This window comes from Monodon monoceros, unplaced genomic scaffold, assembly GCF_005190385.1.
Source record: "Monodon monoceros isolate NGI ecotype Baffin Bay Population unplaced genomic scaffold, NGI_Narwhal_1 Super_Scaffold_15, whole genome shotgun sequence".
NCBI classification, from domain to species: Eukaryota; Metazoa; Chordata; class Mammalia; order Artiodactyla; family Monodontidae; genus Monodon; species Monodon monoceros.
Genome location: NW_021703771.1, coordinates 52,552,600 through 52,696,778, shown reverse-complemented (window position 1 = coordinate 52,696,778; position 144,179 = coordinate 52,552,600).

Sequence of the window (144,179 nt, the reverse complement as noted above, 5' to 3'; positions counted from 1 at the left end):
GCAGTTGTGGTTCGCGGGCTCTAGAGCGCAGGCTCAGTAGTTGTGGCGCACGAGCTTAGTTGCTCTGCAGCATGTGGGATCCTCCCGGACCAGGGCTCGAACCCGTGTGCCCTGCATTGTCAGGTGGGTTCCTAACCACTGCACCACCAGGGAAGTCCCAGTGATTCATTATTTAATGTTTTTGTTGCATATTTATATATAAATGTAATTTGGGTAAAATAGATAAACTGAGGAAAATGAAATATTCCAGGGAGGAGATGTGATAACTGATTGGCAAAACTGTGATGGAAAAATCTTGATACACGAGACTCTGTTCTCAGAAGTACAGAGAAGGAACACTGACATGAGCCTGAGATGTAGTCCTAGAAAATACAGATTTGCATGGATCAAGCATTATTATCAATGGAAGTAAAACGGCCCTTTCTCTTTCACATGCTAAGGAAGTTTTATCTTTTCGTATGAGGATCTCCTCCCAATGAAGCAAATTCTGGAACACTTCTAGCTAAGCTTCTGTGTATTTGCTTGCTCTAGAACCAGAGATTGAAAAACCCATTTCTCAGATTTATTCACCAGTACTCCTATTTCTCAGACTTTCCTTATAAATCTCATTCTATCTAGAAATATGTCAAATGATGAAAATAATTGACTCCTCAAATATTGTCACCAGAGACCTCTAAGGAATACTTTTGAAGGAATTGACCACCTCAAGCTTAAGAAGGAGCAAGTGGAGGTTCCGAATTGGAAATTGTTTAGACTGAACAGTTATTATTAAATGAGTTATTATAACTGAGTTAATAATGTCAAATCACTTGCAAGCAGTTACATGATTTGCATTTCTTTTACTGGACACCTGAAAAATGAGGTACCTGCTCAGATTTCCGAATTTCCAACAGTTTCAACAAGTCTGACCTCTTTGAGAAGACAGCCTCAGAGTGCCATGCTAGTAAAGTGTTACTTAATTAGAGAAGCTAAATGAAGAAATTATACCAGTTAATTCTCTATACTGGAAAATATATTTATTTTTGCCACCATTGTTCTTTTTTATTTTGTACATTATTATTATAGATGAGTTGAAACATGCAAAAATAGATTACTATAACGAACCTTGCTTTACCCATCACCTCCAGACATCATTAACTCCTCATCAGTCTTGTTTCATATAAAGCTCCCCAACTCACCTCTCTTTTTATTTTGAAGCACAGCTCAAAAATCATTTCATTTAATCCTTAAATATTTCAGTATGTTCTAGAGGTTTTTTGTTTGTTTGTTTGTTTTTTGCGGTACGCGGGCCTCTCACTGTTGTGGCCTCTCCCGTTGCGGAGCACAGGCTCCGGACGCGCAGGCTCAGCGGCCATGGCTCACGGGCCCAGCTGCTCCGCGGCATGTGGGATCCTCCCGGACCGGGGCACGAACCCGCGTCCCCTGCATCGGCAGGCGGACTCTCAACCACTGCGCCACCAGGGAAGCCCTAGAGGTTTTTTTTTTAAACCCAAGTATAGAGCAATGATTTAACCCCAGCAATAAAAGAATCTTTGAAAAATACCCTCCTTTGAAAAGGAAATTTCCCTCCATTAAAAAAAAAAAAGAATACCCCTCCATTTTTAAGAGAATGTCTCCTCTAAAATGACTTTGACTAATCTGATTTTGGGGGAAGAGGTCCCTGAAAAAGATTTTACAACTTAAATTTGCTCCTGGTCCTAAGTAGGAGGGACCACTGTTTTCTGGAATTATAAATGGAGACGGGCTCAGTATTTAAAATGTGTTCCAAGATCAGCAGCTTTGCAGTATGGGGGTGGCACAGGGCATGCCTTAATCCTTTAATGAAAAACACGTCTTTATTTGAAATAAAGGAATTTGATGTTTCTATTACATTGGTACTTTACAACTTTCTACTCTTCTAACAGAAACCTGGAAGTTTACATGCTCCTGGCAACCACGTTCCCCTTTAAAACTTGAAATAAACAAAATCTCTTTGATGAGTGACCCTTAGTGTCATAACTGGTGGGAAAAGTGTAATGAAAGGAACTGGCAAAAACCATGAAAGTTCCATGGAACAAATGCTACCAAAATAGACCCACATACTTCTACTAGGCGACAGTCAACAAAATAAATGTGTTTTTCGATACATTTCTTATGAAAAACCAAGCTGAAGTCCCGATGTCAAATCTTGCTCAGTTCACTTTATTGGAATTGCGCTTAAAAAAATGCCCAGGGTTAGAAAACTAAGCCAGTGTGTTGCTTAGTCCTTCAATGGCATATGGACCACAGTTTCTTCCCACTTATATTTGGAAATCAACATAAGCCCAGCATTGGCATTTCCATGGTAAATAAAACGACATCACATTTCTCTTTCCCCAGGCCAGCTACTTTTCCAGTTCCCTCTCCCTGTGCTCAGGAAAACAACCCAGGATCTGAGCCCCTGTGAGAACCTGCCTGATTCAAACTCTGCCAGGAAAACATGAAGTGGTTTACCTTACGCTACAATACAGGTTGGGTGAATAGTGGGCTGATCAAAAAGGATAACGGGCTGGAGCACTGAATAGAACCACAAGGAAATCCATTCCTAAGTGGGTTTCATTCGGCATCCCTGCGTCCTGTGCTTGGTTTCAGATCTCTTGTTTAGCTCCCCTTTCAGTACAGCTCAGTTGATTTTTTAGTTAATTTAAAAGCAGTAAGAACATGTCAAAAAACCAGAAAGCAAATGGGACAGTCACAGCTTCCTTTCGCAAAGATGGTTATCAGCACTATCAGACATCTCCAGTCTTCGCTCCTGGGAACAAGCCTTCGTTTAGATAATGTCTGAGGATTAATTGGCAAGGGGCTGTCTCCTGATATTGAGTTTCTTCCTTCCCTAGCTGACAAGCACACACTGCTCCCGCCGGTTTTCTGTGATATTCTGGCACTTGAGAGTGGTTCTGAAATAGCCCCGGCAGACCTGCCTTCTTCCACTGCTGTGCACCTACTGGCCAGTTCCCAGAGACTAGAATATGGTTAGAAAGAAAAACAATGGCCCTCAGTGCCACAGTGTAGAATGGCAATGGGAGGAAGTGACAGAGACACAGGAAACAGGGAGAGAGGTTTTCTTACACAAACAAGCCCAGGGAGGAACAGGCTAGGAAAACAAAGGTAAGGCTGGAGAAAGCAGCCACCGGGGCCCTGGGGAGAATGTGGTCAAGGGCAGGGTCCCCCCGAGCAGTGGAGCCAGGGGCCTCAGCGCCTGTGGCACTTCAGTCGGTGACCAGGCCTTCAGGGGCTCCTGAGGTCTGAGGCCAGCAGAGGGCAAGAAGGAAACCTAAGAATGCACTAGCTCCCAGGGTTTGGCGTGTCTGGGAAGGGCTCACCCCATCCCTGTGTGAGTCAGGGGCAAGCCGCCCTGCCTTTTCTGCCTTCCCTCCAGCTTCCCCATATAGCAGCAGGTCATAAGCCCTGCCCAGTGCACAGCCCCCTGCCCCTGAGTTGTGACTGATCTCTGGAACTGCCTGCTTAATTGTTTCTTCTTGCAAAAGCTGGAATTCCTAGCCTGTCTAACTGACGCTGCACCCTTGTTCCATCCTTCCTGGTTCAGGAGTGGGTTCCTCTGGGATGGATCCTTGCCTCAGTTGCTCCCTCATCTGCATAAACTCTCCCAGAGCCTGCATGATCTCTCATCGTTGCATGCTGCTCACCCACCTCCGTGATCCATGGCCTCAGCACAGGCCTGCACTTAGTAGGTGCTCAGGAAAGGCTTGCTGACATAAAGCTAATTGAACTTCCTGCCTGCACTCTTGCTTCCAGGTAGAACCTTCCTGTCCTGGGGCTTCTGATGCTGGCCACTCCCTGGTGACCCCTCTTGGCCACCTGCAACATTTACTCACTTTTTCTTCCAGAAAGGGGCCAGGGACTATTCTGATAGAGCAATAGGAAACCCTTTTGCCCACTCCCTATTTGGGGGGTAGCATATTAAAAGTACGATTACTGTCTAGAGATTCCTGTCATCTCCAATAGTCCTTTGTGGAATTAGTCTTGGAAGGTTTCCCCCCTCCCCCATCCCCAGGGGGAAATGATCCATCCAGGGGCAGCTCCACGGGTGGCTGGGGGGATGGTGATGGCTAGAGCTGCCCTACAGTCTCTACTGCCCTCTTTCCTAAGCCACCATGAATGAAGACAATGCATTTTTTTTATACGCACTATTTCTTTTGTATGACTATTGCTGTTTTCTAAATGTAATATTAATAAAAACATTTGACCAATCTAAGCTGGAGTTTCCCAAAAGGTAGCTGGAGACTCAAAAAAGGTGCTCTCAGAGAGAAAGGGAGGACCAGCTGAGCCCAGAGAATGTTGTTCAGAGCAAATTTATTCCCTTACGTAGGGTTTCACTTTGGGGGTATTCCCCCCTTGAGATATGATGCTGTATTTAGCATATAGTTTGACATTTCTTCCTTCATATTTTGTGATTCCCCTTAATATTGCACAACTATTCAGTGACATTTACATGTCCATACAACTTTGGGTGGTGAGGTTATAGAGAAAGAAAGAGATGGGCCAGCAAATGGAGGTGAGAACTGCCTTGTACTCTGAAGCCCTCCCCATGGGCCCTTGAGGAGGAAGCAGAATTTTACAGGGGTCCTCAGTAAATAGCAGCCAGGTGGCCCATGGTGGGGCATGAAGGAGCTGTTGGCTCATGGAGAAGTAGTCAACTGGATGACTTGAAAGCACGTGTGAGAGAGAGGGACGTTCCCAGTGTAGATGGGAAAAAAACCACCGTTGGAATCACACATTAATTGGGTGGTTAGTTGTTTAATGTATTAAGTTACAAACTCCTCTCATTAAATTATAAACTCTACATGGGTAGTGACTGTGTCCAGAGTTATATTCAATAAATATTTGTTGAGCAGGTGAATAGATACATTTATTACACTATTGATTTAATAATTTCTTATTTACTTGTTCATTCAGTCATTAAAAAAACACAAAAACACATTGACTCTAATCTTTGGGCTGAGCACTAGAGAGACACTAAGAATAATGTAGAACAAATACGTAAATGAAGCTGCTCCATTAGCATCTGCTTCTGTGCTATAGTTCCCAAAACTCACTGAGCTTGCCCTGCAAAAATTACTTTTATTTATCCTGCTGGAAACCAGCCCCTGCATACATGGTTCATATTTACTGGATTCGGCGACAACTTCCCTGTTTCTCCCAGCTGGAATTATCTCATTTCTTCATCCTTCCAAGGGAGAGTTAGGATTCTTAGGAACTCTAGCTCACTTCTCTGTTAAAACTGCCACCATCATGGAACCATACTAGTTGGGTTAGATTAAAGTGCATTTCTTTTTCTTTTTCTTTTTTTAAATTGGGGTATAGTTGCTTTACAATGTTGTGTTAGTTTCTGCTTTACAACAAAGTGAATCAGCTATATCTATACATATATCCCCTCCCTCTTGGACCTCCCTCCCACCCCCCATCCCACCCATCGAGGTCATCACAGGGCACCGAGCTGAGCTCCTGCTCTATACAGCCAGTTCCCACTAGCTATGTGCACAGACTTCAATCCCAATCTCCCAGTTCATCCCACCCTCCCTGCACCAGGCCCCACCTGTGTCCACACGTCCCTTCTCTACGTCTGAGTCTCTATTCCTGCCCTGCAAATAGGTTCATCTGTACCATTTTTCTAGATTCCACATATATGCATTAATATATGATATTTGTTTTTCTCTTTCTGACTTACTTCATTCTGCATGCATTTCCAAAGTTAGAACCCATCTCCACATCTGTGAAAATGGAGAGGAGATGAGCTTTGATTTGACTTTAAGATGATAAACACAGGACTATTTTCTAAATGTTCTGGAAGTTATAAAGCTGATTACCTCTTAGTCTTGGGCAAAAACATAGGGTGGGGATTTTGAAACTAGAAAGAAATTTGAAAACAACTTGCAAGTTTTTCTCATTTTATAAAGATAGAAGACAGAGCAGAACTTAGCTTCTATTTTTAGCTCTGCTGCTCCTTATTTGGTTGTCCTTAGGCAACTCCACCAACACATTCTTAGTTTTATCAGCATCTACCCTATCTACCACGTATCTTAAAAAGATTATGGATATGGAAGAACTCAGAGAAGTTTAAAGTGCACATAAATGTAATGCTTCTGGAAATCTAGGTGGGTGATGATTCGATTTTATAGTACCTGGGAGTCGGTTTCAGATAAAGCAAATCAAGACTATTTCTTTAAATGAGATAATAGGTATAAAGCTCTTAGCACAGTCCCAGGCCTATGATGAGTGCTTGATAAATATTTGCTATTATTACTATTATTCTTTCCCATTCTGAAAAATATAATCATTTCAGAGCGCTACCAATTACACCTGAAAATAAACCTATCTTGGTTTATACTGAAAACTCAGTATGTGCATGGAATATCTTTATTTTGGTTAATACAGCAAGCTCAAGGAGTAAAATCCATGCATTAAGAACTGGAATTAATTCCAGAGAGCAAATTGCTTTGATTTCAACCCTCAATAAGTTCTTATCTTTCTTTATCTACATTATTCACCTAAAGTATCTTGGGTGAAAACTTTGTTTTGAAGCATCAGATTTAAAATGTTATTCTGTGACTCCAGTGGTTTTGGTATAATTGTTACACATATTTCTAATCAGTTTTCCTAAAAGTCCAGAATTTGTGGGGAGCAGGGATAATCATAATACTCCCAACTTATCCATACCATTTAAATAACTGGAACACAAAAGTGAGGTAATTTTTCCCAAATAGTTGGAGCTTCAAAGAACAAATTGCTTATTTTCTTTTTTAAAAAAAATCTCACTTTAGGAAGCGGTTTGTGTCTAACAGCACAAGTTGCTGAATAGGAATATTCATTCTTTAAGTGGGGACATGCAAAGGCCATGTGAATGTGGAGTTCTGAAAGTGTACAGCTGATTCAATTTGTTATAAAGCAGAAACTAACACACCATTGTAAAGCAATTATACTACAATAAAGATGTTAAAAAAAAAAAGTGATTCTAAGGGAAAAGTATAAATATCTCAGACCACTGTTACCCGTTCTATAATCTTCCTCCCCAGTTTGTGTTTCTCCTCTCCTTCTGCCATGGCTGATGTTTCCTTTGGGGCTGTGCTATTACTCACAGTGCTTCTAATTTGGTATTTGACTTCAATTGGATTTTTTTTTTTTTTTTTTTTTTGCGGTACGCGGGCCTCTCACTGCTGTGGCCTCTCCCGTTGCGGAGCACAGGCTCCGGACACGCAGGCTCACGGGCCCAGCCGCTCCACGGCATGTGGGATCTTCCCGGACTGGGGCACGAACCCATGTCCCCTGCATCGGCAGGCGGACTCTCAACCACTGCGCCACCAGGGAAGCCCTCAATTGGATTTTAATTAAAATAGATCACGACTGGAATGAGACACCTTGTGAGAGAGTGAACTCCATCACTGAATGTATAGTCAGATCCTGGATGGCTGTACGGTGAGGATGCTGAAGAGAGCATCCTTTGGCAGTTGGCCTATGTAGTGAATAGAATCCTTTCCAAAAACTGGGATTTTGCTCTACAGAGCAGATTTCTTTTTTCTTTTTTTTTTTTTGCCAAATTTTCTTTTTCCACCATTTCAGAAAGACCTGGGGGCAGTAAGGAGCTGTGAATCAAGTCTTTAGGTAAATGAGAGAAGGATTACTAGAGAAACTTGGTGGTGATGGATGTTAACTAGACTTATTTTGGTGATCATTTTGTAATATACACAAATATCGAATCATTACATTACACGCCTAAAACTAATATAATGTTATATGTCAGCTGTATCTAAAAAAAAAAACAACAAAGAAACACGGACCCTAAATTACAAAACCATACATTTTAGAACCAGCAGTTGCCTTAGAGATTATCTTGCTCACTGATTCTGCACCTTGACTGTACATTAGAACCATTTTGGTTGCTTTAAAAAACACTACCAGTATTGGACCTTCACCCCAAAACACGAATTCCCTTGAATTGGCTTCACAGAAAACAAAAACAAAACAAAACAAAAAAAAGATGAAACCTGCAGATTCTGTTAATTGCACCAGGTTCCAGAGTAAGCGGTGGCAGAGCGAGACCAGCACCACCAGTGTCAGGTCAGTGTACTCCCAACAGAAAACACTTTTAAAGTCCTATTTATTTCTCTCTTCCATCTCATTTTTTTAAAGTTCCAGGTAGAAATGGTGATCCTCCATTTTTTCACCCCATTTCTTCACCTCAGCAGTCACCAAACACCATCTACATCTTGGAAGGATTCATCTTGCAAAATAACTTGGAAACTCCAGATAGTTTTGTTTATTTAAAGGGCCTCTGACCAGGTTCACTTGGGATAAACTGAGATTGTGTGGAGTTGATGAAGCTCCCCATGTTAATGCACACGGATCTTGAGAACCAATGGACCGTTTGAGAGGTTCAAAAGTGTAAGAAACCTCATTGGAATGTGTTCAATGCAAAAAAGGTATTCCGTGGTCTTTTGCTCTCTCCCTGAATTTTGATGAGTAGGCTGCAGTCTGGTTAAGTGGGTCACCCAAGAGGCTCCCAGGTGGCCCAGCCAGCCTCAGGAGGAGACATTGTGGCCCTCTGACCTGAGGGCAGAGTTTTCCATTACAGAAGTGAAATGAGGCTCCAAAGCTGGAAAGGGGGCATTGTCATTGGAAGGTGCCTGACTTACAACCCAGAGCAAAAACTCAAAGCTTTCTGTCTTCCCCCAACCCCTCCCCACCACGTTTCTTTTCAAAAACCAACAAATTCTGGCCGGTTATCATTTATGCTCCACCCATTCTTCTAAGTCAGCTTTTGTGCAGGAAAATAGAGAACTATTTTCATTGCCTTATCAGTGTCCCAGGAAAGGGGAAAAGAGGTCTGGCCTGCTATCTGCGCCTTGCCTGGGGACAATGAAACGCTGAAAGCAGGCTCCAAGGGTGAGGGGCTGCCACTTCAGACCCACAGAGTGTCTGCAAGGACCAGGGAAGGAGGTGGTGGAGGAGGGGCTCCGCTTAGCCTGCTGAAAACATAATAGCTCCTTGGGGTGGGCTGCTGCAAACAGGAAGGGTGTGGGCAGGATCTGAGCGCAGCTGCCGTTCTGCTCATGCTGCCATTCTCACAGCCTTTGATCAGCAGGCAAATGGCATTTTGTGCCCTGAGATAAATGCCTGGTCAGAGGGTGTGGGCGGCTATGGAAGGGGATAAGGATTAAAGATGAAGGTGGCTTATAGCCTGCCTTAAGGATGTGTGTTTCAAGTCTGGGATCAGGGAGGTGCTAGGTGCAAGGACACAGAAAGGTTTCGCATGGATGCATTCATTCATTCATTTGTCAAACACTTGTTCGGCACCCAGTAAGTTCAAGGCTCTGTGCTAGACACTGTAGGGGATGCAACGGTGAATAACACACAAGCCGTTTCTAGCCTAATATGGAAAATCTTAAGCATGGGAGGTCATTTGAGAGGCCAGAAATTGCAGGTTGGAGGGGAGCAAGAGGAGGGGTACTTGTTCAGCCTATGTACATTCTCCCCCACCGCAACCTCAGATATCGCTGCCCCCATTTCCACCCCTCCCCACCTTGGGATGCGTGCCCTGGGGTTGAGAATGACTGTGAACAAGGAACACTCTGGGCGTGTGGGCTGGGTGGAGACAGATTAGTAAAAACAAGGGAAACTGATGCTTGGTCTAATAGAGAAGCTAAGGCTTATACAAAAACAAACAAGTAAGCAAACAATAACCAAAACAAACAACCAAAACCTTCAAATATACAGTAAGGAGAGATACTGCAGTGGAGGAGATGGAGGTCTTAAGCAGTGACAAGGAGGAGAAGCGGTCCCTTCCAGCCAGGGCAGTGGTGGTCATTGTGATGATGGGTATGTGAAGAAGAGCTTCATGGAAGGATGATTCCTGTAAGAGGCCTCGAAGGGTGGTGAGGTGGCAACGGGCAAGGGATGCCTGGAAGGATGGGAAGGTAGAAAGAACATTTTGGGGACAAATGAAATATCATAAACAGAGCGCAGTGGCTGGGGTGAACACACCTAGTAGAAAATAGCTCGCTTTGGCTGAGAGTGTATGTTTGCCCCGAGAGAGAACACTGGAAAGTAGAGTCGAGCCATTCTCTGGAGTGTTTCAAAGGCAGACTAAGAACTTTAAATCTCTAATCAGGCCACAGTGAGTGGAGGTTTTATCCTCTCACCCATCACTTACCAACCCTACACTTTCCCGTAGCCTGAAGGAAGTCCCCCAGATCCTATGGTGTAGTGCCTTGCCTCTGGGCCAAACACAAAATTTGAGGGCCACACACCAAAAAAGTTTAATAAATGGCCTAAACCTTTTCTGAAACTCTAGGCAAAGGCCTCTTACCATTCATTAATTGATTTCATAAAACAAATATCTCAGAGGTGTCCTATTTTAATTCATAATTTATAATTAAAGTATAATTTATAATGCATAATTAAAATCTAAAAAAATTTAAAATTTATAATTGAATAACATCCTGACATTGTTCCAGGTCTTGGGGGATATCACATTGAACAAAAAATGCAAAATCCTCCCCCTAAGGAGCTAACATTCTAATTGCAGAAAAGCAACCAAAAAACATATGCATCAAGTCATGGTTATGAGGAAGAAGAACGCCGGGTAATACATCGGAGAGAGTGTTGGTGTTGGTGGGTTAGTTTGTGTAGGGTGGTCAGGGGAGGCCACTCTGATACATGAGTGATAACGTGGGCAACAACATGACTGAAGTGAGAGAAAAGCATTCCAGGCAAAGGGAATTTGGTCCATCCTATAGTGCTTGCAAGGAGGGGACCTTGCCAAATTCACTAGTGATGGATACATGCATCTCTCCTTGGGAGGTGAGGAGACAGGTAAGGGAAAGCCCGTGCCGTATGCTTGACCTGGAAACGGTCACACAGCCTTCCGGAGCTTTGCCCCTTGATGGCCAATCCTTTGTTGCTTAGTGTTGTGTAGTGGTTGGATGATTTCAAATCCACTTGTTTGTGACAAAAATGAAATTGTTTTGAAGAGTAAAGGTGTTTTCAGAATGAAGTTATTCTTTTGATATAAAAGTGAAATTGTGTGTCCAGATGTCATCATCCACATCTGTGGTTGCCGAGAAGCACTCAGTAGCTCAACTGCTCAGGGTGCTGCTGGGGGCCTATCAATAAGAACATATAAAGAAGCAGCCATGGCCAGGGGACTGGTTTCTAAATATCCAGAGTTTGTGAGGACTCTCTGAGGATGTTCAGTCTGGGCAAGGCCACACTCTGCTGATCTAAATAGCTCTCGTAACACCTTGGGGCATTAGCTCCCGCCTTAGTAAAGGCCACTCTTTGACTGGCAGTGGCGAAAGCCAAGCAGCAGCCCCAGGAAGGTCATCTTGCCAAACATCCCCGTTCCCTAGCAACGTGCTCCAGCAAAAAGGGACTTAACGTTTTCCCCAACTCATCTAAGGGTACACCTCAAACTAAATTTGGATTTTATTCCTTCATTTCCCCTTGCCTGAAATAATAGTGTAATTAATCTACCATTGGTTTGGAGTATGTTATTTCTTTATTGGCCAATTAAGAGACATTATCCTGCATGCTACTGGCTTGAGAAATCTTGATAATTCCCACAGTGAACTTGTGTTAAATAAAATATTGGCAAAGACATCTTAGTCTCTGAGCATAATTTGCTGTTCCTCCAAACAAAACACTCAGTATAGGCTTCTTAGGATGGAAGCAAACAAAATTTACCCAAAATATCTTAATAGGCCCTGATTTTGTTGAGTGATCCTGAATTAGGAAAATGTTATGGTTTAGAATTCTTCTATGACACTGAAGGTGGATTTGGAAGGAGACTATGAAATTTTAAAAGGGTGTTGAATTGTTAGGGATGGGGAAAGCCTTCCTATAAATCGGTTCCTCATTAATCCAAAAAAAACGGTGTCTCCTTTGAGGTGTAAAGGAGGATAACATCTCTGTTGCCTGCTTGAGAGCCAAGAACTCATCAGTAAATAATTCACGAATGTCAGTTTTCTTTGGCAGATGAAATCCCTGTTGAAACACTACAAAATTTGGTATATTTCTCCCTGCCCTGCAACTGCCTGTTGCTTTCCCAAACTAACGTAAATATAGTTGGAAAAGTTCAAAAAAGCATGTATGTGGAAAAATTGGCAAGTGGAATGAGTCTCATGGTTTGGTATACAGTGTGCTCCTAAAAATGAGAAAGTTGAACCGTAGATGTACTCATTTCCTGAGAACTTAAAATGTTTTTTTCAATCCTAATTTTTAAAGAAAAATTTGACATAATTCAAGAACTATTGTCAATATTAATTAAGGTTGAGAGTGATTCTTCTTATAACTAGTATTAGTCTTTTGAAAATATTTTTATTTTAGTTTCATAAAATAATAAGGGAAATGTAATTTTAAAAAGGGTATCAGGGGCTTCCCTGGTGGCGCAGTGGTTGAGAGTCCACCTGCCAATGCAGGGGACTCGGGTTCGTGCCCCTGTCCAGGAAGATCCCACATGCCACGGAGCAGCTGGGCCCGTGAGCCATGGCCGCTGAGCCTGCACGTCCGGAGCCTGTGCTCCGCAACGGGAGAGACCACAGCAGTGAGAGGCCACAGCAGTGAGAGGCCCGCGTACCGCAAAAAAAAAAAAAAAAAAAAAAAAAAAAAAAAGGGTATCAGAACTTCCCTCTATTCTTTCCTTCTTTTTTGTAATGACATTTCATTACATGTGATCGTAAGAAGACCTGGAAGAAGGCTTGGAAGACCTCTTTCTAAGGAGATGAGATCTGTTTGAATGCACTTTCCTGGGCTGCTGTGGGGATCTTCATTTTTTGGCCCCTGGAGAATCTTAACCATGTATGTATCAGGACCTCTGAAATAGTCAGCAAATGTCAAGTATAAATGGGTTATTCAACTACATACTCATCAAAGAGAGAGTTTTAAACTAGAGAAGGAAACCTATTCTGAAGAGACTTAATTTTGTTCTGTACTGGATCCCTGGAATTAAACATGTACACATACATACACAATCTGCATACATACATAAATCTCTAGAAAATATAGCTTTTATTTTTCCCCTACTCATGACCACTAACCTTTTTCTTTTTTCTCCAGATCTTTTGGAAAATGACCTGGGACAGCTTTAATGGTCTCTTTGTACCTTTACAGAGTAACAGACCCTAGAGCATGAACTCCAGCTTGCGTGAGGGATCTAGGTTCTGCCCAGACTTGGGAGCTATCTGCCCGAAGAGTGGAACTCTGGAGTGGCCCTGTGGCCCTTTGGTGTCTTGGCTTGGGCCCACCTGTAGGCTAGTGAGACTAATGGGGGCCAGGAGGAGGGGGATCTCTTCCCATCTGCTCTAAGAGTAATGGTTTAGAAATGGCTGCTTTTGGATAGCCTGCCTGACCTAATTGGAAAACCTGGGAGATGTGCTATTGAACAGATTTCCCTGTCTGGGAATTTTTCTTAATTTCTGGGGCAGGTCCAGGATAAATCAGATATTTCAGGCATGGGTAAAATCCATTTGACCCACACTTGCAACAGGGGCAGAAGACCCCTTAGGTGTAGTTCATCTTTCTTCAGCTACTTCTTAAGTCTGAGAAATTGGGTCAGTAACCTAACCTCCTTGAGCTTCTACTATGGCTTTATAATGGGTAGCAATTTCTTCCTCCTAGTGGTATCACAGGGCTTAAATGAGACACTGTGTAGGGCAACCATCATCATTCCTAGCACACTGTGCCTGATGCACGTCAGTTCCCCCTCCCTTGTCTGTGAACAGGGCATGAACACTGGCTCAGGTGCTCTGGCTATGGAGCCATTCGCTGTTTTCAGACCCACCTGACAGCTGAACACACAATATTAACTATTTCAGAATTAGTTGTGAAATCATATGAAATGCCACTTTCTTAAAATCAACATTAATTCATTCAACATGAATTAATGTTGATTAATATTAATTTCATTAATTAATTAATATTAATTTCATTAATATTCAATATGAATATTTGCCAGACTCTGCTAAGTTCTGGAGATATCAATGAAGTACAGTTTCTATCTTAAAGCAGTTCTGAGTTTAGGGGAAAGCCCAGCACATAACAGACAAGGATGGCTCCAAGGATTACTTGGAGTCAATCAGGCGAGAAGACTGGGGGATGAAAAAGGCTTCGAGGGTGGGGATCATTTTTAGTAAAGACACTAGATAATTCACATGGGGGTGCCTAAAGGAACATACTTGAAAACAACACTGCTCTTAAATACATTCATTCCAGAAGTCTTAATTTTTGTGAGTAACATGGCTCTCTTATAGTTAACTATAAAAAATAAACACACTTCATCACCCTGCATCTGTCTTATTATATACTCCTACATTTATTTTTGTAATCTCCAATTCTATTTACCAAGAAAATCACCCTTTCTCCCGCACTTTTTCCAATCGTCACTTTAAAAACAACAACAAAAACAAGCACCCAGATAATTAAATTCACTTAGCTTCCTCAAAAACATAGACTTCCATGAGTATGTCCTCTAAGCTGCCTGGATTGTGCTGAGGTCTCCGAGTGCTACAAACAAATATGTGCAGGCTCGCTGATCTGAGACACATTATCAGTGTCCAGTGCTCACTCAGATGTATTCGGTGTGAATGAGGAATGAGCATTAAGTGTGTACCATGGGCATCGCATAATATCGGAGCATCGTTTTGTTTGAGTTTTGCTATCGTAATGACTTGAGGGTTCAAGTTGTGTTTATGTAGCACTGTGACAAATTGAAAAGTGAAAAAAATTCAACAAGCTAGCTGATTGTGTTACCTTCTATCACACCAGTGATTCACTTTCTAACTTCAACAGAATGAGTAAGTATTTTCATGGATAGCAGGTACAGATTTGGATTAAGTATTCCATCTGGAGTAGGTTATTTTTGTTACAGCTTAACTTTGTGAAGAAAATTATAAGAAACCACTATGTGTACTTGCATGAGGCTTGGTATTTACTTTTACCAAAACTTAAAAATCCACATACAGAGAGAGATGCCCAGCCCTGCTGTATCCTGGTTAATTTACAGTATAATTGCCCTTTTGGCCAGAGGTGGGATGACTTATGTAGCAGCATTGATGTTCACTGTTTTGATTTGTCATAGTGTCCGGAAGAGGGGTAAGTAATATATTCCTGTAAGGTAGAGCCAGTTGCTGGCTTCTCTTTTTAAGAGAATTTTTTTTTTTTCCATTGAAATAGCCTGTGAGATGCAGATGGCCAAGTGATTCTGTGATGCATGATGTCTCACACATCTTAACCAGTTAGAAAGGGATGTGAGAATTGCATGGAATTAATCCCATCCAGAAGGTCTAGGGACAGCCTCAACTACTCAAACTCTAGTTACTTGGTTTACAATGTCACAAGAGCCCTTGATAGGATTAAAGCTGTGTATCTCCTGGCAGTTTGTCTGTTATTTCTTGTTAACTGTGTGTATGCCTCTGTGTGTGTGTGTGTGTGTGTGTCTACAACTGTGTTAGCATTTGTCAGGGGTTAACCTTAAGCTCTCACATTCATTTAATTCAATCCGCCAAGCTAAGAGGTCCTTTGAAAATAGCCACTTCTTTTACATTTATAAAGACCATGCCATTTAGTTGACTTCTCTTGACTTTTTCGAGTGTTTGTTTTGAATTTTCATTTTATACAGGAAATAGACATAATCACCAATAAATTTAACTTTAATAACTTAGACCCTGGGAGCCTTTTCTGGTTGGCAAAAAAATTCCCTGCATGCTGCAAATCCTCCTTATGGGATATCCTATTTCTTATCTGGAGTTGAAAGTAGGATTAATCCACATGATTAAGAAACTCTTTCTAAAAGATACCCTGCATCCTCTTTAAAATTAAACTCTGCTTGGAAGTTTCTTTCTTTCTTACTAAAATCATAATCTCAATTTAAAAAGTAAAAGTAGATCACAGGATCTTGGTGTTTTCTGTAGGTATTTTTAAAACTCAAAGATGGTGGGATCCTACCCGTTAATTATACCCCCAAAAATGATGTTAGAGTATAATTTTGAATCAGCTGATTATTAATAATCAATATTCATTTAGCAATATACTCAATAGATCAGAGAAATTGGGCAATATAAATAAAAAACTTTTGATTCTTACAAGTAAATTATCCATATGAAAAACTTCTACATCGTATATACTGCATATATGTGCTTGAGTGCACACACACACACACACACGTGCAGAGTTCATCTGCTTTGTACATTTCGAAAGCCAGAAACCCTTCTGTAGATGGTATTACTAAGGTTTCTCATCTTTCCCTTTTGCTTTCTAAGGGTGGAATAACATGGTTCCTTCCCAGACAGTCAGACGTGCTATAAAAAGTAACATCAGCCATGGGAATTATAAAGGCAGAAGGGATATGCCATAAACAAGGATAAACATCTTCCTTTATGCAAAGCTGCCAGATCCCTTTAAGCAGAGAACTGCTCCCTGTCCCCACGGTGGCCCCCCTTTCCTGTCCAGGGACCAATGAAGCAGGGCTTTCCCTCCTAAGTGACCCATCGTGAGAGGCTTAGATAAGGCACAAAGTTGCCCTCAATAGACTTCAAACCCCCATCTCTGGGACAAAGTGGGAAAGCTATACTTTTGTTACCACTCTATCGAAGAGAAAAAATCCAAAGAAAACATTCACTGGACAAAGCCTACTTTGTGTGCTGAGAAACCCTGATCCTTGACTATTGTCTCCATCCTATTTATGCAACAGAGATGATTTTTCAGAGGTTAAGCAGAATTATCAGCAGGGCAATTTTAATACTCTATGTTTATTTGCTTAGCACACTCTCCATTTTCTAAGGGAAGAAAATATTCAAGCAACTTTCTTTAAACAAAGGTTTATAGAGGAGAAAACATAATGTTCATTTCTGAATAGGAAAGGCCTCTCATTGTGAAATGCTCTGATATAATGAGAAATATACTTTATGCCAAGCCTTAAGAAACTTATTCCATACACATGATGTGTAGATAAAATATGTTGTATATTTTTTATTATACACTGTATATTAGTATATATAATATACATTATTATTTCAATTCTTTTATATGTGAACAAGTGCAAGTACTAGACATGTTGTTTTTTTCGGACTACCAAATTCCAACAGGTTTTAAAGATGTGTAATGCTTTCAGGTCGTGGAGGAGGTAGGAGATGGAGTGAGAGGTGGAGAGTGCCAAAGACAAAGAGATGCAGAAGGGGAAGCATGGGTTTGGGGACCCTGTGGTCCAGGTTCTGTATCTTAATTCCACATCTTACTCATTAATAGACCTTAATAAGTATTATTTTATTTTGATTTTTGAGCTAAAATGGTGGGATAATACCTCCCTTGCAGACCTACAGTTACACTTGTAAAAACCTCCATTGTAAAGTAGTCATGAAAAATGAACTCTAGAGGTGGTTAAGTATCAAAGGTAGATAACTTTGGAATGACTTAGTTTCTATTCCACCTCCCCTTGAGAGGCCGAGGTTGTTTTGAGAAGCCTTTGCTACATTATGCCAGTGAGTTTTCAAAAATCCATTACCCAGTCAACAAGTATTTACTGCCGACTCTGTGCCAGGCATTGTGCCAGATACCAGAGGGACTCTGCAATGTCCTTGAAGGAGCCGCAAACGTTTGATCTGAATTCTATTCTAGACATATATTTTAACTATTTGAAAAAGGAATAGAAATGGCATGCATGTTCAATATGCTATGTACTAAATTTTAACTCTTTTGACATCATTGATACCGTAACTTGTGTCCTCAGGTTAACTCATTTTTGTGTAGATTCAAAATACAGCTTCTTCTGCCTTCTCTGAAAATATTTTTCCTTCTCCTAAATGTGCCATTGATTGGGAATGTAACGGTGCTTAAATGTTCCTTTAAAAATTCAGGCCTGCTCAAGTGTACTCATGTAAAACTGTACAAGTACATGACAGTGTTATGTGAATGCTGGGCTCGATTAAATTTCAAATCAGGCCCAGGGATCTGCTCAGAACATGCTCTATTCCCAGGATAACTGTACAATTGTGCAAAAATAAATGACAAGCTAATTTGTTCGATACAGTTTGGGACTCTTACTGTAAATGTTGGGTGCTTTTCTTCCGACTTTTATATTTATGAGAAAGAATAAAGAGTTGTCACATATTGTTTTTGACTCAGTTTTTTAAATGAAATGCTCCTCACTTTTTTGAAGCATACGTTAACTTTGCAAGGAGAGCCATGTACAAGTTTCATCATTTGTAAAGACTTGTATGGTTGGATTAGGATTTCTCTCAATACTGTGCAACCAAAACAAAATACAGCAAAAAATGAAATGCTGAGACTGACTTCAAATTATTTTCTAAATCAAAATACTGGTTGTGCTCTATGATTGATTTTGTAGTAACTCAATATTATAAATTAATTATATAAAAGAAGTACACTAATAAAATAATGTTTTGTCTGTTGTATGCTGGGGCATAAGGGAAGAAGTATAGAAACCATGGCTCTATATGTGAATTTCTCCAAAAAGAGGGTCATGGGGAAGATGGTAGGCAAATTGTTCCAGAAGCTCCATTTAAGACAGTGCTATTTTCCTTTTTTTTTTTTTTCTGGATAAAATGGAAACTTAAACACCAAACAAGTAGGTTGTATGGTAATACCAGCATGAGCGTTTTACAGCACAACTGGATGTTGTATAGAATTGTGAGTGAGCTCATCTTGGGACCTTCATATTTTACTCATTTTATGCACAAGGTCCCTTGTGTGAAAGCATTATCAAATTGCCTCCCCCTACCCACTTCCCCCAGGCTCAAAACCATGCGTATATCTGGACAAGGGTCATGTGGACTCTTCTGGTTCTGTGGCGCATATTTCCCCTTTAACCCAAATGCCAATTCCTCCTTAATTTTAAAAAAAATTACCAAAAAAAATCATTTAGATGTTTAAAAATGAAAGCACCAGCTTTACAAGTGTTCCTGTGGGAACATTTCCCTTGCTGTGGTCAATATTTAGAGTGGAGTACATCCTTAGTATCTATCATTGTTCTCAACACCAAGGAGTAAATATCACTTCCTGTTCGCAGATCTTACAGACTGAAAGGGAGGAAAGAAGAAATAGGGAGCAACCTGTCAGCATGTGAAGCTAATGCTTCCCTTAGATGATAAAGATTGGTTAGAGGCTACGAGTTGTTTCAAAAAGTCTTGTGCATTTGGGGGTGGGGTGGGGTGGGAGTACTAGAAGAGCTTTTATTAATGCAGTGCGCGCTGCGTGAGTAATGATGTTCATTTATTACTCCATGTAGAGTCTTGATAGGTTAAATGTTGACTTTTATATTGGTGATGAGTTACCGTTACTTTTTGACCTGTTGCACCTATACTAGACAACTAAATAGATACAAATTTCCATTTAGAAATTAGTGATATATTTTATTTTATCTTATTGTCTAGGACATTTGGTGTGATAAAATTGCTTTCCCATCAACTCACTGTCTCCTGGTTGGCTATTCCCTTTGATCTTTCTGGTCCAGAAAGGTTACATACCTCTCCTGAAACCTGTTTGCAAATTAGCATTGGTATTATTAGCCTTACTGATGCCAGTTTTCATTTCTCAGTTTCTACCTTCCTCTCTTGTCCCTTCTTCCAGTGGACTTGCCTTACATTTTTTGTTTTTCTGAAAGGAACGTTATTTCTTTTTTTAAAATATTTATTTATTTATTTATTTTTGGCTGCGTTGGGTCTTTGTTGCTGTGCACGGGCTTTCTCTAGTTGCTGCGAGCAGGGGCTACTCTTCGTTGCAGTGCGCGGGCTTCTCATTGCAGTGGCTTCTCTTGTTGCGGAGCATGGGCTCTAGGCGTGCGGGCTTCACTAGTTGTGGTGCGTGGACTCAGTAGTTGTGGCTTGCAGGCTCTAGAGCTCAGGCTCAGTAGTTGTGCTGCATGGGCTTAGTTACTCTGCGGCATGTGGGATCTTCCCGGACCAGGGCTCAAACCCATGTCCCCTACATTGGTGGCAAGTTCTTAACCACTGCGCCACCAAGGAAGTCCTGGAACATTATTTCTAAACATAGAACATTGTTTCTAAAATTATTCCCTTCTGTAATTTTCTGCCAATGTTCATAGGTATTCACGGAATTCTCTTGCATAAAATTCGAACAACCTGAATGAAATTCTGTTATTTTTCATTTTGGAACCACTCTCCCCACCCAAGGCCAGCTTAAGATGGTCACTATATTTACTTCTCTCCCTATGGATCACCACCCAACTAGGCTGAACACGAACTAGTGTCTAAGCAGTGAAAAGATCCTTGATTATCTGATCTCTCTCATCCCCTACACGAGACACTTTAAATAAAAGACACTCAGAGCTAATTATCTGAAAATTCTGCCAATGTAAAAACTTCAAAAAAGTGTTAAAACAGGTGGAAAGGAATGTATCTTTATGCTTAACTCATATACATTTTAAATCATTGTTTTTCTTTTACAAAATAAATGTGTGAGGGCAGGAGTAGCCTAGAGGTTAGCTTTGGTCTGAGTCCTTGAGATACAAGCCTGCCTGGGACTTACTCTGTGCTCTCCAGCAAAGCACTCCTTGCATCTATTTCCCTGACTGTGAAATGGAAATAATGCCTCCATCCCAAGGGTCCTGGGGTTTACTGTCAGTGAAGTGCTTTGGATTCCACTGCTGAAAGGCGCTCAGCAAGTTCAAAGCACAAGTATTAAGAAAGGTTTATCATATTTATAAACCAGTAAATCCTTCCCATGGGTGTAAAATGATTCTTCCTAGTTTTATTCCCTACACAGACTTAAAAAAAATAAAAGCTTCAGATTCTTCCATACTATCAACTTAACACTGTGCTCCAGCTGTTTACATGCACAAAACTCTTCCCATCCTTTTTTGATTTGCAGCATGCGCTGAGCCCAAGACAAAAGAACGCACTATTCACAAGTGTGATTCATGTGAAAATTGAAACTTCATGCTCCATTTTCTTAAGGGCCTTGCTTTCTTTCTGTGGGTTAGAATAATTGGGAATAAAGATAAACACTGTAATATAAACATGAACGTTGAGTCCAATAAAGTAAATTTGAATCAACTGTTCACTGGCAAACCTAGTGGACAAGTGAGGAAACACCAAGAGTCGAAGAGGTAGTGATGAACTTGATCCATTATTTCACTAGGCATTTTATGTAAATATGTTATTTTAATTAATAGAAACAGTGCCCAATTACAAAACACATGGTGATTGTAGTAACTGGTGTTTTATACAAGAGAATAGGGGGCCCAGAAGAAGAGTAGAGGGCACCTGGCTGGCAGCATGTATGAAGGACAGCAGACCGAGTAGAAAAGGCTCAACAGAAGTGATGGTATCACAGGTTAGAGGGAAAAACAAAGAAACGTGACCTGCAATGTGTGCCAAGGTTATGCCAGACATCATGCTACGCACCTTACATGCACTGTCTCATCTCATCCCAATAATGGCTTTACAAGATAAGTATTATGATTGCTTCCATTTTGTTGAAGCTGAGAGCTATGTCATTTTTCCAGGGTAATGGAACTACTAAATGATAAAACAAGAATTCCTACCTGGTTTCATAAAACTCCCAGTCTAACTCCTTATACCATATCCTGGCACCATTTTGGAAAAAAAAAAACCTCTGTTGATCCTCAAAACTATTGTTATTTTTCTTATTATGACTGGGTAGCAAGCACACTAAAATAATGTTATTAGTTTTCATCTTGGCCTAGTGTGTCTCTTTCACTTCTCTGTGTCCATATTCCCTTTTCCTAAATCATATTTGGACTGAAAACCTGCTCTTTGAATACTTAGATTGAACTCTGTTTTAAATATGATGCTGGTAGTGAAAATATACATATATAAGGTATAATGCTTGGTGTCCCCTTATACCCTAATGATAAGGGTGGAGACGCACTGAGATGAAAGTTGAGGATTTTAGAGAAATTTTGGCATAAGGTATATGAAAACAAAACCCCATTTTGGACATCATTTCAGGAAATATTTTTCTGAGTTGTGTACTAGGAAAGGAATACTCTAGTTCTGTGAAGTTCTATGAGAAGAAATTAGCATCTGGATTGCTCTGAAGAAAGCAACTTTTGCTCCAACCATTTCTATCCCTCAACATCTGTCTCCAGAAAGTCTCTAGTAAGGAACTTTACCTTTGTGAGACTAGTCCCAAGCTGTGCACTGACCTACTGGTATCTCAGCGCTCACTTCATAAGTCCATTCTCTCCACTGCCCTCTAGGTTACCTCCTTCTCTATTTCTCAGATCTCTAGTTTTAGTTCCCTGCCTAAAGTTTATCTCTTCCCCTGTAGTCTGGGACTATGAATTGCCTTTGGTTCTATGCTAGACCCCTACACTTTGATCTGCTTCTGGGTTCTCTCTGTTTCATCCATAAACTAAAAGATGAACAAGGGTAGGGAACAACAATGCTTCTTCAGTGACAGAAGAGCACTGAGGTGTATCTTCATTAAGGCTAGGGCAGGAGTGAGGATCCAGTAACTGAGAGTTCCTATGAGAAACAAATTTTTGTTGTTTATAAGACTCTAATCTATGGATTGCTGTTATAGCAGCCAGAAGGGACTCAGACATCCATACAGTGGACTACTCAGTGATTTAAAAAAAAAGAAAAAAGAAAAAAAGGAACTATTGATACCCCAACAGCTTGATGGATTTCCAGGGCATTATGCTACCTGATAAAAGCCTACTCAAGCAGCGCCCCAGAAGCCACCCAAATCCCACAGCTCACCACCGCCCCCTCACGTGTAGAGACCACGCGGGCCCAACCTGCTCTGTGGAGTGGTTCCACAGCAGGGCAGGAGCTGCGGAGGCTGGGGATAGTGATCTGCTGTGAGAGACAAATGGGACTTGCCCCCGAGGCAGGGTAGAGAGACACCTACTGCCAGGTTTCCTGCCACAGCCTTGCCGTGTGCCCCAGCCTGAGCTGAGCAAACTCTCCAGGCCTGCTCACTCCATGCCACAGTGTGTGACACTGGATCTGGGGCACTCATGACCAAAGAAAAGACTTGACCATGGGACACAAAGTTGACCTAGTCCTGAGGTGGAGCCTGGGTGGGGCAATGGCAGCCATTGTTAGCACTTACTCAACCTACCAAGGTGATAGCGGCCAGCACACCCTGAGGAAAGACGTGACTTGCATCCATGTCAAATCCAGCTCTCCCATCAAAGGCATTGTACAGACACAGCCTGTGTAAGGATGCTCCTCACATAAGAACACCCCTTCAAGACGATAATAGGTAACTGCTTGACCTATACTCATAGAAGCAGAGAAAGTTGGGGAAAATAAAAAGGGAAAGGAGCTATTCTCAACTGAAAGAGCAAGAGAAAACCCCTGAAAAAATAATGAAACAGAAATAAACAACTCACCAGATAAAGAATTTAAAACATTGGTAATAAAATTGTTAATTGAATAAAGGAAAAGAATTGATGTAAGCAGTGAACGTTTTAACAAGAAACTAGAAAATATAAAAAAGAACACATCAGAAATGAGTAAATCAATAGCTGAAATAAAGAACACACTAGAAGGAATTATAGCAGACAAAGTGATACAGAAGAATGCATAAGTAATCTGGAAGATAGAACAGTAGAAATCACCTAATCAGAGCAGCAGAAGGAAAAACAAATTAAAAAAAAAAAATAAAAGCAATTTAAGAGATCTCTGGGATAATATTAAGCATACCAACATTTACATTATAAGGGTCTCAGAAGGAGGAGAGAGCTAGAAGGGGATTGAAATATATTTGAGGAAATTATAGCTGAAAACTTCCCAAACTTGATAAAGGAAATAGATATCCTGATACAGGAAGCACAGAAGGTCCCAAATAAGATAAGCCCAAGATAAACCCACACCAAGAAATGTCATAATTAAAATGGCAATATTTAAAGATAAAGAGAGAATTCTAAAGGTAGCAAGGGAAAAACAAAGAGTCATATATGAAGGAATCCCCATAAAGTTATCAGCTGATTTCTCTGCAGAAACTTTGCAGGCCAGAAGGGAGTGACATGATATATTCAAAGTGCTGAAAGGGAGAAACCTACAACCTAGAATACACTACCCAGAAAGATTATCATTTAGAATAGGAGACCCTAAAGGGCTTCTCAAGCAAAAACTAAAAAGTTCATCAATACTAAATGTACTCTAAAAGAAATGTTGAAGGGTCTTTCTCTAAGTGAAAAAGAAGTAAGAATCTATAGGAAAGGAAAAGTCCCACTAGGAAAAGCAAAATCCCCCTAGGAAAGGCAAATATGTAGTAAGGACTGAGGATCAGCCACTTAAATAAGCCAGTACATAGATTAATAGACAAAAAATTGTAAAAGAACTGCAACTACAATAAACAAAGAATAAGCATGAGGATGTAAAATATGAAATCAAAAACACAAAATGTGGGGGAGAGGAGTAAAAAATGTAGATCTTTTAGAATGTGTTTGATCTTAAGTGACTACCAGTTTAAAACAAGTAGATATAATTATAGGTCAACATATATGAACCCCATGGTAACCACAAATCAAAAACATACAATAGATATACAAAAACTGAAAGAAAGTCTCAAGGAATTTAAGAGGATAGAAATTATATCAAGCTTTTTTTCTGACCAAAATAGTATGAAACTAGAAATCAATTACAGAAAGAAAGGTGAGAAAAACGCAAACACATGGAGACTAAACAACATGCTACTTAAAAACCAATTGGCCAATGAAGAAGTCAAGGAAGAAATCAGAAAATACCTTGATACAAATAAAAATGGAAGCACTACACTCCAAAATCTATAGAATACAGCAAAAGCAGTTCTAAGAGGGAAATTTATAGTAATACAAGCCTTCCTCAAGAAACAAGAAAAATTCTAAATAAACAACCTAACCTACCACCTAAAGGAATTAGAAAAAGAAGAACAAATAAAGCCCAAAGTCAGCAGAAGGAAAGAAATAATAAAGATCAGAGAAGAAATAAAATAGAGCAAAAAAAAAAAAAATGGAAAAGATCAATGAAACAAAGAGCTGCTTTTTTGAAAAGATAAACAACATTGATAAACCTTTAGCCAGGCTCACCAAGAAGGGAGAGGAGCCAACTAAACAAAATAAGAAATGAAAGAGGAGAAATAACAGCTGATACCACAGAGATACAAAAAATGGTAAGAGAATATCAAGAACAGTTATATGCCAACAAATTTGACAACCAAGAAGAAATGGACAAATTTCTAGAAACATACAACCTGCCAAGACTGAATCAAGAAGAAACAGACAATTTGAACAGACTGATGACTAGCAATGAAATTAAATTTGTAATAAAAAATTCCCAGCAAACAAGTTCAGGACTGGATGGCTTGACAGGGGAATTCTACCAAACATATAAAGAAGAGCTAATACCTATCCTTCTCAAACTATTCCAAAAAATTGAATAGGACAGAAACACTCCCAAATTCATTCTACGAGGCCATTATTACCCTGATACCAAAACCAGACAAAGACACTACAGAAAAAGAAAATTACAGGCCAATATCTTTGTTGAATATAGATGCAAAAATCCTCAACAAAATATTAGCAAACCAAATCCAACAATATATTAAGAGGATCGTACACCATGATCAAGTTGGAGTTATTCCAGGAACACAAGGATGGTTCAACATTTGCAAATCTATCAGTATGATACACCACATTAACAAAAGGAAGTTTAAAAAATCATATGATCATCTCAGTAGATCTTGAGAAAGCTTTTGACAAAGTTCAACATTCATTTATGACAATAACTCTCATCAAAGTGGGCATAGAGGGAACATATCTCAACACAATAAAGACCATTTATGACAAACCCACAGATAATATCATATGCAATGGTGAAAAGCTAAAAGCCTTTCCTCTAAATTCAGGAACAAGACAAGAATGCCCCTCTCACCACTTTTATTCAGCATAGTATTGGAAGTCCTAGCCACAGCAATCAGACAAGAAAAAGAAATAAAAGGTATCCAAATTAGAAGGGAAGAAGAAAACTGCTACTGTTTGCAGATGACATGATACTTAGAAAACCCTGAAGTCTCCACCCCAAAACTACTAACAAATGAATTCAGCAAGGTTGCAGGATACAAGATTAATATACAGAAATCTGTTGCTTTTCTATACACCAATAATGAACTATGAAAAATAGAAAATAAAAGAACAATCCTGTTTAAAATCACATCAAAAAGAATAAAATACCTAGGAATAAACTTAACCAAGGCGGTGAAAGACCTATACTCTGAAAACTATAAGACATTGATGAAGGAAATTGAAAATGATTCAAAGAAATGGAAAGATACCCCGTGCTCTTAGATTTAAAGAATTAATATTGTTAAAATAGCGATACTACCCAAAGCAATCTACAGATTTAATGCAATTCCTATCAAAATACACAGGGCATTTTTCACAGAACTAGAACAAATAATCCTAAAATTCATATGGAACCACAAAAGACCCCAAATTGCCAAAGTAATCTTGAGAAAAAAGAACAAAGCTGGAGGTATCACACTCCTAGACTTTAGAATATACTACAAAGCTACAGTAATCAAAACAACATGGTACTGGCATAAAAACAGACACATGGATCCATGGAACAGAATAGAGCCCAGAAATAAACTCATGCACCTGTGGTCTATTAATATACGACAGAGGAGGCAAGAATATACAATGGAGAAATGGCAATCTCTTCAAGAAAATGTTCTGGAAAAACTGGATAGCTACACGTAAAGCAATGAGATTAGAACATTTACTCAGATCATATACAAAAATAAACTTGAAATGGATTGAAGACCTAAATGTAAGACCTGAAAGAATAAAACTCCTAGAAGAGAACATAGGCAGAACACTCTGATGTAAATCGTAGCAATATTTTTTTGGATCTGTCTCCTAAGGCAAGAGAAATAAAAGCAAAAATAAACAAAGGGGACCTAATTAAACTTTTGCACCACAAAGGAAACCACTGACAAAGTGAAAATACAATCTACAAAATGGGAGAAAATATTTGCAAATGATATGACCAACAACGGGTTCATATCCAAAATACATAAACAGCTCGTATAACTCAATATCAAAAAGAACAACCCAATCAAAAAATGTACAGAAGACCTGAAAAGACATTTTTCCAAAGACATACAGATGGGTAACAGACACATGAAAAGATGCTCAATATTGCTAATTATTAGAGAAATGTAAATCAAAAGAATAATGAGATATCACCTCACACCTGTCAGAATAGCTATCATCAAAAAGTCTACAAATAACAGATGGTGAGGATGTGGACAAAAGGGAACCCTTAAGCACTCTTGGTGGGAATGTAAATTGGTGCAGGCACTATGAAAAACAGTATGAAGTTTCCTTAAAAAGCTAAACAGAGAACTACCATATGATCCTGCAATTCCACTCTGGGTATATATCCAGAAAAAAGGAAAACCCTAATGCAAAAATACATATACCCCAATGTTCATAGCAGCACTATATAGACTAGCCATGATATATGGAAGCAATCTAAGTGTCCATCAACAGACGAATAGATAAAGAAGACGTGGTATGTATATATATATATATATATATATATATATATATATATATATATATATACAAGGAAATATTACTCAGCTATAAAAAGAAGAATGAAATTCTGCCATTTGCAGCAATGTGGATGGAGCTAGAGAATATTATGCTTAATGAAATAAGTCAGACAGAGGAAGACAGATACTGTATGATATCACATATGGAATCTAAAAAATAATACAAATGAATATATATACAAAACAGAAACAGGCTCAAAGGTATAGAAAACAATTTGGGAATAAGAGATACAAACTACTATGTATAAAATAGATAAAGAACAAGGATATACTGCATAGCACAAGAAATTACAGCCATTATCTTGTAATAACTTTTAATGGAGTAAAATCTGTAAAAATACTGAATCATTATGCTATACATCTAAAACAATATAATATTGTAAATCAACTATACTTCAATAAAAAAAATACTAAGTTCTGCCAAATAACTTTTTCGTTTTCCTTTTTTCTTACTCCTAGGCTCCCAAAGAAAATTTCACGTATGAAAAATTTACCCAAAACATAAAATATAATCCATATTATTTCAAGGTCTCTTGATTAAGTACAGTACTGTACCAAATTAGAGCATAATAAAATTCAGGGTTTGAAAAGTAATGCATTTGTTCATTCTGCATTTTCTATCCCATTGTGATCACTAATGCAGATGAGAGAATGTTCATTCCTCAAGTAAGTTGCAAAGTTTTAAAACTCATTGATTTGTTTTTTAAGCTCGCTGAATAGGAGGATATCTGTTGTTGTTTAGAACCTTAATTATCTTTTTTTTACTGACAAAATATAAACAAGTTACTTACTACCTCCAAATCTCTAGGAATGAACAGTTGGTCTTTTGACTTTCCCTGGCAGAACAGTGACTTTAAATCTTTGCCAGCACAGGTTAAGAGATCAACTCTTCTCTCAGAGCCCACAGAAGTCAAACTCCTGACTTGTAGAAAGTGTTTGATTTTTGTCCTCCCTTTTCATTCTTTTCCTTCTACCTTCCCCAAAGCATTTTCACTCTAGATAAAACATACAAACTCATAATAAGGCAAATTCATTGTGTGCTGGCCTAAGCCACCCTCCACCCCTGCCTCAGCCCTACAGAAAAGTAAGAGTTTGAGCATAACTAACTGCCCAGGCTTTCCTGGGGACACTCAGGGATGGAAACTCTTAAGGTTATTTTAGGACAAGCTGTTCTAAACCTCTGCTTCCAACCACTCCTAAAGTGGTGATGGAAGCTGCTGTGACCCCAAGCTTTGCAGAAGGGCTGGTTATCCAGGGTTTCTCAAAAGGGATATATTGGGATTCTCTTCAGTGATGTATGGGGGTTGGGAGAGTGAACATTAATACTACCATTTTTTAGGATTGGTAGCATATGGTTATAATAAAGAGCACACTAACTTTTAGTTTTTTTGTCACTGCTTTAAATTCTCTACAGACAGTGCATCCACTTGTTGCCTGTATTTGGAAAAACTACCCCTATCATCCTCGCTTTCAGAAAGCCACTGGTTTTGTCACTTCTCTACTAAGAAGCATATCCTGGTCTCATCTTTCCAGACAAATAGAGTGAGACTCAGATATGACCCAGAGGGTAAGCTCTGAAAGGGTAGGGGACAGAAAAAAGACAAAAAGAAGGAACGATTTTTCTTTTCATGCTGAAAGGTGACTCTACAAAATCAGTTTTACTACAATTAACTGAAAAATAAATTCCAGATTACCATTACAAATACCAGTTTGAACTTTATCATCTTTGAAAAGGCTCTTTCTCAGTGGAAGAAGCTTAAGCACAAGAATATTAAAACCAAGACGTTAACTAATGTCCTTTTCTGACTTTTTACTCTTTAATACTTCAAGTCTCATATCAGCCACTGTCTCCTCTAAAAAGTTCTTGGCCACCAGAAATAGACAAAGTTCTATCTTGGGTTATGTTCCGTAGCAGCAGAACCAGAGACAAGAATTTTTGTGCATATGATTTATTGAAGGATTCTTCTTAGAAGAAAGGGAGTGAGGGAAGCAGGGTAGGGTAGGGGAAAGAGCTAAACAAGAACATAGTCTTAGTGGGAGCCAGCTTCAGCCTGATCCGTGGAGAGCTCTGGAGCATTGCACCATGTTCTTGGGTCAGCCTTGGACTTGGGTACACAAAGTCAATCAGTCGTTGACTACAGGTTGCTCCTGTGGGGGAGGAACCTAAGTGTCCATCAGGAGAGGTAATTCCCATTTGGTCAAGGGTAATTTTCTAGGTAAGAAAGCAGCTGTGAGCCTTTAGCAGACAAACTCACAGTAGCTGCAGGATCAGTGCACTGGCCTGGAAAAAGGGGATCTTGGCAGGGAACCAACAGCACCTACGATACTCTGTTCCTTGTGCCACTCATATCCAGTTGCTTCTCACGTGAAATTCTCTCCATCCAGGAACATATTTTCCAAGACCTGGTTAGCCAGTGGGGTGGTGTTTAGTTGATCGACATCAACTGGCTAAGTCATTGTGTCCACAATCATTTCATGACTGGTGAATTCAATGGAGCTGATGGAGACCACGATTCATTCACCCTCTAAATCTCTGAGGGTGGTACCAATCTCTGCCTTTCCCTCTGGGATGTGATATTGTTTTTGATGTATTATCTTGGAAATTTCAGGGATATTCACTTGTTTTTTTTTCCTACTGTAACAGCTCTTTCTCTACTAGGCTGAAGAAGGGAATCTTGACAGGGCAAAACAGTGGCATCCACTACGAGGTCTTTCCTTTCTGCCCCAGATCCCTGCTACATGACTTTATCTTGGTCCTTAATATACTGGCAGGATCTGTTTACATGACTGTGTCCCTCACTAGGGCAGATCAGTTAGAGAGGTTCATCTCCATTTATCTTTGTATCTCCCAAACCTAGGACAGTGCCTTTCAGATAGTAGGTATTCAATAATTACTTGTTGATTTGAACTCTCACCAATAATAATAAAGCAATAAAATAATGAATGAGGTAAGAATATAATGTATGTGTGTAGCACTTTATCTTTTAGGGCTGAAGGACAGTAAACCTACAAACCTATTGCCTACAAAACAATAACAAAAAAACAAAACAAAAAGTGAAACAAACTACATGTAAGGCTAAGGTACAAGTTATTTCCATTGCAAAATTTTTTTTTCATGTTTATAAATCCTACATTCCAGTAAATACAAATATAACTCTAAGACTCATATAAAACAATATCCTCCAAATAATATTTTTGATATGATAGAAGTTCATCAGTAGTTCTCTTATCTTTTGAGTCTCTCCAATTAACACTCTGAAAGTAAAATTGGAAATTCTCTAAGTTGTAGGGTTAGAATTTAATCCTTGGACAAGTCCTCCTCAGGTCACAAAATCTATAAATTATTCTTTCGAAAAACAAGTAGGAGAGAATTGCTTGATGGAAGAGTGAAGGGGTAGTGATAAAGCCACCCAGGTAAAGCCAAGGAAAAAGTAGGCCCTAATGTGTATGTGTGATACTGACAAAAAGACTTTGGGAGACTTGGGGCTTCAGACAAGGAAATTACTCTGTACACTCAAGGCTTTCTTCACAGTGTTACTTAGTTTAATCTCAACACTGAGGTGTTTCCCCAGTGGATTTTAAACGTTTTTTTCTGAGTGCTACACTAATAACAACCTCAACCAACTTAGCTTTGTTTTCCTTGCTATAAAAATTTTGCAAAGATTATTTTTTTAATCCGTACAACTTGTGCCAAGTGACTGCTAATTTTCTTTCTGATTAAAAGGCATCCATGATTCTTGCAGCAAATTTGAAAAGTAAAGAAAAACATAATGGAAAAATAATCAAATCCTGCTACCTGAAGACAACCACTATTAACAATTGTACTCATTTCCAAACATTCCCCTCTTTGTGTGTGTATGTATACATATACATATATATCCTATTTTTATATAACATAATGTTTTGTGAATTTTATCATGACATTAAAAATAATATGTGTAAGACCCCTTTTTTTTCCCATGCTGTGTGGCATGCGGGATATTAGTTCCCCAACCAGGGATAGAACCCGTGACCCCTACAATGGAAGTACAAAGCCCTAACCACTGGATTGCCAGGGAATTCCTTGACTACATGATATATTGTCATGTGATTGTACTATTATTAATTTAATTAATTTATTTAAATGTTCCTCAATTTTTGGACACTTAGATTTTTCTTAATGTTTTATTGTTATTATGAATAACACTGTAGTGAACAACACTGTAGCAAATAGTTTTTGGTCTACCTTTCTAGTCACTTAATCCGTTCAGTATTCATTTAGTCAACAGATATTTACTTAGTCCTTATTACAAGCCAAAGGCAGTGCTCAATAAGCTAAGCATACAGCAAAAGGCAAGCTGGGCCGCTCTCTGCCCTTTCTGCCATCATGGAGATTTTGATCTGCCAGGAAAGAAACTTCTGAAATTATTGTAATTACAAGTGGGATGACTGAGAGGAAGTGCAATGGGTCTTATGTGTTAGTGAGGTTGGCTGTCATAACAAAATACCATAGACTGGGTGGCTTAAACAACAGAAATTTATTTTCTCAGTCTGGAGGCTGGAAGTCTGAGATCAGGGTGCCAGCATGGTCGGGTTCTGGTGTGTGATTTCTTTCTGTCTTGTAGGTGGTCCCCTCTTATTCAGTGTTCACATGGCTCTCCTTCACTACTGTGCTTGAAGAAAGAGATTTCTCTCTCTTCCCTCTTCCCTCTCCTCCTCCTTCCGCCACCAATTCGATCCGATTAGGATCCCACCCTTATGACCTCATTTCACCTTATTATTTCCTAAAAATCTTATCTTCAAATACAGTCATATTGGGGGTTAGGGCTTCAACATATGAATTTGGGGGCAGGGGACACAATTTAGTCCATATCACCTTGGGAAGGAGTCTAGTTGAATATTTTCTTCAAATGTTTAAAAAATTTAAGGTTTTACTGATTTTCTTTTGAATTTAGATGTACTCTTTTAGGGTTGCCAGACTTAGCAAATAAAAATACAGAATGCCAGTTATATTTGAATTTCAGATAAACAGCAAAAAAACTTTTAATATGTCCCATACAATATTTGGTGTCCTGTATTTTCTCTGGCAATCCTTTCTTTCATGCTTTAACATGACCAATGTTACTTTTTTATCCATGTAAGGGATCATATCCTACATATTTGTTGTTCTTCAGGACACCTTGTTGAATTGACATGTAAACAGTGATATTAAGTATTTTTAAAGTATCCAGGTAAAATTTATTGCTCCATTTGTCTGACATTTCTGTGGGTAGACAGTTTTTTAAAAAGCTATTTCTCTCTGTCTTTTTCTTTTAATCAAATTTGTATGCCTTTAATATTATATGACTAAATTTTTTATTATTTAATCATCAGTTCCTAAAGCATCAAAACCTATGTACTTCTCTTCATTTTAACATAAAATTTTAAATGGAGGAAGTCTTGTTTAAGAAAAAGCATTCTTAATTCCTTAATAATTCTTCATGGAACCCCCATTATAAAGTGAACATTTAGGGCTTCCCTGGTGGCGCAGTGGTTGAGAGTCCACCTGCTGATGCAGGGGACACGGGTTCGTGCCCCGGTCCGAGAAGATCCCACATGCCGCGGAGCGTCTAGGCCCGTGAGCCATGGCCGTTGAGCCTGTGCGTCCGGAGCCTGTGCTCCACAATGGGAGAGGCCACAACCGTGAGAGGCCTGCGTACCGCAAAAAAAAAAATAATAATAAAATAATAATAATAAAAAGTGAACATTTAGTTTTCCTTGAAAAGTCTGTACTCCTGGAAAACTTTTTATAAATACTCAGAACAATGTGGCAATGGTGTAGGGCTTTCAGAAGACGTGTTGGTTGCACCTCTTCACATTAATTCTTTGTCCCAAGGCTGCTTTTCACTGTATTTTAGGCAAGGTCTCTCTTATCTCGAGAGTAGGGTTTCAGCTGCAGAATACTTTGTGACTCTCAACCACTTTCTCTGCCTTAAAGGCTTTGTTACTGTTCCTTGAAAAACACTCAAGCCAAGAAGGTGGCACAATTAACATTTGCTTCAGTACTCTCACAGAAGCTCTACCCAAGATAATTTTACACTCAGCCATAGACACATTATACGAGTTTTTTTCAAGGGATTACCAACTGGAAATGAGAGCTGAAATGTATCCTATACAGTACAATTGTACATACCAAGTACTAGCGTCTTAAGAGACACAGTGTCACCTTATCTATGGAATCTAGCTGCCCAATGAAATATTCAGCAAATATTTATTACATGGAAGTATCTGATTTGAATGTCAATGTTCTCTAAAGTACTTTACTGGTCTCCACAATCCTTTTCAGGTTTCCTAAGATTGCTTTTCTTTCTCTTCTCACCTCTAAGTCCATAAACACCTTGCATTGTCTTGCTTATCATCTCTGAAGAAATACACTCTACCTGAATGACCCAAGCTCCTGGCTAGTAAATGCTGAATTGTAAACTGTTGAGGATGGAGAACATAGAACATACAATTATGTTTCCCTCTTTTAGTTAGATGTTGATTTAATCAATTCAGAGAATGGGAAGCTGTGAATTAAAAATATTCTCATGACGAGTTGAGAGGAATACCTTAGTTTTCTATATCCAAAGGAGAAATTGTTTTAGAAGTCTGAACTACAAATGTTTTAATACATTTGCAAGTGACAGCTGCCTTGCCATGTACTTTTCTTGCCTAGCAGTGACTTCCAAGCTCTACAGTTCTTTTAGAACCTAAGCTTTGCGGGCATAAGATGTTTGAGTTACCTAGCTCACTTCTCTATCTCTAGTGCCTAGAGCAGTGTTGGCATATAGTATAGTCCCTTTAAATATCTACTGAATGTATGAATAAATAAGATATAGCAAAAAAAAAAAGTGTGTTTGGTTTCACCCCCCTGGTGTGTAATCATGAACAAATGCTTGGTGAAGTAAGAGGGATACTCACGATTAGCACTAATTTCTTTTCTACTGTCGAGGTGGGTGTTCATCAGGCGTACCAACTCTTTCTAATTGATGTTTTGAAAACTTCCCTTGTTAAACATTAGTGACTTTTGTCCTGCCATGTTTACATACCTGAGACCAAGCACAGGCACTTTTTGAAGTTAATTAAAGATTCACTTATGTTAAACATTTCCGGATGATAGCAAGAGACCAACTTGGCAGACAAGAGAAATAATCTCTAGTACTTCCCTCTGTGATTTTTCTCAGACAGGTCTTGAAGGGTCTGGTCCTAATGGGATTGACAGAAGCAAGACGGGGTGACGGGAAGATGCTGTGCTACTGCCTAAAGCAAGAGAATGCAGTGCATTCGGGACAGAATCACCCACAGCGCCCTTTGCCTATCTGAGTGCACATTATCCAAGACAAACACAAAATCCCCTATCTGACTCCCCTCAGCACCCACCACCTTTCTGGTATGCCTTCTATTAATCTGTTGTGTGTTTGAGGCTAATTTTAATACCAGCTTAAAAGATGAACTTATCAGATGGCTTCCCAACTTTTTCACCTGAAAGTGTCCTTTTATTTATTTTCTCCCATGATCAATTAGGTTCTAGAACATTTTCTCTATTTAAAAACGGTATTTATAAATGAATAATTAATTTTTCATTTTATTTTCATTTATTTATTTTATTTATCTTAATTTACTTATTGGAGTTTTTCATCGGCAAATGATAAGCTGTTACCACAAGGCATTGATTTAGTTCCAGCCAAGAGCAAAGAGACTCAGTGTTAACCCCAAGGAGTTTTATCATGGGAGAAATATATGACTGGCCTTAGGCTGTTTGAAATATTCAAAGTAGCTCCTGTGGACTCCTGCAGGTCCGGGGCTGAGAATCACATTACACTGCACATTGGGACCAACTGGGGAGCTTAGAAATACCCTATTCCAGGCCAAACAAATTAAAATTTCTGGGCCATGGAGTGATTTTTTTTTTTTTTTAAATAATAAATTCATGTGGTTAAAAAGTCCAACAATGGGGCTTCCCTGGTGGCTCAGTGGTTAAGAATCCGCCTGCCAATGCAGGGGACACAGGTTTGAGCCCTGGTCCAGGAAGATCCCACATGTCCTGGAGCAACTAAGCCCATGCACCACAACTACTGAGCCTGCTCTCTAGAGCCTGCAAGCCACAACTACTGAGCCCGTGCGCCACAACTACTGAAGCACGCGTGCCTAGAGCCTGCGCTCCGCAAGAAGAAAAAGCCACCACAATGAGAAGAAGAGTAGCCCCGGCTCGCTGCAATGAGAGAAAGCCTGCATGCAGCAGCAAAGACCCAACGCAGCCAAAAATAAATAAATAAATAATTAAAATGTTGGAAACTACTGTAGGAGTTAATATTTTCCAATACTCTTTCCTATTTGATTTTTTTTTTTTTTTTGGCCGCACGGCTTGTGGGATCTAGACCAGGGATCAAACCCAGTGCCATGGCAGTGAAAGCGCTGAGTCCTAACCACTGGGCCACCAAGGAAGTCCCTTTCCTATTTATTTGATTTTAATCACATGTCAAAAGTACATGTTCCTGAAAATCTGTGAAATGGATGTTCAGTTTCATAAATTTTTACTCTTATTTTCCCCAGACTCCCTAACAAAATCCTCTGCTCTGATAGTGCTTTGCTTTTTGCCTCAGCCTCTGTTTCTCCTTCCAAGCCTAAATCTTCCTCATGTCCCAGCCAGCTTGACTACCCCAAGTCACACTTCTCTCAACAGCTATAGGACTTCAGTTCACCAGCCTGATACTCCATCATATAGTTCATTTTCTACTTTGTATCTATATCTTAGTTTCCCAGTTAGACTGTAAACTAAAGGGCTGATCATTGTTTTAGATTGATATTCTAGCTCTTATTTTCCATAAAACTCATGAATTTTAATTAAATAAATTGAATATTTATACACACATCTTCAAATTATATGCTTCTGAAAATATCTTGGCTCTCTGAGATGAAGAAGGATTTTTAAAAATGTATTTGTGGAGATTGATTAAGTGAGTTGATCTATATGGGGCAAATATTAAAAAAGAAAGTGAAGTTTGGTTAGAATATGAAGCTGAATTGCAAAATGTATATTTATATTATGCATTTTAGGTCTTGCGACCAAGCCTAAGTAGGGCAGTAGGTATAATGGCATTACATGTTTAATTACACATACGGCATAGAAAATCTTAGAAATGGACAAAATGATCATTAGGACAAGTCCAGTTTGTCCCAGCACATGGGATTTAAATTCACACTATTTTATTGCCATATATTCTCAGGTACGTAGAATAATTATATCATTGTACTGTGTGAAATGGGTTTTTTACAGCCTTGTTGACCTACTATGCCACTTGTTCAGACTGAGATTTTATCAGATTTCACAATTGCTCTACTGTTAAGAAGAAGGTGTAATTTTTCAGTGCATGGCAAGAGAGTTTTGGCAACTGTCTTGGAAGAAAGCATTGGTTTTTTTTATCATTTGATCCACTATTTCTTTCACCATTTGCCATTTCTTCTGACCATGGATACTCTTCTATTTTCATATATTCAAACTATTTTTAGTTTTCACTTAATTTTTAAGTCAGTGTTTAATGTCAGACTAAAATGATTAAATGTGGATATTTTATAAGAGATTAAAAATGTTTCCAAGGTAGTTCTCATCATCTCTGCCATTTCCTCAGACTGATCTTATTAGCATAATTCTACACAATAAAAAATATAATGATGAATTATCTCATATTGGACAAAAAAAATGATTACTGAAATTCATGTATTATACTAAATTGGGAGATTAGAAAAACATTTTTTAATTAGCTTAAAATATAAAACTAGCCAAATTCTTTAAATTCTTTAAGTTTAAAATTTTAAATCTCTAATGAAGACTCCTTCTGGGACTGAGGATTTAGTTGACATTTTTTGGCTAACCCAGGGACAGGGAGGTGACCCATCTAGTTGTGTTTAGAAGAGCCAGCACTGAGGACTTAGCCCATGTGGTTGGTGGATTGGTTACACACAGGGGATTGAACAAGTAACTAAATATGTGGAGGATAATGAGAGCCAGGCTTCTCACTGTTAGAGATTAAAGTTACAAATATGGAAAAAGAGAAGACCAGAATAAACCCTGAATTGGAATTTGCAGTATTGATGGAAATTCATGAGTTGTTTTCTTTAATATAAATAGAAGTAGATATAGTATAGATATAGATATAGACACAGACATAGATAAGATATCGATTGTATTAGTCTGATTGGGTTACCACAACAAAATACTGAGTGGCTTAAGCACCAGAAATTTATATTCTCACAGTTCCGGAAGTTGGAAATCCAAGATCAGGGTGTCACTGTGGTCAGACTCTGGTGAGAGCTCTCTTCCTGGCTTGCAGACAGCTGCCTTTTCAATATGTACTCACTTGGCCTTTCCTCAGTGCATGCACATGGAGAAAGAGAGAGAGCTTTCTGATATCTCTCCTTATAAGGTCACTAATCCCATTGGATCAGGGCCCCACCTTTATGACCTCATTTAACCTTAATTATCTCTTTCTAGGTCCCATCTCCAAATACTGCTACAATGGGAGTTAGGGTTTAACTTAAGAATTTAGGGGCACACAGATATTCAGTTCATTTTATATATATATATATATATATATATATCTCCCTAGAATCCAGATCTTGGTTCACTGAGAAGAACCAGGACTCTTTAGAGAAATGACTGATTCCAGGGTTTGGGCAAATAAAATTCAAGATGAGTCTAGAATATCTTACTGAGCCAGATAGTAAGAAAGTGTTCAAATGATGACACAAAAGCCAGCTTCAATGAGCTCCCACTTGCCATATCTGGGATAATTTAAATATCAAAATAAGTAATAAAAGTAATGGATTATAATTCATTGAATAAAATTAAAAATATCTGTCTATTAATTGTTGATAGGTAGATTAAAGGACCAGAGGGAAAGCTGTACCTTAAAGTAGAAAGAATGATGGAATTATGAAATTACCACTTGGCAAGTACAATTACAATAATCAATTCAGGCAAAAAAAAATCATTGGAGGATGCCCAAACTAGCTGGTGATAGTTTGATGAGCATCAGGATATTTACAGTGTTAATGTGTATCTTACCGAAATACTTGTTAATCACTTACTAATAAATAGAAAAAAAATAGAAGATTTCTATTTCTATCTACAATGGAAGATACCATTGTAACCAAGTGGTAAAAGTTAACAGCACCCATCATGGGACAAATTGACATCATGTGCTTCCTCATACCATACTCCAAGAAGAACACAGCATCACTGCTGTGGTAGTATGGTCATAAAGCGTACCCTGAATCTAACCATGAGGAAAAATCAAAACCTTCAGGTTGAAGACCACTGCACTAAATAGTCCTGTTCTCTTAAAAAATATCAAGTATGTAAAACACAAGAAAAGACTGAGAATTTTTCCAAGTTAAAGGAACTAAAAAGACATGGCAACTAAACACAAGTAATCCTAGATTGGCTCCTCATTTTATAAAGGATATTATATTATATAATTTGAATGGAGTCTGTGAATGTGATGGTTGTAATTTATTTATGCAGATTTTCTGATGATTATGATTGTTCTGTGCCTGTGTGGGAGAATGTCCTTATTTTTAGGAAATAGACACTAATATCTTGAGGCATAAGGGGGTATTTTGTCTGCTACGTACTCTCGAACGGTTCAGAAAAAGTATATTATATAGAGTAATTAAAGTGATGTTAGATATATATGTTCGTATTTTACTTATACATGACATATGATATATATGCGTATGTATATATAGAGAGCGCGCGCGAGAGAGAATGGGATAAAATGTGAACAATCAGCCAATCTGCATGTAGGTTACATGGGAGTTCTTGATACCATTCTTGCAATTTTCTTATATGTGTGAATTTATTTCAAAATAAAAGGTTAAAAAATTAATGAATTTCAGTACAAACGACATAGGAAATTAACTTAAATCAATTACCTAAAACAGAATTAGCAAGTGTAAAAGAAATTACCCTGAGAGAACAACCTAAGGTGAAATATTAGAAATACTCATATTTAATAAAAATTCTTTCAGGGAGAATCGTAATCTGTTGATAAAGAAAAATAAGTTGAAATGAAATCAAGAGATGTCAGAGTTTGTCAGAGTTAAGGCATAAAAAAACCTTTATTGCAACTTCATTACTGAAATTATATATGGTTATTCCTTACTCATTCTAAAAGGGAACATACTGAGGTATGGGCTTATTGGACATAAAAACATCACTGGACTTGCTTGAAAATTACATGTAATTATTTCCTAATTTTCCTGAGTGATCCAGGAAAAATGTTGCTAGATTCACATCATCGTGCTATTTGGCTCAACCCCACGTATGTATTAGATGTTTCTCCATGGTAATGACTGGGAACAGACACGATATTTTTTTTTACCATAAGCAGTACCTAATCTATAGGCAATTAGAAGAGCATAGTGTAAGGATGGGAGTGCTCCCTTCTTACTGGGATAAAGAAAATGGAAGGGCTGGGGTGCTTGTTGGAGGACCCTATCCTTTTAAACCCTATCCAACAATGACAGATGGCCTTGTGCATTGACTCAAAGTATATTCTATACCAGTGGTTCTCATAGTATGGTCCCTAAGACTTCAGCATCAGCATACCCTGGGAACATGTTAGAAATGCAGGTTTCCAGGCTCTGCCTCAGACCTACTGAAGCAAGGATGCTAGGACTGGGGCCCAGCAATCTGAATTTATTAAGTCCATCAGGAAATTCTGAAGGTTTTGAACCACTGGCAACCCATCCACTCAGCAAGTATGAAAGAAAAAAGTCTGTTAAGAAATACTCAGGCACCTGTGTCTCCTCAGAAAAGGAACTAATTCCCAATTTCCTTGCAGTTAAAAGCCTTCAGAAAGAATCCTTGTAATTTACATGGCTCGAGCCCTCAGAGAACTGCTTAATATGACCATAAATAAAAATTTAAAAACAATTAGAGAGGCACCAGAAGCTCTTTTTATCCTCTTGTGATCCTCTACATGCACCAAGGACTTGCCACTTGCTATAATAATTTAAATCCACCTCTACATTAAGGTTCTTGGTTTGCAGTATTTGCATTTGGGAACCAAATGCCTGTCATTTTATGGCACCATGGAATGATTAATAATGCACTGGCTGATTTATATAATGCACTGGATCACTCTGTGAACACGTCCTGCTCATTAAATGAAAATGGCTTAATACAATACCTTCAGGCCAGTAAGCACAAGATTCTTCTACAGGGATAAGCAGTGGTGGGGAGTGTGTTTTAAGTTTAAGGTAAAGCAAGATTGGGAAGTCCAGACAACCTTGTAAATATGTGGAAGGGATGAGGAGAAGAGAGAAGCAGAAGAGGGAAGGGCGTTTCTAAATTCCCACATGCCTGGAATGAGAGCCGAGGTGGGTCTCAGTAAACGCGCACTGCCTGCCATCCAGATTCCTGAGTGGTTCAGGTACATTTGGAAAGGATGCAAGAGCGCTCCAGCCACATTTTATTTTGGTGTTTCTAGCACAGACAGTGTTTTAATCAGTTTGGGCTACCATAACAAAAATAGGATAGACTGGGTGACTTCAACAACAAATGTTTATTTCTCACAGTTTTAGAGGATGAGAGGTCCAAGATCAAGAAACAGCAGATTTGGTGTCTGATGAGAGCAAGCTTTCTGTTTCACAGATGGCTCTCTTCTCACTGTATCCTCACATGGCAGAAGGAGGGTAAGAGAGATCTCTGGGGTCTCTTTTCATAAGGACACTAATGCCATTCATGAGGGCTTCACCCTCATGACCTAATCACCTCCCAAAGGACCAACCTCCAAATACCATCACAGTGAGGATTAGGTTTCGGCATCTGAATATTGGGGAGACACAACATTTAGTCTATATCAGATAGCTTTTTCAGAACTTAGGAATCTTGCTGATTTTAAAGGAGAAGATGCTTATTTAAGTAATTTAGATTGGTTATTTTCTCTTGCCAAAGGACAATCCCCATGCCTCTGAGATCTTTGAGGCCAAATTCTGCCTGAGGTTTCCCCTGACACCTTGAAAAAGTCATTTTACCTTCATTTATAAATTACTTATCTCTCTTAGAAGCAAAACCAGCTCTAGCCACACGCATGATTATCAGTTCCATTTAACAGCCCCTTCATTGGCATTCCTGGACTTGAAGCCCCTCTGGATCAAAGATCCCACTCATGGGATGGCCCCCAGGCACAAGGCACAGGCAAGACTAAAAATTTCATTCGCCTGGTGGGCAGTCCATCCAGGAGGGTTATCCCCAAGCCAAAAGCTGCAATTAGTTTTCTGAGCCCTGCAACTTCAGATCTTTTAAATGGTGTCCTGGAGGAAGTTCTGTGGGCCACTGCTCCTGGGGGCTATAGACCTACTCCCAGGTATGCGGTCAGTTATCTTAAATCCAGCTCTGGCTTCCCATCGCTGCCACTCCCTGGGATCCACTTTACCTTTCTCTTAGCACTTAAATCTTTTTACCTACACTAAGGCCGGCTACCATAAATTCACACCCCCCTTTTAATGGGTGCTGCCATAAACCCACCATCAACCCTTTGAAGTGCAAACAGGTTTTAATGGGTATTCTGATATATTATGTAGTTGGTGCAATGTACAATTTCTGGTCTACACCAGAGCTGGGAGAAGTGAGCACAGTTCATTTTGATTACATTTATCCTCTGTGCTCCCACCAGTTTGAACTATTTGCTTTTCCTGGAACGTTCAGGATTATGTAATTTTGACCTCTGATTCCTTGAACATAATGTTCCATCACCATCAGCAACATCATAACTAACATTTATGGAGTATCTACTATGTGCCTGATGCTTTCCTAAGAATATTACACACCTTTGTTCATTTGAACCTCACAACGCTTTTTGGGGAGTTACTATTGGTAGCTCTATTTTCAGATAAGGACCTTGAAACTCAGGGTATTGTGTAACTTGCCAAGGGCTTATAGCTAGTTAGTGGCAGAATAGAAATCAAATCTGGTTACTGTGACAGGGGTGCTTCTCCCAGCCCAGCCCAATGCTTGCGTATCCTTTAAGATCAGGATCATCTATTGCACAAGCTCTCTGTGTCCTCCATGTCTCTTCTCCCACGGTACTTTCCACCCCATCACATTGCAGGACTTTCCCTTACACACCCTGCTCACCTCTTGTTTCTGACCCAAGCCTGTGTTTGTGAGTGGTACTCATGTAGATCATGACATGACACATTATTAGTATTTTTTTGCCTTTAGGATATCTGTGTTTTTATACTGCAGTTGTGTAAGAAGCCATGGCTTTAGCTGGATTGATGAAATGTGCCGAAACTGCTTGAATTCCAGCTGATTACCTTAGAACGTGAGGTGATCAGAGTAAAGGTAGGAAACACTTAAATGAAGGGCAAGGGGGACTTTTCCAGGTTTGGGGTGTCTGAGAGGCCAGACCAGGTGGGAAACTCTAATTCCGGTGCTACTTGAAATTGGGCTGCTTGACAGGGTATAAATACTGTGTTTAGAAATGGGAGAACAGAATCCTAATCCCAGATCTACCTCTCACTGGCTGTGGGACTTGAAGCAGAATCTTTAAAATTCTCTGAGCATCAATTTCCTTTATTAAGAACTTTTTAGTTCTTAAGTTCATTTTACTTCAAAAATGTAGTTAAAACACTGAACATGAAAGAATTCTTTTATTTTTTAAAAGTAGGGCAAATGAGGATAACTATTCTTACATAGAACTTCAAATTCTGTCAGTCCAGTTAAAAAAAAAGAAAATGCATAGCCTGAAAGAAAAATATTATGTGTTTGCAAATAACTGCTTTCTGATGCCTTTGCATTTGCAGTTCATAGAAAAAACAAAAAAGTACCTTTATAGGCCTACTTAGAAGTAACCCCAAAGGTCTGAGTGTGCATACTTTAGAGTCCTGTGATTTTTATCAACCCTTGCTAGCTGACAATAGCGGATTTAGCAAACTCGGTGTTTCACAGAGGTGTGGGCAGCATTCTAGGGCCTGGTCTCCCATAGACTAACCGACCCCTTCCTTTTTGAGTTTTATCTACAGTTTCTCTATTAACATTAAGTCAATGTTCTGGGAAAGTCTGTGAAACAAAAAGTCCAGGACGTGACTTGGACAGATTGCTGACGGTCTTTCACAAGCTGGATTTTATGAACTCTTCCATGTATGACAGTGTTTTGTTTTGGTTTTAATGTATTCGATGGTGGAGGGATACTGAACCAAACCATTGTGGTGAGGCTCACAAAGATTTAATAGAGTCCTAAACAGGGCACAGAGAGGAATTCATTATGTGCCAGGAGTGAGATTCCAATGATATATATTCAAAATAGGACACTATCATTAAAAATTGAGTGTATTGAGATGAAAATGCTTGAATTTATTAGCAGGTCATGCACTCAGATGATAAAATAGACCATGGTTACAGTGAAGTATAAGAAGGAAAGAAAGATCATCAGTGATGAACAGCTAAATCTCAAACACCACACCTCTGCAAGTTTCACAAGAGATCCAGATCCTGTAAACTTATTAATCCATAGCAGTTTCTAAATCTCTCCTTTCAGAAGCCAACAATCCATTCAGTCAGAAATGAGGCTGGGTGTTTGTTGCTGTCTGAATGGCGAGCAGAATTATCCACTTTCTGCCTGGATATTGTTGGGTGTACCATCATGGTCACAGGTACAATATTGTCAGTTTCTCTGCCCCTCACTGTCTGTGGAAGACAGGACTTGATATTTTCCTGTGGTACCTGATGTTGCACAAATTTTGAACTTTTAAGAAACTTGAAATTTATCTGGAGAGAAAGCATACAGAAAAATAACTATAACGTTTAATATTCTTCAAGCAGTTACTGTTCGCCAGCACTCAATATATTGTCTTTACATGCATTTAGTTAATCCTTAAAACAACCATGTGGGTAGATATTATCATTATTACAGGTGAAGACATTGAGACGTGGGGACATTAAGTACCTTCCCAACATCCCAGCTAGCAGCAGAGCTGGAGTTTGAACCCAGGTGTGTCTGGCCTCACATCCTTACCTCTAGCCACTGCAAATGGCATTAAAACTCTCTACCAAGAAATACAGAAACAAGTGCAAATATGGTGCAGACTGACTTCATGAGCTTTTGTGAAGACACAGAATAAGGAAATAGAGTTTGTTAATAATGATGTTGTAGAGATAAAGTTTGAATATTTTTCATTGATCAGAATGGACATAGAATTTTACCAAGGAACACAGTGAGGAGACTAGAACATAGTAGCGAGTGAGGTTGATCCTTAAACAACATGGGTTTGAACTGCATGGGTTCACTCGTAAGTGGATTTTTATCAAAATAATACAGTCAGCGCTCCGTACCTGCGGGTCCACATCTGAGAATTCAGCCAAGCAGGGATTGCACACTTAATACATGATGGGCGGTTGATTGAATCCACGGATGCAGAGGGCCGATGATGGGATTTGATTATGTAGGAATTTTGATATCCCCTACTTGTCCTGGGACAAATCCCCCGTGGGCATGAGAGACTAGGACTGCCTATTTTATGTCAATTTCTACCACTAAACCTCAGCCCTTTATAATCTAGCCTTACTTCCTCCCTAACCACCCTGTCCTGCCAGCTCCCCACGTTTCCCCTACTGTATGCTGAGTTACTGCCTGAACACCTGAAGGAAACGGGAATGGGGTCTTAGTGTAGATTTGAACTCTGTCCTTTTCATCAAAAGAAGTGGCATTCTGTGGGTAAATGGACTTATTTTCTGATTAATCAGCTTCCAGGCTTGACCATGGCCACTTCCTTCTCACTGGCCCACTTACCTCCACCTCAGATCCTGGCAAGACAGGTGATGCAGCGAGGCCAGTACCTTCACCACCTGCACCAGGTTACCTTACCCTTTGAAATCGGCTGTGCTTTCCTTTGTTCCCTCTATGTAGGCCAGGCTGCTCGGGCCCTTTTATGGGGCTCTTAATCGGATCCCCGGGGTCTGTAACGAATCTCTTCCCTTCCTTCGTGCTCCCGTCACTTTGCCCAAGCCTATCTCCTCAGCATTCACTTCATCTTGTTCGACCGAGCAGACCTCACCCTTTCATCGAAGTCATTCCCAGGCTTCGTCCAGCAGTCTCTCTACTGGGAAAAGTCCTCTCCTCTCTTTCATTTCTTCTCCACTGCTCCATGATCTGAGTGATAATTGATCTCTCTTGTTGGCAATGAAAACCTCAGAGGAGTTGTTAAACTTAGTGATCACTTGTGTACTTGCTGCTTTATTGAGGGTCTCGTGCACTTCTTTCTTTCCTCTCGTACGGTGGGGTATGTGGTTATATGTTCCTCACATTGTTCTGTGCTCATGTTGAATTTCAGATTTTAAACTTCTAAATAGCAGGAACCCTCTCTACTTTACGTCCTGTTGAAATGTTTTGAGCTGCACTGTGTGTATTTAGGCAATTGAATCCTATTTGGCTATTAGAACCAATGGAATACAATTTAAATAAAAACAAGATAATACTAATTTTTGGACTGCTTGTGTGGAATTCATTTGTTTTTCTTTCTGGGTTTTGGCTAGCACATGTGAATTTTGTGGTAGAGTCATACAAATTCTAAATAATTAAATAGAATAGTCTGAAGTGGTGAAAATGCCAGATTACATTGATTTAAAAATGAAAACAGTTGTATCACTTTCAAGAATGTATAATGATATGAATCATTTACAAAGTATTAATAATATTTGTTCAATGAGACCTACAGTATTATCGTCACAGTCAGGACACCATATATTATATTGAGCACAGAAAGACCTACATCTGAATCCCAATTTGCCACGTAAAGCTTTATGTTCCTGGGCAAGTCCTTCACCCTTCAGACTGTGCATGGCTTCTCCCAAATCAACATTGAGGATTTGGTGAGATACTGTATGTGTATTTGTTGAGCAAATGATAAGTATGCAAAAGGTTTAGCTAATGTTAATATTTTAACGTGCTTTTTGAAAAGATGCTTCAAAAGCACTTAATTTCTTTCTTCCTATAATCTTAATTACATTTGTAATTCACTCAGCAAACCCTTTTTTCCTAGTGCTTTGTCCGAATGATCCATCCACTCTCTTTAAGATATTTCAATTCACGAGAGCTAGGTGGAATAAGGATGAGAGAACTTTTTCTCTGCTTCCTCGGCCCCCGGCATTTTCTCATATCTGAATTGAGTGCACAGGGAATTGTAGAGGCTATAAGTGGGAGGTTTGATGGCCTCTCCTTTGCATGTCATGGTCCATAGTGACACTCAGAATTGAGGCCCTCCTGCTTGGAATCCCCCTCTTCTCTTCCAGTCCAAGTTCGCCCACACACTGTCTCAGAATTCTTATAAAAGTAGGAATGATGACACTATTGCTATCACTGGGTAGAGATAAGAGATGGGGCTTGGAATTCATTCTCCTGCCAACAGTGTCGAAATGCAAATGAGCAGTGTATCAAAGCAGAAACACTGGTGCAAGACTGCAGGGTCTTTGTCATAAGTGAGTGTTTGGGATTTGTTTGCTTTTGGTTTTCAATAGGGAGTTGTGGGAAAGGTCTGTAAGATGCCTGAGGATCTCACCAGCATTTCCATGTTGGTAAGGAAAGGTTGGGGAACTTGTTTCAAAGGGGTTAGGATATACTAGTGGGGAGAACAAGTTGGATTCAGTGTTAACCAATAAAAAAGAAATGATGCCTGATGACTGGGTTAGTTTTTTTTTTTTTTTTAACATCTTTATTGGGGTATAATTGCTTTACAATCGTGTGTTAGTTTCTGCTTTATAACAAAGTGAATCAGTTATACATATACATATGTTCCCATATCTCTTCCCTCTTGCGTCTCCCTCCCTCCCTGGATTAGTTTTTCATTTCTGCACTCTGGCAACTTTCTCACAGTGATCTGAATCCCACCATGGGTGGCTGACAGGATGCACAGAGGGCAGAGCCCAGCCTTTGCAGACTGGGTACTTCATTTGTGAGAAAACGATTAATTCAGGGACTCTGGAAGGTCTCCTGCATCGAAACAGCTTTGCTTGTTTACTTATTAGTTATTTATTTGCATCTACGCTCAAATAATCACTGAAAATTTATTAATATTTTTAGCAAAATTTCTGACATATCTAAAATCTTTCAGTGACCTTTAGGATAAGTGAACTTTTTTTTTTTTTTTCCATTTCTTTGAAATGTTGCACTATACATTCACCTGGTATTTTCCAAACCAGTTATTCTAACACAGAGGCTTCTTAAAACCTTTCTGCACCTCAAATATATACATGACATTAGTTGAGAACCTGAATTTCCCTTTATTTTTGTTTTCATAATATAATGAAAACAAAATAATATTGTTTTCATAATATAAACCTTTTCTAAAGATAAATACCCTGAAATGACTTTATGCAATGTAGAAGTAGATGAGTTATACTGAAGAGCTTCTAGAATTAAAGAATCATTCTGAGAGACTAGCCTTACAAAATGTTTCTTTGTCTTTCATATTCATTTTACTTAGGGGATAGACAAACATGTAAAACTTTTCATTCAAGTTTGGCTTGGTGACAGTGAAAACAGACAACAGTCAGGTACTGATAGGCAAATGCAACTCTGTAAGTGTTCACGTGAGTCATTTTGCTAAGGAGAACTGTCTTAATTAACCTACAGTATATTTGACAACAAAACAAACAAACATAAAACGTTTAGAAATTGTGTTTACTTTAACATCTGTGGAATTCTTCCAAAAGTCGTGTAGGTCTTGTACATGTTCAGGTTTCGTGTGCATTTCCTTGTCCCTCCCCCAGGGTGATTTTTCTAAAAGGCAAATCTAATCATGCCATTTCCCTACTTAATGGAAACTACCTGCAACCAGACCCTTTGAGAGCAGCTTCATCGCTCCCCACTTTCCTCATTGCCCCCTATGCCACATTCCCGTGGAGTAGTTTGTAGGCTTGTGAATGTGCCCGCAGCTTCACTCTTTGTTCAAGCTGGTCCACCTGAGAGAAGCGCATTCTCCCTTGCTTCCTTCTCCTCTGGGCCTGCCAGCGGACTATCCCCTCTTTCTTTGCAACTTGGTTCGAGCATCACTTCCTCTCTCAGCCTAGGCAGAGTGCTGTCCTTCTTGCCTCTCTATCACCGACTGTCATTGTTTCACATCCTTCTCTGACCACACCTCATATTGTTAGGTTGCATCCTATCTTCCCAACTGACTTAAGATCTTTGAAAGAAAGATCTGGCCACAATATTCATTTTGTATCCCAGTGCCGGTCACTTAGTAAGTTCTCCAAAAGTGTGTGTTGACTGAATGATTGAATAGGTGAATAAAGAAAGAATTGGATTAAAGATGATATTCTCTTACAATAATAGTTGATGATTCCCTGCCAATAATGTTAACAATCCATGCTTCCTAGATTGTCTCCATCCCTTCCATTTGTGATTCTGCTGCAGGCTTCAGGGAATCACAGACAGTCCAGAGTTGATGGTTTGAAATTTATCATTTCCTCCAGGGCTCATTTGGCTTTCTGTGGTTTGACGCAATGGTTCTCTGCCTGCTAGTAAGTGAAAGGGGAAAAAACAAACAAACAAACAACTAGGAAATGTTTCTGCAGAGTATTAAAGAAATTCCAGCTCATTCTCACTTGGCTTTGAGACTTAGAAACCTCCATGCTCAACTGGACCTTTGGGAAGTGATCCATTCAACAGGGAAGTAATTCCTTCAAGAATCAAAGGACCGCCAAGGCTTGAGTCTGGGTGGTAGAAAATAGCACGTGTGTGTGTGTGTGTGTGTGTGTGTGTGTGTGTGTGTGTGTCTATTAAGAAAGGGAGCTTATCTTACATGTCAGAAAGCAAGGGAAAAAGTTACAGATTTAGTGGATTTTTACCCTTAATATGTCCAAAACTGAACTCCTAGTACCTTTTAGCTCCAAACCTCCTGCCCCTTTCCCTGCCTCAGTTAATGGCAACTCCATCCTTCTAATTACTCAGGCCCAAATCCTTGAGTTATCTTTGAGTCTTCTATTCGGGATTCAACTCCTTCCCACCAACCCCACAGCCGTCTTGTTGCTCCATATCACCGCCATATCTCACCAGTTGCCTTCTACCTGGAGCTCCCGTAATTGCACAGCTTGTGTGTTTTTGACACGGTAGCCAGAGTGATCCTGTTAAGACATGTCAGTTCCTGTTGCGCCTCTGCTTCAAACGCTCCGAAGCGTTGCAGCTCATTCAGAGTAAAAGCCAAAATCTTTCCTAGGAGCCACAAGCCCCGCGTCATCTGGCTTCCTCGGACCACATTTCTCCCCACCTTCCTGGCTCACTCTGCTTCAGCCACACAAGCCTTCCTCTCCCCATTCCTTGGACCTCCAGGCACACTGTTGCCTCAAATCCTTTGCACCTGCTGTTCCCTGTGCTTCAAATTTCTTCCCTGCCTGGATAGATCCCTCACATCCTTCAGATCTTTCTTCCAAATCTATCTTCTCAGTACAGCCTTTCCCTAATTAAATTTTACTCTCCAGCGGCACTTTATCTCCCCCTTCCCTTGCCTCTTCAGTACTTACTACCCCACTGTTCACTGCTGTATCCCTAGCACTTAGAACAATGCTTGGTACCTAAGAGATGCTCAATAAATATTTGTTGAATTAATGTTGGCTATTTTAAATCATTACTTTCAGGAATAGAAGAGGTATGATTTTTCTTTTGGCTGATATTCAGAACGTGGTGCTCAGCAGGAGACTGTGGAAGTTTATCATGGTCTGTGCAGGGGAGGAAAAGGGAGAGGGAAGAGATATTTCCTGATTACAATTTGCGATCTTAGGTGGCTTTCTTAGATGGTTACTTGTTTTTGCTCGCCTAGAAAGCCTTTAGTCAGATTCTTGGATGGGTCAGAGGGCGGAAAAAGGAGATTTCAACACAACAGTGTCAGCATCAAGAACTATGTGTTCCAAGATGCAAATGACACTGGAATTTTTTTTTTTTTTTAAGATTTTCTTGAAGTGAAATGTCTACTCTATTTTTAGAACTGTATTTTTTTTTTAAAGGCAAAAAAATTGAGCATTAGTGAATGTAGCCACAAATGGTATGAACCCAGAATAAAAACTCCAAGGGGGGTATTTCTGCAGAGGCGAAGAGGACAGGCTGGGTGGGAAGGGGGTGGTGAACAGACTCCCTGAGCTGAAGTGGTGGGAACACCGAGGGGCTTCAGGCTCCCTGCTCTGACTGTGGCATTGGCGTTCCTCGTGCCATCAGGGGTGTTTACCAAGGCTGTTCAAGGAATCTGCAGCCTAAGGAAGTTTGCTGCTCTGTCTCTGGACAAATTGCCAGGCAGCAAACAAGGTCTAGAGCCAGAGAGCCCGCCTGACTTGACAGGGAGACTGTGTGCCCACCCTGCTTTCCCGCTTAGCGGGTATTTGGAGCTGCTGTCCTGTCTCTCCTCACTCATCACACCACCGTTGCTTATTATATGTATGGCAAATACATCTGGACTTCAGGTTTTAGGCCACATGTTTTCTGAAAGGCTTCCAGCAAACTTCCAACATTTACAAGTTTGTGAAATTCTCTGGATCTATTCTTGGGCCCTCTAACTTGATAACACTTTGCTAAGAGATGTTGTTTTCTCTTCTTTATAACTGATCTTTGAGAGCCACTTAAAATCTGCTGCAAGAGAAATTATTACAGTGGACATTTGGTTGTGTGTTACTATTTTGTCTGAAAAAGCTCAAGATTTTTGTTCCCAGAAAAAAAGGCCCCAAATCAGTTTTTGATATTTGATGTATGTATGTGTGTGTGTGTGCACGCGCTCATACCATGACATTAAAGATATGTGTGAAAATGCACTGTCAGATTTGGATGAACAAATTAAGGAAGAATTGAAATATTTCATTTATTTTTATTTAAACCTGAATGTCTTTAAGGATAAATGAGCAAGACTGTAACATGTTAAACTCTTCCCAGGATCTCACTGCTTTGTTAAAGCAAACATCCACTTTTTCCTTTACACAGATGTCTCACGTTCACTCATAGACCCTCCACTCTCCCAGGGAAAAGGACTAGATTTCAATATCTTACATGGAAAAGTTAAGGTCACTTTTATTTGGGGAAAGAGTGGACTTTGGAAGGCCTGAGATTCTCCCTCAAGTATATGATGGGCTGTATGTGGCTAAGGGGTAAGCATTCTAAATTGCTCCAGAGAGAAGAATTAGAACCTCAAGGAGAAATTAGAAATAAGCAAGATTTTAGTACTAGTGTTGAATAAGGCTGTCTAAATGTGGAAGAGCTTTAGTGGAATGAGTTCTCTGTTTCTGCAAGCATATTGGTTGACAGATTACACAGATATTGAAGAAAAGAATACTTTTCAGGGGCACATATATCTACTTCTAAAATTCCATGGTTGAAATAAGATGAGATCAACTGAAGGGTTTTGTTTGTTTATGGTTATGGACATCTCTTTATCCTAAAATTTTACAATTGCTGTTTTGAATCCAAAGGAAGTCCTTTGCCTTTTTTTTGTTGTTGTTAAGCCTCATCTCTTGGTAATGAGCTCCCCTACTCTGGAGAAATTTTCCCAGAAGTTCCATGCCTACTTGCCGGGGTTGCTATAAAAGGAACTCTTAGCCTGGTAGGAAGGTAAGGGGAGAAGGAAATGAATTAGCATTGTGCCAGGTACTTGTTACACGTCATTTCATTTAAGCAGCCCTGTAAGTTATGAAATATCATCTTTGTCTTACACATGAAGAAACTACAGCTAGGTGATGGTGTGAAACTTCCACAAGGCCAAAGAGCTGCTAAATAGTGCAATAGAGATTCACATCTGGGCCCACCCCTACGTGGCCTCCTCTCCCGACCCTTCCACTCTGATGCAGGATGTCTGCACAGGGAGGCTGGTTGAGCATTGCCACTAAATTGATTAATCAAATCAATCAAATAATCAGTTCCTTCAATACTTTAAGCGATTTGTTCCTTCAGTTGACAACTTTGATTTAGTTTGCAAAATTGGACAATTGTTTTGGGGTTTGTAGAAAAATCCAGAGATATCTCTTAGGCTCAGTTGGCAATGAGAAGAATTATTTATGGGCACTATATCAGAGAGTTTGACTTGGCTTTTTCTTTTTTTCCTTTTTTGGTTCCAGTTTAATTGAGATGTAACTGACCTGTAATATTGTATTAGTTTAAGATGTAAAATGTAATAATTTGATGTATGCATAGATTACAAAATGATTACCACAATAATATACGTTACCTCACATTGTTACAAATTTTTTCTTGAGTTAGGAACTTTTAAGATCTACTATTGTAGCAACTTTCAAATATACAATACAGTATTGTTAACTATGGTCACCATGATGTACATGACATCCTCAGGACATGTTGGCTTGGCTTTTAAACAAAAATATACAGAAACTAATGTGTGGCTGTGTGTTGAGGGAACAATGCTAAAAGGTGGGAGGATAGATGGAAAGAGGCACAAAGGCCGACAGAGTGCATTCCTAAATTTTTAAAATCAGCAGTTGCTCAAGTTGGAAGAGATCTTAGAAAACATTTTCTTTCTGCCTTGTCCTATTGCTGATGCCAGAGAGTTGAATGAGCAGCCCACGGGCATACCCTAATGAATAACAGATGGGCCACCTGTCTAGTGATGCCTTATCTAGAATTCTCTCTACCCTCAAACAACCTGCTTTAACAGATAGATGATCCCCTAGGAGAGAAAATGAAGGCCTGAAGAAAAGACCCCAAGTTAAAATATTAAGTGCAAAATCATTTAAGTTAGTGACAACACTGACCTTTCAAAGGGGGTATGTACAATTTTTAATTTATGATTTTAATTTATTATTTTTAATTTATGATTTTAGGTCAGGCTGCTTTTAGTGTTTCAAGGTAAAGAGAAATTCTCTCACCGGTGAAGAAGCAAATATCACCAATACAAATATTGTATCTGTTTTGGCAAAAAGGTTGCCAAGTAAATATTTACATGTTTTGGTTCAGTTTTTCTTTGGGATTCTGTCCTAGTCACATTCTTAGCTGAAAAAGAGCTGCTAAATAGATTATCAGGAGACACCAATGTTCTTCCTCTCCCACAGACAAGCATACGTTGGGAGTGTGGAGTCTTAACCACTGGACCACCAGGGAAGTCCTTCCTAATTTGGTTCTTAAGGGGAAAAAAAAGCTCCAGCATTTACTTTACTATCTTCTACAGTGTTCTCGGCCATCATGGCTCTGTACTGCTCTGTAAAATTTGAAGACAGGGAGCAACCATAAGATTACACATACTTCTTTCCAAATAACTAAAAATCTGTTTCCAGTCTTCCCCATTCTCCTCTCTTCTCTGTAGCTCTATTCCCAAGCACTACTCTCAGTTTTATTTGTTTTATTTTATAATTTTTTTAACATCTTTATTGGAGTATAATACTCTCAGTTTTAAATGGATGTTATGTTAAATATTGAAAAACTGCAAAGATCGAGAGCGAGAGAGATTGTGTGAGCTCTGTAATAATTGCTTTGAGAGCTGCTATATTCTTTCTCTCTTTATAAAAAATTTTATTTATTTATATTTATTTTTGGCTGCGTTGGGTCTTCGCTGCTGCGCAGGGGCTTTTCTCTAGTTGAGGTGAGCGGGGGCTACTCTTAGTTGCAGTGTGCAGGCTTCTCATTGCAGTGGCTCCTCTTGTTGCGGAGCACGGGCTCTAGGCACGCGGGCTTCAGTAGTTGTGGCTCGTGGGCTCTAGAGTGCAGGCTCAGTAGTTGTGGCACACGGGCTTAGTTGCTCCATGGCATGTGGGATCTTCCTGAACCAGGGCTCAGACCCGCGTCCCCTGCATTGACGACAGATTCTTAACCACTGCGCCACCAGGGAAGTCTGAGAGCAGCTACATTCTTATCTCTGGGGGCCCCTGAAGAGTAGAACAACTTGCTTGTAACCTTATTTCTTTCCATAAAATGGACGTTGCTTGTCAATGCCTTTCCTGCTCAGTCTGTATACTCCTTGGCCCACAGGCCTGGCTACTGCTTCCCAGAGAACACTGACTCACATTTCCATTAGGCAAATCCAAGTGGACTTAGTGGGCTGCCTTTCAGCCACCTAATTGCTGCTTTGGGTGGCTGAGATCCCAGCCTTGGACCACAGTTTCTGAGCTCTCAGGAGAATTTGGCAGAGTTGAAAACTGTCTGATAAAATGTCTCCTCACACTAATTCTAGCTGCTTCCAGTGAATCCTAAACCTCAGTAACCATAATGAATTGAATTCACACACTGCAAAACCCCGACATGGTTCAGTTCTGACTTTGGAGTATAATCACCTGAAGGTTAGATTCTAATCAGAGCTCTGGCCAGAAAGGAGCCTGCCAGCTTAGCCGAGGTAGTGGTATTTAGGGGCTCAAGGATCTGAGGATGGGAAGCTCATTTGGATATTGTAAAGCATATGCATTCCATTTAAGACCCTTCTCTTGAGACTGGCTCTGACTCCTGTGCAGAAGGAACATGAAACTAACATACTCCTCTCAGCTGTATAAATATCATTTGGCAAAAGATATGAGCCAACATGCCAGCAATTAAAATACAGCCTTTCATCTCCATCATAGCCTCAGCTAGGCTGTCTGCCTATATCTGACCTCCTTTCTGGGCTTGTAGGCTTCGTTTAAGCCAACAGAATGCTGCGATGCAGCAGCATAGAAGATGAAGAGCAAGCTGACAAGACGACTCCAGGAGAGCTCCCATAATGACTCCAGTGATGCAAAGATAAGCAGTGGGTTCTCTGCCTGCTGTAGGCATTGGAGCATTTCCCACGATTTTCGGCCGAAATTAAAGAACTCTATTTGAGATGGTATCTATTTAAGTCCTATTTTTCCATCCTCCCTGCTTTGACTGGTTCTCATATGGGTCAGATTTCCCCTTGTTCCTGAACTGAGAAGGACTGGCCTCCCCAAGTCTTGTCCAAACAGAGGTGAGACTCAACATTTATTTCTATTCAGCACCTAGTGCAGAGATTACCAAGCTTTCTTGGTTCATGGTCCCCTTAGTGTCTTGGTAACTTTTCTTTATGATTTTTTTTATGAAGGAAAAAAACCCAGTTGCATTTATTAAGTAGAAAGATTCAAACAACTTAATAGTAGTAGGTTGCTCAGTGACCAAAATGGACATGTCACTGTGTTAACATGCCTTGCAGCATCCTTCTGAGTTTGCTGTGGCAGCCTGGGGCTGTATTGTACACAAGGGGGAGTTTGACATAGTTACGTCCTGTCTAAACAATCTGTTGGAGTACAGTAAACATGTTATATAGCAAAGCAAGATGGTACGCTATAATAAGAAAGGTATTTTATTGGTTAAGATGTTTAATTGCAGAAGACACTCAACCTACTTTGAACAGAAAGGGTTTATTAAAGATTATTAGGTTGCATATGGAATTTCTAGATATGTCATGGAAGCAAAGTTGGATGTTATGCAGCCAAGAGAATTGTCCAACCATACTGCAAAACTGCTTAGTGATATCATATGATATCTGTCTGACTTACTTCACTTAGTGTGATAATCTCTAGGTCCATCCATGTTGCTGTAAATGGCATTATTTCATTCTTTTTGATGGCTGAGTAATATTGGGTTGTATATATGTACACCACGTCTTCTTTATCCATCATCTGTCGATGGACATTTAGGTTACTTCCGTGTCTTGGCTGTTGTAAATCGTGCTGCAGTGATCACTGGGATGCAGGCATTTTTTGAATTAGAATTTTCCCCGGATATATGCCCAGGAGGGGGATTGCTGGATCATGTGGTAGTTCTATTTTTAGTTTTTTAAGGAACCTCCATACTGTTCTCCATAATGGCTGTACCAGTTTACATTCCCACCAACTATAAATATATATGTGTGTGTGTGTGTGTGTGTGTGTGTGTGTGTGTGTATTTAAATTGTTGAACTTTCCCATGAATTAGGGCAGTGCCTGGCATATAGTACAGTTCAATATTTGTTGAATGAATGTAATCAACCAATGGCAGATTCATAATGAGGACATACTGTAAAATAAAGAAATGTCTAGTTAAGTGGTAGATGATTTTTTACTTCCATATCTCTGGGTCCCCACCCTATCACTCAATCCATGAAAAATGTGCTAAGGAAATCACAAAAAGTATGTGTACCACATGAAACAGTGTGTTCACCAGCACTAGATATAGAATAGCATGGTTTAGAGACCAAACAGGTGGCCAATTACACCTCCATACACTTTGTTAACCACTGTCAGTTTATATGGCATTTTCACATTCATCTTCTGTCCATATACTCACAACACTAAAAATCAGCTGGACATATTATCCTCATTTTAAACATGAGGAAAATGAAGTTTAGTGAAATAAAGTTACTTCACTTAGTCACACGGCAAGAAGGTGGCAAGTGAGGACCTCAAAGGCATCTGAGAAACTCTCAAATTCTTGGCCTTTTCCCATCACACCAGGCACGTGGACCCTACATGCATTGTCAGAATGGAGCCCATTACCTACACCCTCTCTCTTTTTCTCATAGTTGAACAGCTGCACCAGAATAACCAGTAACTTTTGGGTTGGTGCAGCCGCTGAATTCAAGAGAAAATGATCTGGAATTTGTAGTGTGTGCTTGGTGTGGAAGCACCTTCTTGTCTGTGTCTGATGTGTGAAATTGCCCAGTGTTTGGATTAAATGTTTGGATTCAGAACACAACGTTGTTCAGACTGATTGAAGGACACATTCTGCTGGTGGAAAGAAATCTGGTGGCGTGTGAACATGGATGAGGACTCTGAGGAAGTTTCTTTATCAACAGGTGCAACACTGATGTCTTATGTTTAAACGATTTGTGTGCATTTCTTGAGAAGGGGCGTCATTTGGAGGATCCAGAGGAGATTTCCTTTCCTTAATGCAGCTGTGATCTTGGTTAGATGGAAGGACAATCCTGACGAGCGTCAAGGAAGACCTCCTGGACAGGTTTCCCAGAGTATTTGTAGCTCTCCAGCCCCTGAGAGAGAGAAGACGGGAGTGAGGGTCCTCCAGCCCAGCCCTACAGACACAAGCCTGGAGACAGCAAAGTACTGTTATTGTGAAGACTGGAGACTGAAGTCTAAAGGCTTAAAAGTCAGTGTTTCTGGGAAAGTTAGTTCCCCTGATTCCAGTTGCCTGGCACCTGAGAACAACTGAGAGAGACAGATGGGCTTCATCTGGAAAATGAGAGACTGAGAGATGACAAAGGTATCAAAAGTATAATTAGGCAGTGTTTAATTGTTCCTACAATAGACAGTTCAAATAATAACATATATTCTATAAAAAGTAGAAAACAGGGAGCTTTTAACATAACATAATATAATTCAGTGGCATAGATATATTGATATTTATAAAAGAAATTACTAGCACAATGTTGGTAATGAGAGGGGCCCTATATCCTCTGGACCTTGCACACATAACATTAATGGAAGATTTAGGCAATTATCTGCACAACTGAAAAGTTTGTACGTCACCTCAGTTACTGGAGCTCTCAGGTGGAAGGTTTCTGAACCTAGATCATCACCATAATCTACAGGGCTCTTTTTACTTTGTGTGGGTAAATATAACCATATGACAGTGTGTTTGTTCTCCTGGCCAAAAAAAAAAAAAAAAAAAAAAACACTTTTGGCCCAAGCTCCTCTCACCTGAATGGCTTTTTTTCCAAAATAAAGATACTCACATTTTACCCCTAGAGATTCTGATTCAGTAGATTTGGATGAGGCTGTAGAAATCTAAGTTGGAAGCAGCTTGCAGTGTAATTTTGATTTTCAGCTAACTTTGGGATGCACAAAACCACAGCGTCCTTTTCCTGGGCTGTGGTATGTAGCGGACTGTTTAAACAAACTCCAGTTTTCATTTGCTTTCTTATTATTTTCCTAGCTGTGCTGATCGCCAAAAAATTCCACTTATTTGAAAGGTCCAGTTTATTGGATTTCTCTGTGTTAACACAGTTCTGTACTTTCCACTGGATTTTCCCCCCCCTTGGAGTGTGAGAATTTCACATGGAATTGTCTATGCAGACTCCAGCCTCTAACATCTGCAGCTTCAACGTATCATGGCTCTAGTCTTATGAGAGGACACATCACAGCCTCATATTTTTTCTAAACCTTAAAAAAAGGTTACCTGCATTTTCATGATTTTTCCTTTTTCAGTTTGATATTTCTATTGCCATTAAGAATAGAAAGGGGGTAGGGATAACTTAGGAGTATGGGATTAACAGATACACACTACTATACATATAGTGTATATGTATATATATTATAATGGAACCTATAATGAAAAAGAATCTGAAAAAGAATATATATATATATCAGTTTGCTGTACACCTGAAACTCACACAACACTGTAAGTCAACTATACTTCAATTTAAAAAAAAGAATAGAAAGGCTGTGTCCTCCATGAAAAGAAAAAAAAATAAATAAAAGAAAGGGTACATTGATGTGCCTCCTGAGAAAATAGCAGATCATGAACAAGGGCAACTTTGAGTGGGATTTCAGTCTTACTCAAAAACAACAACTCTCTTTACTCAGCAAAGAGCACAATGTTCAACCTTTTCATGGAAGGATTAAGTATTCTTTTCAAAGCAATATATCAAAAACCACACACAATGGAAGCATTCCCTCTCACTCGGGCATCAAAGAAGAGAGAACTTGCATACAGACTTTCTCAAATGAAATCTTTTCATTTGCAGCCTCAGATATGTTCTCTGGGGATCATTGACTTAAAACCATGAAGAGGATGAGGGGCCATCATGCCATTTCCATTAAAAGCAGTTGTAGAGGCCATTTTCCCATTTTCTTTCTCTTCCTCCTTATTTTGCAGTAATTCTTGCATTCCAATAAAATGAGGCTTCCTACAATAGGCCAGACAACACTGTTCTTCCTTAGCCCTAATGCCAGTTGCTTTTCAAGTGGGTGGTGGGATAACTAAGAACATTTGTTATTGGGGCAGAGTCTTCAAGACTTATTAAAACAAAATATTCTGCTCTTTCTTTTTGTGGGGATTTTTTTCTCTATAAAATTTAATTTAATTTCTTTTGGGAGAGGACCAGTGGTCAGTTAAAATTCACATCACTCCATCTACACAACCAAAGTGAAACAGGAATAGAGACTTTTCCATTTAACACAGAGTTCTGTTTGGTTGACCTTATCCTGTGTACTAAGAAATGCACAGGGAAGTGTAGCGATATAAATATTTGTATATATTTTGTTGTTGTTCACCACAACTCATACCAGGCTGTGGCACGCGGACTTCTAAAATGGTTCCCAATGATCTGTGCCTCGTAGTATTCATGCCCTTGTGTAACACCCTCGCCTCTGTGTGAGCTGAACCAAATGAGTAGACATGGCAAAAGTGATGGGTTGTCACTTCCACAATTAGGTTACAAAGGACTGTGACTTCCTTTTTGCCAGCACTCTCTGTCATGGGCACATTCTGTTGTTATGTTGTGAGATGCTCTATGGAGAGACCTACAGGGCAAAGAATGAATGGAGACCTCCGGCCAATAGCTCAGGAGGAACGGACTCTAGCCAATAATCAGCAAGGAACTGAATCCTGCCATCAATCCCAGGAGAGAACTGGATACAGATCCCTCCTAGTGGAGCCTTGAGATGACTGTAGCCTTGTGAGAGACCCAGAGAGAGCCAGAGGACCCAGTAAAGCCCTGCCTGGGTTCTTGACCCATAGAAACTGCATGATAATAAATGTGTCAAGCTGTTGTTTCGAGATAATTTGTTACAGAACAATAGATAACTAATATACATGCAGTGTTTTTTTGTAAATGCTATCTTTGAATGTGTACATACAGAAAAATACATAAATCATAAGGGCACAGTTCAATGAATTTTTATAAAGGGAACACACACATATAATTACCATCCAAATAATAAAGTAGAACATTGCCAGTGTCTCAGAAGCCTCTCTGTACCCCTCAGATCATTAATCCCCTTCCTGAGATAATCATTGTCTTGATTTCTATCATTATAGATTAATTTGCTTGTTCTTGGATTTTATGCGTTGGGAATCAAGCATTATATACTCTTTCGTACCTGCCTTTTTTTTTCTCTAATCATTATGTTTTTGATGGTCATCCCTGTTACTTCAAGTAGCAGTATTTCATTTATATTTATTGCCATATATCACAACTTTTAAAAGCCATTCTGCTGTAGATGGACAGTTGGGTTTTGGTGTTTATTTTTGTTTTCTCACTATTTATTAGAAATAATGTTGCTATGAACATTCTTATCCATGTCTTTTGATACATATATTTTGCATTACAGTTGGGAAATGAATTTGTAGATCAATGGTTGTGTATTTTCTCTGCTCTAGTAGATACTACTTAATCATTTTCCAAGGTGGATGTACCAATTACAATAATATAAGCAGTGTATGAAAGTTTGAACCCCTCTCATCCTTATCCATGCGTGGTATTCTCAAGTTTATTTTGAATTTTAGCCAGTCTTGAGGATATACAGTAGAATCTCATTATAGCTTAGTTGGTATTTTTCTAAAAATAAATGATGTTAAGCACTTTTTATACATTTATTGACTTTTGAATATTTTCATTCATAAAATATCAAGATACATTTGTATCCCTCTTTAGTAAAATTTTTATCCTCTTTAAAGTAATATCAAGATATATTTTTTAAAAATATGGATATTCAGTTTACCCAGCACCATTTGTTGAGAGATTGTTATTCCTACTTCATTGCAGTGGCATTGTATGTGTTTCCTAAGGCTGCCCTAACAAAATACCATAACTGTTTGGCTTTTAACAACAGAAGTTTATTGTCTCACAGTTCTGGAGGCTACAAGTCCAAAATCAGGTTGTCAGCAGGGCCGCGCTCCTGTAGCAGAGAAGCCTTCACCGCCTCTCCCTAGCTTCCGATGGTTTGCTGGCAGTTTTTGACATTCCTCAGCATGCAGCCACAGCACTTTGATCTCTGCCTCTTCATCACATGGTTTTCTCCCACCATGTCTGTGCTCAAACGTCCCTCTTCTTATAAGGACACCAGTGATACTGGATTAAGGGCCCACCCTACTCTTAGAAGATTTCATCCTAATTACATCTGTAACTTACCCCTTCCCAAATCAGTTTACACTGAGGTACCAGGAGTTAGGACTTTAATATATATTTTCGTTGTGGGGGGGGACACTGTTTAACACATAACAGGTGTTTTTGTCATCAATCAAGTGATTGTATATGTATGAGCCTGTTTTGGACTTTCTGTTCTTTTCCGGGGCCTTCTTTTTCCATTAGACTATTAGTCTATGTTTATGTCATAACTACAGTGTTTGAATTACTGTAACTTTAAAATAAATCTGCATATCCCAGTCTATCTTGAATTTCCTATGTGGGATAACTTTCTTTCTACCCAAAGAATTCCCCTTACCATATTTTTGGTGTGGGTATGCTGGTAACAAATTCTCTGAAAACAACTTTATTTTCTCCTCACTTTGTGTTTTAAAATTTTTATTGGAGTAGAGTTGATTAACAATGCTGTATTAGTTTCAGATGTACAGGAAGGTCAGTCAGTTATATATATACATATATCCACTCTTTTTTAGATTCTTTTCCCGTATAGGTCATTACAGAGTATTGAGTAGAGTTCCCTGTGCTATACAGTAGGTGATTATTAGTTATCTATTTTATATATAGGAAATATATATAGAATTCCAGGTTGACACTTCATTTTAAAGATACAATGACATTCTCTTGGCTTCTAGACTTTCTGTTGAACAGGCAAGTAGAAATTTCATTGTTGCTCCTTTAGAGGTAATGTGTCTCTTTTCTCTGGCTACTTACTGGAATTTCTCTCTGTCTTTGCTATTCCGCAGTTTTACTCTGATGCTCAGGTATGAATTTCTTAGTAGTTACCTTTCTTGGAATTTCTGGAGTTTCTTGAAGTGGTTGGATGCCTTTCATCAGTTTTGGAAAGTGATGAATATTTAAATATGCAATATTTGATAAATATTCAGATATTATCTCTGCCTTACCTTGTTTCCCTTCAGTTTTTTAAAAAAGATGTATTTGTTATTTAGTTATTTTGTTTATTTTTTGGCTGCATCGGTTCTTAGTTGCGGCACACAGGATCTTCGTTGAGGCATGCAGGATCTTTCTTTGCTGCGCGCAGGCTTCTCTCTAGTTGTGGCTTGCGGGTTTTCTCTCTCTCTCGTTGAGGCGCGTGAGCTCAGCAGTTGGAGCACGTGGGCTTAGTTGCACCACAGCATGTGAGATCTTAGTTCCCTGACCAGGGGTTGAACCTGCGTCCCCTGCATTGGAAGGCGGATTCTTAACCACTGGACCACCAGGGAAGTCCCTCCCTTCAAATGTGAGAGTCCAATGATGTGTTTGTTAGACCTTTTCTCTGTATTCCATCTGCCTTTAATGCTCTTTTCTATATACACCATCCTTCTTTCTCACTGTGCTCCAATCTGGATATGTTCTAAAGACTTGTACTCTGGCTCAAAAAAAAAATCTCTCTTTTGCTGTATCTAATCTTCTGTTAAACCCATCTAGTGAGTTCTTAGTTTTTGTAATTTTATTGTTCAGTTGTAGAATTACCATTTGGGTCTTTTTTTTTCTTTTAGCCATGTGTCAGGCTCCATGTTATATGCTTTATATTTATTACCTCATTTGAATCCTTGTGAATACCATATGAGGAAAGTACTGTTAGTATCTATATTTTCAGAGAAGGAAAAGAGCAGCTCAAAGAGAGATGAAAATAGCCAGTGAGTTGATGAGACTGGAATTCAAGTCCAGGAAGTCTGACCCAGGATGGGCTTTCATAGCTACTAAGTCACATTTCTCCTAGGAAGTGCATGAATAAGATAATTATGGTAGCTAACATCTCTGTAGGGCTTACTATATGCCTAATATTTTTCTGAGCACTTTGCATATATTGACTTATCCAGTCCTCACTATGACCTTGGAGTAGGTACTATTACTATTGCCATTATACAGATGAGAACACTGAGGCTCAAAGAAAAGGTAAAGCTTGTCCAGGTTTCACAGCTGCTAAGTGCAAGTTAGGATTCCATCTAAGGAAGTATGTCACCAAAGCTCATGCCCTTGACTGCTACACCAAACTGCCTCCTGGCAAAATCAGAGGAGAAATAACTCTTGGGATTGAGATACAGCACAGGTGAGGGAGAAAATGACACCCCACATCTGATCATAGAAAAAGTAAATAGAGTGCTTAGAAACAGAGTGCAAAGAAAGGTGCTTTGGCAAGGCAAAGTGGGTACAAAATTATGAGTTTGATATAGGACAAGGAGGAAAAGGGCAATACAGAGGACAGGACACTTTAAACTATGAATAAGTATATGGTGCATACGGCTTGGGAGAGAGCATCCCTCGGCATGTGGTTTGCACAGTCCTAATGTGGGGGGCACAGCTGTCAGCAGCGGGGTAAGAAGAACCAGAGGCTGTTTAATGCTGAGTCCTGGCAGGTCCTTAAGGTCAGGAGATTCTGACCACAATGGCGGTGGTGAAGATTTGGTTGATAATTGCTAGGTTTGAAAGATAAATATCAGGCAAAGATGTGGTCAGGATGGTCCACAGGGGTCCCAGCAAAGCAGTGGGAATCTGAAAACTGGAACTGAAGAAGCAGGGGTAAACTCTGTTAACTCTGGGCTGTAATTACCAAACCACTTCCCAGCCTTTCTCAAAACACAGAGATATATATTTAATAAGTGTGTTGGGAGTTTACCAAAGGCATTTTGTTTGTAGTAAGTGACATTAGGCAGTTTCCCTGTCAGCAAATAGGACTGCCATTTCTATTCCTGTGCTGCTACATGTAAATAAATTGCTCCTTTTATGTAACCCAGTTTGAGATTCCTATAAACGCTGGGGATAAAGAGCTTGTTTTTTGGTTTTCTTCAGACAAACCACATGAAGAACCCAGGCACCAGAGTGGCATCTGGGCCCCTCCCCCATCCGGGAAATGCAGAACTGAAAACGACTTGCAGTAAAAGGATTAATGAAGGAACGCATACATCTCTGCCAATTAGCCTTTCTCAAAAAGGCAGAGTAGAAAGGACCCTCCTCCTCTTTAGTAAAGCACTCCAACATTTAGCATCCTTTATCGTTAGAAATGCCCAAATCTAAATCTTTTTTTTGTTAAAATTGAAGCTTTCCCCCCTGTTCTCAGGGGAAACAAACAGATTGCATGTCCAAATTTGATTCCTCCTTTAATCTCACTCATATTCTCTTTCTTCATAGCCCACAGCATGGTTTGCAACCATATACTTATACATGTATTTATTTGTTTACTGCCTCTCTCTGTCCTCATTTACGGTTTAGTACCCCAAGGGCAAGGAGCATGTCTGCTTTGTTCACCATTGCATGCCGGGAGCACAGTTCTGTGCCTACTCCGTAGTGGGCTGTCAACAGATATTTGTTCAATACATAAATGGGAGAGAAGGTAAGGTGTATAATGTTGAATCTACCCTAGTTCTTTGTCTAGTGCCAATGCATACAGTGGGCATTTAATGTCTGCCACTGCCATGTTAGATGCAGTCAGTAAGTCATCCTACTTTTGCCTCAGCTCCCTTCATTGCATCTCCAGAGATTGTTCAAAATAATACTTCAAAGTCTCTCACTTTGCCTAGTGAAGCCCCTAACTAGCCTTTTCTCTTATCAGTCAATCTCAAACAATTGTAACAGTTTAAGCTTTAAAGTTACCACATTGAAGGCTAGAATGAACTGATGAGGTACTGGATTAGAGCTGGAGACATGATTATGAACTCATGGTTAGCTTAATATAGATACTGTAGGATCCATATAGAAACAGTTATAGAAATGTGTGTATATATAGTTAGTATACATACATTTGTTTCCCACATCTGTCTGCTAAGAGGGACTAAAAGCAGTTATATCCCAGTATCAGCAAGTAAAACCTCCACCCAGATCTTGGTTTCTAATACTTTTCTCCAATAAAATGAATCAGTAATCTGTGGAGAAATGACTGGTCCTAAGGCTTGGTTAGGGAATATACAAGGTAAACTCAGTCATCTTGTAGTACCAGAAAATGAGGAAGTGCTCAAACAAAATGGCATGAGTATCTCAGAGGGACATAGGAGTCTACTGAAAGAGAATTCAGAGACCAAAGATGGTACAACTCATGGATCAAAATACATAAAGTAGCACTGGCAATATGAGGCAAAATATATAATAAATATCCATCAGCCCATAGTCTAAACACATGATTGAATAAATAAATAAATTGAGGGGGGAGACAAATTTATACAGAAGAATTCCAAATAATTTGTATAGATACTCTGCCCTTGAGGAGATGGAGCGTAACACCCCATTCTTTAAACGTGGGCTACACTTAGTGACTTGCTTCTAAACATTACAGTAAAGAGAAACCTGGTACACACCACCCTAGCCAGGTTATCAAGATTAACATCATCAGTATTAAGTCATGTTGATAGCACAAGCCCTTCATGTGATTTGTTGAGAATGGCACCTTACCTCTCTGGTCTTTCTCCCAAATCAATAACCTCAGTCTAATCATGAGAAAAACACCCAACAAATCCCAACTGAGGGATATTCTACAAAATACATGACCAGTACTCCTCAGACTGTCAAGGTCATCACAAACAAAGTCTGAGAAATTGTCACAGTCCAGGGAAACTTAAAGAAGCAAAATGAATACAGGTAATATGGTCTCTTGGATGGTATTCTGGAACAGAAAAATTACATTAGGGGAAAATACAAATAATGTATGGAGCTTAGTTAATAATAATGTATCAATATTGGTTCAGAGCAGGAGTTTAACAGCAGAAAGAGTGAAAGATGCTCACATTCCGGATATGTCATGACAGTATGGTCAGCAGGATTTGATGATAGATTTGATCTGCAGAATGAGAGGGAGGGCAGAATCAAGGATATTTCCAAGGGGTTTTGCCAAAGCAGCTGGGTGAAATGGAGATACCATTTACTGAGATGGGAACAATGAAAAAAGAGTAGGTTTCAGTGGCACAATTAAGAGTCTGTTTTAACACTGTGGCAGAGATAACTCACTGTCCACAAAATCTGCCCTCCTTCCATAGAGCAGAGTTGTATTAGCAAAGCAGCTGCCCAGCCAGAGCCCACCTTTCACAATCCCCTGTGCCATGTGCCAAGTCTCACCAATACAATGTAAGTAGAAATGATTGTACCTCTCATTGGCCAAGGCTTTTATGGAATAGATGTGCCTTCTCCAGATTCTCTTTCCATTTTCTCAGCTGGATGCAGAGGACATTGAAGTCCTAGGGAATAATGAGCCACAATCATAATGATCTTGGTTCCCTGAATCACCACATGGAAGAAAGCTCCCCAACAACCCAGGAACAGGTGCATTAAACAGTTACTTGAACCAGCCAAAGAATTCTACTGTGTTAAGCCGCTGATGTTTTGGGTTTCTTCTTATTCTTCTCTTCTACCTCTTCCTTCTCCTCCTAGAATTAACCTAACTAATACAGAAATATAAATATTGAAATGTCTCTTAGACATAAAAGTGAAAGTGTCAAGCTGGCATTTAGATACATGTTAGGTGATCAATTTGTTTTGTTGATGGGGTTATTACCAGAATGTTATTTCAAGGAAGTGTGGAACTGCGTGTAGTATAACTGAGCTCTAAAAAAATTCCATAGATCTTTCATTAGAGCCTATAAAATGAGAGGAAAAGAGATCTGTGGTTTGGTCATCAGGCCATTTAGATGACAGCAACTGGTCAAAATACTGGATGTAAAGAATCCTGACTGATCATTGTGTGTCTTGATGGGTGTTTCTGGTGCCATGTTGTGGGAGCTCTGAATGGATTCTGTTCCTCTTATTTATCTATGTCTTAGATGGAACTACAGAGGATAGCTTCATAGTCTCCACTGATGACAGGGAGATCAAAAGTTTTGTAATTCGCTGGACAGCAGGATTAGAATATAACATTATTTAACAGATTTGAACAGTAGTCTGACTCTAACAAGATAAAATGGAACAGGGCCTCCAAAGACGAATGCCCAAATATAGGACGGTGGAGACTTGTCTTAGCAGAAATATGTGTGAAAAACAATTAATGGATTATAGACACCAGTTAGTGCAATTTGAGTAAAAACAAAAAGTGGCAACTATGAAAGTTATGCCACTTTAATCTGCTCTAACAGAAGCATAGTATGCTTATTCAGGAAAGGAATATTCTTTTCTCATACTGCACTTAACAGATGATGCTGGGAGCATTGAATGCTACGTATCCACTATATATTTCATATGGTCATATGATATATAATATAAATGCACAATATATGATGTTCAACTTTAAATGTTTCATCTTGAATGGAATATAGACAAAGTAAAGAGTGGTAACTATAAAAATAGTATCTAGTAACTTCTGAACATTTGATACATGCCAAGTATCATGCCAAGCATTTTACTTACATTCCTTAATTTAACCTTCCTAGTCCCTTAGGATCTAGACATGATAATTACCCTCTAGTTTACACATGAGGAGATCAAGGCTCTGGAAAATTGAGCGACTTACACAAAGCCAGACAACTAATAAAAGATGAAGCCAAGATTCAAATCTAGGCAAACTGACTGTAGGGCTCACTCTCTTACCCACTCCCCTGTGGAACTGAAGATGCTGGTCTCTGAGGATAAGATGAAAGAACAAGGAGTAAACTGGCTCAAGGACAGGCTGACTTGAAGGATATGATAGCTGTCCCCAGATAGTGGAAGTTCTCTCAGGTGGAAGAAAGGTTGAACTTGGGCCCAAAGGAGAATGTACGAAAGCCTTAAGGAAGCAAGTTTAACCTAAATTAAAAGAATGATTTTCTAACAAAAAGAACTGTTCTTGATAATAAAGATTGTCTCGAAAGACAGTCTTACTGTCATTACTCAAGGTATTCAAAAGAGAAAGAATGTGGAGGGAATGGTTTTTACCAACCACGGATATTTCCCAATTATTAGATGCTGAAATTAATTTAGTAGGATATCAACAGTATAATTTTTAAATGAAACAGAAAATGTAGAAGATAAATTATTCAAAGTACAACATTTGTGAAACTTGATTTGTTTGATGTATGTGCATGTGCTCACTGAGTTGTGAAAATGTTATTAAGTAGGTATGAAAGCTGCTGGCTAAATAATTGGTCTCCAAACCTTGGCTGGTCTTTGAATCAGGGCTGTTCTTGATAAAGTTATCTCTGGTATTTAGTAACTAGAGAAACATATAAGCAACATGCTAGGTTTTTCATTAAGCTAGATTTATTCGATTTAAATGGTCTTCCTTTAGTCTGAGATTATGTCCTTCTAAATATAACAGTGTCAAAGTGTCCTTTCTTTTTTTAAAATGAGGGATGGTAAATAGTATTTCCAAACATGGCCACATTGCCCATTCCACATGACCTTTTTCAGTGTAGACTTTGTCACTGTTCCATCAAAAGGTAGAATCTGTTTTGCATCCCCTTAAATCTGGCCTGGCCCTATGACCTATATTCAGTAACGGAACACAGCAGAAGTGATGCTGTTTAACTTCCAAGACTTGGATTTAAGAGATCTGTAGCTTTTGCTCTCATTTCATAGACTGCTTCCTCTTGGAACCCAGTACTGTCTAGTGAGGAAGCCCGAGTAGCCAGGTGGAGAGGTCCATGTGAAGGAGAAGCAATGCCCTGGGCTGACAGACAGCCCCTGCTAACTGCCAAGCTGACATGTAAATGAGGCTGCTTTTCCAGCTCTTCCAGCTGAAACCATGTGAAGTATGCATTCTCAGACAACCTACAGAATTGTGAGAAATAATAAATTGCTGTTGTTGTGAGCCATTAGGTTTTGGGGTAGTTTGTTCTGTAGCAATAGATAATGAAAGCAATAGATCCTAGCCAATTGCCTGACTTTTTGTTTTAATATTCACTCTTGGCAAAATAAAAATGGACAATCTAAAGTATGTCTCTTGCTTTATTTTTTTTTAACTTTTTGGTTCTATGAGATTGGGCCCATGGTTGCCCCTGTACTAGGATTGACCTTCCTTTCAATCCTGAGATGCTAGGAGATGTCCCTTCCTTTGTGAAACTTCTCCAAATACTCTTAATGGAATAAACAGTCTTTTCAATTATTGTTTCATAAAACTAGGACCTTAAAACTATTTTAGGGTTTCTCACACCATTGTGTAAGAATCTACATTTCCATTTGGTGAACTACTTGAGGACAGGAGCTCTGTCTCATCCATCCTAGTTTCCTCAGCATCTGTATTAGTGCTGGGCATGTAGTGTGTGCTTAATAACTTAGTGGAACTGAATTTTATCTTCTTTTTAGAAAAATTCTCTGTAAACATCTTTTGTTGCTCTCAGTTACCAGCATGCTAGGGGAGAGTATCCTATTAAATACATAGGTGCTTATCTGATGGAAATGTAACAAGAAGAGAATAAGAGTGTTGAAGAAGGCTACAGGAAAAGGGAAAATCACCATGCATATGTAAGGACTGGTATGGTCATTGCTGTTAAGTATGTCCCTAAATATCAAATTACTGTAGTACCAGAAACAAATGCATATTATTCTGTGTAAACACTGAAGAATTTCTGCAAGAACTTGAAGCAAATCCTAACTAGCAAGAGCCAATTCTTTTAACCTAAAGCTTCCTGTTGGCACAAAAAAATCAACTAAAGGAAGTTTGCCATACTGATAACTTATATTCCCGACTAGGTGGATGTATTGTATCCTTTGCTCATGTCCTACTTTTCACACGAGACCTAAAACAGAACAATTTTATTTGATATTTTTAGGTGTTAAATATTGTAATTGAACCAATAGTAATTAAACCATCCACCAATTATACTAGAACCATTTACTGATTATAGCAGTTAGTTATGATTTAATCATTTAATTAAAACACCTATTTTCAAATGACTGAATATGTGATTGATCAAAACATTTACTGTAATTATTCACTGCTGTGAGTTCCTTGCTACTGATACAGGTTACTAACATCCACTTGAAAGATTGCTAGAAGTTGACTATCAAGGGGGAAAAGAGGACTTAATGAATGTTGTAACATTCATTTTATGTCCACAGATACTTCTCTTCAGAAATTGTGTCTGTGATATTGGTAACCTGGACTTTATCACTGAGTACATCTTCAGTTGCATGGATTTACATGGTGTTCGAACAACTGAATTGCTCAAATTGCTGAATCTGTGTAAAGCTGTATTGAATCTATTTTTCTCCCTGATTGAAAATGACTAATTTTTAACATAGCTAAAAAAAACCTTTGTAAAAATTAAATTCTCCTAGCAAATCGTAAACTTTTAAGATTTTTTCATCCTTTATTAAATGAGTGCAAAAGATCCATTGTTTTTATCTAAAATTTTAAGATTTTAAGAGGAAAATGATTATGAACTGGAGAACACTTTAATTCTGTGGTTTGGTTCCATATTATCACAAGATCTGAGAGCATCATTGTAACATTCCTCCCCAAAGAGTTCATTCATAAAGAAACCAAAAGGAGAGGAAGTGGGGCGATCATTGGGCAAGTCTTATTTTTGTAATAAACCGTAGGTTAGTTTTGACTTTCTTGGATCTGATGATCCTCATCATAAGAAGAAACATCTTTAAAAAATTAGGAGGATTGTGGTTGTTGAGTATAGGAATTCCCTGTCCCATTTCAATGAATTAAACAAGCATTTTCTTAAAAGGGAAACGGGAAACATTTTCGTTTTAGATATTTTTCCATTTTTCATCCACATTTTATTTGCTCTTAGGGCCACTGGATGTGCTAAAGCCAAGAATCATTTCTAGAGTCTGGTCCCATGAGTTTGGAGTTGGGAGTTTGTGAATATATTTTTAAAGATATTTTATTTGTGCATAAATTCTGATCTAGCACATGATAATCTTTTGGCATTATCAGGCAAATGTCATCACTCTTCATTAATATTCTTTTGGTTGGATGACATTACGTATCTTGTACATTGAATTTAGTATTATATTAAATCAAGGGAAGTGAAAAAATAATTCCAGAAGTGAAAATGAAGCTAAAATGACAACTGTTAGGTGTGGAGTTCCATAAAAGGAGTTCCATAAAAGGATAATACATAACATGCAAATATGGAAAAGGCAGGTGTTCTATGGTGTTCATATCTGAAAGGGCTCATGTAAGGTTCTTCTGTAACTTCAAAAAGGCAGACAGAGATCACAACTATTGAAAGAGAAATTCGTGATTGGGAATTAGTAGTAGAGTAACTGAACAAGGTCTAATTAACCATTGTTTTCATAAACACTAAGAACTGATCAGAGATAACTTCAGGAGCTGAAGACCCTCGGAGTCCTTGCAGTCTTCCTAGTTCTTCTGCCCACACTCAGCAGGCTTCTACCTAGGATGCTCACCATCATATCCCCTCAACACACGAGGGCTACACGAATGCTAACCTCCTCCAGTACCATGCTCACTGGGAATTGAAATTTGGGTTTTCTAGAAGTGCTAGTGGCCTCTAAATTTTTACCTGGATTGCTGCCTTCTATCAGAGCACAGTCCTCCCTCACAATGCCAGTTCCCTTGTTCCTTAGCACTCTGTGTTCTAGTTGTTTCACTGATCCGTCCTAGAAGTGCAGAAGCCACAGAATTCAGTCCAGGCTCCATTCCTCAGGAACATCAATCACAGTGAGGCTCCCTACGCTCCAGTTTAGCCCCTAGGAAACTACCCTAGACTCTAGCTCCCCACCCCAGAGATCTGCAAGGAGAGACCCAAGGCATTACCCACAAAGCATCATCTACATGAGCTAAGAACTCTCATTAGAAAGTAATTAAACGTTCTGTACTCCCCAGGATCATGTGATGATTCTGATTCCCATTCTCACTTAGCAGATTTCTACCATCCCAACGTTCACTCTTACACCCACACCCTGTAGACCCCCAGCTAGTATCGCTGGTGAAGATGGTAGAGGTGAAATACAGCTCAGATGAGGAAAAGATATGAACTTAGAGATAAACAGTGGGCCGTGACAACCAATTGGGTTAAGAATGTGAATACAGAATACAAAAAGGATGGTAAAGATGAAATGAATAAAGACAAAGATAGATGACTTTGGTTTTAAATGACTACAAGTTTAAAATGACTCCTTTCTGGATTAAGACAAGACATGAACAGTTAAGTGAAAAGAGATTTGGGTTCCAGACAAGGGAGGTGTAGGAGACAGATAGGATATAATTCTGATATGATTTTAAATTGCAGTAAATATAAGGTCAACCTAGGATAATTTCCCTCAATGTCCCCAAGCTATGGGAGGTGCAAGAGAGATACAGGAGTAAAATATCCATGGTCAAGAGCAATTATGCTTTGCTCTCAAACCCAGAAAACATCAAAGAGTAAATAATTGAAGAGTGACTCAGAAATTAGAGCTATGGCTCCCAATAGCTGGCCCTGGACAAGAGCCAAGTATACATGCTGTATCCTCCACTACAGCGTAAGTTCCTGAGGGCAGTTATGACCCTGTTTAATATTATGTGATGGTTAAACCGTGGGCTCTGGGGTCAGATCACCTAGATTTGTGTCCCAGTCAAACCCCTTAATAGATTTGTGTCCTTGGGCAAGTCAGCCAATCTGAGTCTCAGGTTTTTCATCTGTGAGTTGAAATAATAATAACAGCAATAACAACAACAACAATAATGCTTCCTACTTTGTAGGGTGGGATTATAAAGAACAAGTGAGAAATACATGTAAAACACCACAATGAATAGTAGCAACACAATAAATCTTAGCTATGATTATTATCCTTTGTAAATCCAATGATACATAGCACAGTGCACTCAAAGGGTGGCGCCCAAGTAGACATTTCTTGAATAAACTGAACACATAAATGAATGAATGAGTCTCATCAGGCACCTTAGAAATGGAATGTTACGTAGAACAAGCCTCAGGATCTCCAGGGCAGAGGACAGAATCAGTGATGGCCAGAGGTCACAGCTCTTAAATTCCCAACCTTAAACTGGCTTCCTACCATGTAATGATTCTGCAGATTTTATTTGGTTTCCTTTCTTTTAGGATTTACTATGTCCCAAAGTCATCTTGGGCCCTTTGTGGACTGTTTTGAGGAAGACCACCCCAGAGTTTTACAACACAAGGCTTTGTTTTGAGAAATCTTATGTAGTTTTCCACTTCCAGCATTTGAGAGGAGCCCTGCATCAATGTGAATCTTCTTGCATCTTGCCCTTCCTGTGGATTGCCAGGGAGACATTATAGGTCCAAAGAACATATTGTGTGCTTTACTGTCAAAGCCATGACTCAGATTTTTCCAAAGGTGATTTCTCATTAATATAAGATATTAAAATAAAAGACATCGTTTTGTTCATAAAATGCTTTCACAAGCTTTTTACTTATAGTTTAAAAGAACATTGTTTCCTACAGCAGAACCTAAGCATCTTATATGAGTTTTGTCTAAGTAACATTTAAAGTTTCCTGATCTTTCTTCAGCCTGATCTCAAGTTCAGAACTGAGGTGTCTCCAGGAGAAGAAGAGGGAAAGGCGGCTTAGAACAAGCTCAGGAGATTCTTACCATTTATTCAATAGCCTATAAGGTCCTCTGCATCTGCAATGCGTTTTTGTAAAATATCCGAGAGCTTTGCAGCATAGAAGAAAATCCAGGTATACCTTACCCTTGCTTCCCTATTTTTCCACTAAAATAACAATAAGCAACAGATGAGGGAATTTGTGCAAAAACATGCACATAAAGTGCTCACTTCCTTTGCTGATGTTGTGCAACTATATGCAACCAAGTGAATCAGAAAAGAAGGAGGGCCGTAATCCATCCTTTCAGCAACTGTGCAGAAGCAGGGCTGGCAAGCTCCAAAGAGCTGCATAGAGAGGCTCCTTTTGCTGCAGATAAGTTTGCAGAGAAGAAAATTGGAATTTAACGGGGAAGAGGTGGATGAGCAACCTGGAGATTTCTGGGTAGCCTTTCAGGAGCTGGAGGAATTAACTAGTAAGGGTGCAGTGGGAAATAATTAAGTCCTAAAAGGAAATAGCTCAACAGCTTGAGATCATCGCTGCAGCTTTATGAAAGTATGCATCCTCCAAATCTCCACGTAAGGAATTTTTGAAATGCGTTTTAAAGGAAAACCAAAGAAGTCTTTTAATTCTCTTGTCTGAAAACGACCAATGCATATACTACGATTTTTCTTTTAATTGTTGCACAAAGTAGGGCCATGGTTCCATTATGTCTGTCACATCCCTCTGTTTGGCATTGTGGTAATTTGCTGGGATCTTTGTCTCTATGTGAGGGATGCCACATACCACCCTGGTTCCCACCAGAGTCAGCGGTCTGTTTCCTCTTTGTCTTCCTCTGAACTACCACTGCATGCCTTTCACCTCCCCAAATGTGCTGTCTTGCATTATTCAACTGAAAAGATGCTTTACTAGCACCAGCGTCCTCAGATGTGGTTCACTCAAATAGCATCCTACCAGCAACTAAATAGTAACTGGCATCCACCAGCCTCTGATGAGCGAGGGAGCTGAGAGACAAGACCACTTCTGGCTTAAACAAACAACAATAAGAATATGTGCAGATTCCAAAAGAACACACACCAAATCTAATAAAGACTTGATGGAATGAAAAGAATTGAAGACAATCTCAGAGACCTCTGGGACAACACTAAATGCACCAACATTCACATTATAGGGGTCCCAGGAGAAGAAGAGAAAAAGAAAGAGTCTGAGAAAATATTTGAAGAGATTATAGTGGAAAACTTCCTTAACATGGGAAAGGAAATAGTCACCCAAGTCCAGGAGGCACAGAGAGTCCCATTCAGGATAAACCCTAGGAAAAACACACCAAGACACATATTAATCAAACTAACAAAAATTAAATTCAAAGAAAAAAATATTGAAAGCAGCAAAGGAAAGACAAAAAATAACATACAAAGGAATCCCCATAAGGTTATCAGCTGATTTTTCAGCTGAAACTCTGCAGGCCAGAAGGAAGTGGCAGGATATACTTAAAGTGTTGAGAGAGAAAAACCTACAACCAAGACTACTCTACCCAGCACGAATCTCATTCAGATCTGATGGAGAAGTCAAAAGCTTTTCAGACTAGCAAAAGCTAAGAAAATTCAGCACCACCAAACCAGCTTTACAACAAATGCTAAAGAATCTTCTCTAAGCAGGAAACACAAGAGAAGAAAAAGACCCCCCCACACACAAAAAAACCCAAACAATTAAGAAAATGGTAATAGGAACATACACATCAATAATAACCTTGAATTTAAATGGATTAAATGCCCCCACCAAAAGACACAGACTGGCTGAATGGATACAAAAACAAGACCCATATATATGCTGCCTACAAAAGACCCACATCAGACCTAGGGACACATACAGACTGAAAGTGAAGGGATGGAAAAAGATATTCCATGCAAAGGGAAATCAAAAGAAAGCTGGAGTAGCAATACTCATATCAGATAAAATAGACTTTAAAATAAAGACTGGGGCTTCCCTGGTGGCGCAGTGGTTGAGAGTCCGCCTGCCGATGCAGGGGACACGGGTTCGTGCCCCAGTCTGGGAAGATCCCACATGCCGCGGAGCAGCTGGGCCCGTGAGCCATGGCTGCTGAGCCTGCGCGTCCGGAGTCTGTGCTCTGCAACGGGAGAGGCCACAACAGTGAGAGGCCCACATACCACAAAAAAATAAATAAATAAAAAATAAAATAAAGACTGTTACAAGAGATAAGGAGGGACACTCCATAATGATCAAAGGATCAATCCAAGAAGAACATATAACAATTATAAATATTTATGCACCCAATAGGAACATATAACAATTATAAATATTTATGCACCCAATAGGAACACCTCAATACATAAGGCAAATGCTAACAACCATGAAAGGAGAAATCAACAGTAACACAATAATAGTAACACCCCACTTACACCAATGGACAGATCATCCAAACAGAAAATAAATAAGGAAACACAAGCTTTAAATGACACAATAGACCAGATAAATCTAATAGATATTTATAGAACATTCCACCCAAAAGTGGCAGAATACAATTTTTTCTCAAGTGCACATGGAACGTTCTCCAGGATAGATCACATCTTGGGTCACAAATCAAGCCTTGGAAAATTTCAGGAAATTGAAATTTTATCAATCATCTTTTCTGACCACAATGCTATGAGATTGGAAATCAATTACAGGGAAAAAACTGTAAAAAACACAAATACATGGAGGCTAAACGGTGCGCTACTGAATAACCAAGAGATCACTGAAGAAATCAAAGAAGAAATTTAAAAAATACATAGAAACAAATGATGGCGAAAACACGACGACCCAAAACCTATAGGACACAGCAAAAGCAGTTGTAAGAGGGAAGTTTATAGGAATACAATCTCACCTCAGGAAACAAGGAAAATCTCAAATAAACAATCTAACCCTACACTTAAAAACAACTAGAGAAAGAAGAACAAAGAAAACCCAAAGTCAGTAAAAGGAAAGAAATCATAAAGATCAGAGCAGAAATAAATGAAATAGAAACAAAGAAAACAGTAGAAAAGATCAATAAAACTAAAAGCTGGTTCTTTGAGAAGATAAACAAAATTGATAAACCCTTAGCCAGACTCATCAAGAAAAAAAGGGAGAGGACGCAAATCAATAAAATTAGAAATGAAAAAGGAGAAATCACAACTGACACTGCAGAAATGCAAAGGATTATAAGAGACTACTACAAACAACTATATGCCAATAAAATGGACAACCTGGAAGAAATGGACAAATTCTTGGAAAGGTACAATTTTCCAAGACTTGAACCAGAAAGAATTAAAAAATATAAACAGACCTATCACAAGTAATGAAATTAAAACCATAATTAAAAATCTTCCAACAAACAAATGTCCAGGACCGGATGGCTTCACAGGCTAATTCTATCAAACATTTAGAGAAGAGCTAACACCAATCCTTCTCAAACTCTTCCAAAAAGTTGCAGAGAGAAGCACTACCAAATTCATTCTACGAAGCCACCATCACCCTGATACCAAAACCAGAAAAAGATATCACAAAAAAAGAAAATTATAGACCAATATCACTGATGAACATAGAGGCAAAAATCCTGAACAAAATACTAACAAACAGAATCCAACAGCACATTAAAAGGATCATACACCATGGTCAAGTGGGATTTATCCCAGGGATGCAAGGATTCTTCAATATGCACATATCAATCAATGTGATACACCATATTAACAAATTGAAAAATAAAAACCATATGATCATCTCAATAGATGCAGAAAAAGCTTTTGACAAAATTCAACACCCATTTATGATAAAAACTCTCCAGAAAATGATCATAGAGGGAACCTACCTCAACATAATAAAGGCCATATATGACAAACTCACAGCAAGCATCATACTCAATGGTGAAAAACTGAAAGCACACCCACTAAGATCAGGAACAAGACAAGGATGTCCACTCTCACCACTCTTATTCAACATAGTTTTGGAAGTCCTAGCCACAGCAATCAGAGAAGAAAAAGAAATTAAAGGAATACAAATTGGAAAAGAAGAAGTAAAACTGTCACTGTTTGCTGATGAAATGATACTATACATAGAAAATCCTAAAGATGCCACCAGAAAACTACTAGAACTAATCAATGAATTTGGTAAGGTTGCAGGATACAAAATTAATGCCCAGAAATCTGTGACATTCCTCTACATCAACAGCAAAAAAATCAGAGAAATTAAGGAAACACTCCCATATGCCACTGCAACAAAAAGAATAAAATACCTAGGAATAAACCTGCCTAAGGAGGTGAAAGACTTGTACTCAGGAAACTATAAAACACTGATGAAAGAAATCAAAGATGACATAAACAGATGGAGAAATATACCATATTCTTGGACTGGAAGAATCAACATTGTGAAAATGACTATACTACCCAAAGCAATCTACAGATTTGATGCAATCCCCATCAAACTACCAATGGCATTCTTCACAGAATTAGAACAAAAAATTTTACAATTCGTATGGAAACACAAAAGACCCCGAATAGCCAAAGCAATCTTGAGAAAGAAAAGCAGAGTTGGAGGAATCAGGCTCCCTGACTTCAAATTATACCACAAAGCTACAGTAATCAAAATAGTATGGTACTGGCACAAAAACAGAAATATACATCAATGGTACAAGATAGAATGCCCAGAGATAAACCCACGCACATATGGGCACCTAATTTATGACAAAGGAGGCAAGAACATACAATGGAGAAAAGACAGCCTCTTCAATAAGTGGTGCTGGGAAAACTGGACAGCTACATGTAAAAGAATGGGATTAGAATACTACCTAACACCATACACAAAAATAAATTCCAAATGGATTAAAGACTTAAATGTAAGACCAGACACTATAAAACTCTTAGAGAAAAACATAGGAAAAACACTCTTTGACATAAACCACAGCAAGATCTTTTTTGACCCACCTCCTAGAGTAATGGAAATAAAAACAAAAATAAACTAATGGCACTTAATTAAACTTAAAAGCTTTTGCACAGCAAAGGAAACCATAAACAAGACAAAAAGAGCACCCTCAGAACGGGAGAAAATATTTGCAAATGAAACAACAGACAAAGGATTAATCTCCAAAATATACAAACAGCTCATGGAGCTCAATATCAAAAAAACACACAATCCAGTTAAAAAATGGGCAGAAGACCTAAATAGACATTTCACCAAGGAAGACATATAGATTGCCAAGAGGCACATGAAAAGATGCTCAACATCACTAATTATTAGAGAAATGCAAATCAAAAGTACAATGAGGTATCACCTCACACCTGTCAGAATGGCCATCATCAAAAACTCTAGAAACAATAAATGCTGGAAAGGGTGTAGTGAAAAGGAAACCCTCCTGCACTGTTGGGAGGGATGTAAATTGATACAACCACTATGGATAACAGTATGGAGGCTCCTTAAAAAACTAAAAATAGAACTACCATATGACCCAGCAATCCCACTACTGGGCATATACCGTGAGAAAACCATAATTCAAAAAGAGCCATGTACCACAATGTTCATTGCAGCACTCTTTACAATAGCCAAGACATGGAACCAACCTAAATGTCCATCAACAGATGAATGGATAAAGAATTGTGGCACATATATACAATGGAATATTACTCAGCCATAAAAAGGGATGAAATTGGGTTATTTGTAGTGAGGTGGATGGACCTAGAGTCTGTGATACAGAGTGAAGTAAGTCAGAAAGAGAAAAACAAATACCGTATGCTAACGCTTATATACGGAATCTAAAAAAAAAAAAAAAAAATGGTATTGATGAACCTAGCTGCAGGGCAGGAATAAAGAGGTAGACATAGAAAATGGACTTGAGGACACAGGGTGGGAGGGCAAAGCTGGGGCGAAGTGAGTGTAGCATCGACATACATACACTCCTGAATGTAAAATAGTTGACTGTGGGAAGCAGCAGCATAGCACAGGGAGATCAGCTCGGTGCTTTGCGATGACCTAGAGGGGTGGGATAGGGAGGGTGGGAGGGAGGCTCAAGAGGGAGGGGTTGTGGGGACATGTGTATACATATGGCTGATTCTCTTTGTGGTGCAACAGAAACTAACACAGTATTGTGAAGCAATTATACTCCAATAAAGATTTGTTAAAAAAAAAAAAAAAAGACTTGATGCCACAAAAGTCTGTGTTAGTGGATGTTGCCGGAGTTCTTTTCCTCCTGTATTTTCTTGTATTGGTTTGTCTCTGGAAGCTGTGGGTCCAAATCTACACTCCCCATTATGATCATGAGTTGATTCACCTTTGAGTGTGCTGCCTTGGTAGCTAAGAGATGGGGCCGGGCAACTAAGGGGCTTGTTAGATCACTGCTCCAATGGAGCCAAAGTGTGAGCTCCAGCCCAAAGAATCGCTAGGCTCAGTTCCTCCAGCCACCCCACAAAGGCCCGGGCTTGGCCACAGAGCCATTGAGTTAAGGTGCTGGTGAAGTTTCCATGCCACAGTGCCAAGAGAAGAGCCTTAAAAATCATTGTTTCACTGGTAGTAGCGAAGAACTTCATTAAAACTAAGTAGTAGACGTACATAGTTCCACTTAGTAGTGCAGAGCAGAGAGTAGTTGTACCTACAGGGTATAGAGAGAACTGAGTATCTGAGAGCATCCAGAAGGCTTCACAGGAAAGGAGGTATTTGAACTGGGTCTGGAGGGAAGCAAGATAGCACTGTTGCCCTGTGGAGAGAGAGACAAAGCATAAGCCATGAAACCCTACGGTGCATTCAGGTTTTCTAGAGGGATTAACTTTTTTGTTTTTTTTGGCTGCATTGGGTCTTCGTTGCTGCACCCAGGCTTTCTCTAGTTGCAGCTAGCGGGGGCTACTCTTTGTTGCGGTGCTCGGGCTTCTCATTGCAGTGGCTTCTCTTGTGGCGGAGCACGGGCTCTAGGCGCATGGGCTTCAGTAGTTGTGGCACGCGGGCTCAGTAGTTGTGGCTTGCGGGCTCTAGGGCACCGGCTCGGTAGTTGTGGCACACGGGCTTAGCTGCTCCGTGGCCATGTGGGATCTTCCCGGATCAGGGCTCAAACCCGTGTCACCTGCATTGGCAGGCAGATTCTTAACCACTGTGCCACCAGGGAAGTCCCCACAATTTTTCTTAATAAAAGTAGAGATGATGACAAATTTCAGACAGTGCAGTAAAGAAAATTCTTTTTCAGACAACATTAGGAGGTGAGTGAAAGTTTAGCTGGTTGGATGCAAGAGGGGCAGATTGGCCCTGAGAGTCTGGCCCAGAGCGCTTTCTGATTGCACATTCTCTTACTCTCTTTTGGTTTCTGAACTCTCAAATTCTCTCAAATGCTAAGTTTTTGTTTTTTGATGTGCAGTTGTTGTGGTGGGGTGGGGAGAGGCAGGAAGAGGGGAGGGGAGAGGGAAGGCACTCAGGTTCCAGGGAGCTGCAAGGCAGGTACTGGCTGCTCAGAGACGTCTCCTCTGTGTGAGGGAGGCAGGTGGGCACGGGCAGCCCCTCTGCCCCAGGACTGAGCCTGTAGCGGCCCACACAGCTCTGCCCACGCCTGACACTTGGCCCCGACCTCCCACGCTGTGCAAGCCCAGCACACTGGGCTGTTCTGCTGAATGTGCCCGAGGTCTCCAGAGGGAAGGGAAGGAGGCAAAGGGAGGTGAACAACAGTCCCCGGAACTGTACACGGCTGGTCACTACGTGTGTCCCCGTGTGACTGAATTCTCATTCACAGGTATATTGAGCTAAAGGGTCCTGTTGTGGGAAAGGGACTGCAGGATGGATTTAATGACTTTTTCTCTGCAAGGGAAGGAGGCAAAGAAGAGTGGAGACTCCCCATGGTCATGAGCAAATGTCCACGTTTCATCTGGCCTGTCTGTGTAAATCTGGTTTCCTGCCCTTGACCCTGAATGACTTGATCCTGTCAGAAGGCAGCTGCTTTGGTGGCAGGGTGATGCTCAGCGGCCGCCTGGGGTAGGGGGGTGGGGGTGGGGCCAGTAGGTGGCCACCCCGACTCCAGTTGCGGCTGCTCTGGGTGAGCAGTGGCAGCAAGAGGTCCTGTGAAAATTGTCTGGGCTGCCTCTGCTGGCCCTCCTCCAACAAGAACCGTTCACAGGCCTGTTCTCAGGCGGCCTCGTTCCAGAGGCTCTAACTGGGAACACAAAATGCATTGCTTTTTTTTTTTTTTCCTACCAACCTCAAAGAGGTCCTTTTATGGACAGACCAAGCCTGCCTCCTTTTTGAAAATTCCCGTCGAGAAGCTGACCTCCTTTGACCTGGGCGAGGCAACAGGTGATGACCCTCTCGGAGAGTGGGTGGTCAAAGCAGCTCTGCCTCTGGGGTGTCCGTGGAACTGAAGACAAATACAGCTTTCAGCCTGAAAGGACACAGGCGATGCCTCGGGACATGCCCTTGAGTTTGGTGCTGCGTCAGGGCAGTGGGACTCCTGGCCTCACAGAGAAGTTGTGGCGGCTCCTAACCCTTGGGGAACTCACTGGGTTATGGTGATCGTGTTGGCAAACAGGAGAGCGGAATGTGTAACTACGCTTTGGGAAAAGTTCCTTGGGTTTTTACCCACATATACTTGGTTGCATTTGGCTTAAAAACTTACCCTCAGTGCAATCTTCTCTGTAGACAGTTGTGGAGAAGAGATTCCAAGGTAGGTCAAGACTGTCAACATCACTGACTGGATGGGAAATGATACACTAGGTTGAAGAGATTTTTCTTAAAGACTGTGGTGTCTGGGATTTTTCAAATCTCCCAGAAAGCATTAATTTGATGTCGTTAATTTATCAAGACATAATTAAGCACTAAAACAAGAAATGAAGTGAAATTCAAAATCAGCTCCAGCTGCCACTCAAATGTCAGCAACGTGATGTACAGATCTTGTTTTAAGAAAGGACTAACAGACCTGGATCTATATAACAGAAAGTCAAGTTTTGGTTATTTTTGGTGCAAATGCTTTTGAGTCCGTTTTAATGGCATTCTTTAGCCATGTATTTATATCTCTATATTTATTTTATGTTTGAAGTGATAAAGAGGAAGGAAGCTATAAAAATGCTGGGCTCTTACATAGAAAACAAGTTTGATGTTACGAAAGGAGAGAAGGAAGGGGGAAGGGACGAATTAGGAGTATGGGATTAACAGATACAAACTACTATAAAATAGATAAGCAACAAGGATAGACTGTATAGCACAGGGAATTATAGCCATTATCTTGTAATAACCTGCAATGGAATATAATCTGTGAAAACACTGAATCACTATGCTGCATACCTGAAACTAACATAATATTGTAAATCAACTATACTTCAATTTTTTTAAATGCTGTGTTCTTTTTCTACTATTAGGAGATTTGGAGTAGATGACTCACTTATCCCTTTTGTGTATTTTCATTCTACTTTCAGACACATTTTTGTTTTATTTTTTATTCTGTTAGACTCTCATTTATTATACATATATGTATATTAACAAAATTTAATATGTATTTAGCACTCATACAGTGCCTTGCACTAAATTAATCATTTCAATTTGGTGTTATAAATCTGGAAGACACAGTGGTTATCACAAGTGATATAAAAGGCCTAAGGAAAAAAACAGTGCCAAACACAGAGTTCTTATAGACTGTAGAATTTAGGTGTGTATTATTGCACCCGGACAAGAAGCTGACAAAGCAAGTACCATGGCTTCTGGGAGTTGACCCAGAGTCAATCTGAAGTTGAGTCAAATCTCATCCCCAAATCGTCTGACTCCTCCTCTTTGCTCTTTTAGCCATTGGTAAGGAGCCTAGGGAAAATCACTGGCAATTAAAAAAAAAAAAAATTCTTACAGGGCTTGCTTGCTTCTGAAGAACTGAGCCCTGGTCTTGAGTCGCTGTTAGGCTCTAGGTCACTCCCTACTGCCCTGTATATCTCAGCGTCTGCATTTGTGAAATGGGGATACTTAAAACACAAGTTATTCTGCAGCTGTGTCTCAGGGGGTAACAATGACAGTTATTTACATAGAGATCATTCTTTATTGTTTGGAAAATTCTTTTTTGTAAACAAAGATATTACACAAAAGAGCTTTGAAAGGTAAAAGACTGTACAATTGCAAGTGGTTACTGTGCTTCACTTTTTAGAACTCCTGTTTCCCCAACAGTAAAAAAGATGGCTTGTAACAGTCTCAAATATTTAACAGGAGTTTGGAAAGTCACTCAGTGTCACTTGGACAGTCTTATCTGAGCTAAAGAGATAGTCATTCAAAACATTTATAGAGCATCTATTATCTGTTAAGCATTGTGTTAGTTACAGGACAGGTGAACAAAATCCTTAATCCTTTGATCTCGCCTCCAGGGACTTTCATCTTCACCTCGCTTCCCCAGTCCATAGTAATTGTTACACCATTAACCTTGCCAACTGAACTTTTAAATTTCAATATCCCACATTTTTAATGTTATCTTAATGCAAACCAATTAATGTTATTGAAATCCAAGATAAAAATTGTCCCATATCACATTACCTAATTTGTCTGTGATATCGTCTACTACTTGTCCATATGTTCATCAATTTTTGCATATTTACAGTATTAGTATCAATAGAGTTCTTCAAGCTGTACTTTGTCACTTAGTATTATACCAGAAGACTTTATTTTTAAACTTTCCTAGTTTTTCTTTTCTGCCTCTGATAATCTTGTTCTAATATACTTTCTCTGTCCACTGTGGTGGATATAATGGTGGATATTTGCTTGCTTAATATCTATTCTAATCTCCTTCTACTTTTCTTCCTATACTAAAAAGCCTTGAAAACTAAACAATGACATTTCCCAGATGCCCTTGAAGCTAGAGCTGATTGTGATTTACGTTCCAGCACACAAGTTACCAGGGCAAGTTTAGGCCCTGGACAGGAAGGGTAACCTGAGTCAAAGTCCTCAATAAATGAGAGAGTGATTGGAGAGTGGTGGACAGCAGAAAAGAGGGAAGAAGGATGATGGTGTGAATCTAAAACATGAAAAGTTTAGCATGAGGTTGGGAGACGTTCAGACAGTGTGGGCATTTTATGAAATGGCCAAGGGTGCCCATGACCCTCTATTGCCTTTCTCCCCTGCCCCCAATTCTTCCATTTCAGTACCTGAGGGGAACTTCAGCTCAATGTAGCTGCTATTCCTGTAGATTCCAAAGGGCCAGATTCTATCATTGAGCCTCTGCTCACGCTGCTTTCCCAGTGCCAAAGCCCAATCCCTTCTTCTCAGTTTACATACTTCATGGTCAACCAGAAGTTTTTTCTCTTTCATGATTTCCTTGTCAGTTGTGACTCTAAGAAGTATGGGCCATATATGAATATCTAACACAGCTTAGTTGTGTCTTCATCACAGACTGCCATTTATTACTCTTCAATGGTTCAGTAAATCTTGTTAAACAACAGTAGTGTCAAAACCTCATCATTCTTCTCAAGCCTTCTATCCTATCAACTCCCCATTCTTTTTTCACTCTTTCATTTCACAGAGAAAATAAAACATATCAGTTGAAAAAATCCCTCACATTTCTCCCTCCTCACAGTATTCCTTCATGTCTTCTTATCAGGGAGGAAGAGGTACCCCTCCATGTGTCAAAGACACACATCCTCTACTGGCATCCAGTTCTCTTCACAATTTCCTGAGCATCTTGATGTTCCAGCACCAGCCCAGGTGCCAAGTAGAGGGTGATGATCTGCACAAACATGGTCCCTGCCCTCAGAGTTGAGAACCTAGTAGAGAACAGGTATTTGGTTATTATAAATAGGATGAGTGTAAAGTCACACAGGGACTGCCTTCTTGGAAACTGCCATTGACCAACTCCTACATCTTCACTATCTCCAAGCGCTTGCTTTTTATAACATCCCCACGATTAGTATTTATGCTTGCCCCTTCACATTAAAAGTAAGATAAAAATTCCTTTATGCCTATTTCCCTCTAAATATAGTCCTACATTGTCTTGCATTCCCCAGCAAAACTTCTAGAAAGAGCTGCTTATAATCACTGTATTCTTTTTCTTACATCCTCCTGCAACTTGGCTTCTGAAACACTTCCCACCTCCATCACCAGATCCCAGGAACCTCTCCCACCAAAAACAGTGACTTTCATGTTGTGAACACAGTGCGAATTTTTCAGTTCTTGTTTGACCTCTCGGCAGTATTTGAAGTTCTTTATCATTCTGTGTTTCTCCAAACCCTCTTTGTTTAGCTTCAGGCACTCCACAATCTTAATTCCTCTCTCCTCTTTTGCTACTCTATTTCCATCTTCTTTGGAGGTTCATTTCAGCTGTTAGACCTCTAAGATTCAGTTCTCCCCTCTTTTCATGTGCTGTCTTCCACCTAGGCAATTTCAGCCATTCCTGAGCCCTAAATTAACATCTTCAGAGGACTGTTCCACATTTATACCTCCAGCTCAGATCTTCTCTGAATTTCAGACTAGCGTACCTAACAGAGCTTGGGTAATTTCCTCTGGGAATGTTTCACAGAATTCTTGACGAGCTTAGGGTCTCTTACAGTGCACTCCCATTTCACTTTGTATTTTTCTATCTACTTTATTGTGATTTTATTATGTCTTCTTCCCTGAAATGTACTCTGTAAGGGCAGGAACCCCAGTACTGTACTTATTTTATTCATCACTTTACCCACAGTGTCTAGCAAAGTGCCTGCTTTGTAATTACTATTTATTGAAACTCTGAATTGATCAATTTAATGATTTTCATTTAAGCCATTGTAGGAGTTGTCTGTTTTAAAGGACATCAAAATTAGTGTGTCTTCCATCTTTTACAATATGATAGCCCTTTAATAACTGATACTTTTGTGAAATATTTATAAAAACAAATTACTAAAAAAGTGAAACCAGCAATAACAAAAAAGACATACAAAATGCAAGCCCCAATTTTTCATTATTAGATACAGCAAACTTGTTTTTACTCAGTGGGATAACTGTAAAGGTTTCTAAATGTTTACTCTAAATTTCTGCAATTTTCCTGATGCTGCATGCTCACAAACCAGCATTAGACATACTTTGAGTAGTGCTGGGTCGGATGACAGAGGTGGTCATACCTCTCAATTTTTTTGCATTTGCATCTTTCCCTGATCACTTTATTTGCCAAGGAACATTAGAGAAAAGTCCTTTTTGTTTTTGCAAAGCAAGTAAGGAGCTGCTTCTCTAATGGTCAATGAATTGAGTATCCCTCATAGTTCAAGTTGCTGTAGAGGGTACAGATGTCACGGATGAGGTGGAGTGGGGATCATCAGTGTGCATGTGTACCATGGAGACTGCTCGAGCCTTTTGCTGCATGGTTATCACAGGGTCCTCGACAGAGTGACCGCTGAGTCAGTGCCCACTATTGTGCAGCCTTATCCTTGGCACTGAGTGCTTTAAAACCAAAGACTTCCTGAAGATACCTGCATCCTTTCGTTGTTTATCAATACGACATTCAGAACCCTTCAAACACTACAAATATTACAGCCGTTAGGAAACTCTTGCATTATTTCTACTAAACATATGAGAACTGCAACTTCTCATGGAATTGCCAAATTTTTTTTTCTAGGACCAAATATCCACGACACTAAAAGTTCAGTGTGATGATATCTATAGTTTTCCCACATATTTTTTAACAGTAAGAGTATGGGGAAGTTTCAACCTCTTCCCCTTGTCAACTTTGGAATATTTCTCTGTTTAATATTTGAAGAACTAATAAAAGCCCAGCCTCACACTGGAACCTCAGATTATCTCAGGCAGAAATTGCTAGACAGAAGCTCTGTTTTTAATGTCTTATTAAGGTTGCCAGATTTAACAAATAAAAATACAGGGCACTCAGTTAAATTTGAACTTCAGATAAACAACAAAAAATGTTTTTAGTATGGATGAGGCACATATCCGTTGGATGGGACACTAAAAATTTATTCTCTGTTTATCTGAAATTCAAGTTTAACTGAGTGTCCTGTATTTTATCTGGCAATGCTGTCTTGGGTAAATTATTTTATTTAGATGGGCGCTTTTTCCTATGTTACCACTGTGGGGTTTTTTGTTGCTGTTGCTTGTTTCTTTTTTTGTTTTTGGACCCTTTTCTTCACTATTTGAACACATTTTTTAAAAGGCTCTCTGCCAATCCCCAGCTCATTATCAATGACATCATTAGCATCACCATAGCTCTAAATTATGTTGAAACAGGATTAGAACTACTGACAAATTGTAAAGACAAGAGGCTCCCAAGGAAGTTAGGATCAAATTATGATCAAGAAAGGAAAGGAAGGAAATGCCAAACTTAGCCTGTAGATAATGCCCAGTATAGTGAATGCTCTGTAAAGGCAGTCAGACACGAAATACCCCTGGGAGGCCCATGGGCACTCAGCCTCGCATTTCACAGATGGAGAAACTTGAACACAAAGGGAGTTAGTGACTTCTTGAGGGGGCAGGAAGCAGCTGTATAAAGGGATGGGGGAAGAGAAGAGAAAGAAAATCTTCTGAAACCCAATCTTACCTGGCAGGGTGTGGAGAAGGCAGACATCACTGAAATGTGGAAATTTATTAAAATATTTTTCTTCTAGACGAGTGGGAAAGTCTGGTCTCTACAATCCCACCCTTTATATACACAAATCGTGGAACCAGCACATTCTAAAATTTGGAAGGAACATTAGAGAACATTCATCCCAATTCCTTCATTATACTGATGGAAGAATGGAGGCCAAGGGTTTGAGTGACTTTAACCAAATTGTATAACTTGTAGGACTCCGCCTGGGTGTAGACCAGGATGGTCTACTAAGGATGTCTACTTCTTAATGTTTTCATCCAGCTGCTTTTTAATTAATAATTGATCCATAAACTATAAAAAGAAAGCCAGGGTGAGTTTTTTCAACCAAGGAAAGTGACTCCAATAAATTGGGGCATAAAAGGGTCTTAAAATATCTCTCTTTGAAATGCAAATCAAAACTACAATGAGATATCATCTCACACCAGTCAGAATGGCCATCATCAAAAAATCTAGAAACAATAAATGCTGGAGAGGGTGTGGAGAAAAGGGAACACTCTTGCACTGCTGGTGGGAATGTGAATTGGTTCAGCCACTATGGAGAACAGTATGGAGGTTCCTTAAAAAACTACAAATAGAATTACCATATGACCCAGCAATCCCACTACTGGGCATATACCCTGAGAAAACCAAAATTCAAAAAGAGTCATGTACCAAAATGTTCATTGCAGCTCTATTTACAATAGCCCGGAGATGGAAACAACCTAAGCGCCCATCATCGGATGAATGGATAAAGAAAATGTGGCACATATATACAATGGAATATTACTCAGCCTTAAAAAGAAATGAAATTGAGCTATTTGTAATGAGATGGATAGACCTAGAGTCTGTCAAACAGAGTGAAGTAAGTGAGAAAGAAAAAGACAAATACCGTATGCTAACACATATATACGGAATTTAAGGGGGAAAAAAATGTCATGAAGAACCTAGGGGTAAGACAGGAATAAAGACGCAGACCTACTGGAGAACGGACTTGAGGATATGGGGAGGGGGAGGGGTGAACTTTGACAGGGCGAGAGAGAGTCATGGACATATACACACTAACAAACGTAGTAAGGTAGATAGCTAGGGGGAAGCAGCCGCAAGGCACAGGGGTATTAGCTCGGTGCTTTGTGACAGCCTGGAGGGGTGGGATAGGGAGAGTGGGAGGGAGGGAGACGCAAGAGGGAAGACATATGGGAACATATGTATATGTATAACTGATTCACTTTGTTATAAAGCAGAAACTAACACACCATTGTAAAGCAATTATACCCCAATAAATATGTTTAAAAAAAAAAAACAACTCTCTTTTCAGTAAGTTTAGGAGCTGCCATGTAAGAATAAAGTCTGATCCTCTTGTTAAAGGGTAAATTATAAAAGAGATATGACTTATGCAAGTATAAAAAAACCACGTCAAATATTTGATTTAACTAATTAATTAATGAGGGAACCAGTAAGATGTTACAATTGATTTAAATGGTAGTTTGACATACAGAGATAATATATTATCTACCTGAGTGCTAAGGACTGAATTGTGTCTGCCCCTCACAACTCCTACCCAAATTCATATGTTAAAACCCTAACCCTTCATATGACTGTTTGGGGTTACGGCCTTTACGGAGGTGATTAAGGTTAAACAAAGATTTAAGAGTAAATCCTTGATCCAGTAGAACTGGTGTCCTCATAAAAGAGCAAGAGATACCAGCGATAACTCTCTCCCTGCCATGTGGGGACACAATAAGGCGGCAGCCACCTGCAAGCCAAGAAGAGAGCTGTCACCAGAATGTGACCATACTGGCATTCTGATCTCAGACTTCTAGCCTCAAGACCTGTAAGAAAACAAGCTTCTGTTGTTTAAACTACCTCTCTATACTATTTTGTTATGGCAGCCTGAGCTAACACACTGAGAAATCCATTTTCATTGCCTTGAACAGGAATCATTTGCATAGCTATGGACAGAAACATTAGCATTTTTGTACGGTTAACTTCTCTCTACAGAGTTGTAGGAGTCTAGTCAAAGAGAGACAAAGGCACACAACCCTATAGAATTAGATAATCCCCATAAACTACATCATTCCATGGAAAGGCTATCTAATAATCTCTTTTAGCCATTTAAACATCTTCTATAATTTCCCCTCACGATTTTTATGAAGATACATCTGTAGGAAAACATTTTACCCATGTTACTTTAAGCCCACCTGCACTTCACTGGAGGTCACTCCATTCCTTACAGCACACGTTTTATGGGCTTCTATGGACAGAGAGCTCTACCTGCTTCTTTCCTCCATTTTCAACTTTTTTTTTTTTTTTTTTTTTTTGCGGTACGCGGGCCTCTCGCTGTTGTGGGCTGCAGACGCGCAGGCTCAGCGGCCATGGCTCACGGGCCCAGCTGCTCCGTGGCATGTGGGATCTTCCCGGACCGGGGCACGAACCCGTGTTCCCTGCATCGGCAGGCGGACTCTCAACCACTGTGCCACCAGGGAAGCCCCTATTTTCAACTTTTTACTCTCCTTGCTCTCCGTCCTTTTCTGTGACTGAAAGTGTTAATTACATTTATCTGCAGTTAATTTGTATAAAATAAATATAAAACCTCTTTCCATTGGAAGATTAAAACACTTCCAAAATCAATAACCAGTTTATTTAGGAGAAAGAAGAGGAAGACTCTTTCCTAAATGTGTCATACTTCTCAGAACTAAGAGGCATCTCAATAGTTAATTTTGTTCTTCATATTTAAGTACCTAGAAGATAAAGTTTTATTTAAACTATTCAAAAATGATTGAGTCATCGTGTTTCTAGATGATTCATAATAAAAATTTTGTAACTACTGATAGAAATATAAATATGCTTACTGTAATGGTACACATCCTTAGAGAATCACAGATTTAAATTTTTGAAGAAGTTTAGAGATTGAAGAATATTTTCTCATCAATTTTTCATTCCTTCTGTATTACTCTTCAGAAAAATTGACTGCTTAAATATTTTTGATTATCTCAACACTTCAAGAGGAATTCCTTTCTCTTGTTAAATAGCTCCAAAAATAATCATAATTCCACCTAAGCCTTAAAATATTAAAAATATACTACTAATGCAAAATAATTTTAATAACTTAGAGAAAGCTACTATTTCTCTGGTATGATAGCTTCCAATTACATATATTAATCCATCTGTTACAATGAAGCTCTTCCAAGACTTTTCCGTCTTCTGAATTCATATCATCTAATAATGAGAAGTCTAGATTTTGGAATATATATATAGGCTACTAAGAAAGCTTTCAATTCTGCTTAATTTAATCTTCATATAACTTTGACTTCTCTATAAAATTCCACTTATTTTCTAGACTTTTATGGAGATTTATAATGGCAATATTATAAATATTTTATATGAAAATGATTATAATTTAGGAAACCTGTAACTGTACTTATGGAAATTAAAAAACACATCCTCTAAAGTTAACCAATGAGTCCTTTGTAAAGTGTATCTTTACAAACTCATTGATTTTAATGTATTTTTGTATATCCATCCACTGCTGTTCTTCTTCTTCTTTTATGTTCAAAATTTTCCATCTTTGGCCAGTAGCATTTTCTTCAGGTTCACTCCTGAGTCCCTTTGATACAATTCCAATAGTCTTAGAAAGCTTTTACGATTTTTGATATTGAGTATTCCGTCTTGTTCATCCTGCCCCAAGCCTGGAATCAGCCATTTCTTTCAAGCCCTGGTTTCTTCTTTAGGAGGAAAATATTATTATTATTATTATTATTATTATTTTGGTTGCGCCGGGCCTTAGTTGCGGCTGGCAGGCTCCTAAGTTGTGGCATGCAAACTCTTAGTTGTGTCATGCATGTGGGATCTAGTTCCCTGACCCAGGATTGAACCCGCAGCCCCTGCATTGGAAGGTGGATTCTTAACCACTGCACCACCAGCGAAGTCCCCAAAATAGTATTTAAATTGCATAGTTCATATGCCAACATTAACAATATTACAGAATCAATCCATTATTCTAATAACTGGCAGAATGGAAAAGAATCAAACATCTATATTGCTTTTCAAGAACAAATTGTACCTCAGGGTAACCAAATAAGTGAACAGTCTTCTTTATGAGAAGATTTCCAATTAATAAATGCAGAAAGATGGTAGAATTGGAATGTTACCATTTTCAAGACCCTAATGAGATAAAGGATTTAGACAGTTATTAAGTAGAAAGTTGTTGAACAATTTGTAATGGATTGGGTTGACAATATCAATCATTGATCAACTGAACAATTACAATGATAAAACAAAAAGAGGGATAACCATAAAATATGTACCTTCTGATAGGATGTAACAGGAAGTACAGAACACCACTTATAAAATGTCTCTGTCCCCTCCCCCACCAAAAAAAAAAAACTGGAACCAAATCAAGCCTCTAGATCTAACTACCAGTTTGCTAATATGCTGGAGACAATGGACCATGTTAAATGACACAACAAGGGCACAATTCTACATCCTGTTTCCCTAATAATTTCCTAAATTTTAAAGAACTAAAAAAAGGGGGGGAAGGAACTTACAGACTAAGAGAAACTTATAAAGCACATCAACCAAATGAGTGTGCAGACCTTGCTTGATCCTGATTTGAACAAAACAACTATACAATATGTTATGAAACAATCAGGGAAGTCTGAATATTTTTGATAATATTAGGGAGGGGATATGGGGATATATGTATACATAGAGCTGATTCACTTTGTTATACAGCAGAAACTAACACACCATTGCAAAGCAATTATACTCCAATAAAGATATTAAATTGAAAAAAGCTATTAATTCGATCATGGTATTTGGTTATATTTTTAAAGTGAAGGAGTAGATATGAAACAAGTTTAAACATGTGCTGATAATTGTTGATGGCGGAGGATGGGTTTCTGGGATGTCGCTCTCTACATTTTGTAATCCCCCTATTTTTGTATGCTTGAAATTTTTCACTATGAAATACTGAGAAAATTTTAAATCCATGTATCTTTTCTTTTAAGAATTGTATTTCTAAGAATCTTGTCTTGGAGATATATTTGCATTTGTGCTGAACAACATGCATACGTGAATATGCATTGCAGTAGTGCTACAATATCAAAAGATTAGAAAGTATCTAAATGTCCATCACTAAGGCACTGCTTACATAAATTAAGGTATATCCATACATTGGAGTACCATGCAGTCTTTAAAAAAGAATGAGGTAGCATTAGATATAAAATTAGGAATGATCTCCAAGACATAACGTTAGGTGAAAAAAGCAAGCGGAAAAACAATTTATATATCCATATATTATTGACTCTGGACATAAATCAGGGCGCACCTATTCTCAAGTACCATTGGAAGATACTTTGTCATCATGAGGAAAGCTGGTGTGAGAACTAAGCTGATACAAGGGCAGAGCTGAGTGGATGTCAAAGGCACGGAGCTATTTCATTTTTTAAGTCAACTTTGGGTTTTCCGTGCTTGCAGTCTAAAATAGCTTAATGAATGCATCAGGGCTAGTCCTGCATTACCAGGAGAAGATCACAGGAAAGGATTGGGGTTGGGATGTGGGAAAGACACAAATCACCTCTTCCAAAAAGTGACAAGTCAAGGAGAGATATTAAAATATTTCATTGATAGCAAAGCGCACTTTAGAGCAGTTTGAAAAAACTCCTTTAAAAGGTTACTAGTATAACCCCTGAAACAAATCTAGTACATTCAGATGGGATATCCAAGATTTCTGTCTAATTTTCAGCCCTAAGATCTTCCTATCCACTCAAATGTCCAGAAGTGCATTCTGGTATCTATAACACATAGTGTGCTGGGCAGGACTGTAAAGTTTTTTTTGAAACCTAAAATAAGCAAAAGTTTCCTTGTCTGATTTTTGCTCTAAACACTAACCCAACCCGAGTGTGTGTGGATGATTTATAAACCACAAAGAATTCTGGGCCAAGTTTCAGGTGAAGCTTCTTTTTTCCCCCTGGTTTCAAGTTAGGCAAAAATCAATGTTTTGAGCCCATTACAAGTGAAAGTTATTGAGGTCAACTGACAGGAATTCAGATATAAGATTTTCCAACTCCGGTCTAAGCAGCAAGCTGCATAGAAAAAAGTTCTTTTATTCAAATCATTCCAACTGGTAGGCATGATTCTCCACAGACAGAAGGGCTTTGCTTAGTTATTGTTTGTAAACTAAACTTTAACAAATTCGATCAGGTAACTCATTCAAAGCTAAGAAAGTTTAAGTCAAAATGATCCCAGGATTAAATTATCAAAGTAAGCCTTTAGGGTGCTTATTTTAGGTGGTTTAAATGCAATCATTACTTACGGAGTTTGTAGACCTCTAACTTGGTCTACTAAGGAATAAAAATGGCTCAAGTCTCTTATTTGGCTTATTAGGTTCCTACATCTTCTCAAGGGTAATAAAGGGATCTCAAATAACAATCTTTCCAAAAGTTCATCCAGGCCTTTAAAGTCTCTGAATTGAAATTACTCTTTTATTAACCAGATTCATAGTCCTAAGAAGACACGTTTCCATGCTGATCTGCAGAAGAGAGAGGTAAACACATTTATCTCTGATTGTAAAAGGCAGGGAGTAGAAGTTATAAGAGAGGAGACTGCGTCACAGATGAAGGGCTCAGATTCCCAACCCAGGAGAGAGTTGTCTTTTCCCTGCTCCAAAAGACTGAGTGACCCTGAGAAGTAGGTGCCTGCCCAGGTCAAATAACTAACATATATATATATATATATATATATATATATATATAGGTTCATATATAAATAGGACCATAAGCCCCACAATAAGCTTAGACAGGCAAGGGACAGGAAGAAGACCAGTAAGACAGGAGCAGGGCTACCAAAAGGGAGAGTGGAAAGAGAAAGATCAGGTCAGAGAGAAGGATTACCTAGAGCCTTGGAACCAAGGTCAAGTGTTCATATTCTTTTCTAATTGGAATGGAGAGCCACTGGAGCATTTTCAGCAAGCCGTAGTCTCTCCTTGTAAAGTGGTAAAAGTGTATAACTACTTCAAAGGAGCGAATCATAGAGTGCTTGTTTCTTAGTAAGGGTTCAAGAAATGGTGCTGTTGCTTTTTTTCTGGATGAGAAAAGCACTGCCCACCTTATCATTCTTTGCTTATCAGCACCATATACCCCCAGAGAGCATCTTACTTGTCCTGTATCTCATTATGTCACAGTCAACTAACAAGTCCGAGAAAGCTACTTCTGCAGCACTGTGTGGTACGGGAAGCTCCTGGAGGTTGGGTGTGCAGTAAAGGTGGCTTCTCAGAGGTCTTACAACATCCCTGTTCTCTCAGAGTGGAAGGGACCACAGGATCCTTAGTTTTTAATTGAAAAAAGAATCTGCGGGTTTAATAGTAACTCCAAAATTGAAAATGTGACTTGAGTAAGCATCTTCAGTAGGGTGACAGCTCATACGCTCCCCCTGACCCCCAGGAGATTTCCTTAACCCCACTTACGGGTCAGGCAACAGCAACGTGTTTTTCCTAATCTTCCAGCATGAACCAAATTAATAATGTCATAGTTCATCTTCTGTGAAAATACATGAAAGTTTCTAATACTATCTCACATTGTTATTTTAAATAAGGATTAAATGACTGTTCCAGAAGAATCATTTGTGGTTCAAGTAGTCTACCCTTGGCCAACAAATTTTTTTTGAGGGCTTTTCACCATCCAGGCATTAAAGTTATTTAGTACAGTGGTTTTACACTTTTTTTAAGGCAGAGACAACTTTCTTCAAGCAAAATCTATCAAATCAATCCAACCTGTGAAACAGACCAACATGAAGCAGCTTTTGTGAAAGCAGGGATGGGGGCTCAGGCCTGAGATGGGACTCTCAGATCAGCCATTGCTTTCCAAGGGGATCCCTGAATTCCTCCTGAAGGGTTTGGAGGAATTTGAGCACATTTGAAAACTAGTGCCCTGGGTGAAATTCAGATACTGACAGAAAATAGATTTTTAAAAAAATCACTTGGGAATGGTGGCCCAAATGTTAATCCCTCATTCTTTTCTCTATATAAGATTTTGTGTGTGGGGGGGTTATGAATTATATATCAAATCCTTTATCGTTTTAACACTTAATGTGTCTTTTTAGTCAAAGTTCCTACAGTCTACTGTTCACATAGCTATCCTGAACCTTCTAGGTCCAAGAAGCCCCATCCCCTTTCAATCACTCATCATTGCTGCATCCCACCAATAGCATCTAGGAAATAAAATCCCTCCAGGTGCAAGACTCCTTCACAAATGTGCATGAGAGAGTCAACTGACTCCTAATGTACCCCCAGTGAGGTTGGCTGATTTAAGTATGTTAAAAGATAAACCGAGGCCTGTTAAAAATTTTAAGAGCTTATTTGAGCAAAAATCCATTCAAATCAGGCAGCACAAAACCAGAAGTGTTTAGTAGCTCTGACAAGAGCTGGGGAAAGTCTTTTACAGAGAAGAGGTGGAAGCAGAGAAAGGAGATTATTTGATTGGCTGTAGCTTAAGTGCTTACCTTATTTGAAAAAGGCTAGCTGGCTGTGTGTGACTGGTTGTCCATTAGGTTCCAATTTTTTCCTCTTGAGGCATTTACAGGCTTCGGTTTTGTCTGCTTACAAAGGCTGCGAAGGCATTAGAACCTCCTCAGTCTAACGGGCTCCTTGCTTACTTAATTTAATAAGCAGGAACATGGGGGTTGGCGAGTGCTGTGATTTTAAGTTCTTGCTCTCGCACTTACCAATAGTCGGACCTGAGGCAGGTATTTTAATTTCTCCAAGTTAACTGTCGTTTCCTAGTACACAAAAGAAGGATAATAAATAATACCTTTCTTACCCAAGAATGGTATGCAGTCAGTACTCAATAAGTGCAAGTTTCCCCTTTTCACTCTTTCCTTTTCCGTTGTGTGGCACAGTGGTTCCCTCCTGCGAGCCTGCAGGGATGAGGGAGTGCTGGGGAAGGGCTGTGCCACGATTTGTAAACTATACCCCCTGTTTTCCCATGTATGCAGCTGCTGTTGAGGGAAGAAAATACAAATTCACTTAAAGTGTTTATCAAATTCAAGGTAGCCTTTTTTTTAAAAAAATTTTAATTTATTTAAAAGATAACATGCATCTCCACTCATGTAAAAGGCCACAAAATAGGTTGATATTAAGAGGTCCTTTGACTTCTAAGGAGTGGAAACAGCTTTCGCATGGAGCAAAAGGGCAGCCGCGGAGCTCTGGGCCTCGCATTAAATCCTGCTGGCTTGGTTTCCTCTGGCAGCACCCTCTCTGCATCTCTCATTACTGGTTATCAGTGGGTAGGTAAGGACCATAGCTTCGCTTTTCTTCACGTCGCCTGTCGTGTTTCCTGGCTTCCTGCCCGTCTTCCTCCCTGTCCAAGCCCCTCGAGGGCACATCTTAGGAGCGCGGCAGCAGGCAGGCCACTGAGTCACAGGCTCCGTGGTGGCGTGGGCCCTGCTTCCGACCCGGAGACAGCCCCGTGGCTGTGTCTGATTGTTAATGAGCCTCTGGAAGCTGCGCCTTCCCATCTGCACCGTTTGTTTTTACAGGGCGCCGGTATAGACTTGACACGTGTTTTCCTTGCCTCCGAGGCCTCCAAGGTTTTTCCTCTCTCAGCCTTGCTGTCTCCTTTTCTTTTGAGACTGTGTGGGAGCTAAATTTAAACTTGATTAACGACATTTAGTCCAAGAGGGTCAGCATACTCTTTTCATGTTAAATGCTGCTCTTTCGGGGGGTCTGTTTTAAGACACAGTAGGCCCTCTCGATGGGAGCCCATCTGATTTTGTTGCTATGGTGTGAAAGACAAAAATAGCATAAAGCCTTGTGTCCCCCATCAGCGACGGAGGGGGAACTGATACCCTTTTGTGAGACTATAGTCTACTCTTGACAGAGATATTTGACAAACCTCACAAATACTTTTAGTAATGACATTTTGACACTTTACTTCTGAATAACTTCTTCCACTCAGCATTTGGGGTCCAGCTTGATGTCATTTACTCTGGTAAACTCCCTGACTCCCCAGATATGCCAAGTCCGCTCTTAGGGGTCTCTTTCCACACCCAGGAAGCATGGTCTAAGGCCTGATTAAACCATTATTTATCGTCTGCCTTCTTCCGTAGCCTGTAAGCTCCACAGATGGGGCACGGCTTCTCTCTGGCTCGCTACCAAAGGGAACGAATATATAAATGGACACTGGCCGGATCACACATGACAGTAGAACTCTGACCCTCAACCTCTGCAGCAGCCAGTTCCAGATGTCAAACTGCAACTTCTTGATCCAGAACGATCAGGAGAATCCTCAGGGCTTGGTTGACGCCTGCCAGCTTCTCCAGTTTTGTCCCCATACCCAAATCAGGACCAAACAGAGAAAGCAAACTATGTTCCCCAAACTTATCACATAGGATGCTCCACTCCCAGTCAGCCCCCCTCCAGCTTCCCCCAGGCCTAAAGCCTTCCTATTTTTCACTATATTGCTTTACCACTCCCCCGCCTGCCTTGGAGTCAACTAAACTTAAGTGATGGTGGTCAATTCTCTTGCAATAGCAAACTCCAAACAAATGGCCTTTGTTTGTTCTCATTCGGATGGTCTTCATTTATTCCCACACTATAACCTTGTACTCAGGATAGTGTCTAGCACATAGCAGGCACTCAAAAGTAATTTAATGAGTGAAAGAGTACTCATCAATCCGTTACTGGATTATAGTTCAATCTTCCTGAACAGAAAATTCAGGAGCCAAGAGGACCTGGGTCTTCACCTTAGGTCTTTATGTATCTGACTTAGGTCTTTAAGTAACTAAGGCTTTGGGAAAGTCACTCACTGAATCTAGGTATCATTTTTCTCAAGCTGTAACCTAGCAAGTTTTTACATGATGTCCATGTTTCAAAGATCTCTCATAAAACCTCTCTCTACAGCTGGGAGCTCAGGACATCCACCTAACCTTCTCCACATTGTGCTTAAAGAGAAAATGTACTGAGTGCTTTCTCTGATAACCCACCCTAGCTGACTCATGGAAAGAAAGAATAGCTTTTAAGAAAATGAGTTTTTTCCTCCTGAATTAGGACTTGATGAGCCATGATGTGTGCAGGGAAGAGCAAGATCCTTTTTGTTATTTATTTCGTTATCTGCCAAAGATCCTGGGGAAAGCATCATGCTTTCATGTTGGAAGGCCATACTGTTAAGCTCTCTGCACCTCTGCTCTCCTTCAACTTATTTCACTTGGCTAGGTTGTTCCCTCCTCCACTCCAGCAATGCAAACTCTTCCAAGTTCAAGGCCTACCTCACATTCCATATTCTACATGAACTCTTCTCCAATTTGTCTTGTTCCTGATAAGCCTCTTCCTCAATTCTTATAAGACATCATTGAAAGTTCACATACAATCTTTTCAGCTAGAATATAAATTGCTCGAAGAAAGAGATTATATCTTCCGATACTTCTACATTTGGCCTAATACCTTTAAAAAGTATAAAAGAAAAGTATCACTGGATGAGCCAGCTGTTTTCATTTCTGTTATGTCATTGGGTTTCTGCCACAATCTCAGGTAATGGTTATAGATTCCATATTACAAAAGGACAGATGGACTTTCAGAGAGGGTAGGTAAGTTCTCCAAGGTCACCTGGGCAGCTGTGTTGGGTCTCAAAGCCAGGTTTCCTGACCCCTGGTCCAGCACTACATTGTTTACCCCACACATGTTGATTATTAAATCAGTTTTTGCGCTCTTTGACAAATCCAGCTGAAATATCTAAAATGGTAGCAAATACAGACTGGAGGACAAGTTCCAAAGTTTCAAGTTATATTTTCAAATTCAACTGAAATTTTCAGTTGGTCACAGCATTTTAAAAAATTTGTTTTCCTAGAGATTTTGAACGCACAGACTTATGTCTGTTTGCATGGCAGCAATAATGTTTGTCTTTATGTACTGAGTAATTTAAACATTCTGGAACTTTTTAATAGCTATTAGGCAAAAACCTAAAAACCAAAATAGGCAAATCAGAAAGTAATTCCACTGCAGTAGAAGTTTAGTTCAAAGTCAATCTATTAGATACTAGGAGATATTGCCACCTCTCATGTTTTTTCTCTTTTCACCTCCATAACAGGATGTGAAAATAGCTAGAAGAAAACCTAAAAGGAGAAAAGATTGAGTAGTATACAATTCAGTAGAGTAATTACTGTTAAAAGCATTTTTAGAAAGCTGGGGCATAGAATTGGAATAACGCATTTATTATTACTGGTCAAACCTTTACCAAAACAAGAAATTCAAGCTCTAGAATATGAAGTTTAAACACCTGGGAAATTTAGAGACAAATCAGAATAGAGTGTAGAAATGTTTAAAATGATCAAAAATGAACCTGGAAATTCGACTAATGCAATTGTGATTATTTGGCCTATAGAATGAATAAGGGACTCCAGGAGTATCAAGTACAATAAATAAGACAAATATGAGTGACTTTCTGTTTCCACTGAAGACTACAAAAAACAGAAGAAATGCGCATATGTATAATTGTGTCTTTCCCTGGCTATACTCCCTAATACTTTACAGGTACTTTTCCTGGGGTACTCATCACTTTCTCTGTGTCTTGTCAGTTATCCTCCTCTCTTACTTCCAGGGGCTATTTTTTATACATCTTATATTCTTACATTCTTGCATTTAGAAGGAATGAAACCAATGGGAGAACAGCAGAACTGAAAGATGCAAAGAGGCCAAGTCCTGACTATGGTGATGTAGCGCTTGGATCCAGCCAAGTTTTAAGGTAGTCTACCGTGGACTTTTCAAACCATGATTTTATAAATTCATATTTTTTCTTCATCAAGTTTGAATAAGAGGATTTTTAAACTAGAATTATGTGTAGGTAACCAGGACCATCAGAATAATAACAATGTTTAGCTGGGTTTTTAATTGGCATCTATCCTAGGCCTGGTTTTCACTCTTCATGGTCTTCTTGTCTGGTTTTCCTATCCTCACAGTTTCAGCAACTTCTATGACAATGACTCCAATATCAGTCCATATTCATAGGTCAGGACTTCTCCAGGCTTACACATCTAGCTGCCTACTGGCCCCTTCATGGGCACTTCAAACTCAATATTGTTAACACCACTTGTTTTCTTCTCCTTCAGACCTGTACATCCTCTCGTTTTCCCTACCTCATGTAAGGAATTCAGGCACCCGTCAGTCTTTACTAATTAAATGATTTTCTAATGGGCGGGCATGATGTTTTCCTCTTGTTAACAGTCCTAGCAGCACACCTAACACTTAATAGATACCTCCCAATTTTTTTGCTAAATAAACTATTAACAAAAAACAGAATGAAGAAATGGTAAGACTACTCTGTTATTTAGTGATATCAAGAGCAGGTCTTAATTGAAAAAGAATAAACTAGAGGACCTCTTAGAATTCCTTCCAGCAAACTAACGTTTTTAAAAAAATGACTCGTTTGCCTTGTTTTTAAAGTAAAGAGGTAAACCACTTTTACAGGTAAAAAGTGTTTTTGGTTGTTTGTTTCTTTATATCTCATTTCTGGTCCATTTAACAAAGTAAGATGTCTAATTGGTGTGGATGCAATACAGTTGGTCAATCATAGACCATAGACTAGTCAATGGACTAGTTTCTTAATTCAAAGATTCGGAGTTGTCCTAAGTATCAATAATGCAACTTTGATCAAAAGTTGTTCTGAAGAAGTACCTCTTTTATGAGTAAACTAGGAGGAGAAACAGGAAACGAGGAAGTAGACTAAGATGGGAATGGATGAAAAGGCTATGGGGAGATCTTAGTGGCAAACAACAAACAATTTCACATCAAAAAAAAATGTATAAGACAATTCAATATAAAGGGAGTACTGAGAAAAGAATAAAGAAATTATATCCTGGGGGAAGTTCTAGTTTGGTGAGCATTCTCTAAAGTTTATTCCCGAATATAGCATAACATTTTTTTTGTTTAAAAGAAAGTTTATAAATTAGGAGTTTGGAGTTAGCAGATACAAACTACTATATATAAAATAGGTAAACAACAGGGTCTTATTGTATAGTATAGGTAATTATATTTAATACCCTGTAATAAACCATAATGGAAAAGAATATGAAAAAGAGTATGTATATATATAACAGAATCACTTTGCTGAAGACCAGAAATGAACACAACATTGTAAATAAACTACACGTCAATTATAAATAAATAAATGCAGAATGGGCTCCAAAAAAAAGTTGAGAGTAATTGTTTTAATTGCAACATTGTAAGATGTTAAGATTGACTTCTTGAGGTGTCTGTATTTTATTTTTTATTGTAAATGGGGGTGGGAGAAAAGATAAAAAATGGTAAAATTTTCAGAAGCCTAATTTCTTCCCAGGGCAAGTTCACAAACTCTAGATTTAGGTTGGAAACGTTGCAATACCAGCTACTCCTGTGTACATTTTTACCACACAAGTCTTGTGTTCTGCCACAAAATCCTTTCCTAGCTAGCATATTGTTCCCGCAATGGTTTTAACTCAGGACTCTGAGATGCCAGTGATGACCACCTCTGGCCTGGAGAGGCTAATGGTGCTGAATAAAATCACCTGAGAGATCTCACACAAATTTCTTCACAAAGCAACCACTTCCCAAAAGGGCATTCATCAAATTCTTCAGTATGCAACCTTAGGATCTAGCCTAGACCTAATTACCATAATCTTCTTGCCAATTTTTCCCTGTAGGACAAAGTCAAGATGCAGTGCTTGTAATCAACAGTAATCTCCTCTCCAGAATGCCATATTTGCCCAGAATGCCCACCAACATGGAGAGATGTGATGGTTCACAAAAAGGACACGAGAGAGACTGATTTATCTGGCAGCCAAGAACATAAACTCCGGCCTAATCTCTATTGCTTAGATGTAGAACAGGGCAATCAGGCAGAAGGCTCAATGAAATACAAACAATAGCCTGAAAAAACATGAATTACACTCTAATATCTTTTTGCTTGTGGGAGAAGTCTCTGTGTTTGCTAGGTAGAAATAGCAAACAGATTTCTTGTTTCAGTCAAGAAATCTGGGACTCCGAAAGGGCAAGTGAATATGATTGCAGTGGGGGTGAAAAGGTAGGGGAGATATCAGTAAATGTGGGCACACCATGAGGTCCCTTCAGAACCTCACTTTGGTCAGAAAATATGTTCATACAGTCACTCTAATCACACCTCCTCTCCCCACCATGGCTCTCATGCACATCACTCCCTAAACTTTTACTTTTGTTGTACATAGTTATATGTATTCCTTTGTACCCATCTATTCATATATATGTTTCCGAGTTGGTTTAGATACTCCTGCTGGCTCTTGAGAATTTTAAGGTCAACCTTTATATCTAAAGTATTTTCATTCCTTCTCCCTTGGGTTACTCTATGATTCCTTTCTTTGAATGAATGTTACTGACTAAGCTCATTTTCAATCTCAGAGAATCCCTTCTGAGAATAATGAAAGTGTTTTGGGTATCTATAGCTATCATTATGACTATGAAAGAAGAGTCTGGCTAACATGGGTGTGATGTCATATTTACATGCCAAGGGATATATGTTTTGAGGATAAAGCTACCAATTTTCTTCCCACTATTCATTTGTTTTTAAAATAAATATCTATCAAGTACCTGAGTATTAAACCTAGAAAAGGAGATTCAAAATATTAAGACAGGCTCTGACTTCTTTGTACTTTTGCTTTTAGCCCTCTTTTATTGATTAGGGCATCAGTTCTCTATTATTGCATAACAAACAACCTCAAAACTTAGGGGCTTGAATAACAACCACTTTTTAGCTCACAATTCTGAAGCTTGGCAATTTGGGCTGGATTCAGCTCGATGGTTCATCTGGTCTCAGCAGGCTCATTCATGCCTCTGTGGTGAGCTGGCATGCTTGCTGGGGCACGAAAGCACCAAGGCTCAGAGCAGCGTGACATCATTTCCACTACATTGTAATACAGTATTAAAATAATAATTGTTATTAAATAAGTAATATATGATATGCTATTAAATAATAATTTAATAATTATTAAATAATATTAAACATAATTATTTTTAAAAATCTCATGCTCTTATGGTTTTAGTTTTTTTTTTTTTTTTTTTTTTTTTTTGGTTTTAGTTTTTTACAGATAATCTTTGCAGTTTCTGGAAAGCCAGGGGCTCTTTATAAACATACATAAAATTATTATTTTTCATCACAAATGAATTGTAGCAAAAGCAAAGACCAGAGAGTAAAATTTTAGAAGCAAGCACTGACTCTGACACTTTAATTCTTCTAGCTCTAGTTTTCAATCTGTTGTCTTACCTGCAAAATGGGGTGTCATGGACTTGTCTCCCACCCCAAATTAACATGTTGAAGCCCTAATTCCCAATGTGACTGTATTTGTAAATAGTGTTGAAGGAGGCAATTAAGGTTAAATAAGTTTGAGCCCTCATCTGATAGGACTGGAGTCCTTATAAAAAGAGGGAGACAGTGGCACACTCTCTCTCTCCACATGCACACGGAGCAAAAGCCCTGAAAGAACACAGTGAGAAGGCAGCCGCCTGCAAGCCAGGAAGAGAGTCCTCATCAGGAACTAGCCCTGCTGGTCCCTTGACATCTAGCCTCCAGAACTGTGACAAAATAAATTTCTGTTGTTTAAGCCACCCAGTCTGTGGTATTTTGTTATGGTAGCTTACACTAAGTAATCCTGTGAATTAAGATAATACATTTTGGAGGGATTTGTGGGGTTCAAATTAGATTTGCAAGTGAAAGAAATTTATAAACAAAAAAATCACACAGTAGCTAACTATGAGTAATATTTATTGATAATTAGAATTGGTAATTATTTATACTTGAATTAAAAATTGCCAAGGGTATGTTAACAGGGTAGGGACAGGCTTCGTGTAGGGGTGTAGGATTTATTAGCCAGTGGAGATTGTCTCTCTGCATTGCTGTCGTTACTGACTCTGCACATCATGCAAAGAACCTGCTTAGTTTCAGGATGATGAGTTGAGGAACATTCATGCTTTATCCTATGATATGCCACTCAATTACAACATTTCATGTCAACATGGGACAAATGACTCCAGTGATCAAGCTCCAAACTATAGAAATTATCATCAAAAGCTAAATGGATTTGCTTACAATGCAACACTTCAAAGACTAGTAAATCACATACCTAAAAGTTGAGAAAACTCATAAGAGTGGGTGGAAGAGAATTTTCTGAGATTTAAAAAAATTAATCAGGTTCAGCTGATATGTTTTCCTGATGCTTTTCTATTTTAATCCATTAAACCAAATACATGAACATTTACCATTGTATTATTTTTGAGATGCCCACCAGCTCCCCTACAATTTCATTGTCACTATGAACTGGGTTTTAGAATATGGTTTAAAAGATGAGCTCCAGGCTCTGTCTCAAAATATAAAAGGTCATCCCATAGTATTGGGTGTTTTCTTATATTCTAAGTAATACCTAGTTGGCTCTCTATCAAAACTTGAGGAGAAGACAGAAGTTCTATGGTAATAAAAACAGAATTGCGTCAGTTTTTTCCTTTCCATCTGGGCTGCCCTAGAGAATGGTGTGGTCACTGCAGCAGCTAGACTCCAGAGGCAGCGGCCAAAAACAACCCTTGGACACTGCATGGAGATGCTGGCCTAGGGGCGGCGAAAGGCAGTGAGAGGCCCTAGCTCAGTGACACCTTCCCCAATTCCAACCTGCCTGAAGTCCAGGTGTTCTAGGGTCCATGTGGCCAAGGGAAGAGGAGCTTCCATCCATGAAATAAGGGCACCGTCTCCTTTCTCTTTCTATTTCAGCCACTCCCCTTGCCCCACTTGTTTTTTCGAATACTTGAAACTGCCTGGCTTCTCTCTTCCTCCTGAAAGGAAAAAAAGTCAATTCCAAAATGACATACTTGTCCAGCATCATTTTCTCCAAAGAGCTCAAAATATATTTTTAAAAACCTTGTTTGCATAGCTCTTGGAAAGATAGATGGCAAATATTAAGTTTACAAATAGGAAAAGTTCCAGTAAAAGACTCTCCAGGGACTTTCATGAGAGAAAAGTTATAGAGTTGGACTGAGTTGTTTGAAAGTTTTTCTCTATATTATATCCCATTACAAAATGCCTGGAAAAGTATAGTCTTTGTGTCTTGTACCTCTTACAAATTAAAAGGCAGGATAGTTAACATGAAGAAAGAAGGTATTATAGGTTCTTCAGCAGTGTACTTCCAAAATTTCTAATGGGATATGGGCAAAGGATGGATATTATGGTACTCCTTTTCCCTCAAAAATGTCTAAAAATATACAAACTAATAAAAACACCCCAATGATTTATAAAGAATGATTTTTAAAATAAATCAAGTTGAGGTGTACATGCAGAAGGCCCTGGGTCTTGATGACCATTAAGTGGAAAGACAGGGAAGGATTGTGGTCTATTTGACATATACGATCTTTGGGACTTTTTAAGCCCAGCTGGTGAAGGCATGGCCACAACTGCTGGTTATTTCCATGAGTCATATTAGAGAGCTTAGACCAGTGTAATCATCAAAGAAGCTCTGCCTTCTGGTTAACTCTGTTTATAAATATATCACAGCTAGTTCTTCCCCTGAGCTACAGAAAAATTTGATTTGTTCTTTGGGTCATTTTAATGAAATGCTGACTTTCAGTTTGTGATTCTTGGCACTATCCCAATTTCTAATAAAAAGAATTAGGAAAGAGACCCCTGTAAATATATACCATCATCTCCTAAATATACAACAGTATCTGAGAAACACTCCCAATTCATCACTCTGGGATGAATTTGTTTATGTCTGTGTCTGTGTAAGAGCCTACACATGGTCTTAGAAGGAATTATCAGACTCTGGGATCAAAGTGTACATTTCTTAATATGTAAACTAGTTTCACCAAGCCAAACAATCAAAATAGGCTTTGCTGCCTTGTAAGCAGGGACTTCAGAGCAATTTTGGATATCCAAGGAAGACAATCTTAGAAATGAGACTAGAGAGAAACATTTTTGTGAATGAATGCATAGAGACTTGTGTGATTGTAGGCAAGTCATTCACTCTTTCCAGGTATCAGTTTCCAAAATTCCTTTCAGCTTTAAAAACCTCTGCTTTATAATCCTCTCAAATTGAAATTTTCAATTCCAAAATTATCACTGAGTACATAGGGTGAGCCAATTATATCCTAGAGCTGCAGGGGGTCAAAATATTAAAGAATTAGATATGGTCCCTGGCTTCCAGGATTATGCACCAGACAGGACATCTAGATGAGAAATGATAAAATAACAATTCAGATTAAGGACACAAATGATAGCAGGGAGTTTTTAGCAGAGAGAGTAATGTGGACAGAAAAATAATTACAAAAATGTAATTCTTAAAGGATGGGTTAGATTTGAATTAAAAGTATTCAGTGCAGTGTGTTCTTCCTCACTTAATTTCTTCTCTCCACTTTGGCATTTTCCCCTTACTGATGCCTCTCCTTCCGCTGACACTAATTGGCACAGTTGTCACCAGTGTTGGAATGCTTCCTAGAATTTCTTTTTCCAATAAACTTTTTGTTCTTTATGTCATTCCTTCAAGACAAATCATAGATCAGGGCAACATATAACATTTACTAAATGTTTGTTGATGATGATGATAAAAACTCAGTTTCGAAGGTAGCAGCTAAATCGTTTGGGGGACTAATCCAATCCGTTCGAAGTTTATTAAAAAGAGAGAGATACATACACAAATTTTATATATGTTATATATAGTTTATATAATATATAATATGTACTTTATACATAATACGATTACTATAACTATAACATAAAATAATGAGCTTCTAGATGATGGAGAAAATAAGGTAGTGACCACTGAGTGCCATCCTGGATTCAGTAGGAAGAAGTCATAGCATGCTAACCTCTTTTCTTTAGTTAGCAAAATTGATGACAGAACAGAATATGGAAACGCAGTAATCCAAAAATCTCCATGTGGGATTTTTTTTTTTTTTTTTTTTTTTTTTTTTTTTGCTGTACCCGGGCCTCTCACTGCTGTGGCCTCTCCCGTTGCGGAGCACAGGCTCTGGACGCGCAGGCTCAGTGGCCATGGCTCACGGGCCCAGCCGCTCCGCGGCATGTGGGATCTTCCCAGACCGGGGCACGAACCCGTGTACCGTGCATCGGCAGGCGGACTCTCAACCACTGCGCCACCAGGGAAGCCCCATATGGGATTTTTTAAAGGCCTGGAAGAAAGTTTAGTTAAGTGGATTCTTGTGATGAACAACTATGCTCAATGAACATTTCCTCAAAATAAATCTGATGGGAGGATTCAGTAGACTGTCTGGGACCCTATCCTGAAGTTCTGTCCAGCTCTGCATTTTAATCAAGGAGTTGGATTAAGTTATGTAAAATTTGCATATTAAATTTTCAGATGCTTTGAGACTGGGAAGAATAGCTTATTTTGTTTACAGAATATGAGGCATTTTTCAGAGACTTGAACAGATAAATGAATCTAAGATTGAATTTTACAGAGATAAATATAAATGCCTGTATTAAACAGCAAAAGCCAAAACACGGGATGGATGAGTTATTGGTGTGGTAGGGTTGATAACTTGGAGACCTTAGTTGATAGTTGATTCTTAATCATCAGAGGTGGGATGTGGCTTTTAAATAAGTTACCATGTCCATGTAGTATATAAACAAAGGAGTTACAAGTTCTACTGTACTCTGGGCTATTTACCCAGACTGCACCTAAAAGATTTTCAGAACAGTACATTTTAAAAGAAGATAAATCAGGACTTCCCTGGTGGCGCAGTGGTTGAGAGTCTGCCTGCCGATGCACGGTACACGGGAGGATCCCGCATGCCACGGAGCGGCTGGGCCCGTGAGCCATGGCCGCTGAGCCTGCGCGTCCGGAGCCTGTGCTCCGCAACGGGAGAGGCCACAGCAGTGACAGGCCCGCGTACCGCAAAAAAAAAAAAGTGATGCCCTTGCAAATCCTTGCTGGGTGAAGAGTGTGAGGATGCCAGGTGATTAACTCAGGTCCCAATTGTTTACTTAAAGTAGCTGATAACCATCTTGAAGATGTTAAAGCATCAAGTTACATAAAGCACAAAACATAGTTAATACAGATACTTTTATTCAGAACTATCTTTTCAAGTTTGTTTTTACAGAAATCAGTCTTGGAAGTTAGATATAGTATCTCCCTCTGGAGCAAGGGGGTAGGCTTGTTTACTGATTAGTACAAAACAAACAAAGGGCAGGCAAGGTTATTGCCCATTATAAAATATTAGGGTTCCCTAAGCTCAGGGTTCCTTTCCCCAATGCATCCACTGCATGTGTAGGTATCATCTGACTTTCTTTGCATTACCTTGTGGGAAGTGGGGCTCAGGGAACCAGAGAAAATGCTGATACTTTGGCTACTGCTATGCCTGTGAATAGTAAACTGTTCTTATCTATGACCCAAGCCTCTCCCGTCTTCTACCAGCGCGTAAGAAACTGTGACTGGTTAACCTGCTAGCATGCAAGTAGGATAAAATCTGAGACCCTTCACAGTTCTTTTTTTTTTTTTTTAATTTGGGTATAGTTGCGTTACAGTGTTGTGTTAGTTTCTGCTGTACAGCAAAGTGAATCAGCTATATCTATACATATATCCCCTCTTTTTTGGATTTCCTTCCCATTTAGGTCCCCACAGGAGACCCTTCACAGTTCTTGACAATACCTTTTGACACCATGATTCTGTGATTTTCAAGAGACTGGAGATAATGCCTTACTGCAAAAATATATATATACATATTCTAATGGTGAGAATTCCAGAGTCTGTTATATGATAGAGAGGTGACTGACAGCAGGTGGGAATTTGAAGAGACTATTGTGACAAATTTCATGGGCAATCATCTGTTCAGCCTCTGTCATTGCCCCTTCTCATGCAGTGAAAGATCTTCAGCACAACATTGATGGGGCCAGAAATACAGCCACTTCCCAGGGAAATTGTGTTATTTCAAATTTCTACTGAACAAGGATATTCTGTTTTAGAAATATGACATAATCTGAACTGTATTCGAGTTCATACAATAGTGGGCTGCATCATACAAAGTTCCTCTTCTTTTATTGTCCCCAAAATGTATGAAGGTTTATCTGGCAAACACATGACCTATTAATTTTACTATCAACACCAGATTACATTTCTTCTCCATGAGACCTTCCCATTGGTGTGGTTGAAATTATAAAACTATAGTGTAAGGTGTTTTGTTTAATATCAATTCTTTTTGAGAATAGTGATAAAACAGTGATTGATTTCTTTGAAATTCCAGCAGCTTTAGCAAGACCGATGTCTGATTATTTTTCCTTTTTTTTTAAACAAGTTTTTACAATTATTTTGTAAGTATTTTATCAAGTAAAGGAATGTGAAGCATCACATGTATCTAGGAATTTATGTGTGTGTAAACTTACCTGTAACATGCACACGTGTTGAAGTGGGATTTACAGTCTAGATTCTTCAGGTCTTTAGCTGGGTAAGAGAAAGCTATAATGAGAGTCAACCCTAGCCACTCATCTCATGTCTCCCATGACTGGGTTTAGGACTGATATTTAGGATTGATTCTTCATCCAAGCTTGCTCTCCAATAAGGGGAGACAACTGATATAACACCCAGACTGGAATGGGAGCAAGGAGTGCCTGGATCTCCTTGTGGACAAGTTGACAGCTGACGACTATGAGTGCCAAACTGGTGTCTGGCTCTGGAATGCCTTTGGTCTATGACACAACACAGCCTGCACCCTAAAGACTTTGAAAAATGAAAGGGAAAAAAAGTTTGCTTATTGAAGTACTTATAGTTAGGGTGGGAAAACTGCTTTCATTGTTTATAAAAATAATACATTCTAAGAATGGTGTATAGGGGAGAGCTTTAATTTTCTCACTCTCCACTAGATACTTTTCCTCATATTTCAGAGAATAATATGGGGAAAAATGGAAACTGATAGCATGCATTTCAGTTGGATCACTTGTAATTGGAGACAGGACAATCCTGAAGAGAAAAAGAGTTGCTTATCTCATGGAAGAAAAACTTTAGTCATTGGAAACAGAGCAATATATAGTTGACCTGTGAGAAGCAGGAAAGCATCTGTACTTACATTCATGACTGTACTTACTAAAACCCTGGATCATTCCACTGATCGTGTAAACCATGAGAAGACTGGCTAGCATTGCAGGTCGGGCATATGCCCCAAAGGGCCCATGCCCTGTGGACCAAGCATCAGACACAATTCATGAGGAAGATCCCAGTCTCTCTGATTCTTCTGACAAACTCGGCCCCAGTATTTTTCATGGGTCTTGTATCTAACTGGCTCTGCTTCTCATTAGACAAATCAATTTAGTTCTCAGTGCTCCGTCACCTGTTCTTTGGTTCCTGGATTCATCTCAGCTTCCCATTCTTTTCCCATTTGTTTCTCAGTTTAAATTGGTCACTCGTTCCCATTTCCGGTTTTTTTGATATCAAATCTCATCCCTCCCTCTACCCCCATCCGCACTTGTGGCTCCCACCTTCATCATAGCACCTTCGTCTATTGATTGACACAAGAGTTTTCTTGCCTCTTAGGTGCATGTGAGCCTACCACTCCATCAGTGCTTCATTTGGGGTATCCTGTTAGTACTTGCTATAATCACTTATAAACACTTTGGCAGCCTGGACTTAACTCTTCAAATGTTGACCCTTATTTATGTCTCGCACTGGAATTGGGGGAAACTTTTCTTTCGAAATAGGAATTGGATTACAGGCAAAAGAAAGGTGTAGGCCTAAGTGGTTGTATTTTCTGTATAAAATGTATATTCATTAGAAATCAATACTTAGACTCTTTTCTGACCTTTATTAATTAAATGTTACAGAATGAGGAGTCCAGTGAAACATGTTAGTAAATTAAATTCTTCTTGGAAATGAATGTCTGTGTTTGGGGAGAAAAATCACAAGCAAAATTTTGTAGAAATATGTAAGTAATAGAAATGTGGCAGGTAAATTTCAGTCTGAGCAATTGTAAGGTAATGAATTTTAGAGGAAAAAATCCAAAAGTTACTTACGATTATTATCTTTGAGCTACCAAAGAAAGTCTAAGCTAGCAACCGGTGTAATCATTGCAGACTATTCCAACATCCTACCATGACCAAAAAAGGCTAAACGACATTTTCTAGTATAAATGAGATACATAAATACAACATCACCTCCATCATACATAAAACTTGGTGAATTCACACTGGAGTATGCTGTCTTGACTGATACATTTCAATCAAGATGAGACATACAGATCTCAAGGAAGCCCAAAGGAATGTAAAAAATCTCCATCTGTGGAAGGAGCTTTTCATAATAGGAGAAAGTAAAAATATTTTTTAAAAGAGACATCAATCTCAGAAGATACAGGCAAAGAGGACACATTTTCCTGATGACTTTTAGAAAACATAATTTTAAAACATGATAAAATAATTCTTTTAAGTCAGCAGCCACCTTTACACTTAATGATGTCCCACCAGAGGCTTTCTCATTAAAAAGCCAGACAACATAACAGTATTCACTCTATAACCATCCTATCAGGCTACTATTTCACAGAGCTGAAGCAATCAAGAGAGAAAGTTCACAAGGTCCCACCACAACAAATTTGCTCAACTATATATATATATAGTTGTGTATATGACTATATACTCTTTCTTGTTTTCCATTATTATTCATGAACTGGCCATGTTCCTACCTATGGCAGTCCTGCCACTTGGGCATCAGAGCCCACCTACTCTTGCCCACTCCAGAATATTGCTCCAGCAATTCTCCCCATCTTGCATCATGATTTTTCTCTGTTTACTTTATTATTCTAATGAGTATAGAAATATGCTGTTATTTTCCCCACCAAAAACATTCTCTTGATTTGAAAGCTCAGTATTGTAAAGATGTTAATTCTCTCCAAATTGATTTAAAGATTCAACGTAATTCCAATAAAAATATTTGCTGTGTGTGTTTAAAGTGATAAGCTGCTTCTAAATGTTTACAAAATTAAGTGGGACTAATAATAACCTCAAGAAGTACAGAATTGGAGGAAATACACCACAGATTATTAAAATTTATTGTGAAGTTATGAGTCTTGTAACTCTTCAGGAAGAACAGAGCTGAAAGGAATTGAATACTGGATATTAAGATTTATTATGAAGTTATAAGACTTATTTTAATAGTAATCTTCAAGAAGAACAGAGCTGGAGGAACTACACTGCCAAATATTTTGATTTATTATGAAGTTATGACTTATTTTAATGTTAAAAAATGTAACCTTCAAGAATAGAATAGAAACAGAATAGGAACAGAATAGAAAATACGGACAAATACCCATACATATATGGTCACTTGATTTTTGATAAAGTTACAGTGCAGTGCAGTGTATAAAGAAGGGTCTTTTCAGTTAATGGTGCTAGATCAACTGGATAGTCATATTAAATTAAAAAAAAAAAAGACTCCTACCTCACACTGTACCCTAAGTCTCTTCCAGATGGGTTGTACTCTCTCCTTTCAATTAATGGACATTTTATCCTTCTAGTTGCTCAGACCAAAAGTTTTGGGGTCATCCTGATTTTTCTGTTTCTCTTACATTTTACATTCAGTGCATCAACAAATCCTTTCAGTTCCTCTTGAAAACATATTCAGCACTAAATCAATTATCCCCACTTTAAGGATACACTTTGGTCCAAGTTATTATTCTGTCTTGCCTAGATTACTGCAACTCCTATCTTAGTTTGGGTGCCTCCAGAAACTCTCCCTAAGAGGGTGATCCAGGAAGCATGGTGAGTTAGATGGAGAATGAAACTGGGAAAGTTGATGAAGCTGCACTAATGAGCAAGATACTGCTTGGAACCTCAGAGCTCAGTTCTGCTGGGGACCCTCCTAGAGACTGTGTAGAACACACCTCGGAATTATCCCGCCGAGAGAAACTGGAACCTTTATGCACAAACTCCCTCCCCCATTTGTTGAGAGTCATTCTAGGTGTAACTCCCTGGCACTTCTGCTCCCGCTGCTGTTTTCAGACAGAGAAACAGGAAGCAGTCAGTATATATAAGAACTGTCTACAGGTGCCTTTTGGGGTGAACCAACGCTGTATGGCCAGGAGAATGACAGCTTCTGTTCTACTCCCCAAATGGTCTCCTTGCTTTCATCCTCTTCAATCTGTTCTTAACACAACAGCCAGAACCACAGCCGTCTAAAGCAGTTCATATCACTTTTTGGCTCTAAATCTCCTAATATTTTCCCAACTCATTCCAAATAAAAGCTCCAAAGTCTTTGCTATGACACACAAAGACCTCCATGATCTAGACCTTCATTATATGTTTTAAAAATCTCATTTACTACTACTCTCTTTCTGAACTGTCCTACTCCTTTACTCAGAAGATATTTTTGGTGAGGCTTTTACTCTATCTAAAATTTCAGCATCCACCCTGGTTATTGTATATGCCTCTTCTTTGCTCAATTGTTTTTCCTTTGTCCTAAGCACTACCTATCCTAATTTATGTTATCTTTGTTAAAATCTGGATTGTTGTTCTTCTTTTGGCTAGAAATATACCATACTCTCCCCCGCCGCCCGCCCCCATCCCAGTATTGTGTGCCCAGTGCTTAGAACATTTGGCTGACACAGAGTAAATGCTTAATAAATATTTTCCATTGAATGAATAAAACATAATTTGTAGATTATAAGATTTGCTTTTGAGAAAACCCAAGATAATCAATCTAAAAACTATATATATAAAGCTATATATCAATTATAAGCACTTATAAAACATAATAAACATATAAAGCATGATAAGAACCTAATAATCTAACAGTAAAATAATCTAGTAGTACCTTATCAAGAAATGTGAGACTTCTGTTAAGAAAACCATAAACATTTACTGAGATGGAAAAGAAAGTTTTGCTATATAAAGAGATGTATCATATTTCATGGAAGACGGAATCTGACAAATACGTTAATTGCTCTAAATTAATTTACATGTTTATACATGTTCCAATAAAAATTCCACCCCTGCCCAAAACAATTGTGTCGTTTTTGGACATTAAAAACTACTCTAAACATTTTTAGAAGACTAAAGAGAGAAACTTAGCCAAGAATATTTTGGGATTAAAAAATATAGAAAGAGTAGCTAAGAAGGAATTTGTTTTATTAGATATTAAAACTTTATGTAAGAATTTAATATGGTGCTGAAATCAATGGATAGATCAATGTAACAGAATATATAGGTCTGGTGCTGACCCTTTACTCCTTGGGGATAACCTATGCAATCACAATTATCCTGTTTGTGGGTTGCCTACCCCAGGAGTGTAGGTCTTGACTATACCAGGTCTCTATGCCTTCTACCCATCTCATTGTGGTTCCTTCTTTATATCTTTAGTTGTGGAAAATCTTTTCTGCTAGTCTTCAGGTCGTGCTCATGGATAGTTTCTCTGTAAATAGCTGTAATTTTTATGGCCTGTGAGAGGAGGTGAGTTCAGGGCCTTCCTACTCAGATATCTTCGCCACACCTGCTAGTTCTAAACAAAGTAAATTTCATCAAATCCCTGTAAAACCAAAAGCCTATATAAGTAGAAAAGCTTTGCAATATAATTATAGAAAAAACGGGTTCTTCTGAATTAACTTTAACTACTATACACAGTTAAACTTTAGATTTATCTAAACCCATGACATCACTTATTTAGTATCTTGCTTTTGAATTTTGTTTCTATCAAATTTGCTTTGATCAGAAAAATCTAGTCATCTAATTTTTCTGTTTTTAGTAGGGACCCAAAATATTATTTTTTGAGTAAAAATTTTTAAATAAAAAAAGAAAAAATGAAATTTGACCTTTACCTTCACCCTTAATCTCTTTGTCAGAAAAATAATTCTACAAATTCTTCTACCTGCTAATAAGCAGTCATCTAAAAATAAAAACATTGCAGGCAACAAAGCTTCTGTTCTAAAAAAAAGATTGATTTCCTTGTTTTGATGATTTTAGTCTTTTGTAGCCTGTCTCCACTGAAAGAGAGCTTTCAATTCCCCTCAAGACCTCAAAATACCCCCACTTCTCCCTCATCATTGTGGTTACCAGTTTATTTATCAGTTGTGGCAAATGGTAACCTTTTACACCATACTTAGCTAAATGTTGTTTGCTTTAGGAACAAAGCACAGAGGACAAATATTTCAGTGTGGCTTTTCACTTGGGGAGGCAGTGCGACAAACACTTGAACTCCAGCTGATTCTCATCCTCTCAGCCCCGTGTTATTTGGCAGCTGAAACTTCACAGAGCCCTCAAGCCTCCAAAGTCTTGGACCCTGACTTGCACAGAGGAGGCAGGAATTAGACTGGTTGCAATTAACCTGAGAAGCCCATAGATTCCAGGCTCCCGGTAAAGAGAAAGTTCAAAAGACCACTAGAGCACCCTAAGTTAATTATTATATAAATAGCTCATAGGGAAACAGTGTCTCTTCTTTTAAGGACCCTCTGCAAGGGGTTTTTTGGGTCAGGATTTATGCTGATTTCAGTGAATTTGCAATGAAAACTCAAGCAAAATCAAAATTAAAAGAAACTACCTCTACCCAAGGCCACCCAATATGAATCAAAGAAAATCCCCTTCAAGCCTAATATATTAGCGGGGGTCAAATGGTAGAGGAGAGAATGTACTCTATCTTACTTAATTAAAAAAATACATTAGTTATGACGCACTAAATTGATTTCATGGTGCACTAATGGGTCACAGTCCTCAGTTGGAAAAACACCGGTCTTACGGGAACCCATTTATGAGTGGGAAAAGATTTAGATCTGGTGCATTGAGCCTGTGAGTACCCCAGATGTGTAATTTTTTTTAAAGCAGAATGGCCTGAGAAAAAGGAAGTATAGGGTTGCAGGGCCACCAAGGAGGAAAACCTACATTTTTTTCCACTGGCATTAGATTTCCTGGAGTCAGAAGCTGATGTGCAAGAGTGTGGGCTATTTTACTGGTCTTACCCATTTGTTTTTCTACAAATCGATCTGTCAAGTTTTGATAAGGCTATCGGTTCAGGCGTTCATTTTTACCAATGGAAATGACAAAAAGCACAGTACAAATGGGGCAAAAAAAGGCTTTGAAGTACTGGATAAGAGCATTGGAGTCAGGCAGGCTTTGAATCCAGTTCTGGCCCTGCCATTTACTAGTTGGTTATCTTGGCGATTTGCTTAACCTCTATGACACTGCTTTCTCATCAGAGTGTCTTGTGACACTAAAGCACTTAGCATAATACTGGGCACAAGACGCTTAATAGATATATATGATGTGATTTTAATAGCATGGCTCTGTCACTAATAAGTTATGTGACATTGTGCCAATCACTCAACATCTGTGAGGCGAGAGGAGCCATGACTTTCTCATCTGTAAAGTAAGGGCTTGAATGAGATGCATAATGTGTTCCCCAGCTTTCGGTTTCATTCGTTAAAATACACTACCACTAGGAATTTAGGAATACTGGAACAAGTTAGTGGAAATATACCTCTTAGCTAGATTTGTGGAAAACAGTCTTTTCGTTTTTCTCTATCATCCAGACACTGACTTCTTTAACAAACTGCCTTGTTTGTAAAAATCGTTTAGAAACCATTTCAGAAACAGAATAGGACTATAAAAGCCAAACAACAATTTCTCAGCAGGAAAATAAGCAGGCTGCAATGCCATGATATTGTGTTATTTAGAAGCCAGAACTCATGAAAGATGTTGCTACATATCACTGGTAAAGATCTAACTATGAATAAGGTTTTCCTGATCCAGTTATTATGAGATCTTCTGTCTTTTTAATACTATAAGGATTCTGTATAGGTGCTTCTTTTGCTTTTATTTTTTTTTAATCTCAATCAGTTGCTTTTCCATTAAAGAAGGACATCTTGTCTTAACTATTGGAAAAATAAGCCCTGTTTTCCTTTTATCCCTATTCTACTTACTACTTTATTCTAGGCCAATGATCCATTGTTTAATTTAGTGAGAAGTCATTCAAAATGAGATTTTTCAGTTGTCCCTGAGCTTTTAGTCTTCCTCTCCCCTTCACTTTCTTCTGTTCTAAAGGAAATAAATGTCCTCCTTTCTATGCATTTACCTGCTTTTGGTTAGAATCCATACCCTTCAGCTTCTCCAGCTAGGGTTATTTCTGCCTTATCTATATCTGTAGAATCTATCTCTATTTCTAGGGGAATTTATTCTCCCTTCTCTATGCCTCCCTTTTGGCATAGGAATTTATTATGTCTCTCCTTCACAATTGAAACAGCATCTTAAAAGTTCACCTAGCCTCTCTTTATTCTTCTCATTTCAATATATTCTTGCTACAACTGTTAGCCAAAACTTTCTAAATCATATCACTAAGTCACAACCCCACTTCAAAATCACCAACAGCTACTGAGTGTTAAGTAAGAGAAAAATTCAAACTGGGGAACTCACTATTTCTTGGATGCTCATTACTTATTTGCATTTAAAAGCTACCCTATCAGACTTCTGCTTCTGGCCGTGATGTTGGGACTAATACTAAACTTACTCTAAGGCATAAACAACTATACAACTGGAAAAAATTAAATGAAATAACTATTTCAAATGTTTGACAAAAGGTAGCACAGGGCAGCAAGCCCTGAGAAAGGAAATAAAAATGAGGTGAACCCATTTTTTCCTAAGGCACATAATCGTAAAAACAGACAGAGGAAAAGATACATCACCTTCAGGGGAATGTAATAAGAATGATTGTTGCCTTCTAATCAGATATAATGGAGAAAAAATAATGGATCATTATTTTTAAATTACTAAAAGAAGAGTGTGAACCTAGAATTCTATAAACAAATAAAGTATTTTTCAAATGAAGCTGAAGTGACGAGATTATTAGACCAAGCAAATCTGAGAGAATTTATTGCCAGAAGACCTGGGCTACAAGAAGTATATAAAGAAGTTCTTCAGGTTGAAGGATAATGCTGTATTAAAATGTGATTCTACACAAAGAAATGAAGAGCTCCAGATAAGTTTAATATATAGGTAAATATAAAATACTTTTTTTTTTTGTGGTACACGGGCCTCTCACTGTTGTGGCCTCTCCCGTTGCGGAGCACAGGCTCCGGACGCGCAGGCTCAGCGGCCATGGCTCACGGGCCCAGCCGCTCCGCGGCATGTGGGATCTTCCCGGACCGGATACGAACCCGTGTCCCCTGCATCGGCAGGCGGACTCTCAACCACTGCGCCACCAGGGAAGCCCTAAAATACTTTTTCACATCATAATTTTTTTAAAAAACTAGTTGACTCTTCAAAGGAGAAACAAACTATCATGGGGTTTATGACATGTGTGGCAGCACAAAAGATGAGAAGGAAGAAAATGAAATTATACTGTTGTTAAGATTCTTACAATATACATAAATTATTATAATATTTTTGGTGGGAGAGTCTAACATTAAAATTCATGTAATAAATCCTAAAGTAACTATTAAAAAAATAAAATTAAAAAATATGAAGATAAACCAGTAGAGGAAATGAAATGAAATACTAAAAATTACTCAACCCAGAAGAAAGTCAGAAAAGCAGGGGAAAAGCCTACAGATTATGTGAACAAGTAAAAAGCAAACAATAAGATAGTAGATTTACAACCAAACATAAACATGCCAACAAAAATAAATTCACCAGGCCTGATTAAATCCATGGCCAAATTATTAGCTGCTTAAAAGAGGAGTACATTAAGTGTAAAAAAAGCTACAAATAGGCTAAAATTAAAGGGTGGTAAAATATGTATCAGTCAAACACTAATCGTAAAAAGTTGCCTATATTAAAAGCAGACAAAGTAGACTTCAGAAAAAAAGTACTGACAAAGATAAGAGGAACATTTCATAATGATAAAAGGGTCAATTCTTCAGGAGGAGACAACCCACAAATCGGTATGAATCTAAAAAGAGAATACATGAAACAAAGACTTACAGAATCAAAGGGAGAAATAGACAAATCCATGATTGTAGTTGAAGATTTCAATACTCCTCTCTCAGTAAATGTTGGAAAAATTGGCATCAACCACTAAGGATCTAAAAATTTTCAATAATACTAACAACAAACTGAACCCATTTGACATTTGTAGAATACTACATCCATTGACAGTAGAATAAAGTACTTTTTTCAAGTGCACTTAAGACATTCACAGAGATAGATCAGATGCTGGGCCATAAAACGTGTCTCAATAAATATCAAAGAATTGGGATAGTTCAAAACGTTCTCTGAACACAACAATACTACTTTAGAAGTCAGTAAAAAAAATACACCTGGAAATCATCAAATATTTGGAAATTAAACAACGAAGTTCTAAACCATCTATAGATCAAAGAGGAAATTCCAAAGAAAATTGACATATATTTGGAACTGAATGATCCTGAAAAAAATTAAAGTATAGTAGTATATCAAAATGTGCGAAACATAGGTGTAACAGAGCTTGAAGGGCAATTTGTAACTCTAAATGCTCATATTAGAAAAAAAAAGATCAAAAGTCAATGATATAAGTTTCTACTTTAAGAAACCATAAAAAGAAGGACGAATTAAACACAAGCAATCATTAGGAAGGATAAAATAAACACAAGAGTGGAAGTCAATGAAATGATAGACAATAGAGAAAATCAAAGAAACTGAAAGCTTTTTCTCTGTAATGATTAATAAAATTGATAACTCGACTGACCAAGAAAAATAGAAAAAAAAAAGTCCCCACAAATTACAATTTTTGTGAATTAAAAAGCGACTTTATTACATACTCTACAGACATTAAAGCAATAACGAGGCAATATTGTGAACAATTCCATGCCAATAAATTCAACAGCTGGAGAAGAGCATGGATTCTAAAAGTAGATAAATGCATAGAAAGAGGAGGGCATTTATTTCTTTTAGACCCAAAGAAAGTGAAAGGGAGAGGAAGCCTTAAAGATCAGAGACAACTGAAGGACCTCATTTTGAATGACTTCTTGCTGAATTAAACAAGGGATCATTGGCCTGGAATGAACTGCAAAGGAGCTGGAGATAAATGGAAATAGGAATTATTTTTTCTGATAGTTAAGACTAGATTGCTTTCTTTGTTGGAGAAGCATCTGATTATTGAGATTTTTTAATGCCAAATGTGAACGTTGAATTACTCTTTCATTGAAAATATTAGAAAATATATTATTATGCTCAAGTTTAAAAGTGGGTCAGAATTAGACTAGTATCTTCATTCAGGTTAGACAAATTTTCATGTTAGCTGATTACATGGATTTCAATTCAAGAAGTAATTTTTTAGAAGGAAAAGGTATTTTTTTAGTGGGTATTGGTGCTTTCAGTTCAGTCCCCAAACGAGGCATCTATGGGTCCTTATCAGTATGAATTCGGAAAGTATAGATGTTAGGTGTTCAGCAGAATGTATTCTCAAAGATCCCCTTCTGTACACACAGAGTAGTCATCAAATGCATAAAATGTAAGCATGAAGAAAGTCTGTCCCTGCTTTCCAGGCTGGCTGGGTCTCCTGGACCCAAGTTAAAGAGTGAGCTTTTCCAAGTATCTGCATGTTTTAGGGGGAAGAAGAGTTAAATTCAGCCTTTCCTGGGTAAACAAAAGAACTCCTAAAAAAAAAAAAAAAAAAAAGAACTCCTTTTCCCAGTCTTATTATTTTCCCTGTCTCGCTGTTCTCTCTAAATTGATTCACTTTCTTCATTTTCATATTGTAAATGGACTTTTTGCCCCTATTGGTCTACTTCTTTTTAGAGTAAATCAACTTGTTCACAATGTGCTACTGAGTTAAAAAAAAAAAAGACAGCGTTAAAAAATAGTGTATATATTATTATTATATTTTATACACATGTATAGAAAAATGCCCAGGATAGACACAAATATGTTAGTTATGGTTCTCTACAGATATGGGATTATCAGTGAATTTTCTTTTTAAAAAATTTGTTTACTTATTTACTTACTGTAATTTTTCTAGAGTAAGCATAATTTTTTTAAATTAAAAATCAAAAGCTCTAAATATCAACTGAGAATATATCAGTAATATTGGAATTATCAGTATATTTCTTCTTTTTTTTACTTTTTTAGCTCTCTTTTTCTACTTATCTCCATTCTCTATTTTTTTCTAGAATAAGCATGATTTTTTAACATAAAAATATCAAAGTCTATAAAGAATCAACTAAGAATACATCAAAGGAATTTTTTGAAAAGTTTAATTCCAGCTGTTTTGTGGAAAATGAAAAGATTAATGCCTGAGAAATAATTTCTGAAATATAAACGTTATTGTAAACAGGTGAAGGGCTTGATCTAGCCTTAGAATAAGACAATAGAAGATTGAAGTCCTCATCTCCTTGGCTGGCTCTATCCACCCACATTATCTTGTCACTGTGCCTAGGTGTCTGAGTCATCATGTTTGAGGTATGACTAATCTGATGAAGACTCACTTTAGGAAGTGAGGAAAGAGAAAGAGTCTATGTGGCTGACATATAGGAAATCATATGGAAGAAAGGTTAACTTCCTTTTCCTCCCAAAGTTGTCAATAGTTAGAGGACAAGTCAGATTTCTTTTGTTAGCTCACATTTATTGATCATGTAGCATGTGCATGAGTCATACTAAGCCCTTAACTCATTTAATTCTTACAGCAGCCTGTGAGCTAGGTAAAAGTATTATCCCCATTTTTCAGATGAGAAAACTGAGGCATAACCTTAAGCAGCTAGTAACGCAAGATCTGGGATTCAAAGCTTAGCAGTCTGTCTCTTAACCACTGTGCTATACTGCTTAGAGACTTTGGCCATGTGACAATAGAGGAGATAATGATCGCACTACCATAGTGTATCAGACAGAATTGACCAAGAAAATAGAAAGAACCTATTTCATTACAGAAAGTATAATTATAGTGGTGAAAGGAAATTTTGAGATAACATCAGTTTCTACCTTCAGGCAGGTGAATACCTGTTCCTTGCCTGACCAAGTCTTGTCTATTCTGTTCTAAAATATGCAGTGATACAGATTTCTTTGTGGAGTGCTGTGGTAGGCAGCCCCGAAGAAGGGTCCCAGGGATTCTTGCCTCCTAACATTGATGCTTTAGCACATCCCCTCTGCTTGAGTGTGGCTGAACACAGTGACTCACTCTGACACATAGGATAGTGCAAAGGCAATATGATGTCACTTCTGAGATTAGGTTAGAAAGACTGTGGCTTCTGTCTTTCTCTAACATTCTTTCACTCTCTAGCTCGCCTCCTGCAAGAGAAGCCTGGCTGCCATGTTGTGAGCTACCCTATTAAAAGGCCCATGTGGCAAGGAACTAATATCTTGTCACCAGCCAGCAAGGACATAAGGCCTGCCAACAGCCAGGAGCGTGACCTTGGAAGTGGATCTACTCCTACTCTCCTACTTGAGATGACTGTAGCCCCAGCTGACTCCTTGCCTGCAACCTCGTGAAAGACCCAGAGCCAGAGACACTCAGCTAAACTACTCCTGGGTTCCTGCTCTACAGAAACTGGGAGATGATAAATGTTTGCTGTTTTAAACTGCCAAGTTTGGGATTATTTTGTCACATAACAACAGGTAAATAATACCAGCATAATCACTGATCTCATAGAATCCACTGACAGTTCTTTGGGAAGATGTCTACTTCCTCCCCAAACTAAAATGCACGTGTCCCTGTCTCTGGTGTTGGACAGTGTCTTAAAGATGATGCCTAGAATGACAGGGCAATGTCCTTCAGGCAGCGCTAGACTAAGGAAGAGCCATCTGACTTCTTTGGCTTTCCATGTTCCTGCCTTCAGTTCCTGGATTAGTCTTACAGGTTACAGTTTTTCTGCTCCATCTTCCAGCCGTGTCCCTGGCAACGCCCCCACTTGGCTCCTAGCCATCAACCTTGGCTGACCCCTCACCCTCCTCCCCCTGGACCACAAAATAAACCCAGGTCTCTGATCAGAGCTTCTTCAACACTATGTTTACCCTTTGGTTCGGCTCTGCCCAGACTTTCATCATGCCTTCCAGAGCATCATCTCTCTGTCCTGCACCAAACCATTTATTTCTGAAACTATGCTAGGTAAGGCCAGGTTATATTGTAAGTAATTTAATAATGTAGAATTTCTGGAGTTATAAAGTAAAGAAGCAAGGTTATAATAACTATCTATTTTTAATGGGTTATAAAATAAAACAATGTCATTATTTCCAATAAATTTTGAACAATAGGCTCTAAGCATAGCTCACTTCCTAAAGAAACATTTGAGTTCTTGAGGATTAAAAGGTTAGAATTAATTATGAACCATACAATAAAATGTTTATTTTTCAGCTTAGATCCAGCACAATATTTTTTTCTAGAATGAATTTGAGGTGCTCTCTAAATTAAGAATTTGCCCTATACTACTCACAAAATAATTGTGCAACATATATTCACTGAAAAGCCATGAAATGCAAGACACCAGGTTAGGCTTTATGAGAACATAAAAATGAAACTAGAAAAGTTGGGGAGAAATATTTTTAAGAACTTTTCCCTCCATTTCTCCACTCTCTTGTGAAATAGTTTGAAAAAATATTTTTCTTTCTTATGTTACACATGAGCCTTTGATCACGGAATATAAAAAATTTTTAAATTTTGAAAAAAAACCTCTATAAAGTATTTTTGCTCTTCAGACTACAAACTAAGAAAATCATCTTATATTTGTTTTAAAACTGCTAAAACATGTTTTGTATATATTCCAGTTTTCTCAAATGTTTGAGGATTTGTAAAACATTTCATGATGCTAGGACCTCAAAAAATTTTGTATCTTACTCTTGACCTAATCTGGGCATATATGTATGAGAATGTTTAAAGCAAATAATCTCTGATAAATAAAGGATGTTTTAGGGCATCTCTAATTTGCTACCTGAACTCCCACCCCCAAGCCTCTCAGTTTCTTAAGGGCAAGGATTTTTATCTGTTTTGTCCACTGTGGTATCTCCAGTGCCTGAAAGAATGAATGCACGACACATAATAGGTGCTCAATAGATGTGCTGATTGAAGGAGCAATCACTCTGGAAGAAGAGGGTTGGGGTTTTGTTGGCATTATTATTCTCACTTGTCTTGCCATCACATGTAGATGAATGTGGAATAGATATTCTTTCCTGCTGATATTATGATTCTGGCTTTTAACTCCAGTAAAGGAATGATACTTTGCTTTAAATAGAAATAAATGTGAAAACATTCTCAAAGGCCTAAAGTCAAAAGACAGAAAAAACCCTTCCCCAGCCTGTTATTTATCTTAATCTTTTTTAGAGTGAGACTTCGCAGTCCTCAGTCTTTTAAGCACCTTCTAAAGATGAACTAGATCAGATTTAGAAGGATGAAAGGAAGTCAAAGACTCAGATTAAAAAACGAGCTAACCTCTCTCACTTTGTCACAGCTCACCCTTCCCCCTCCCCATATCCTCAAGTCCATTCTCTAGTAGGTCTGTGTCATTATTCCTGTCTTACCCCTAGGTTCTTCATGACCTTTTTGTTGTTGTTTCCTTAGATTCCATATATATGTGTTAGCATACAGTATTTGTTTTTCTCTTTCTGACTTACTTCACTCTGTATGACAGACTCTAGGTCCATCCACCTCACTACAAATAACTCAATTTCGTTTCTTTTATGGCTGAATAATATTCCATTGTGTATATGTGCCACATCTTCTTTATCCATTCATCTGTTGATGGACATATATACACTACCAAATGTAAAATAGATAGCTGGTGGGAAGCAGCCGCATAGCACAGGGAGATCAGCTCGGTGGTTTGTGACCACCTAGAGGGGTGGGATAGAGAGGGTGGGAGGGAGGGAGACGCAAGAGGGAAGAGATATGGGAACATATGTATATGTATAACTGATTCAATTTGTTATAAAGCAGAAACTAACACACCATTGTAAAGCAATTACACTCCAATAAAGATGTTAAAAACAAACAAACAAAGCTAACAACCAAATAGTGACGCTGCTACAAAGGACTCAGCAGGAGAAGAGCAAGTGACTTGTGATGAGCAGAGATTCATTTCCTTGTTGGGTCTGACCTTGGCTTTCTCTCCTTTGTTTCTTCCCTCCTCTCCCCTCCATTTCCTTCCTTTCTTCCCTCCCTCCTTTCGTTCTTTCATCTTGATTTCAGGGCTTTCTAAGAAACTTGGGATCTTACGGGGAAGGCCTTTCTTCCTACTGTATTTTTTCCACTTGTATTGCATTGTGACATACACAAAATGAGGACGGAATTACTTTTTTCTGGAATTTTCTTTTAGGAATAAAAGAACACTTTTTTTTAAAAAAAAAGAGAAAAAATGCTGATGGGATTTTTTTTTATCTCTTAAAAATATTTTCAATTTATGTCTTGAGGTTGGTACACATTTAGACCCAAAATCTATCTTTTCTTGTCTTCTACAACCATATCTACCTCTCTGAAACAGTAAGAATTAATTTTTAACATTTGGGAATATAAATTTATATAGTTCTTTAACAGCTTACAAATGCTATCTAATCCTCTCAATAACCCTATACAATTATAACTCAATACAGTGAAAGACAATTTTGTTACCACCACATAGAGAATTCCTTGTATTTCACTCATATTTTATTTAAGCAGAATACATGCTGAAAATCACATCTGATTTTCATTGAAATTTCTTAGGCAGTTAGATGTGGGTATGAACTAGGGAATGTGTTTTCTTTGAATTCTGTAGCTCTTCTGCTCATTTCTTTATGTTCTCTTTCTTTTCTTAACCATATGTTTTTGTATTATATTAATGAAAAATGTGGGATCCCTTGCTGGGGGGATTAGACTTGAGGGAACTTGTTATATGTTTAGGGAGGGGGAGAGTATGTGTGTTTGGCTTTGTCTTTCTATTGTGCTATCACATTTCCCAGTGCCAATTCTGGGGAGGGTAGGAATTGGTCATGAAGTGCTTCTATTATAAAAAGAATATGTTTTCTTTATTGCCAATTCGATTTTTATTTGTGTAAATGTGACAGGCTGGTGTAAAATTAAATGAAAATTATTATGCCTTGAGAAACAAAATGCTGTGAATGTATAGACATTATTTCTAAATTCTCCAAGTATGAAATATTAATTCAAACCCACTCAGTGCCAAGACACAAGGTTGGTAGTTAAATGAGGTTGAAAAACCTTTCAGTTCCTTTTGGAAGGTTGTAATTTTATTTGAATTCTTGTGATCATTCCAGTAGCTCCTTCTTCCCTCCTTTCCTTTCCCCCGCTGACCCCCACTGTCCTTACCTCTCCTCTTAGAAGTCATTTAAGAGGGAAAGTAAAGGAAAAGAAACATTATTCTAATTCCTCACTAAAATTCCATCCACATCAAGCCCTATTTCACTCCTTACTAATCTCCCAAAAAGAACAGAGCTGGCTCCTTCCCTGTGTTCACCAGGACATCTCTCTACCAGACGATATTTGACCCCTTGCTTTCCAGATGTCACTGGAAGTGAAACCACATGTAGTTTTCTGAGTCAGAGTCAGCCCTTCTTACATGAGAACTTAGCCTGGATAGCATGGACCCATGTATCCCCTGGGTGAAAAAGAACAAAAGTTAAAACTCCGTAACCTCCCCCCCCCCCGCCCACCTTGTCCAAGAAGAAGGCAGAGAGTTGGGCTACCACGTTGTGTGGGGTGGCCAGATATTTCTGCTCCAGGGTAACTGTTGTGCATCTGTGTTCCTCTGGGCCTGCAGCCTCTTTAGTTTGTTGATTGTTGTTGTTGTCATTTAACCTGGCCAGCTGTGAAGCTCTACTGATAGCAAGAGCTTCCAGGAGGCTGTGGACTTTTCAGTACAGTGAACAGACACCTGCCCATGAGCTACTGAGATCTGGGCTACAGTTAGGCCCAGTATAATTCCATTTATTCCTTTACTCTTTAAAACTTACATGCCAAAGTACTGTGCTCCCTGTTTTGTTTTAAAAACGTTAAAAAAAAAAAAACTCCCCTATCTTGGGCTCATCACAGACCCCTTTAATGCTTTTAGTTACTTTCAAGAACCACCAATCATTAGCCTCACTGCCTGATCAAATCATAGCCACTTCCTTCTATTCTTTCTTCCATTAAAGTGTTTTAGATCCATTGTGCCTTCTTTTTGTGTTTTCCCACTATTTTCATTTCCATTGTTTGTCCAAGTGACTTTCTGCTTATCTGTAATTTACAATGGTTCCCGTGATCATATTCATTACTCACCTTTCCTCTTTCTCTGCATAGGTCAGTGCTGATTGGAGATGGTGGTCTTTAACCTTATTATGGCCCTCCAGCCTTGGACTATTCAAAGGAGCCTTGGCTCCTTTGTCACACATGGGACATAAGGCCTAGGCTTATCCTCACTCTCATGGTCTCAAAGCCAAAGTTGCTGCAAGATCTGGTTCATAAAACATTGGCTAAGCAATGTGCCATCGTGCAGCGTCATCCTGTTATTTAAAACAACTTGGCTTTTCTAGCGATTCTGCTGTCTTATTACTTCCAGATTAGCTGTCTCCCTGATAAAGGTCTTTTCTGGCTGGTCAAGAAACAAAGCAATGTATTGGGAGAAGGAAGGTGAAAATTCAAATGTTAATTTCACTCCTCAATGGGTCATTGAGTTCACTGCCATGTTAGAGATAGAAGGACGATCCATTCACTTCATAACCTCACTTATTCCCCCGCTTCCTCAAGACAACTCATGAAAATACTGGGCAACATTTTCACCACACAACACGTAACACCCAAAGCCATCTTCATTCTCTTGCCTGATTGGTCATGACAACAGAACAGGCAGATTCCCACCATCCTTGCTTGTGAGGTAGAATTTTAAAGATGAAGAGAGACCAGTATTCAATCATCAACTCACTTAAGGTGAGAACTGTTACTCTTTGGGTCACTTGTCCCACGTTGAATGGTCTTGTGGGACAAGTTTACTTTTTTCACGTGGGTTTTCAATCTAGGAATGCTTAGATGATAAACCAGGGAAGGGAGTATAATGGGAAGAGCGCTGTCACAGAAGTTGGAGGGATTTCAATTGTTAAAAGGCGAAATGCCCGCTTTGTCCCTGGTTTAAATTTAAGTTTACTGCCAAAGGTCACATGATGCAACAAGTCATGCGGGCAGTCTTCAAGGCGCCCAAGGGACAGAGCTTGTTCTCTATGAAATGATGTCCAGGCAGGATGCCCTTTAGAAGGTTGTGGTTTCCACAGCAAGAGGCTGAATTGTGTTGCTGTCTCTAATTCCAGTTTATAAAAGCATGCAAAAAGATTACCCAAATCCTACAGAGTTTAGTAACTATATTAAAGACAGATTTGCTTTGAACATCAGTGGCCAAAATGATCGAGAAGACGAGAGAAGACAGAAGTGGAATACAATCAGAATTTCTGTCTACAAATAATATATCTTTAAAACTAAACCATTATTGCGAGACCTTTCTATACTCTCTGGATTTCAGTCTGCTTTGGCACTCAGCAGATGACCTTTGATCATGTCTGCAAAGAGACCAAAACATGAATAACTTGAAAATGACAAAACTGAAAACCAGATACTCCCATTACTATAAGAACTATTCTTGTGTTGTTGTTAGATATTTTGGCTGGGTTCCCAAGTCGCTCTTCAATGGTCAAACCAAGTAAACAATCTTTGGTTGTTTGGCAATATCTATTATAGCTCCTTCAATTGGATATATCCTTCAAATCAACATTTCCACCTTTAGAAGCTTGTCCCTAAAGTATACTTGCTCATTAGGGAAATGACATATGTTCAAGGTTATTCCTAAGTTAGGACTATTAAATATATTCTGACACATCTGTTCAAAGGAATAGCATCCTGCTGTTTTAAAAAAGGCAAAGTGCATTATATATTGATGTGGAAAGATCTCCAAGATATATTGTTAAATGGAAAAAAAAAAGTCAAGGGACAGAACAATGAGGATAGTTTTATTTTGCTAAATGTGTTTAAAATAAGAGAGGCAGTAGGAAGGGAAGAAGGAAAAGAGAAAGAGGAGAGAGGAGGGAAGGTAAAGGAAACCTGGGATAGCAACTGGAAGCTGGGCATGTACTTTTGTACCTTTTTAATATTTTGAAAAATTTTGTAGCTTATAAATTTTCAAACCAAGTGAGCACATTACTTGTCCTATATAAGTGTGAGAAGGTTGCCATACTTCCCTGCTTCCTTTGGAGGAGCTGGAAATGGGCAGTGGTGTTTAGTCCTGTAAAGTGTAAAGCATGAATGGCCATTTTTTTTCTTTCATCTTGATGATTTTACTGTCGTTTGTATTGGGATTTGAACATGTTATGTTTAAAAAGAAGAAGCTTTAAATATCCTTCTCTTGCAACTCTGGCTGGGTGGTAAGTAGTGAGGGCAAAACTTTAGCAAAATATTAATAAACTGAAGGTAATAATGTTACAAGGAAGTAGAAAGCAAATTGGTAGTTTATAGATTCTCGTAAGAGGAAATAACATGAAACTGCTGAAGGATAGACAGTTTGAAAATAAAGCACGTATCCGCATCTATATGCAACAGAGTGTGAATGAAATCCACTTCTCCCGTGGAACTTTTTTCATATGTCTATTTACAGTGTCTTACAGCTCTGTGCTGTATTTGTCTGTTTACAAGTTTCCTGTATTGTGAGCCCAGGGAAGGCATGATCTCTGTGCTAGTCACTTGTGGAAATCTATGCCCAGCTCAGCTTCTGATGCCTGGAAGGGATTAATAAATGATTATTGCCTGTGTAACTGTGAGCCCCAAAACAATAGTGTAAGTTTATTGTCAATAAAGGAATCTAATGCTTTGTAACATAAAGATGCCAGAGTGTGTAGTATTTCCACCCTAAATTCTTTTTACCAAGGCATATACACATTTCTTAGAAATAAAAATATTGTCTAAAACTGTAACAAGGTTTATTTATGCAATTTGTAGCAAGCTTGTGATAGAATACAAATATACAGATAAAACGCTAAAACGGTTTTAACAAGAACCAGTAAAAAAAATAGTATACACGATGATTTCTTTGCTTTAAATTTCATGAATATTAAATGTAAACATGTTGGCATTTATTTGTTAGTGATGTCACTTTACAAAATATATGAGACACTTAACAAAGTGATTTAACAATCATATAAAGATACAAAGAGCCACCAGAGATAATGCCAGGAGTCCCACTCTTCCCACAATGTAGTCACCATGTTCTCAAAGTTTTTTATTCTAAATTTAACTCGAAACCACAGAAATTTCTTTATGATCAACTTAAATGTATAGTTAAAAAGGAGGAAGACATGTAAAAATGCAAAAAACAACCCATACTCTCCTCTGCTTTTGGCTCTCGGGTGCAATCTCAAACACAGATTAGCATTTGGAGTTTGATTTAAAAAATGAATTTCTTTTTCCTGACTAGCAAACCTTTGCTAGTCTAAAAGTTGAGTCCATCCAACTGAAAGTTTGAATTATTGATAGAATGAAATAATATAAAGTCAGGAGTGATTGTTTGACTATGGGATTTTTTGCTCTTTCTTTTCTTTTCTTTTTTAAAACCAAAATAGTTTTAATTGGTCTTTCCTAATCCTGGATTTTTAGAGTTGGTGTTTTCATATAAGTCAGAGGTAAGTTTAAATACAGAATGTATGAACTTCCTGTTCCTCAGGGAGAGCTGTGCTTTTGTGAGAAATCCCCCAAAAGGGGCCACAGCAACTGATGGGGACAGAGGGCTTGGGAGGCAAGAATGGCTTTCAGTGTGTGCACTGCATAGGTTGCCCGGACTCCTCTGGTCATGTGGCCCTGGATAAGTTTTACAATTTCTCTAACCTTAATTAGAAACTCTGTGAAGTGAGGAAAGTACTGTGTGTCTTCAATTCTAAGACATTATCAATTATAGGATGCACCATCAATTTTTATTATTAATAACTAATATACAACTGAGGAAGCACAATTAATGACTCATCATTGTCTGTAAGATGCCTTCTAATTTCAGAAATGTTAGAATGTTAGGGACGGTGGGGAGAGTGCATATTAGAACTCTTGAAATGCAGTAAGGGTATGTACCTTGTAGAATTGTGAGGGTTAAATGAGTGAATGCATGTATATGGTTAGCACATCTCAGAATGCAATATGTGCCCAATAAATATGAGAGCTATTGTTATTATTCATAGTATCCTCAACTTGAGAAATGACTTAGCTTTGGGATGGTATCCAGCTAAACTGGAAGCAATCTGATACACTGACAAGGGGCAGAAGGAGAGGAGATTGAAATGTAGACCACATAGAACGGAGACTGATTTCATCTCTTGATTCTAAGCTGATCTGCAGCCATATATGTATCCATTCATACATGGTTTGAGAATAGTCACAAGATTTAACTGTAAAATAATTCTTAGGTCAAGGTTCTGCCAAGGTTGCTGCTGCTGCTGCAGACCTGTTGGTTTTTCTTTTCCTTCTCATGTGTCATTTCCTAAAGCTTCCTATTTAAATGTCCTTAATGTTGACAGACAATCAAATTTTAAATGTTATTGTAATTTTTACATAGTCCTCAAATTATTAGAAACAAAACTAGTGAGTAAGGGATTTGAATTAATTTAGGTACAAGCATCATAAAATAACCAAATAATTGCAACAGAAAAGAAAAAACAGACCACATAGCCCCTCCCCTACCTTTAGTTTTGCACTTGATTAAAATTTTAAAAATATTCCAATTAATGGAGCTAGTTTTCTCAAATAGCTCATACTTTTTATTAAAAAAAAAGCAACTCCTTAGACTGAAAATGTTAAATATATGAAGACAAAGGTGAACTTATTGTATTTATTTCATTTTAATCAAATATATAGTCATATATTATCTCTCTTTCTTATATAACAATATTAAGAATAATACTTCTATGAAATCCCAAGTTTCCTGGGAATCACAGCATTGATGCAAGTTGTCTGTTGATTATGTTATTTAACCCTTCTGAAGTTTGCTCCTTAAATGTCCTCCACATCCAACTCTAAAGTTCAAAAGGGTTTAAAGTGAGAAAATACTATTTATCCACATAAATGGCTCAGGGCTAGGTTTATCTAAGATTTTATTTAATGATTTTGTCCAAATAAGGTCTCAGGCTTTAAAACTTCATTTTGTAAAGACAAGTGCTATTTATTCCAGCTAAGAGAGGGCTTCCCCATTTGTTCAATGTTCGTGAGGCTATAGCATGTGTATGAAGCTTAAAGAACCCTAGCGCAGGAAGAGAAGTTAACTCCCCACCCCCCATGCTTACTTGCCAAATTCACTTTCATTTTATTCCAAGTTGAAATGTTTCCCAGTGGTCTCAAAGTTCTTTCACGGGCATTTTTGAAATGACTAGCTTTTTGCCCAGGAAATGCTGTCATTTGGGATCACAGTCCGAGCCTGGCATTTCTTTTTACAGCGATTGAGCAGTTTCAGGGGTAAATAGTGTTTTCTTTCATTCAGTGCCACTTGCTTGTGGAAGCCTCAAGGACCACTGCCCCATCAGAGTCGCACACAGAGCGCCCTGCTTCTGCATCTTTAAATTGGCTTCCTGAGCTGCTGAACATGTCAGCTCTGGTGATCCACTCTCAGATATCACAGGCACCTGCTGCGTCTGACAGGGGCCTTTCTGCAAGTACACATGGGGGTTGGCCTTGTAAAGTCTTTATCATTTGCAGATTATTGCACAGAGTGGATACGAGCTGTGGTGTGATCCTGTCACGTGGAGAGATTGGCCACGTTTTCAGAGCACCAGGAAAGGGACACCTGTAAGCTTAATACTCATGGGATTTTCAAAAAAAATTTGTGTTACTCTAGGGAAGCAAGACAAATAAATTTAATCATTGATCTGTGAAATAAATAATCTGACAGGAATGCATCAATTGACATTTTGGCCTAGGATTTTAGGCACAAATGAAAATCAGGCACAAAAAGTTTTTTAATTTATTACTATTTCCTTTGATAGTTTAACAAACTTCTAAAAAGTTTCATAAAACTACTTTCTGGGTTTCCTGTGACATTTTCCCCATGATATAAAAAGTTAATATTTGATAGCTTAAATATCAATATTGACAGAAACACAATTATTTAAATAGAAGCACAGATCATAAAACAACAATTTTATGTGATATAAAATAGTTGAATATTTTTAAAACTCCTTGGAGCAGAGATGCACTTAACATGTGGTAAATATTAGATACTAAAACCATCCCTCAGAAGTTGCTTTGGTAATCCTCCCTTTCTCTCCTGGCCATTTAAAAAACATAGTTTGTGGTCATCTGAATTTCCTTATAGGTTTAAACTAGGAAAATGCCTGCACTTAATACAAAGTGGCCCTTCCCTCCCCTTTTCTCACAGAAATGTATAGAGTTGCAAGGAGAGTCTCCTCTTAGGTCTTGTAGAAACTTCTTGGATATTATTTAAATCCATTTAAAAAATTCTGTTAAATCTTTAAATTGTATTTGGTTTTATTATTGTCCTTTCCTCTCATCTCCATTGTAATTCGCTACCTACTTTTTTTTTAATGTATGAAATGTCAAACCTGCCAACATACCACCAAATCAAACAAACCAAACAATAATCATGATGGGTGGTTTTCCTTATGTAATTTCTTCTAACGTTTCTCCATTCTCTAATTTATATGACTTCTCTTATGTGTTAACTGTCTTCTCTTTTCTCTTAATAATATTGTTCTGATTCCGTTGTTTATTTTGTTCTAAGAATGGCACTCTAGTACTAGCACCCTTTCATTACATTTTTATATAACCTATACCCTCATCCATTCCATTCAGACGTTTCTGTATTCCTCATATTTTGCTCCTCCAAACTCAACATCATCCTTCTATTCTCAGGAGCTCTGTGCTTTATTCTTCTATTTGTAACCATTAGGCACTCCTTCCCTTTGGAAAATAGAACAAACCAACAACCAACACCGTTTTTCCTTTCTTAGCTCTTAAATAGTTATTTCCAACTATACATCCATTCTTCCTATTTTTGCATTTTCTTAAGACTCCTCAACATGTATTTGCATTGTTCTCTTTTGAATCGAGCTTATTTGCAGAGGTTTCCTTCAAAGTAGCTGCAAGAGTTATTTTCCATTTTTAGGATACAATTGCCATCTATTTATTACCCACTGATGTTATTTTACTATCTTGCCCCTTTCCCACTTCTTTTTCTTTGAAAAGAGCCAACTCTCCCATCATGATTTTGAGTGGGAAATTTGAAACATCTTTTTCACTGTTCCCTTTCCCTCTCATTCAAATGGTAGCAACAACAAAAAATAAAATCACTGTAAAGGGAAGCTCTGAAATCATCAGTCGTTTATTTCTCTTGGATGAAAAATCACTAGGATCCTTTAAAATCTATTCACCCTATCATTCTAGAAGGCAAGAGGATTCTTAAGATGCTACACACATAGTTACGGGAAGCTAAAGATAAATTTGTATGCATAACTATAAACATTTAGATAGATGTGAAATAATTTAAATAGAAAAATAAAGGAAGAAAATGTAAAATACAATCTAAACAAGACTTGCCATGTGGTTGGCAGGCAGGATGTTTCTTCCATGAGGTTTTTTTTAAAAGCATGAATGTACGTAGACCACATGTCTTTTCTTTATCACATGAGATTTAATATCATACATCTTTTAAAATGTCTCCATGTGCTGACACAGATTTTATATGACAATTAAGGCAACTTACACTATATAAATGAGGCTTTTTTGCCCAAATACTAAAAGACATTGAAAATAATTTACCTTTGCAAATGTTTTATTTTATAAAATCCTTTGACATACTATCTCACAGGTTTTTCACAACAACTTTGTGATGGAATAGAGGTAGTTATTATTATCTTCCCAACATTTTAGATAATACAAGAAGCTCAAACCCTACGTGACTTGTCCAGTGTCACAAAGTAGGTGACACCCGGAGCTCCAATGTGGTCTGCTACAAACAAAGCCACAGCTCTCTCTACTTTGGGACTAGTGTAGGATGTTGGCCTTTTAGTTCATGTTCAAGTTTTAAATAAGGAGTCCCGGATGTAAAGCCCTTTCTTTGCTACTAAACCAGCTAGTTATGCTTTGGAAGGATATTAGCCTCTCTCTCTCTTTCACTTTCTTCCGTCATAAAATTAGCAGGTGCTCTCAACGGTCTCTCTGTTCCCTTTGGCTTTCACAGCCTCAGATGCAACACCACCAGTGGTTGGTCTCTTAATACAAATAACTTTCACCACTAGCCTAATTATATTTTTGTCTTTAATTATTCATCCCTAACTCATATTACAGATTCCTTTTTGCTTTATTCCCATTTCGTTTCCTGGCTTTAGTTTTTGCTTGGGAAATGTGTTAAGGTTTGTGTCCACAAATATTTATTGAGCATTTGCTACTTCAGATGATGTGCTAGGTACCAAGGCTGCTGATCTGAACAAGGAATCTTTCTTCCTCTCAAGCCCAGAGACCATCATCCAGGTATACATCACATCAGCTCTGCCTTCCTCTCTTCTTTCCCCCAGGTCTTGGGCTAAGGAAGCCTGCATTTCACCTCACCATCCTCCCCTTTCCAAGGCCTGATAGGCCTTTAAACTCACCCTCAAGCAGAATCCTTCTCCCCAGGGAATCAGCACCACTGCTTTTCATTATCTTTCCCCCTCTGCCAGACTTTCTTCCTCATTTCCACTTCAACATGTCCTCCGTGTTCAATTTGTAATTCACAGTTTCTCACACTCTCATCTTGAGGCTTGAAGCCAACAAGTGTTTGTACTGAGCCCTGGAGGGATGGAGAGCATCTTGCAAACACGAGCAAAGGGGGAGAGTAGATGTCACAATGACACTGATCTGTCTTTATTATCTGCCTTGGCCGTGTGGAGCAGTGTAAAGGAGGAATGAGAATTCCCCATGCAAACTGCACCTAAGGGAAATAGACTTCTGAGAACTTGAGTTCAAGTCTCAGCTCTGACAATCTCTTCCTGAATGGCCTTGCAGTAAATAACTTAACCTTCTTGTAACATAGGAGTGCTAACGGTATATATTTTAAATTCCTTTTTAAGGTGTGGCTCAAATGAGCTCATTTGTATGGAGGGGCTCAGTGGGGCTTTGTGAGGTGAGCTAAATACATTAGTTTCTGAGAGCAGCAGGGGCTGCTGAGTATCTGGGAGACAAGGGAAGGAGCAAGAGATGGGAGAGACATTCAGAAAAAGAAATGAAAGGGGCACAAAACCCAGTTCTACAAATTCTGTGGTTTTGCACAGGTCCCCTCAGCAGCCCACGGCCACTGATATTGCTGCCTTAGCCCCACCTGCTGAAATTAAGAAATCCGGACTCCTTGAAAGGCTGCAGGCTTCACATTTGCCCAGGTCGAGCAGGCATATGGATGGGGGCTTGCAGCAACATCATCTTAATTCATGCTCATAATAGAAGAGAATTTCCTCCTTCAGCCCCGCCCAGTATCCCCACTCAATTCCATCTCTTCTCTAGTGAAAATAAAAAAAAAAGAAAAGGGGTAGTCATATATCCCTAAGTTCAGTCTCTCTGGATTATGAGGTTGTACACGGGGACTCCCTGTTCAGAAGAAACATCTGATGGGAATGCCGTGGTGGGACCTTGCTTCTTTGAATTTCTGTCCTCCAGCTTCTACCCGCCCTCCCACTTCACTGTCTTTTACCTTTGGGTCTTTCCCTCCTGTATCTACAGTGGTCATTTGGAGGGAACTTTAATGTGGTCGTCCTTTTATGCCCTTTTTCATTCTCTGGTTCTCCATACTGATTTTGCCCATCCTCACCAGATGGGATGTATTTTTTGGTGACTATTCACCTCATTCCAAGATATTTGCTTCCTTCATGTCCACAGGAATTTGATACGTTTGCGCTCTCCACTCCAAAAATTTCTTTGGCCAAACGTCTTTTCTGGCTTCTTCTAATACATGTTTCCTTCACAGTTATCTTTTCCTGACTAAAAACGTCAAGAGTCTCACTCATCTGACTTACGATGTTGCAGTCCTTTGCTTCTTCTGGCAACCATTTGATTTCTGAATACTCTGGACACAGGACATTTTCATGTCCTTAAGAGTACTTAAGTCCTAAGTACTTTCAGTCCTTAATAGTACTGCAAAATCAAGCCAGGAGTTCTTTCTCTTTTCCAGACACTTTTTCCAAAATCATCATCTACTACCTTTCTCTTAAAACTCAGCTTGTATGTCCTCACTCACAACTTCTTTTTCTGGCCATGGAAATGTCTCTCAGAATTATACCAGGTGCCAGTACAACCAAAGTTCCTACCTTATTATCCGCATGTAGGTGTCTCCTGCCTCTTTTTGAGCCGCATTTATATTTTATAGGGTAATGGAGTTTCTTTCCCCCTTGTAACATTAACTAGGTCCTTATTTCTTTTTGTTCATCTCTTTTTCTTTTGGGAATTTTAGAGAAATCCCAACAAAAATAGTTATTCAGCACCTGTTGTATGCCAGGCATATTTCTTTGAGAAGAAGTAGAGACAAAAGCCATAGCCTTGCCTTCTAGAAAATTATAATCTAGTTGTGGAATCAGGTCATGAATAAATACTGAATTGGAAATCCAGATCCCTGTGGACCATTCTAGTTCTGTCCCTAACTCAATTTTGTGGCCTTGATAAAGGTTAGCTTCTTCTGCGTAACCTAATCACGGCCCCAGTAACAAAGGATTTGTGAGGTCGACCTTGGTTCAAGAGAAATGAAGTGCACCTGGGGATGCTTAAACAAAATAAAAGCAGAAATAAGATTAGAGGGACCTTGTTTAAAAGCATAAATAATCTTAAGACTATCACTAAATGAATTGCTCTGATTAATTATTTGTGCCTTGTTTATTCATTCGACCAGATCCTGAAGGACTGGCTATAGGTTATTAGTAAGTATATGTTATTTGTGAAATAATCACATTAGAATATATATGAATGTGTATACAGTATGTGTGCTCATAGCCACATTTGAAAGTCACGACCAGAATTTTGGCCTTTAAAATCGATCACTCAGAACACTCACTCACCTTGCAGCAGGTGCTGGGAGTCACTGATATTCTGCGGCCTCGTTTCTGGCTTATGTCCTAGAAAGCATCTGAGTATTGATGAAAAGGGGAAATTGAGCGATAGGACTGCCTCGGATTAGAGAGCGGGTTAGGGCTGGAGCCAGGAATAGCCCACAGCAGGATTCCTGAGCGCTAATCAGGCAGCGTGACCGCGGGCGGGCTTCCCCCCATAGCCGTCGGAAGGCTTATCAATCCTCAAGCTCTCCGTCCTCTCCTGAAAGGGGTGCTGTGGGCAGCTGGAGACCTAAGACCTGGAGGGGTGAAGGCAGTGACCTCACTCAGATCGGGGCAGAAGGCGGCCCTGGCTGATCCTTTCTTCTGTTGGTCCTCCTTGACTGGGTACATCCTTGTCAAGAACCTTCCAAGACCCGGGTGCTGGCTCTTTGCCCAAGAGCAGTGCGAGGCACACAGGCCAGCCTGGTGGGAAGACTAGCCAGACGTGCACCTCCCTTTCAGCCCTTGCTGCCCTATCATTCACTGGGTGACAGATGCATTGTTCTGTGGGAGAGGCCGGCCGCTCGGCGGGGCGGCTCCGCCCCCCCCCCGCCCCCGTCCTCGGGCAACCCTGGCGCAGCGCGCATCCCAATCGCCCACCGTGCGAAGCCAGGAGGCCCGGCGTGGTGGTTAGCGCTCCCCGAAATTTTAACAACATCTGCTACAAGAGTGTCTGTTGGTGGCATGAATGAAGCCGGCTGTCCGTGCAGGGGGGCTTTCATATTTTTTGCCCCGAGGGGGGAGGCTTGGAGCTGTCCTGTGGGGCCGGAAAGCGGCAGGGATGTCGACAAGAGCGAGAAAACGATAAAGCGTCCGCGCCAGGAGGCACTTCACCGGCCTCGGGACTGGCCGTCTTCCTCCTACCTGGCAGAGACGAATGCATTGTGTTGGGAAGTTTCAAACGACCTCATTTGTCCTACTGCAAGGAAGCAGTTGGCCCCGCAGAAGTGGAATCTGCAGAGTTTCCTCCAGGCAGGAGCTTTTCACGGTGTGACTCATGCTCACTTCTCCTGGGCGGGAAGGGAAGGGCCCTACGTGAAGGAAATTTAATTTAAAAAAAAAAAAAAAAAAAAAAGATGCTTAATTTTTACCAGGCAAACGCATTTCCAAATGCCTGCTGAAATTTCCTCTTCTAGTCCCTTAAAATAAGACACATCAAAAACTGAACTTGGTATTTTCTCTCCTGTCACTGGTTTCTCTGCTCAACTTACTTATTAGGTTAAACGAATTACCATCTCATCTAGGTTTGCAGATCTGAGAGCCTCTCGACTGCCCTCTACCCTGCCTGGAACATCCTGCCAGCTATGAAATCCTTTCCCTTCTGCCTTTGCACCATCTTTCACTGTGGTGGTTCCTTGATGTTTTCACAGAAATGGTCCTAGCTTAGGCAATGATCTCTCTTCCCCTCCTGGACCTTAGCCAGAATCTGCAGTCTCTCACTCTCCAGATCTCCTGCCCCCCAGTCCAGGGCACACGCTGCTACCATATTATCATATGCTCATCCTCCCAGTGATATTAGATGACTCCTTATTCTCTATAGCAAAATGTGCAACTCCTTGGTGGGACATTCAAGACCTTTATTTACCAACATTATTTGCCTCCTCTCTATTCAAACTCTTTGCTTTGGTCAAAATAATCCATCAAAAATTCCCTAAAGGGCTTCCCTGGTGGCGCAGTGGTTGAGAGTCCGCCTGCCGATGCAGGGGGACGTGGGTTCGTGCCCTGGTCTGGGAGGATCCCACATGCCGCGGAGCGGCTAGGCCCATGAGCCATGGCCCCTGAGTCTGCGCGTCCGGAGCTTGTGCTCCGCAACGGGAGAGGCCCCAACAGTGAGATGCCCGCGTACCTCAAAAAAAAAAAATTCCCTAAAAATACCCCATGTTTTTTTTCCTGCCTCTGTACCATGTGCCCTATCCAAGACACCTCTCGCCTCTCTATTGAAACTTTACCAAGTATTCCTTTTACTATGAATACTTCCCCAACTTCTCAGAGAAAAAATTATGTTTCCTTTCTCAAGAAACCTAACACTTGTTTGTATCAGTCTTGGGCAATTTATTATACATTGCTGGTAATTTGTCCGCATGTCTTGTCTCTTTCTAGCTCCTCTTTCTATACCCTAGGAAAGGTGAGCAGAATGATTAGTTCCCTGCTTAATTGATGCAGCCTTGACAATATCCATTAAGTGTCCATGAAGTACTCAGTAGTGTTTTGACACTATTCTTTGATGCATAACCTACTTAGAGTAAAATAAAGGACATTTTAAAGCATCAAAGGAACAGTCACATCTGCTTCCCAAGCTCTCCTTCCAGTGCTGACCCTGGCATGCATCCCGCCACACCTACTTCTAACCAAGGGTACGCATTTGTGTAGTCTGTAGCCATGGAAGTACTGAGATCAGCTAACGTTGGAATATTGGGCTTAGTAGCTCTATGCAGAGCCAAATGAACTAACGAAGCCCAAGTAACAGGGCTTTATAATATGGTCTATACGCAAAAGCATCTTCTTAAATCCCAAAGTAGAACCAGCTATTACCTTTTATTTAATACAAGTAAAGTAAAAACACACATGCCTCCATATGAACTAGTCAAGCAATACTTCCAAAGTGTGAGGTTCCCCTAGAAATGCTCTTTTTGGCTTAATGTGTTTATGTGAAGTCTGATGTAAGACAAAATCTAGATCTCCTACTTCAAAATGCATTATAACCGGAAGATGCTGCAAACCCAAGTGGCCCTAAAAAGCGTTCAGGAGTGTGTGTGTGTGTGTGTGTCAGCAGGGGCAGTGTTCCTCATACCACCAGGCAACGCTTTGAACATCAGCTGGGTGTCCTATAATTCAACTCAATTATGACACCATCTACCCCAAAATAGAATCAGATCCCACAAGTTAAAGTTCTACATTTCAGACGTTGCTTAAATCTTGACATATCTGCCAAGCGAGAAGGTAGATATGACAAAATGATTCTTCTTTTTATTTAGGAGAATTAAAGTACATAATGAATTTTTCATTACTATTGATCCATAAAAGGATCCATAAAAGGAATACTTCTTTTTAGAATATTTTTCTTTTAAAACTCTAGCCAGTGTTATTAGTCATCATTTTCTACTCATTTTGTTTGGCCTCCTTATCTCAGACTGTCTCCCGCCAAGCTAGGAGAACGTAGATAATACCTTGACAACCAGGAAAACTCAGTATCCTAAATCCAGCTTTCCTAATCCAGCTGCAGTATCATTTCACACCTGCCAGGATGGCTATAATACCAAAGACAGACAATAACAGGTGCTGGTCAGCATGAGGAGAAACTGTAATTCTCATCCACTGCTGATGGAAACATATATTTGTGCTTGGCAGTTTCTAAAATGTTAAACACAAATTTACCATATGACCCAGCAACTCCACTCCTAGATATTGACTCAGGAAAAATGAAAACATATTTCCCCTTAAAAACTTGTATGCAAATGTGCATAATAGCACTATTCATATTAGTCAAAAAGTAAAATCAATCAAAAGTCAATTAACTGATGAATGGTTAAACAAAATGTGGTATGTCCATGCAGTGGAATACTATTCAGTAATTAAAAAAAAAACAAAACGAAACAGAGTACTCACATATGCTACAACATAGAAAAAACTTCAAAAGGGCAGCTTAGGTGAAAGAAGTCAGACACGAACAAGCAAAAAAATGTATGTATGATTCCATTTACATGAAATGTTCAGTAAAGGCAAATCCATGAGACAGAAAGTAGATTAATAGTTTCCTGGAGTTGGGAATGGGGATTGGTTGATAAAAGAAAGAGGTGTTGGAGGCTGGTGATAAAAGTGTTCTAAAATTGGACTGTAGTGATGGTTGCACAACTCTGTAACTTATACTTAAAACAGGTGAATTATGGTATGCAAATTATAAGTCATAAAGCTGAAAGAAAGAAAAGGGAAAGGAGGGAAGGCAGGAAGGAGGGAAGGAAGGAAAGGAGAGAGGAAGGGGATGCTGCAGTGCAATAACTCTCTAAACTGGAGAGCTCTGCCTTGCAAGCATCACGCACAAGGCACCCAACAGGCTGAACACAGAGTGTCCCACTGGCCTCCCTGTTTCTGGAAGAAGGAGCAAGTTATGCACAGTGCTAAGGAAGTTTACAGGCTGCAAAGGGTGGAAAAAACAATCCTTCCTTTTATCTATTTTTGTAAAAGTAGCAGAAGCTATAAAAATCTTCTCTTTCCTGGGCTGATAATTTTATCCCTCGTGACCTGTCTGTAGCCGCAGAGGAGGAAGTCATGTAACTCAAGCCATGAGGATGGAGAGGTACTTGGAGCTCCCTGACGCCCTCTTGCCAGCACAGAGCTGCCTCTGTGGCCACATCTGCTCTCAGCGGCTTCTGGCGTTAAGCTCGCCAATCAGTGGCAAGAGGACAGGAGAATTAGCTGTTGGAGTGGTAACTCAGCACAGTGGGCTGAACCAGGGGCCCGGGAGCAGTTTACTTGTTTGGTGCCATTTCCTCAGAGCTGACAGGCAGCCCTTCCTTCTGAAATCCCTCCTGGGACCCCAGCGCACTATGACAGTGAGTGCACTCAGCTGGCAAGAAGCCAGACTCGACCTCTGTCCTTATCACCCGTTGCCTTAGAAACAAGCCAAGGACTGTGTGGGTGCTTTGCTTCCTGACAGGGTGAACCTCACAGAGTCCTGCCAAGATGCTGCTTCTGCTGCTGCTGAGAGAAAGAGAAAGGGGGATGCACCAAGCATACAGAAAGTAGGGACATGGACCCATTCTCAGAGCGAAC